Below are 144,179 nucleotides of genomic sequence, written 5' to 3' on the forward strand. Positions count from 1 at the left end.
GGTGTGGCTAAGATCACCACGACATGGCGACTGGGGAAAACACGTCTGTTTTGTCTTTTGATGGCCACAAAGTGGCGAGTCAACTTTGACCATTAACTTTGACCATTGACTTTTGACCAGATTTGAGTCTTGGTAAAATCCCTAGTGAAAGAAGAGCTAAGGATTTATCTGGTATGATTGAATAGGTAGTGTGTAGTAGTAGTATTCTGTCAGTGAGATTTGTATCGGTTGAGCATTTTCTGAGAGGTGAGTCTTCTCATTGTACTTATAGGTAGAAGGCACCAATGTTTGCCCACTAAGTTGTGTATAGGGATGAGAATTTGGCCCGGAAACCTGAACCGAACCGAAACCCAAACCAAACTGAACCGAATTAGGCCCGAATAAGAAATTCGATTTGGGTTTTGGGTATCCATCTTATGCTTATTCGGTTATCGGGTTATTCAGTTCGGGTTACCCAAATAAGAACTTATTCGGTTCTCAATACCCGACCTGAATAAGCATTCCTCGTCCACTTTCTCTTATCGACAGAAATCAAAATCACAATTCACACTTCTGTCCTTGTCATTCACAGCAACAAAAAGACCCTACACTCGTTCTCGTAGTTTCAAAATCAACCAATCTTCTCAACTATTTCCAAACTCGGAATCACTTATGTCGATCCTTCCTTTTGTTTCAGACTTTCAAAAATCGATCATTCCTATTGTCTCTAAGGATTCATGAATTCTTACTTTATCTAGTCATAAAAAATTAGGCGCCAACTCAATAAACTCAAATAAGAAATTAATTCTCACTATGTTAATCTACTATGTAAATGTTATTCTTTCAATGTGTTATTGTGTTATGTTAGTCTTTGAATGTTTAACGTTGATGTATAAAAGTACATTGTTATTCTATTATTCGGGTTAGAGAATCCTAATACGGTTTTTTTCGGTTATATTAGGTCCTTAATCATCTTATACATTTTATTCGGCTAATAACCGAACTGAACTGATTAATAACTGAACCGAACCCATATTGGTTAATCGGTTTAGTTTTCGGGTCATGCAATTACCCTTATTTGGTTATCAGGTTATTCAGGTCCGGGTCAGTTCGGTCCGGATAACATCCCTAGTTGTGTATGTGGGATGCTAGCTGTCTTTGTAACTCTTGCATGTTTGTATGATTGAGTTGAAATAAACCCCATGAATGGGCCCCAAGGTTGGGCCCATTATTGTATGATTGGGTTGAAAATAAACCCCAGGGTTGGTCTCATGAGTATGTAATGGGTTAAAAAAGACCCCACAATTGGGCCACACGGCTAGGCCCATGATTGTATTTGGGTTGGAATATACCCTAGGGATAGGCCTAGTTGTATGTTTGGTATGTGGTGCTTTTGGGAACTCATTAAGCTTTGTGCTTACAGTTTATGTTTATGGTTTTAGGTACTTCTGGTACGAAAAGGAAGACCCCGACATGATGGCACATCATGCCCCTCATGATTCCATATGTTTGGCTATTTGTACTTTGATATTTTAACATTATGTATGGTGATTGACTTTGAGACATTTGATGTATGGAACTAGTGGTTTTTAAACAAAAAAAAATTATCACTATTTTTGGGTCGTTACAAGTTGGTATCAGAGCCTTGGTTTAAAGGGCTCGATCACACTTTCGAGTGTGTGTCAACACACTAACTGGGGAATTGATTTTTACCAAGTAGAAAGGGGGTATGATGCGTGCAATCAGTCGAGCTCAAGTAAGTGGTTCCCAAAATACCCATACCCATGTGTTAGGATTATTATATCAAATATATGAATTGCATGTTAGAGTAGGGCTCTGCCCTACCATGAGCTAAAAAGCGCAACCTCGAGCCCTTATGGGCTCCGCCCTACCCTGAATCCCATTCATCATCCTCAGAGTAGATGATGCGGGAGCCTACGCCAGCTTAGCAGCAAGCAATGGGCATTGGGCCTTCATGTGGCCCAACTGATCACAATGCTAGCAAATCCAGATGTCTGATACTGTGGCTACTGTCGGCAGTCCCTCGCAATGTGGCACTGCTTCCCACATTTTGTGGCATCCCTAAGAAGGTCAACAAGCTCCATCATGAACCTTGTCGCACTTCCCGCAATTGCGGCCCCTATGACTCCCATATCTACCATCAACGACCTTGAACCGCTTCAACACAGGTTGTGACTGCGTCGGGGCATGTCTCTAATCCCTCGTTTGGAGCTCCATCTCGATCTCCCGCCACTTAGCGGCCTCTTTCAACAAAACCAATGAACCATAGCCTTATGTGGATACAAACTGTCAAATGTCCGTCTTGAGCATGCTCAAGTACTTGGTCATCTGAGCTTGCTCAGAAGCAGCAAACTCAGGGCAAAACATGGCTCTCTCTATAAACATCTTAGTGATCTTCGTCACCGACTCAGTCCCTTATCTCAAATCCAAGTACTCATGGGCCAACCTCTCTCATTCCACAAGAGGAGCATATCTAGAACGGAACATCTCATAGAATTGCTCCCAAGACACAACAATCCTTTGTTCAGTAGAATACGAGCTAGTAACAAGTCTCCACCAATCCTTCGCTCCGGACCGAAGAAGGTTCAGAGCGCTCTTGGTCAGCTGGCCAAGAGCAAGTGAAGAAACATCCCTAGACGTCAGACAGACACTACATGGCTATGATCGGATCCTGAACTCCATCAAATATCGAGGGCTTCATATTGTCGAAGTCTCGGTACTGGAAGGCTCTCCCAGCACCAATCCCAGCAACAGCAACAACTGTGGTGACTGCAGCAGCAACAGTCTTAGAAAGTTCAGTGTATCACTCATCAAAGTACTCCACCAAAGAGGTCTTAATAGACACAAACATCTCTGGTAACTGCGCCCGGAAGAGGGAAACAACCTCATCCTCAATGATCTCCCTAAACTGATCCTTAGTCAATGTTGGCCCATTCTAGCAACCTGCTCCTGATCCTAATCTGGATCCAGCCTCAAATCGTCTCGTAAGCTCCATACTAAAAATAAACCAATGAGATATCATATAAAATACATATACACCATGCGGACCAATTCCTAACAAAACTCTAGGGGTTATTACTTCCCTGCTACGTGTACGGGTCTTGTGGTTCCAATAGTATGAGCTCATATTACCTTCCACACCTACCCGTATTTGTCTCAGAGGATCATCACAAAAACCCTAACAATACTCACTAGAATACGCATACACTCTATCCTCACTTCCTAGAAGAAGGCTAAACATTTTTCAACTGGTCGGCTGACCCCATACAACTTATCCAAGAAATTTCCACTAACCCTGCAGCACTCGTGTATTCTAATCATGCATAACATTGGATCCTATATATAGTCGAATACTTGATTCTACCCTAAGCCCTTCATCAAACAAGAACACGAAATAAGGCTAAACCAAACATTCTCAGGCTACAGAATCTTAGTTATGTACAACTATGATGCATAGACTAAGCAACAATAGTTATGATGTCAATTCCATATAAGAAAGAAACCCTAGGCTACCAGGAATCATATAATCAGGAAATTCTATCATGCAATTCCTGAAGATCTGTAACCTATCACTAGCATGTTGTTCTAACGTATCACAACCTCAAATAACGGTGTGGTTATTTGGGGTCTACTTACTGGCTCCGACTGATCGTACACTCAAATCGACCCAATCTATTCAACTCAGTCAAAGAAATCACATGAACTGGCTTCATGACGTGAGCCCCAAGGATTCTAACAGAAGACGGGGATGATCCGAATCTTACATCGTGCGATCTTACATCTCACGCCGTGAGCGCTGTCTGAGGCTAAGGGTCACAATTTTAAGTCCTTATTTCATTAAGTCATTGAGTCTACTTCATCCAGAACTTAAAGGGAGTCCCTAAGGTCCATAAAAATGTTTCCTCTATGGTCATTCATGCACCAAACATGATCATCAAATTTCTAGGTCAAAAGTGAACAAATGAGCTTCAATCTTTCACGCATGCCTCAAATTCATACCAACTTTCAGATCTGAACAATATTATGATATAGGGACTCTTAGAATCCATAAAGTTGCCAACTTTATGGATTTACTCCACTCAAGATTGCAATAGCATAAATAAGATGGACAAAACTCAAGATCTATCCATGATAACCAATAAAGTTTGATCCTTTGATACTTATCAAGGTCCAAAAGTAGGAAAAGATGGTTATGATGATGATAATTTTCCCACACCACCACTAGAGTACTTATTTCTTCTTCTTCAAGCTAGAAATGCACCAAAATGAAAAAGGATCTTAAGGATGAATAAGATCAGGGTTTCTAGAGGTTTAGAGAGTGAGAGAGTCTGAGGGTGAGTAACCCTAGCCCTTTTATTCCCTTAAATACCAAAAACTTAGAGTTTTGATCATCAGCCGCCCGCACGTCGTGAGCATTAGACTGCTCATGTCGTGAGCCTTAAAATGATGCATGGGTCCAAATCATTCCTCACTACGTGAGCAAGCATTCCTCACATCGTGAGAAGGCCAATATTGAAACTTTTAACTTCACAATATATATATATATATATATATATATATATATATATATATATATATATATATATATATATATATATATATATATATATATATGTTGTGCTATGTGTGAACCAGATATGGTTCTATTTTATGTTAGGATAAATAGATAATACTATATAATAATATTAGAAGTAGCATTGTTGAGAAAACAAACGAATAATAATACCTAACACAATGTATGGAATATATATGCACTAAAGATATATATAAACATATAATCATGGTAATAAGCATATAATTCACGTACAACTTCCAAAAAATATTTAAGACTTCAACTAATACTTGTATTAAATCGTGTTCATGAAAAGGGTTATGCACTCACTTGATAAAATGGGTGATTGGAGATTTCGGCAGCGCTTCGCTTCGCACTTCCAAAGATACCTAGACGTATAAAGCACTAAGCCTTAGTCTAGTTTCATAATCATGGCGACTATTGTAGCCTAGATTCCTCAATAATCCCTATGTCTACATTTGTAACATCCCAAAAATTATGATGTAAAAATTTCATTTTTAATTCGATCAAAACACTAGTTATCTTTTAGCTAAACATCCATTATCTTTTTTTTCTAATTATTCAAAAGTATTTCATAAGAAAACTGTTATCAGAGTACAATCCCAAAATTATCATAAGATGGAAACATGGGAGGATGCGTTGCGATCAAGCCGAGCCCTTTCCTTTTGAACCGGAAGTACCTGAAAACATAACCATAAAACTGTAAGCACAAAACTTAGTGAGTCCCCCAAATACTACATACAAATTCCATGGGCTACTCCCATGGTCTTACATACAATTGCCAAGGGCCAGATCCTGGTCTTTCATGCAAGCATCACAGAGACAACTATCATTCCACATAACACGTAATGGGTTGGTATTGGTGCCTTCGAACCATGGATATAGTGAGAAAAACTCGCCTCGCCGACAAAATCCACAACTAACAGATCACACAGCCAACAAACGAGTGCCATACACCTCCTAACAAACTATGCAAGGTAAACCCTTAGTCCACATTCTAAAACTAGCAATTTAACCAAAAGTCAATTCCACTAAAAGTCAACACTCAAAGTCAACGGTTAAAGTCAACAGTCAACATTTCCATCGGTTGACCCTCACGTGGTGACCAGTCCTTGGTCACGTCATGAGAACGCACTCGGCCAAATTTCAGCTCAACTCGATTCAACTCAGTCAACTCGGTCTCGGATAACCCACTCTTCAGACGTTACCATGTGAACCTTCCTTAGTCATGTCGTGAGCTCAGTCCATCGAAACAATCATGTAAAAACCACTCTCACGTCATGACACTCCTTGTGTCATGTCATGAGCCATGTCTGATGCTAACTCCTAATGTCTTAAGTCCTTAATCCAATAATTCATCCATTCCAACTTTCCAAAGGGATTTCATACATCAAAATCAACATAAAAATCATTGATTTATGGACATGCATGTACAATGCATGTCTTGAACTTAATTAGGACAAAAAGGGTGAAAATGAGATCCAAATCTCATTCATGGGACCAAAAATCAACCAAACCATAGATCTAACACACCAAACCTCAAAGGACCTCATGGATCCATAAAGTTGCCAACTTTATGGAATCCAACCACTCAAACCACCTCCAACATGAAGAAAAAAAGCATAAAAGTCTATATCTTAGAAGAATAACACATAAACGTTGGAACTTGAGGACTTACCATGGTCCAAGGTAAGATCTTTAAGGTGGTGAGGGAACTTGATTACTAGATCTAAGCACCAAGAACATCTTCTTCTTCTTCAAAGCAACAAAATATTCATAAATGAATGGAAGAGGAGAGGGGAGGCTCAAAATGGTGAAACAGGGGCTAGGGTTTCTCTCAAGATGATCTAGATATGATGGAGGATCATAAAATGCCCCAAAAAAACAAAACCAAACTTTATATATGTTGAAAACCCTAAAAACTCATGGGCTTGGGTTGCACAGTTCTCATGTCATGAGCCCTTAATGCTCACATCGTGAGCACAGTTTAAATTAGCATTTCCATTTAATCGCTTCTCACGTCATGAGCTCCAACTGCTCATGTCGTGAGATCACTTTTTCCCCCAAATCCTTTCTAACTTCGAACAACCATAACTTCTTCGTTTCAACTCTGATTTCGACGATCTTTATATCCACGGAAAGGTGATAAGAAGCTCTACACTTATATCAACTCCCCCTTGCCATAAAACTTTACGAACTAAATCCAAAATTCATAAAAGGACTGAACTGCCAATTTACTAATCCACCCTTGGTCTCCAAAACACAAACCGAACTCCCAAATTATTTAAACTACATTACCCACACTCAAAAGGGAACTAAGTCTCTTTCCCAAAGGCCCTAAGCCTTATGATAACTGGTCCTTGGGTCACGATCCTGAATTATAAAACGATCTGGAACAGGGCGTTACAACATTAAGATCTATCAAGTAAGGAACAACCAGGTAGGATCATATCTGAGGAAGACTGTTGATGGGTTTTGGTCATAAGACATCCTATGTGCTCATACAAACCCTAATGCTTGTATCTAGGTTTCTCTATTGAACATGCAAGTTATCCAAGACTATAAACCCTAATTCTAGCATTCAAATAATCATATTAACATGAGAGTAGGTTTATAATGTTACCTTGATTGTTATGTAGTAATAACAATCCCAAATCTCCTTGAATTGACTTTGGAAGGCTTAGAGTCACAAGTGTCACTCCTCTAATGGTTCACAAACACCATAAGCAAGAGGATGAAGAGGAGAGAGGATGGAGGCTGCCAAAACCGTGTGAAAACCCTAGCAAGAAGCTTAGCCACGTTTTTGAGCCTTAAGGGTTCTATATATAGTGAGGCTATTAGGGTTATCTAACAAGGAAACCCTAATTTGGTTGCTTAAGCCCTAAGCAACCCATAGACTCCTTTAATCAAGCCCTTGGACGATTTCCTTATCGGCTTCCCATAAGAATTCGTCCACCTCTTGATTTAAGACAATCCATGGCCCAAATTGCAATTATCTTATAATTACAATTTCAGTCCCTTAAGTTTAATTAATCTCTTTTAGTCACAAAACTAATTACCAATTAATTATTGACTAATATTAATTAAACAATATGATTTCTCCTTTAATATATTATTCCCATAATACATTAATAAATCATATTTAATCCTTTCTCTCCATAATTCATCCTATCAAGTTGCTTTGGTGAAGGCAACCCAAAAGGACCATGCACCATTGGGTCAAGTACATACCAAAATAGTTATGGACTTAGACACTAATCCAACAGTCTCCCACTTGGATAAGTCTAACAACTATTCTGCGTATGACTTCGGATCCTGATCTGCAATCGTAGCTTTCCAAAGTCACTGTCAACTCTGATCATATCAGATACGCGTGTCCTTAGATAAGGGATCATATATTCCTCCATTCTAGATATCATATTGGATATGATTTCAAATCATTCTCTTTGTACTATATCTCGATTTCTGATTTATGATGACTGACTAATTGAACAAATCAAATTAGCCCGAGCCCGGCCGAGCATTTACGTTTGTCATCACTAAACCATCGAGGGGCCCAAAGATATCGCTTTTATTCTACTTTGAATAAAAGGAACGGATAAACTTTGATACAATGCTTGCTTGCACTCACCCACCAAATTACACACAACAATATGTTTTATAACACAAAGTTACTGGTGCGTTTACATATTATCAATGTGCAACCGATTTGCAAGATACAACTCACACATCTCGATTTCAAGAATATAAGATGTTATCATCTCACCAATCACTCGTAATACAATTCATGGAGTGATCCAAGTGAGCGTGAGTTTAATCCAATGCTCAAATCATATTCATAAGCACTCATGAACGGTGCAGCAAACATTTGCTTATGCCTAATACTCTTCTAGACAATCCACACTCCAATTCACGACAGTCTTCATTCATATCTACTTCCAACATATGAACGACTGTGGCCCGTTCGAATAATTCTATTAATCTTAATAAACTCAATTATTCTGGAAGTCAAAACATGCAAATGTGAAACACAAGAATAATACTAATCCCATATGGCCTCAAACCTTTGAGTATAAATAAAACGCCTTTTATTTATCACCATATTGATTACTCATTATTTGTCGTTTCAGGTAATCAACTTCTTACTTGAATTATTACACTTGTCCCATGCACCTAGCATGCACACAATGTTTATCTATGGTTCTTGCTTTTGTGAAATAGACAAATTGAACACATTTCCAATCATTCTCATTTTACAACTCCAAATCCTTTTTCATAAGTGTAAGAATATCAAATTCTTGCTACTTATAGAATATGCTAGATTCTAACACTTTACGCAACGAACCTTTCGTAATGTCACTGCACCAAAATCACAAAGACTATTGCCAATGATATTACAAGGTACTCTATCGGAGATTGTTACAAGACAATTCCTTAGATATGATGTCTCTCTCTCAAAGTACATTCCTTTGAACATCCTTTTGCATAAAAGTTTCTAATCTAGTCATAGATTTTTTTAATATTCAATTCCCAATATGGACACGCTTCCATATTTTCCATATGACAACTCATTCTTAATAGAATCTTATCTATTCGTAATGATGTCGATATGGTCCATACAATATGAGAGCATTTCCATATCTTCCAATACTATACTTCCAACTACTCACAAGCGACCAATCCTCGTCGAACTTTGGATTGTCCTTTGATAGTTGTTTAATTATTTTAGTCAAAACCAATTCTAGTCCCTTTTTGCCTCTAAATGCGCTAGACATTTGGAAAATTTTAGAATGGTCAAACATTAAAACATTTGCAATCGATCCTATACCCGAAGCGTATGGGACACGACGCATAATGTTTTATTTGCTATGTTCTCAAAATTCGAATTGTGAAGAGGAATGCCGTAATCATAATCGAAATTTTAAGAACACACTATATACCTTTGACTAAATTTATTAACATTCCACAACCTAATCCTTTAGATTTGAAATGAAGCATAATATTCTCTCCCTTAATTATAGCAAAACAACTATTCCATCCTTACGACTTTGCAAAGAATGACTCTTGTTTTCTAGAATTAATATTGCCAACTTGCAATACTTTCCATAATAATCATACAATCATAACTTTTATGCTCCCACTATCATTATAATTACTATAAAACATAACACTTATGCTCCCACTAGCTTCGACTTGTATTCAAAACATCTTAACTTCTAGAAAAAAAAATACTTATTGAATTTCTTAAGTTCATGTTTCTAATACTTAGTGCTTTGATAATCTTTTATCAATGCTTTTTGAACTTATACACCTTTGCCTTAGATAGTTCATATGTGTGTCTAAACGATTAAGACTAATTGCCAAACCTCACAATTCAAATTATGGAAAGGGATACCGTAACCATAATTGAATTCGAGAATGCAATTTTACAATCACTATCTTCTTAAAATCTTTCTTAGTGAAAGCATTTCCTCACAATCATTTTCATGAAGGAGGAAATCTTATGACACTTAGATTTGAGCGGTGTATTTGTTCCTATCCATGTGAATTTGTTAAAACCAAAGTTTACGACAAATTCAAACTCATATGGACCGAACTTTCTTAATCTTGATTTCTTGCCTTATGGTAGCACAGCTGCCCATCACGTCTTCCAAGTAGTTAAGCAGCTCACCTTCCCTTATCAATGTACCTTTCATTGATCAAGGTGCCTTGCCTTTTATGCATTCAAAATGAGAACTCATAGGACTCACATGCATAATTAACTCAATTGGAACAGCACATAATCAAAATCTTGTCAACACGATAGGTTGTAAACCTCAACTCGTGTGCTAGCGATGATTGATAAGGTTTATTTGATTTGTTCTTGAAACCTTTCAAGACCATTAAGACTCCCACTGACTCCTTGACATATAAGATTCTTTTGTCAATAACCATTTCTTGACAAACAATTATTCAAGAGTTAGTGTAGCTTTTATCAAAACACTTCATAAATTGGTCCAAGTTGGTCTTTGTCTTATTCAAGACATCACAACTTTCCACATTTTATGAATGTTATAAACCTTTAATACTTTTCACTCATTGCCACAATCTTAACTTTAAGACTTGTTATTGGAACGAAGTATGATTGACTTATTGATTTAACCATTTCTTCAATTCTTGATTCCTCTTCTTAGACATACAATTGTACTAAGACTCACTTAGAGTATCAATTGAGATATGGTTCTTAATCATTAAGACCTATGATAAAGCATAAAAGGTTCTCTCCCTTCTTCTTAGAATGGAGAAACTTTTATCTTTCTGCCTACTTGATTCTTCTTATTCGTTCTGCTATTGATTTAAACTTTTTTTAATCAATTCCGAATTACACTTAATCTTATAAGTATAATCATATTTACGAATATCTTTGTTACTCTTATGGTGGACTTGATCAACACGCAACTTTGTGTATTCGATCTCCAAGTCCTTCACTTGACACTTTGTCAATGAATTAGTCTAATTTCCAAATATGAAATTTCTCATTCATCGTGCAACCAAGATGCATGATTCCAAGTTTCTGTCCAATTGAAACTTGGGCGATGAGAAACTCTCCCTATTTGGTAAATTCTCGACTTTCCATAAATAACATAATAAGAACCAAATTCATTATTGCTAATAATAGAAACATTTTAACATCAATTTTTTCATACACGCCATTGTAAGGATAAATAAATAAAATTTAAAATCAAAATTTATTTTATTGCGGAAAAATTTGTCCTTACAATGCAACTCATTGAAAAACTTATGCTAATACATCTTTCTTAGCAATCTAATTCTAACTCTAAGTAGTAGCTCAAGAATCTAATCTTCGAGAAATGCGATCGAAATCCATTCCCTCACGGTTAGATTCTGCTCACTTCTTCCCTTAAGCTTCCTTTCGTTTCTTTGATCCTACAAAACATCAATTGTAATCTTATCACATTATGTATTAAGAATCTAGAATATAAGCTTAAAAGAGTTAGTTAATGGATTTTACCTATCTTAGAGCCATACGTTTCGACTCTCCCATCTCTTAGATCTCTTAGTTAAATGGGGCAGCTTTATCTCCAATGCCCTTTCTCTTGGCAATAAAAGCAAATTAACTCTTTTGGAACAGGACATGGAACTACTTCAGACATCAATTTTCTCTTATGATCAAACTCTTCGATCATAGCATGTCTTTCATTGCCATTGTCTATATCCATAGAGGTCTCGAAGGCAGATTCACCAATCAACTTTGCTTTTCTATTGCGCCAAATCATTGCTGTTTCAGCAGCAATAAGCATATAGGTGAGATCTATAAGGGTCACGTCGTAGTTCATCATATAGTACTCTCTTACGAACTCACTATATGAGTTGGGAAGTGACTGAAGAACCCAATCAACAGCCATTTCCTCACAGAAAACGGATCCCAACATTCTTAACCTATCAATGTGTGACTTCATCCCTAGGATGTGTGCACACACAAACTTTCCTTCTTTATGTTTACTTGCCAAAAGGGCTTGAGTGATCTTGAACTTTTCAAACCTTTGATCTTGTGGGTTAGGGAGAATAATTGGAGGAGGTGGAGGAAGTGAAGCATGATTTCTTGTTCCTCGATCGAATCGTGGAATATCATCTTCATGTGGAATGCTTGTTCCACAGGATTTGAGAATACCATAGTTGTCGAACTTTGACATCTACAAAACGGGAGAAAAATGAATTCAAGTTAGTTGATAGATTGAGTCCTTAGTAAATCACCCAAATGAAATACTAAGGCTAGGACCCAACACAATATTCTACAATTCGGGAGAGGGATGTCGTAACCCTAATTGCAGAATATTTGAAGGTAAGTGAATGACGATTCACTAATTTCCACCACGAAAAACGAAAAAGAAATTTAAGTCTTAAATCTATGAAAATTCTTAGATCCTTTGAGATTCATTGAAATTTCAATGGCATGTTTAAATCTCAGTATGCCCCTCTAGTTTGTGACTGGGATGCCGAGGATCACAAAGCGGGTGTGAATAACCATGCAAACTTACATGGTGCCCTCACATGTTACAGTCACCTATTCGATGTGCCGGTAAACCACACACGCTCCACCGAACTATGACAAACATTGAGTCACCCTTTGCTACCTTTGCTTAGAACCATTTAGTGTGCCGGTAAACCACACACGCTCCACTAACGTCTTCGCAAGGGCACAAAGTGTAATTTCATGGAATTGCATCAATTCACTTTTGCCTAATTAACTAAGATTGGGAATTTTATGAAAACATTTAGTTACTTTTATACTTCATTATACTTATAATGGAAGGTTTTGTCCTATCCTACCCGTTCGGCTAACGACCCTCCACTAGTCAAGAGTGCGGTGGGTAAGAGTGGATACCCATTCAATCGCCATTTTATAGACAATTTCCTTAAACACCCCTTATAGACTAGCTTCGTGAATGAGGCCTACTAACGGTAAGACTGACTTTTACTCATACATATATATAATGTTAGACTTTTAATGTTATATATAGTATAGGGTGTATTTTATACTTTCAAAATACTAGGTGGTCTAATTTAACAATTATACCTTTAATTCAATTAAATTGTAAACCTAAACTTTTATGGATTTATTAAACTTCTTTTAATTATACACCTTAATTAATTAATAAAACCATAAGGGTGTGATTTGAACTTTTTCAAAACATTACTAGGGTTTTAGAATTTAACATTCCTAATTAAACTTTTAATCAACTTTTAAATTCCAAAACTTGAGGGCAAGTTTTGAAACTTTTTTTTCAAAACATTAGGGTTTCAACTATTTAAATTTCAAAACTACAAAACTATTGGGTTCAAATTTAAACTATAAAACCTAAAGGGCAAAATATGAAACTTTTCATAACAACAAGGATCAAATAACAAATAATCTAAACTAACATTTAATTACATAATTATCCATATTTGATTTGTTTAATGATTTCTTGCTAAACAATTTATCAATTTACTCAAAATAATTAATCAATTATCTTATAAGGAAACAGTTATCTTATTAATTGATAAATATCTTCAATTAGATCAAAAATATAGTCAAATATATCATATAATCGGATTAATATTGATCTAACATGATAAGGTAACTATCCATAAGCAAAAACAGCAAGAAAACCCGAGAAACCCTCCATCTGACGAGTTGACTCGTCGAGTCAGGCTTGGACTCGGCGAGTTCAGCTATGGACTCGGCGAGTCCAGCCTCCAAAACACCAAAAATCAAATTTTTTAGATATACAATGCATCAATACAATTGAAACCAAGCTAGGCTCTGATACCACTGATGTGTTTTGGTCATAAGACATCCTATGTGCTCATACAAACCCTAATGCTTGTATCTAGGTTTCTCTATTGAACATGCAAGTTATCCAAGACTATAAACCCTAATTCTAGCATTCAAATAATCATATTAACATGAGAGTAGGTTTATAATGTTACCTTGATTGTTATGTAGTAATAACAATGCCAAATCTCCTTGAATTGACTTTGGAAGGCTTAGAGTCACAAGTGTCACTCCTCTAATGGTTCACAAACACCATAAGCAAGAGGATGAAGAGGAGAGAGGATGGAGGCTGCCAAAACCGTGTGAAAACCCTAGCAAGAAGCTTAGCCACGTTTTTGAGCCTTAAGGGTTCTATATATAGTGAGGCTATTAGGGTTATCTAACAAGGAAACCCTAATTTGGTTGCTTAAGCCCTAAGCAACCCATAGACTCCTTTAATCAAGCCCTTGGACGATTTCCTTATGGGCTTCCATAAGAATTCATCCACCTCTTGATTTAAGACAATCCATGGCCCAAATTGCAATTATCTTATAATTACAATTTCAGTCCCTTAAGTTTAATTAATCTCTTTTAGTCACAAAACTAATTACCAATTAATTATTTACTAATATTAATTAAACAATATGATTTCTCCTTTAATATATTATTCCCATAATATATTAATAAATCATATTTAATCCTTTCTCTCCATAATTCATCCTATAAGTTGCTTTGGTGAAGGCAACCCAAAAGGACCATGCACCATCGGGTCAAGTACATACCAAAATAGTTATGGACTTAGACACTAATCCAACAACTGTTTGGTATATAGAGTATACCATTTGGAAATCTCACTTTAAACACCTCAATAAATCTAACCTAGACATCATTATCGTAATAAGTAGATCAATCAATATTATGACATAGAATCACTGACAAATCTTAATTATAGGTTCATAATAACGACTTGTGACTATAATTAAAAGTTACACTTTAATAGAATAAGTGTAGCTTATATTACAAAGTAATCTAGCGAAAACTAGGAATTACGCAGGAAAAAATCTGACTCGAAAGTTTCTAGTCATCGGTTATTTGACACCGCATGTCTTTGTCGAAGGGGTCGAAAACTCGGGATTAAAAGGGACTAAGGGGTGAAAAGAGCTCTAGAGGATTTGGGTGGAGTGGGGATGAGAAATGAGCTGATTTTTATAAGGTTTATATAGGCTAAATTGGAGTGTGTGCCATGTATAGATAAGGTACGCACCGCGCATTTGGTTGGAAGAGGGTGATGTGTCGCTTTCTGTATGGTGCTACATGTCACATTCTGGGTGGTGTGGCAGTGCGCCCGGCGCACTCTGTCATTGTGCGCGAGCGTGCACGAAGAATTTATGATTCTAATAAATTCATATATTCTTAATACGAGCTCTGTTTTTGATGCGTTTTATATCCACACGTAGCTGTTGACAAGATACAACTTTCATTTAGACTCTGTCGACTTATTTTGACTTTATTTTTAAAGTTTTATTTTTAGCAGGCTTAGACTGATAATGCCCGTTAAAAATTGATAATCCTCTCGTCCGACGTCTGTTCTCGACTGTGTTTATATTTTCGGGTTTCTATTAACGAGATTTTCGATTCTCATTTAGATTGTTTTGGCTAACACTTGACCGATCTAGAAGTCGATATTAGTGTTACGCACTGTTACGTTTGAACTTAGAAAAATCATAACTTCCTCTTACAAAGTTAGATTTGGATGTTCTCTGTATGCACGCTCTCGGTTTAATGATTGTTATGATTTTCGTTTAGGTTACTTAGGCCAATAAGTAACCTATCTCCAATTCACTATTACGATACATTGATTGATCGAGAAAACTTCGGAAGTCCATGAATTCTGCACACGAAGTCAGATTTGAGTGTTTTTTATATGTATGGGATTTATATGACAACTCAAACATTTTCTGTCAAGATTATTTGTCCTAGATAATCTTCTATCGAGATTGTCATTTCATAGTTTATCGATAAATTACTAAATGACTTTATAATACATAGTCTGCAAACGTGCATACCGAATGAAATTCGTAATTGATTATTTAAATTAGGATTTATTGTTTATTTTGCCTAGCCCGAAGATGCAGGCATTACATTATCGGATTGCGAAAGCGGGACTATACACACACACGTCAACGATTTAATGATTCGAGATTCTGCATGGTTTTCCTTACAACTCTAATTTTGAATTATGGTTTTTGAACTAATGGTTTGATTTAATGTAATTTCATAAAAAATGGTGTTTATTCTATTTAAAAAATAGAAAAAATTATTCTAGAATTAGGGACGTACATTGAGCTAGGATTCAACAAGCTAGTTGTAATGCCCGCATCTCCGGGCTAGACAAAATAAATAATAATAATAATTTAAATCCTCAATTAGGAATCTCATTAGTCGTGCACATTGCAGACTACGTATTATAAAGTTATATTATTAATTATCAATAAACTATAAAATGGAAATCTCGATAGAATATTATTTAGGATAAATAATTTTGACGGAAAATGTTAGAGTTGTTATTTGAATCTCGTACATATAAAACACACTCAAATTCGACCTTGTATGCAGAAGTTATAGACTTCCAAATTTTCACGATCAGATAATATATTGTAAATAGTAATTGGATATAGGTTGCTTATTAGCCTAAATAACCTAATCGAAAGTCATAATAGTCATTAAATTGAGAGCGTGTATATAGAGAACATCCAAATTTGACTTCATAAGACAAAGTTATGATATTTCTAAGTTCCAATATAACAATGTGCAACACTGGTATCGAATTTTATATCGGTTGATTGTTAGCCAAAAAATTCTAAACGAGAATCGGAGATATCGTTAAGAGAAACCCGCCAATATAAATATAGTCGAGAATAGATGTCGAACGAGAAGTTATGAATTTTTAACGGACTTTTACAATCTAATCATGTTAAAATATAACTTTAAAATAAATTAAAAATTAGTCGACGGAGTCTAAATAAAAGTTGTAGATATCGTCGATAGCTATGTGTGGATATAAAACTTGTCGAAAAAAGAAGATCGTATGAAGAAGATATGAATCTTCTTAGAATAAGTAATTCTTCTTGCGCGCTCGCGCGCAATGACAGAGTGCACCGTACACACTGCCACACAACCCAGAATGCGACATGTGACACCATGCAGAAAGCGACATGTCACCCTCTTTCGACCAGATGCGCGACACACACCTTATCTATGTGTGACACACACTCTAATTTATCCTATATAAACCTTCGAAAATCAACTCTTTCCTAACACCATTCTCCCATATTCTCTTTGGAACACTTTCCACCCTCAATACCCTTTACTCTCGAGTTCCCAACACCGTCGACGGAGCCCTGAGGTGTCAGATAGCCAGTTAAAAGAAGCTCTCGGGTCAGAGTTCTGCCCGCACAATTCCCGGGTTTTGCTAAATTACTTTGTAAGTTAAGCTACAATTATTATATTTAAATGTAACTTTTAATTATAGTCATAAGTCGTTATTATGAACCTATATGTAACACCCCAAAAATCAAGGATAAAAATTGCATTTTTATTATGGTCCAAACACAAATGTTACTTAATCCAAACATATAAAAACATTGCTAGGTAAAACATTTATCAGAGTTCACTCTCAAAGATCACATATTGTGGAAAAAACGGGCGTATGCGTTGCGATCATGTCGGGCCCTTCCCTTCGAACCAGAAATACCTGGAACCATAAATCACAAACTGTAAGCACGAAGATTAGTGAGTTCCCCAAATACCACATAACATACATAATCATGAACTGTACATATCATACATATACCACACTCAATAAGAGAGTAATGTGCCAACCATAGTCATGCCATTACGCCACGAGTCGCCTCGTGGACTTCCTTGCCAGGCCAACGGCCACAACCCTGGGTCTTACAGACAAGTGCCAGGAGCCACCTCATGGTCTTTTATGCGAGTATCACAAAGAAAACTAGCATATAATCTACAACTACTTAATGAACAATTGCTAGAGTTTAGACTCTGGTCTAGTATACAAATTGCTAGGAGCTGCTTCCTGGTCTTTCATACATATGCCAAGGGTCACCCTCGGGTCTTCCTACAATACATAAACCAAATGGGCCAGCATTGGTGCCCTTCGACCCATATAATAGTGATGAGACTCACCTCGAATGTTGGAGTTCACTTAAAGAAATCCTTAGTTGCTGCCCTAACGACCTACCGAGCTAACAATACCAAAATATCACCCAATTAGCAATTGGGTTTCGAACTATAATCCATAATCCATACTTGGGGTAAAATGACCATTTTATCCCTGGTCCAACTTGAACCAAAACTGAGGCCCAAACCAATAACCAAAAAGGCCCAAAACTACCAAATTTACAAAAGCCCACTAATGGCCTAATTTTCCAAATTGGGCCCAACCCCCATATGGGCTTTATCCTAAACCCACTAATTCCCTTTCATCCAACAGTTGATCTCAGATGGCCCAAAAAGGCCTAAAGAACAAGCCCAAAAAACGCCACGAGGCTCTAGCCCATTGGGCTCACTAAGGCCCAAAACCACAATCCTAAATCCAACAACGCAAGCCTAATAACAAGACCAATTCTCAAAAGTCCTTAGACAAAAATGAGCCCAGAAATATACATAAGCCCAACCCATGAACAAAACCCCTTAAGCCCAAAGGCGGAAAGAAGCCCAAATCGAATAGATCAACGAATACGGGGCGTATGTCAGCTTACGTTGGGCGTACTCGAGGGAATCTGGGTTGCGACCAAAAGGAGGTATGCTAGGCGTACCTTTAGGTACGCGGGGCATAACCGCAGTTTCTCCAAAACTCAGTTTATGACTTAACCACTTAAGCACTTTACACTGAAACTTCATAGAACTTCAAAATAAAGGTCTTAATGCATAAAGTCAGCACCTTTATGCATTTGCATGACTCAGAAATGCTAACAGTGGCAACTCAAAGCCCCTAGAGTGGTGTCCAACCACTAGATCTCACCCATGAGGTTAAAATGGGACCAAAAACTCATATAATCTTAGATCTCAACTTCTAATTAGCAAGGTTAGAACTTATTACCGTTTATGAGCTAAAAATGGAGCAAAAGTCGAGATCCACAAGCCTTCCCCTTGATTTACCACTTTGCACAAAGCTTCCACTCTTGAAGATACACCAAAATCCACTAAAGATGCACCTAAAAAGGCTCACACCACTATTGGATGAGGCTACAGCTCGAGATAAGGGTTTATTACAATGGATGATGAAAGAGAGGCTCACACGTGGGACTAAAGGTGTTTAAATAGTGAGCCAACCCTAAAATTTAGGGTTTTGGGATCCTGCACACTACGCTGGGCGTAGTATTTGGACGTTAGGCGTACCACTCAAACACCCGCATCTATTTTCCAAATGTACGTTGGGTGTACCCCCAGCTTACGCTGGACGTACTCAGCTAAACACATGTATGCCCTCCTTGCATGCATAGGACCATTTTGCCAACCATTTCCATCAGGGGCCAATTCCACCAATATCTTCAAAATACCATAACTCCCTCACCTAGGTCTGTTTCCAACGAACCTTATATCCACGAAAAGGTGGCGAGAAGCCCTATGCTCCTAACATACAACCAAGCCTTAAAATCATAAGAACAAAACCCGAAATCCATAAAAGATCGAGATGTCCAAATACAATTATACCCTTGGCCTCCAAAGACTCAATCGAACACTTGGATCACTTATACTATGACACCCACATCCGAAATGGGCCAAATCCTTCTTTTCCCAAGGACCTAAGCCTTATGACAACTTATGATTGGGCCATAACCCCGAGCAATGAAGCAAATCCAAAACCGAGTGTTACACTATAATTAAGATTTTTTAAAGACTCCAAGTCATTATATTGATTGATCTACTTACGAGAGTGATGTCTAGGCTGGATTTAGTGAGGTGTTTAAATTGGGATTTCCAAACATTAAACAAGGTATACCAAACATACCCTACCTCCGATATGATCCTACCTATTTATTCCTTACTTGATAGATCTTGATATAGACATGGTTACTATTGAGGAATCTTAACTATAATTATTATAGTGGCTAGGATTATGAAACTAGACTAAAAATTAGTGCTTTATACGTCTAGGTCTCTTTGAGAACAAGACGAGTATGATAAGCGTACATAAGGTACACTAAGCGTACTAGGCGCGTCCTAGTATGCTGGGCGTATACTTGTGTACGCTAGGCGTACTCATGACAGATGGAAACCCTAATATTTAGGGTTTGGGTGCCATATAAACGTCCCTATGAGCTCAAAACCCTCCATCATCTCAGCCTCTATAGTTTTGAGCTATTTCCCCCAAACCCTAACCCCTTTCTTGAGTGTGTGAGTTAAAAGTATGTGTTTTGAGTAGTTAGAGAAGAAGGTATTGCATCAATAAGTTGGAGAAGGAAGACAAGCTTGTAGATCTGAGGTTTCTTTGTGCTCTAGAAGCTCCAGGAGGTAAACAGCTCCAACCTTTATGCTTCTATGATGTAGATCTTGTCATGCTAGCTTTATGAAACCATTTCTTGTCCCAAAAGTACCAAGTTGGTGCATGTTATGTTTTGAACAAAATAAGTTGTCCTTTCGGACCCTAAATAGGGTCGTAAGTGATAAAAATGATGTCCCAATGGCTGAAAGTGTCCCATGCATGTAGTAGAAAGGTCTTAATGGGTTAAGACCATGTATTAAGAGCTTTCTGGACATCCAAAGTCTTAAAGTTCAAGACTTTATGGCTCTAAGGCACATTTGGTCGATGGATTTGAAGTTTGGGCTTAAGTGCTTAAGCCATTAAGCACTTATTAGGGTTTTGGTGAAACTTTGCGTACGCCCCGCGTAATTTCTATACGCCCAGCATATTGAGTCAACCAACCCGATGGTGGTCCACGCAAAGCAGAGTACGCCTAACGTACCAGAGGAGTATGCCCCGCATACGCCCTTTGTTGGGCTTTTGATGATTTAGGCTTCGGGTTTGGGCTCCTTTTGGGTCTGTTTGACATAGGCCTTGCTGGGATTTTTGAATAAATGTGTTTGGGGCTAGTAGTGGTTATAGATCTTAAAATGAGTCCCGATTTGGGAGTTGGAGCCCATTTGGGAAAATTAGGCCAATAATAGGCCTTATGTATATTGACTTTTGGATAGTGAATTTGATATTGGGCCTTGGCCCAAATTAGAGAAAAGGCAAAATGGACTATGTGGACCCTTAGTCAAGATTGATATCCCATGTGTTGACTTACTATTCATTATTTTGGATAGTTCGAGATTTTCAGTGAGACGGCAGTCAGAGACTTTCAGTCCAGTTTAGCACTGCTTGCGAGGTGAGTTCTCCTCACTATACTCAAGGGTCAAAGGCACCAAGGCCGACCCTTTGGATTGTTATCCTGCCTTATTGTTAATGTGACCTGTTAGATCCGTATCCTAGTAGATAAGATATTTGTATGTGGTTATGATTAATTAGATCGGTATCCTGGTAGATAGGATGTACCCTTGCATAGTGATCTGTAGATCAGTTTGTTTGTTTGTAGACAGTTATGTGATTACTTGATATATGTGTACATGATTGATTGGTGGTTGAGGCGTATTTGCTTTGTGCGAGAGCCAAAAGACCGGTGCATTCCAACCCGATGGTTGTGGTCCGAGAGTATTCCTTCCTGAGGATGATTGGACTCATAGTATGTGGGCATTACAACCTGATGATTGTGGGTTGAGGGTATACTATCCCGAGGATGATTAGACCCTTAGTATGTTGGCATTCCAACCCGATAGTTGAGGGCATGGGGCATTCCAACCCAATGGTTGATAGGACCCATAGTATGTTGTTATTATATGTGTGTTATTTGTTGTGTGGGTATTTTGGGAAAACTCACTAAGCTTCGGGCTTACAGTTTTGGATTTTGTTTCAGGTACTTCAGATGATCACGGGAAGGCGAAGGCATGATCGTGTACCTCCTCATATTTTCTGATTTTGATTTCTGAGATACTATGACATGAAATTATTTTGAAAACACTTTTTAATAATTAATGAATTTTGAATGCTTGAAAAGTTTTAAATTGGCTTGAGTTTTATGGATGTTACACATAGTCCATTTTATGAACATGATTTAATACAAGTATTAATTGAAGTACTAAATATTTGTTAGGAGTCGTATGTGAATGATATGCTTATTACCTGGATTATATGTTAAGAGTATATATATATATATATATATATATATATATATATATATATATATATATATATATATCATGCTATGTGCGAACCAGATATGGTTCCATTTTATGTTAGGATAAATAATACTACATAATAATATTAAACGAATAACAATACCTAATACTCTATAAGGAATATGTATACATTAAAGATAGGTCAGTGTCACCCAAGAATAAAGTTGGTATTAGAAGTTGGTACATGTGTTATAATCTGGTTTAGGGATAAACTTAAATTTATGGAAGATACCTAGTTCAATTGAGTTTGATATTATGCAGTCTCATTAAGAGAATGCGTCTAATCTAGGAACGGAGAGTAAATTTCTATTGAGTGACACTCTCAGGTATCGATGTATGGTAGCTTTGTACGGGAGTACATTATAGTATTCCCCTTAGATGACCACAAATGGTGGGTCCAAATCCGACAACTGTAACAATATGTCTGGTCACCTCCAAGAGTAGGTGACAACACTTGATCATTCTAGATAGTCTTGTGAATTACATTGGTGGCATGAGCTTGTTACTCACAAACGTATATGGAATGGGATACCATATTCATCAAATACCCTGATGACCCATATGTCTTTATGACTGCACCAACCAAAGAAGCCCCTAGCTGAGTTGTCATGCTTTTTAACTATTCATCAGGTGAGATAATTTCTCCCTGGTAATTTATGAGAATCGGTAGGAATATATATATGTAGGAATGTAAACCTATATATTGTATGGTAACGGTTGATTTTGCAAGTATGGTAATTAAGGAATATTGTCATAACAATATTATGGGATTGAAATCCCTATGTATCTTACCAGGTTTCCCAACCTGACCCACTCAGTTTATATGCATCACATGTATCAAGACTTAAGCTAGTGGAAGTTGATTAGGATGCTGAGTGATTAAGAGCCATACCGCAATAGCGTACAGGAGCAATAGGTCTTTACGCTATAACTTATGTTCCTATATCGATTATGAGATCGTTACGGTTTTATTAAATTGAGACAATCACACTAGTCCTCATCCTTTGTGTTTTTAATCTCTTGGACCTTTGTAAGTGTCTAAGACTCGATTTTTATCATCCTAGGTTGATAGATCTTATGTTTTATCCCTAAATCTTCATGTTCATGCGAGTTAGAGTGTTAGGATCTTGTAAAGTTTGCAACTTTATGAATCTATGGGACTTTTGACATAATTGTTGGGATGGATCTGGATTCTTGTGGGATTTAAATCCATGCATCATATTTCCATGGAAAACCCCTCATTTTGGGATCGTTATGGTTTCAAGACCTTCACGTCTATAAAGCACCAACTTTTATGTTGGATTTGGTATTAGAATCTGTTATGGAGTAAATGAGCTATACACTTTTTGGATTACGTGCTTAATGGAGAAAGTCATGTCTTATTAAGCTCATTTGAATCTAGGGTTTGAGATTTTGAACTTTCGGGTGGTCTTAACGGGTAAAGTTGGAAACTTTATCATTCTAGACTTTGTTTTAGACCAAATTTGGATTTTGGAACCCTTAGGATCGAAGAAAGCAGCTTTAAACATTCAATTGCTGAAAACCCAGTACCCACAACATGGCTTAGGTTGCCATGGTGTGGCGACTGGTGAAAACACATATGTTTTGCCGTTTGAGGGCAATGACGTGTTCAAGGATGGCCACAATGTGGCGAGTCAACTTTGATTGTTGACTTTTGACCTTATTTGACTTTTGGTCAAACCCTTAGTGAAAGAAGAGTTAAGGATTTATCTGGTATGATTCAATAGGTCGTGTGTAGTAGCAATATTTTGTTAGTGAGAATTGTAGCAGTTGAGCATTTTCTTGAAGATGAGTCTTCTTACTGTACTTGTGGTCAAAGGTACCAATGTCGTCCCAATAAGTTGTATGTAGGATGCTAGTTGTCTTTGTGACTCTTACATGTTTGTATGATTAGGTTTAAATAAACCCCAAGACTGGGCTCCGTGGCTGGACCCATTATCATATGATTGGGTTGAAATAAACCCCAGGGATAGGTCCATGAGTATGTGATGGGTTGAAACTTGAAATAGACCCCAAGGTTAGGCCTTTGATTGTATTTTGGGTTGGAATATACCCCAGGGATAGGCCTAATTGTATGTTTGGTATGTGGTACTTTGGGTAACTCACTAAGCTTTATGCTTATAGCTTATGTTTATGGTTTCAGGTACGAAAGGGAAGAGTCTGGCATGATCACACAACATCCCCCTCATGATACCACACTTTTGGCTATTTGTACTCTGATGTTTTGACATTGTGTATGGTGATTGACTTTGATACATTTGATATATGGAACTAATAGTTTTTAAACAAAATAGTTATCATTGTTTTGGTTCGTTACATCGTTCTTAAGGTAATTCATTTTTCTTAAGTTCAATTGCTTCAATAGAATCCTTGACTTTGATTAAGTAGGAGTATTGTAGGCTTCCCCAACCTCCATACTACCTTTAAGGAATTTTGGCATAACATGCTTCATAATTTCTAGAACCAATTTAGATTGGATGATAAGCTTACATATTGAATTCTAATGATAAACAAACAAGTATTCATGGTGGTGAATTGCCTTAGTTGACCAAATCTCTCTACTATTTAAGCATATCACCATCCTGCTTAACTGTAAACATTTTAAAATTTTCAAGTCTTTTATTTTTTAAACAAACCACAACACCCCCTCTTTTAGTTTAATTTTAGTTGTTCAGTTTTATTTCACTTTTTCAATTAGATTGTATTGGTAATTGGATACAACCATTTCCCTGTGGATTTGATCCCCTTTTTTACCATTATATTACATTTTATTTGCAAGCAAAACGTTGAAATTTTCTTGGTGGCTTGACATCCCACCACATGGTGCTGTGAGTTTGGCTTTCGCGTGACATGTTTTCTCAATTTTCTAGATGTGTGTCTGATGGTCTGAAGGGGCATTGCACGCCTATTGACTAGTGTGTTGACTTTTTGACCATGTTTGACCTTCGGTCAAACTTTAGGGTTTTAAGTCTTGGACTGAGATTTCACCATTATGGATTTAGGTGGTGCACGTAGTTGATTCGTGTGACTTGTTGTGCTGTCACATCAGCTCTTTGATCAGGTGAGTCTTCTCACTATAATGTGTAAGACACTAAGTGTTATGGTATGCTAGAATGACTTTGTGACTTTTGAAAGAAAGACTATGGTGGGACCATAATATGAAAAACTATATGAGTACTGCAGTAACAGAAGTGATTGTAAAAATATTAGGGGAACATAACGTTCACATGGGTTAAAATATACTCATAGGGCGGGGCCCATTGCTGCATGATGTATATGATGTTTTGGGGAACTCACTAAGCTTTGTGCTTACGATTTTAAGTATATATGCTTCAAGTTGTTCTAGTAGCAAGGGGAAGAGCATGAACTAATTGCATCACATCCACTAGAGATTCCGTATTTTGGTTTGACCGTGGTTGAACAAGTTTGACTTTTGAGGGCATTTTGGGTATTTCGGGGTTTTGATGGAATTGGTCACATGGTGGTTGTAGGCATTTGAGTCAGGAGCCGAGATTTAGAGTTTGATCTTGTGAGTTCAACACTACTTGTGAGGTGAGTTTTCCTCACTGTAGTTACGAGTCGAAGCCACCAAGGCCGACCCTTTGTATTTTTATCTTGGTTATCGTATGATCGAGTACTATAGTGATTGGTTAGATCTGAATCCTGGTAGATATGATGATACTATGCTTAATGATATGTATGATATGTGCTTGTTTAATGATTGGTTATGTTTTTATGAGTTATGTATATGTCAACATGTGTATGATGGGTTGAGGCGGTCATGCTTTATGTTGAAGGCCAACAGACCCAGGGCAGCTCGGATAGACTGAAGTCCTGCAAGGTGGACCAGTCAGGCCGAAGGCCCAGAGAACAATCCAAACAGGTTGTAGGCCCGGTGTGGCGGTCGATACATTCTGAAGGTTCTGTATGCGTGTTGTTGTGTGATAGTTATGATTATGTATTGTGGTGGTATTTTAGGGAAGACTCACTAAGCATTAGGCTTACAGTTTTTTTCTTATGTTTTAGGTACCTCAAATGATCGCGGGAAGGCGAAGGCTTGATCGTGCACCTCCTCGTGTTTTGTGTTATGATTTCTAGAAAAAATCTGATGTGAAACTTATTTTGAAAACAATTTGTAATAAATGACGGTTTGTGGTTATTTCAAAAGTTTAAAATTTTCAAGAAATTTTTGAATGTTACAAGTTGGTATCAAAGCCTTGGATTGAGTGAATTGGAGGAACACTCGTGTGAATCCAGTCTCAAACTAAGGAAAAGATTTTCAAAATGATTTCCAAATGGTTTTCAAAATACTCAAGGAGGATGCGATATGTACGATCAGATGGAGCCAGTAAGTAGACCCCAAAATACCATACTGTTATTTGATATTGTGATATGTTAGAACAGAAAGCTAGTGATAGTCTAGGGTTCTTCAGGAATTGCATGATAGAATTTTCTGATTATATGATGCCTGATAGCCTGGGGTCTTCTTTTATGGAATTGACATCATTACTGTAGTTGCCTGGTGTATGCATCATGGTTATATATAACTTAGATCTTATAGCCTGGAAGTTTTTGGTTTGGCCTTATTTACTGTTCTTGTTTGATAAAGGGCTTAGCGTAGGACCATATATTCGAATGTTTATACGGTCTAGTGTTATGTATGGCTAGTATACACGAGTGCTGCAGGGTTGGTGGAAGTTTCATGGATGAGTCGTGAGGGGTCAGTCGGACAGTCGTGATATGTTTAGCATTTCCTATAGGGAGTGAGGATTGAGTGTTCGTATTTGCTTATGAGTATTGTTAGGGCGCTGTAATGATCCTTAAGACAAATACGGGTAGGTGTGGAAGGTAGTATGGGCTCGTACTACTGAAAGCACATGACCCGTACGCGCATCAAGTAAGTCACAACCCTTAGGAATTCGTTGGGAGTTGATTCCCCGTTATGATGTGTGAATTATATAATATCTTCCTGGTGTATTTTCAGTATGGTGACTACGAGACGGGTTGAGATCGGATCCGGGTCGGGATCAGGAGTTGGCAGTCAGGGTGGGCCAGCATTCCCAAAGGACCGCATTAGGGAGATCATCCGCGAGGAGGTGGTTGCTATTGTCCGGGTTCAGATCCCGGAGATGTTCGGGTCTATCAAAACCGCAATAATGGAGTTCTTTGGTGATCGCTATGCATCCATTGCTATAACGACTGCTGCTACAGCCTCCGTAGCCGTGGCGGCGGTATGTGTTGGGAAAGGGAGGATCTTTTAGTATCGGGACTTCAATGATACGAAGCCCCTACCTTTCGATGGATTTCAGGACCCAATCTCATTCATAAGGTGGCTATCTGATGTGTACGGATGTTTTTTCACTTGTTCATGCCCAACTTATCAGAAGGTCAAGTGCGCTCTGAACCTTCTGAGGTCCGAAGCGAAGGATTGGTGGAGACTGGTTACGGGATCGTATTATGGTGAGCACTAGGTTGCGGTATCATGGTATCATTTCATGGAGATGTTTCATACTCGCTACGTTCCTCGGGTCGAGCGAGAGAGGTTGGATCAGGAGTTTTTAGACTTGAGGCAAGGATCGGAGTCGGTGACGGAGATCACCCGTATGTTTAATAAGAGGGCTATGTTTTCCCTCGAGTTTGCTTCAGAGCAGGCTCAAATGAACCGTTATCTGAGCATGCTCAAGACGGACATCAGGAAGTTTGTTTCTACTTAGTGGTGTGATACTTTGCAGGAGTTGCAGGAGGTCGTTCGGCGGCGTGAGCTTGAGATAAAGTTTTAGTTGAGATAGCAGAGGCAAGCCCCGACACAGTCGTAGCCGACACCGAAGGGGTTCAAAGCCGATGATTCTAGGTCTGGAGGTCAGCGAGCTCGCGCTTGTAGGAAGTGCGAAAAGGTTCATGTCGGAGCATGTCGATCTAGTAGTGTGTGCCACAAATATGGCAAGGAGGGGAAGTATGTGAGGGACTGCCACCAGTCAGACCCGGTTTAGAGTACGAGGATTTACTATCATTGGGATCAGGTTGTCCATATCAAGGTCAATTGTCTATTGCTCGCCGCCAAGCCAGGGCAGGCTCCAACACCGGCTACTTTGAGGCTCACTGACGGGAGTCAGGGCAGGTCAGAGCCTCCAAGGGCTCGAGGTCTCGCTTTCCAACTCCCCATCGAGGAGGCCAGGACAACACCAAATGTTGTAACTGGTATGTTTCCATCCCTAATCTTATTGATTATGTTTTTTTTATGCTCATATGTTTATACCTCTGTTAGGTACGTTCTTAGTGAACTCCTTGCATGCTCTTGTATTGTTTGACTCGGGTGCGATTCGGTACTTTGTCTCTCGGTCTTTTAGTAGGGAGTTTGCTTTTCCCTTAGGGGAGTTGGAGTGTCCGTTGTGAGTTTCTATCGCCAACGAACACATGGTTTCTGCTACTTTCGTTTATCTGGGTTGCAATCTGGAGATCTTCGGAGTATCCTTCCTGATCGATTTGATTCCTATTCCTATGGGGGATGTCTACCAATATGACATAAACAAAGGGAGCAAGGAAAAACAAAGGCATATGTGAATCATGCGACAAGCTTTCCATATCAATCAATAAGACATAACAATTTCTATACTTGATATACATCAATAACGCTTCAGCCCAAATGGCACAGAAGACATACGATTTCTGATTAAACATTTTAGTAGATTTTAGGCTTTTAGCCCTATCTAACCTTGTGCTAATGCCATAGAATATAAGTTATTCTCTTACGAGACATACTCTACATAGCCAGAGGCTACATACAAGTACCACCGTGAATCTAAGTCCTTTCACTGATCACATGGTAAAAGGTACAACTTTGCTACCATAATAGCGGAAATAATAACACGAGATGATAACACGGAAAAGCACATAACACATATAACACATAACATAAAATTCTTCCTATATATTGAACTCACCGTGAAATGACTAGGGATTAATTTAGGCAGTACTTCGACTCTAAATATGACTTTCTGTGACGAAACCGGAGATTTTAGTTGAAAACCGGCCTTACGCGGGCAAAGTTTCGACTTGAAAGTATGATTTTCTTAGGAACTTCGGAGCGTCGGCACTTGCTTCGAGTGTCGGGGATGATACTAGGACTTCGGGGGTTAAAAGTAGCTTAAAAGAGAGTAGAGAGGGAATAGATTTTCTAAACAAAAACCCGAAGGCTTTGCTTTCTATTTATAGTGGTTGAAACTCACATTACGCTGGGCGTAAATTATGAGTACGTCGGGCGTATTGCTCTAATAGCCACTACCCTGAGCGTACAAGTTAGTACGTTGGGCGTACCATGATGAGTGGCATCAAACATGTCGAACCTGTGTGACACATGTCATATGCGAAGAAGGTGTTGACGTGGCCGACTCTGGATCACAAACATAAGTATGCTGGGCGTAACTCATGTATGCGGGGGTACACAGATTTTCCAAACTTCTAAAATCCATATCTTTTGCATACGAGCTACGTTTTTAACGTTCTTTATATCCACGCGTAGGTGAGATTATACTCTACAACTTTTGTTTAGACTTCATTGGCTAGTTTTGACTTCATTTTTAAAATTATATTTTTAATAGGCCGGGACATGAAAAGTCCGTTAAAAATTCATAATTTCTTCATCCAATGTCCGTTTTCGTATGTCTTTTTACCGTTGTACTACTATTGATGAGACCTTCGATTCTTGTTTAGGTTGCGTCGGCAAAAAATCACTCGATCTTTATTTCAAGTTTTTAGCTGTCTACTACTATTACGAAACTTAGAAAAATCATAACTTCCTCATACGAAGTCAGATTTAGACGTTCTTTTTATGGAAATTCTCAATTTAACTAATACTACGAATTTCATTTAGATCACTAAATCCAAAAAAGTAGTTTATCGAAAACTTACTTTTTACGTCATACGGCGTCGTGCCGGTTCTGTCGCGAAACTTCAATAAGTCATAACTTAGTCGTTGTAACTCGGATTTCGATGAGGTTTTCGCCTAAATGTTTCTAACGAGATTCTTTAAAACTTTCAATAATATAATTTTACTTATTTCCAACTTTATATTTTTGTTAATTTCGATATTTGACTGTTGATTGGAATCCCACAAGACTTCTAATACTTTTCGAATGATTCTAAACATAGTTCTACATCAATTATCGTAAAAACTATCTTGTTAGAACTCAATGCTCAATATCATATAATATTTCATAATATTATTCATTTTTTTTAAAAAAAATTACATAAGACGATAACTGAACGTGTATGTTACCGTTGGGTTCAGGATTTTGTTCGACAGTTAGGGCTCAGCAGTATATTCAACACGGGTGTGCAGGTTATTTAGCTTATATGGTGGATACATGGGTTGGGGATCAGGTGTCGGTTGTTAATGTTCCAGTTGTCAAGGAGTTCACTGATGTACTCCTAGAGGAGTTACTCGGTGTTCCTCCTAAGAGGCAGGACGGGTTCATGATCAACCTTGTGCCAGGTGTGGCCCCTATTGCCACGACGTCGTCCTGATTGGCACCGCCTGAGATGCAGGAGCTGTCATCTCAGCTGTAGGAGCTGCTAGCAAAGCAGTTCATCCATCCGAGCATTTCTCCGTGGGGAGCACCGATTTTATTTGTCAAGAACCGTTATCCCCTTCCACAGATTGATGATTTATTTGATCAGTTGTAGGGAGCATCATGGTTCTCAATGATAGATCTGGGGTTTAGGTACCATCAGGTCAGGGTGAGAGAGGAGGATGTGGAGAAGACCACGTTCCAAACTCGTTATGGGCATTACAAGTCCGTGGTGATGCCATTTGGGCTCACCAATGTGCCAACGGTATTTATGGATTTGATGAACTGGGTATGCAAGCCGATGCTCAATCACTCGGTCATCGTGTTTATTGATGATATCTTGGTGTATTCCAAGACCAGAGAGCAACATGAGGAGCATATTCGCGAGCTTCTGGGGGTTTTGAGGCGAGAACGGCTTTATGCCAAGTACTTGAAATGCGAGTTTTGGTTGCGATAGGTTCAGTTCCTTGGACAAATCATTAACCAAGATGAGACTTTGGTCGATTCGGCCAAAATCGAGGCACTGATGCAGTGAGAGGTTCCGAAATCTCCCTCAGATATCAGGAGTTTCTTGGGGTTGGCAGGGTACTACCGCAAATTTATTTAGGATCTTTCCAAGATTGCAGTACCCCTCACTTGTCTGACGAGGACGGCGGTAGATTTCCGGTGGGTCCCTGAGCAGCAGTCAGTATTCGAGACCCTTTGCGAGGCCCCAGTTTTGACCCTCCCTGATCGAGGATTTTGTGGTTTTCTGTGATGCGTCCATCACTGAGTTGGGAGCAGTCCTCATGCAGAGAGGACGAGTGATAGCTTATGCATCGTGGAAATTGAAAGCATGACACAAGATATCCCACGCATGATCTTGAGTTGGGGGCGGTGGTCTTCACCCTTATGATTTGGAGACATTACCTTTATGGGGTCCGCTGTACTATATACACGGATCACAAGAGTTTGAGGCATATTATGGATCAGCTAAACCTGAACATGAGGCATCCCATGTGGCTGGACGTGGTCAAGGATTATGACTGCGAGATGCCCTGAGCCGCAAGTCGGCTGGATCTTATGCTCCGGTGACATGTATGAGGATATATGTGGATCCTTCACTTGTGATTTTGATTAGGGAGGCTCAGACAGAGGGTGTGCGAGAGGAGAATTGGAAGATTGAGAGGATCCGGGGTGATATTACCAGATTTGTTCCGGACGATTATGGTTGTTGACCCAGTGCGGTCGGGTATGGGTTCCTGTGTCTGGCAGGGTCAGACAGATTGTGTTGGAGGAGGCTCATAAGTCTCGTTTTTCTATCCACCTGGGGGCCACCAAGATGTATCGGGATCTGAGATTGAGTTATTGGTGGTCGTGCATGAAGAGAGAGATATCGGTTGGTATGTTGAGAGGTGCTTGACCTGGACGATGGTCAAGGATGAGCATCAGAGGCCGCATGGCAAGCTGCAGCCTCTGGAGGTTCCCATGTGGAAAAGGGAGCAGATTGCGATGGACTTCATCACCAAGTAGCCAAAGAAGGCAAAGGTTTTTGATGCTATTTGGGTCATCGTGGATCGATTGACCAAGAGTGCCCACTTTTTGCCAATTCAGGAGAGCTCGTCGGTCGAGAAATTAGCCGATGTATATATTCGCAAGATCGTTGCTTGACATGGGGTTCTGGTCTCTATTATTTCATACCATGATGTTTGGTTCACCTCCCAATTTTGGCAGAAGTTCCATGAGGAACTACGCACGAGGCTACACTTCAGCACAACTTATCATCCACAAACCGACGGCCAGAGTGAGCGGACCATTCAGACTCTCGAGGATATGTTGCGAGCATGCGTTATTGATTTTGGTGGGAGCTGGGACTCCTACCTACCTCTTGTAGAGTTCTCCTACAACAACAGTTACCATTCCAACATTAGTGCTTCGCCTTTTGAGCTTTTCTAAGGGTGGAGATGTCGTACACCAGTCTGTTGGGGGTGACATGGGTCACAGGGTCATGGGTCGGACCGAGGTGGTTCTGTAGACTACATAGATGATTCAACAGATCAGGCAGAGATTGCAAACTTCTTGGAGTCGACAGAAAAGCTATGCTGACCGTCGCCAATCTGAGTTGGAGTTTCAGGTCGGTGACATGGTACTGTTGAAGTTCTCACCTTGGAAATGTGTGATTCGCTTCAGCATGAGGGGGAAATTAGGCCCCGATATATTAGCCCATTCCGGATTGTTGCTAGGGTTGACAAGGTTGCCTATAGATTGGATCTTCCGGAGGAGATCAGTCAGATTCATAACACTTTCCACGTTTCACAGCTGCAGAATTGTGTGTTGGATGAGGAGGCACTTGTGTCATTGGATGACATTCAGGTTTATAAGCGCCTGAACTATGTTGAGAGGCATGTAGCTATTTTGGAGAGGAAGGTGAAGATTTTGCGTAGCAAGGAAATACCTTACGATGGCAACATCGGAGTAGCTCGGAGTGGACTTGGGAGCCGGAGGCAGAGATGCGGGAGCATTATCTGGAGTTGTTCACCACAACAGACATCGAGGATGAAGCCTAGTCTAAGTGGGGGAGGGGGGAGTTTTAACATCCTAATCCTCAGGTATGGAAATTTAAATATTTAATCATGTTTTTTCTTGGCAACTCGATGAGTTGGAAGGCCTCAACTCGTCGTGTAATATTGGTCGTGGATATTAATGGACCAACTCGGCGTGTCGAGGTGACTCAACTTGACGAGTTGGTAGCTGATTATGAAACCCTAATTATTAGGGTGTTTCACCCTATTTAACGGCCTTAAGCCCCTTGGCTGACATCCTTACCAACCTCCTCTGTCCAGAAACCAAAATTTTTGTGCATCATCTTCCAAAGTTGAGTGTGTGAGCCTGAAGAGTTGATTTTCGTGTTCTCTTAAAGGAGCTTGAAGTTTGAGGTGTCTAGATTGAAGGGAAGGCTATAAATCCAGAACCTCTTCACGTGTTGCAGTCCTTTTGAGGTATAAAGTCGACACCTTGCTACCTTATTTCTTAGATATCTTCATTGAAAGTTTTATTGTGGTATTTGTCTCGTTTTTGGATTGTTTATGGGGTTGAGCATTTCTTGGATTGTCACTTTAGATCTGACCATTATGTGGTCTTATTTGGCTTAAAGTTGCAAGCTTTATTAGGTTATAGGCCTCATTCATGCATTAAGTTCTTTATTAAGCCTTTCTTGAGTGCTAGAGCCTCTTTGTGGCATGCATGAACTTTACGTGGGTTTCCAGCTCTTGGGTACCAGATCTACATCTTAAATCATTAGACTCGATAAAAAAGACTGAATGTGTTAACCTGGGAAAGCTCGACGAGTTTTCCAGCCAACTCGGCGAGTTGGCTAGGGTTTTCCTGACTTTTTGTATACTATAGAAACTCGACGAGTTGGTAGGTGCACTCGATGAGTTGGGTCAACATGGACTGTTGACTTTGACTTTGACCGTGGTTGACCAAGTTTGACTTTTGAGGGCATTTTGGGTATTTTTGGGTTTTGATGGAATTGATCACATGGTGGTTGTAGGCATTTAAGTTAGGAACCGAGATTCAGAGTTTGATCTTGTTAGTTCAGTACTACTTGTGAGGTGAGTTTTCCTCACTGTACTTACAGGTCGAAGCCACCAAGGCCGGCCCTTTGGATTGTTATCCTGGTTATTGTATGATTGAGTATTGTAGTGATTGGTTAGATATGAATCCTGGTAGATAGGATGATATTATGCTTATTGAACTGTATGATATGTGCTTGTCTGTTGATTGCTTATGTGTTTTTGAGTTATGTATATGTCGACATGTGTGTGGTTGGGTTGAGGCGGTCATGCTTTGTGTTGAAGACCAACAGACCCAGGGCGGCCCGGATAGACTGAAGGTCTGCGAGACGGACCAGTTAGGCAGAAGGCCCAGAGAACGGTTCAGACAAGCTGTAGACCCGGTGTGGCGGTCTAGACATGCTGAAGGTTTTGTATGCATGCTGTTGCGTGATAGTTATGATTATGTATTATGGTGGTATTTTGGGGAAGATTCACTAAGCTTTGAACTTACAGTTTTTGATTATGTTTCAGGTACCTCAGATGATCGCGGGAAGGTGAATGTTTGATTGTGCACCTTCTCGTGTTTTGTTTTATGATTTCTGGGCAATCTCTGATGTGAAACTTATTTTGAAAACAATTTGTAATAAATGATGGTTTGTGGTTATTTCAAAAGTTTAAAATTTTCAAGAAATTTCCGAATGTTACAGCGTGTGCACGTACACACACATAAAAACTTTAAATATTTATGTATTAAAAAAATATAATAATAAGTTTTTATTAAATAAATTTTGGGGCAAACCTAATATAATATCACTTAAAATAGACTATAAATAGGGTCTTGGCAAAAAAAACTTTAAATATTTATGTATTAAAAAAGTATAATAATAAGTTTTTATTAAATAAATTTTGGAGCAAACCTAATATATTATCACTTAAAAAACTTCTAAGTATTCACAACTTCACGTAATACTCTTGTTCAGATTAATTTGTTTATTTTGTTTTGTACCCGTTTAAACTTCAAACTATTTTAATTTAAAAAAAACGGTTGTAATTTCCCGATTCAACTTATTTAACTTGTAATTGGGTCTATTATATATAATAACTAATCATATAACTCACTCATTATTATTATTATAAAGAATTTGGATCAAGTGTTCGAATAATTTATTCAGATTGGAAGTCTATTTCGAAGATAATTATCACACTATTTACAAATCTAAAGTTAAAATCTTTCAATAATCAATCACTCTAATCATATTCCACAAGAAAGCAAATGGAAAGAGAGTGGTGTGTTGTGAAGTGTGTTTGGTTTAGAAGAAAGTCTTTGTGGGCATAAATAATTGAGCATTTGCTTTCATTAAAGATGACTTACAACTTCATGGTCAAATCCTTCAACCACAAACAAAACCTTTTCCTCATAATTTATCAATCTTATTAAACTAAAGTTTGAAATTTGTTTTTCTTTAACTTTTATGTCACGAGATAAAACAAAATTGTACTACATTTATTTAGTTGGTTTTTTGTCTGTCATATATTTTTAATTTGTTGTTATGTAAGAGAGTGTCTTTTAAATAATTATTGCAATACTTCAAAAATTAAACAATTACAAATTGTTTGAGAACTGGCTATATCTTGGAAAATATAAGTTTTGTTAAAATACTTGCCAATATCCGCACCATCAACTTATAAATATTTGGTTATCTCTAATGATATGTTTGTTGATAAACAAAAATAAAATGACTCGATATGATATAAATAGTCAACATTAGCAACAACTAGGGACTAGAAAACATAATTCTGGGTAATATATATAAATTCATATATTAATATTGTGAATGTGAAAAATATTTTTCGGATTCACCGTATGATTCCGGATTCACGTTGTGAATTTTCAAAAATTCACATTGTGAATTTGACGTAAAAAAAATCGAATTTGATATTATTGGAAAAAAGATAAAAAGTTATGAATTTATGTATTTTTAGTTTTTTTTTCGAAAAAAAATAAGTTCTAAGAGTTGAAAAAAATATTGGTTCTTTGGTTCCTTGGTTAATTATGGTTATCTATTGAACTTCACCTTATATATATATATATATATATATATATATATATATATATATATATATATATATATATATATATATATAATAGAAATATTTTTCTAAGCATCACATTGATTTGAAACTCCTTTGTCTTTTCATATTCTCAAATGATTTTTCAAATGTCTTCTAAGTAATTGATTTAGCATTAAACACCAAACACGTTATATAAACTCTTACATGTAAGAAGGACGTCACAAGAAAATGAATAGAAAATATTTCAACAGGCACAATTCTTTTAGAACGTATTAGCGGTGATGAAGTCCCTAAAAGAGCTCTAAAAGTCAAGGTTGTGGATGAATGTATCATTTTTTACTCATTGTTTGATTGTGTTATATATATATTTTTTCAGTAGTGATGTGCAATTCGAGTTATGGTTTGCAATTTTCGAAGTTACATGTGAGAACATCATCATTAGCATATTATTTTTGATCTCTTTGTTTTTGTTATGAATTTTTCAATATGCTGTGTTTTTTCGTAGATTTTTGTTTCCTTTTATATTTACATTTGTACATGTATAAAAAGTTGTTTGAACCACAAGTAGGGTTACGCATGTAAACTCTAATGTGCATGGTTTTTCATATTTCATGATCCATGAGTTTATAACCTCCATGGACTATCCATGGAGCACCTTATGGGTTTAGCCCAATTTATATAAACCATGGATCATTAGCCCACTATACAAGAATAGATGATTTACACAATCAACCCCATATATTTAATTAGTCTCTTTTTGATCACTTAATTAATTCCAAATTAATTCTTTGATCAATACTAATTAAATAATATTATTAATATATAAGAACTTATAATATATTAATAAACCTTAAGTGTCATTTCTCTCGTTTAGTCTATCCAAGTGTTGCAAGGCAATGCAACCCAAATGGACCATGCTAACTAGGTCAAGTACATTCTAGAAATAGTTATGAACTTAGACACCTAATCCAACAGTCTCCCACTTGGATATGTCTAATAACTATAACTGCAAGAATGACTTCAGGAACCGATCAGCAATCGTAGCTCTTTCAAGGTCTCGCGGAACTGAGATGATGATGATACGCCATTTAAGATAAGTGGTCATATAATCCTCTGTTCTGGATATCAGCCGGACAAATACATGGAACATTGTCTTACTTATTGTCCAGCAGTTTGTTTCTCGATTTCCGATTTGTTTGACACAGAACTTAATCGAACACATCAATTTAGTTATGATCGGGCCCGGTACATAGGACAACACAAAATCATCGAGGGGACCATATATCGCTTCTAATCCAAGAAGGAACAGATAAACTTCGACTCATATGCTTCTTCTACTACTTGTTGAATCATACACAAAGACACGGTTTATAACATCGAGTTACCAATGCGTTTTCGTACAATCAATGTATAACCAGCTCATAGTCAACAACTCATATCTTTAGGTTTGAAGACTTATCTGATATTATCGTCTCACGATCACTCGAGATAAATTCGATGAAGTGATACAAGTGAGCGTGGGTTGAATCCAATACTCATAACTTATGAGCACTCATGAGTGTTGTAACATCTCTTGCTATGTCCAACATCTTAGACATCTACAAGCCAACTCACTACAGTCTTGATTCATATCTACTTCCAACATACAACCGACTATGGAGAATTTGAATAATATGATATACCATAACATGATTATTCTGGAAGTCAAAACATGCAAAATGAAATGATAGTAAACGATTGACAGAAGATAGCAACACTTATACTTATAAATAAACAACAACTTTTATTTATCATCCAATGTCAATTACACTTTACACATTTCAAAGCTATCTAATTATTAAAACTAATATCATCCTTCAACCCTATGCACCTCGCATGCTGGAGATGCTTAACCCTACACAGTCCTTCGTGAGGGGATCAGCTGGGTTCTCATCCGATGATACCCTCTTTGCCACGAGGAGTCCTTCTTCTATTCGATGTCTGATGAAGTGGTATTTTCTGTCGATGTGCTTGGATCTCCCGTGATCCCTTGGTTCCTTGGCTAAGGCAACTGCACTTTCATTATCACAGAAAATCTCTATAGGCTCCTTTATAGTTGGTACAACTCCAAGGTCTCCAATGAAGTTCTTTAGCCATATAGCCTCATTTTCTGCTTCGCTTGCTGCTATATACTCTGATTCGCAAGTTGAATCGACCACTGTCTCACGCATGGAACTTTTTCAAGTAATTGCTCATCTGTTTAAGGTAAAGACCCAGCCGACTGAGAGCGGAAATTATCCTTATCAGTCTGGAAGCTAGCATCAATATACCCTACTACTCTCAAGTCATCACTCCCACCGAGGGTAAGGACCCAGTCCTTAGTCCTCTGCAGGTACTTGAGAATGTTCTTTACCGCAGTCCAGTGAGCCTTGTTGGGGTTCCCCTGATATTTGCTGACCATGCTCAATGCAAAGGCCACAACAGGACGAGTACAAGTCATAGCATACATCATCGAGCCTACAATAGAAGCATACGGTACTCGACTCATCTCTGATATCTCAGCCTCTGTACTCGGGCTCTAAGTATTACTCAATCTGGCGTTACTTTGGATCGGTAACTCTCCTTTATTGAGAAGGTCTCATCATATTCAACTCCTGGAGTTTGAGAAAAGCCTTTTGCTACCAGTCGCGCCTTATAAGTGTGTACATTACCATCCATGTCGGTCTTCTTCTTGAAGATCCATTTGCACCCGACTGTCTTACGACCTGGTACATTGTCAACCAAGTTCCAAACTTGATTGTCATACATGGACTGTATCTCGTTGTCTATAACCTATTTCTATTTAGCAGCCTCAGGGCCTGCCATGGCTTCCGTGTAGCTGTTAGGTTATCCAGACTTACCAGTGTGCTATCACTGATAAGTGTATCACCTTCCGCAGTAATATGGAAACCATAGTAATGCTCAGGTGTATTCCTAACTCTCATGGAACACCTCAGAGGTACAGACTCATCTGTTGGATCAACAGGAGTTTCCTCCTCAGTTTGATTGCTAGGGTTTGAGGTTCCTTCTCCACTTGACTCTTGAATTTCTTCAAGGTCAATTTTCCTCCCACTGTTTCCTTGTCTTATGAACTCTCTCTCGCGAAAGACTCCATTCCTCACTACAAAGACCACATTATCACTGGGTCTCTAGAAGAGGTAATCGAAGGATTTATGTGGGTAGCCGATGAAAATACACCTCTCACTTCGAGGTTCGAGCTTATCATGAGTCTCGCGTCTAACAAAAGCCTCGCAACCCCAAATCTTGATGTGGTCTAGATTGGGAACTTTTCTAGTCCACGTCTCATGAGGTGTTCTGGCAACCTTTTTGGTAGGGACTAGATTAAGAATATGGGCGACAGTCTCTAAGGCATACCCCCAAAATGAGATTGGTAGCGAAGTTTGACTCATGATGGAACGAACCATGTCCAACAAGGTTCGATTTCGCCTCTCAGCCACACCATTAAGCTGGGGTGTCTTGGGATGTGTCAATTGTGAGACAATCCCACATTCCTTAAGATAGTCAAGGAACTCGGTACTAAGATACTCACCACCTCGATCGTATTGAAGCATCTTAATGTTCCTGCCCAACTAATTCTCCACTTCCTGTTTAAACTCTTTGAACTTTTCAAAGGTTTCTGACTTATACTTGATTAAGTAGACATATCCATGTCTACTAAAATAATCAGTAAAAGTCACATAGAAACGGTTAGCATCCCTTATGGCGGTTCTGAAGGGTCCATACACATCAGTATGTATGAGATCCAACAAACCCTCACCCCTAGCACAAGAACCAGTGAAAGTTGACTTTGTCATTTTTCCAAGTAAACAAGATTCACAAATATCATCTGACTTTAGGTCAAATGACTCCAAGACTCCATCCTTTTGGAGTTGGCCTATATGTTTCTTGCTTACATGTCCAAGACGACAATGCCATAATGATGCTTTATCCAAGCTAGTGGAAGAATTGATACACAACACATTATTTCCTAGGTTATCTACAACCGACACAGTTTCATACACACCATCACAAGGTAATGCTTTAAAATAAAGAACATTATTAAAGAAAGCATTAATACCACCACATTCATTATCAAATGAAAAGGTAAACCCTTGTTTGTACCACCCATGAAAGGAAATAATATTTCTCGCCATTTCAGACGAGTAACAACATTTATTCAAATCTAATGTAAACCCACTACTTAGCAACAAAGAGTAAACTCCAATCTTGGTGACAGGTGAAGCTTTCCTATTCCCCATGATTAAGTTTATCTTCCCATGCTCCACATTCTCACTTCTTCTTAGTCCCTTCACATCATAACATATGTGAATATCACAACCTGTATCAAGGACCTAAGAATTAGAATAAGGTGAGTTATTAGATAATATAGTGTAAATACCTGCATGGTTGGGTTTTACTTTCCCATCCTTAACATCTTGCAGGTACTTCGGGCGATTTCGCTTCCAGTGTGACTTTTCATGGAAATGAAAGCATTCAGTCTCTTTAGGGTTGGCAGAAGGAGTGACAAAACCTTTCTTGGTTCCACTTAAATATGAGCCATCAAGGGACTTTCCCTTGGTACCCTTCGAAGGGCTCTTCCTCTTCTTCCATTTACCTTGCCCGATTACCAAAACAGGGGCCGCGGTAGGAGTAGGAGTGGTAACAACCGATTTACTCTTAAGACCACTTTTAGCGGTCTTCAAGAGTCCTTGAAGTTTGTTGAGTGTAACTTCCTCCTTGTTCATGTGGTATGTCATTCGAAATTGATCATAACATGAAGGTAAGGAGTGCAAAATGATATCAATTTCCAACTCTTTGGGAAAGTTCACATTCAGTTTCAGCAAACGGTCCACATACCTTTGCATTTTCTGCATGTGGCCCATGATGGGTTCACCATCCTTCATCCGGGTTGTTATCATGGAGGTGATTTCATACCGCTCTTGACGAGCACTCTGATGGTAGCGGTCCATCAAGTCTTGGTGCATCTCAAAAGGGTAATAGTCCTCATATGACTTTTGGAGCTCGACTGTCATTGTGGCCAACATGATACATGCCACTTTGGTGGCATCTCTCTCATGAGTCCAGTATTCAGCGATCTCATCAGGAGTAGCAGACGACTCATCAAGTTCCTTAAGCTTCTTGTCGAGGACATATTCCTTGTCCTTATACCGAGTGACCATCCTGATGTTCCTGATCTAATCCATAAAGTTGGATCCATCGAAGATGACTCTCCCACAAAGGTTCATGAGAGAGAAGGAGCCGGTAGGGTTTGAGCCAGAAGCAGTATTATTGGAAGACATCTGAAAAAGAAGAAATACATGTTTAGATTAGATATAAATATAGTCCTTGATAAGACACCCAAATGTGATATTAAGGCTAGGACCCAACACAATATTTTATAACTTAGAAGAGGGATGTCGTAATCCAAGCTATAAAATATTTGAAGGTAGGTGAATGACGATTCACCAATTTCCACCATGAAAAAATGAAATAAATTATTAGGTTTTTAATTGGTTTTGAAACTCCTAGATTTTTTGAGATTCATTGAACTTTTCAATGGCATGTTTCAATCTTGAGTGTGCCCTTCATGTTTTGTGACTGGGATGCCGAGGATCACAAAACAAGGTGTGAAGTAACCATGCAAATGATGGGTTTTAGCCATAAGAACTTTCCTATGTGCGCATGCAAAACCCTAATGCTTGGATCTAGGTTTTCTAATTAAACATGCTTTGAATCCAAGACTTCTAATAGCTAATTAGGTTAAATAACAACATTGAAACAGATCTAGAACCATACCTTTGAATTCCTTGATGATCTTGTTGTCTTAGAGCTTCTAGAGTCACAAATGTCACTCCTCTAATGGCTTACAAACACCAATAGCAAGGAAGATGATTTAGGAGAGAGGAGAGGGGAGGAAATCGGCCAGAGTTCTCTTACTTTAGGTGAGATACCGATTTCCCTTACCCATGGGGTCTATTTATACTTGTAGACTCCTTAAGGGTTACAGTCTAAACCCTAATTGGATAATCTTCTCTTAAGGCTATCCAAATCCTTTCCTTAGATAAGTCATGGACGATTTTGAAGCTATCCTAGCTTCTAGAATCCGTCCCTTGTATATCTATAAGGATTTATAGTCTAAAGCTTAACTTTCAAACAATTGACAGTTTATACCCCTTTATTTAATTAATCTCTTTAAGTCACCAAATTAATTCCAATTAATTCTATGACTTATATTAATCAAATAACTATATATTATTCTTTATAATATTTACTCTCTCTTAATAAATCATCCCATCAAGTTGCTATGGTGAAGGCAACCCAAAAGGACCATGCACAACCGGGTCAAATACTTGCCTAATATAGTTGCAGCCTTAGACACTATTCCAACAGTCTCCCACTTGGATAAGTCTAGTAACTATATGCACAAGTACAATTCGGTTTGCAATCGTAGCTCTCAAAGACGCTGTCAAACTCTGATCTAATCAATCTTGTCCTTTAGATAAGGGATCGTACAGTCCTCTGTAAGATATCATGCTGACAATCCTATGGAATGGTTAGTCAAACATTTAGGTTTCTCGATCTCTGATTTATTTGACATAGAACTTAATCGAACACATCATTTCAGTTCTGACCGGGCCCGACACATAAGTCAAATCAAATCATCGAGCGGCCGAGATATCGCTTTTACCTTCTTTGATAAAAGTTACAGATAAACTTCGACTTATATGCATTTACTTATTCATTAACCAACTATACACAACAATGCGTTTTATAACACCGAGTTACTGATGCGTTTTCGTATTATCAATGTACAATCAATTAATAGATAACAAACCATATATCTAGGTTTTAAGACTATATGATATTATCGTCTTGCGATCACCTTTTATATCGTATTCCATAAAGTGATTCCAGTAAGCGCGGGTTTGTTCCAATGCTCAAAACTAGTTCATAAGCACTCATGAACGTTGCAACAACCCTTTGCTATGTCTAACACCATTTAGACAATCTACACACCAATTCATGACAATCTTCATTCATATCTACTTCCAACATATGAACGATTGTGGACAATTTGAACAATTCGATTATTCCTAATAAACTCAATTATTCTGGAAGTCAAAACATGCAAAGTGAAACAATAGTTAAACAATTAACACAAGATAGTAACATTACTCATAAATAAAACTCCTTTATTTAACCATCAAATGTTAATTGCATTTATCTATTACACGTTTCTAATACTATCTAATCTATGCTAATATCATCCTTCAGCCCAATACTCCTAGCATGCTGCAAGTGCTTAACCCTACTCAGTCCCTTCGTAAGCGGATCTGCTGAGTTATCTTCTGATGATATCCTCTTAACTATGAGTTGCCCTTCTTCTACACGATGTCTAATGAAATGCTATTTTCTATCGATATGTCTTGATCTACCATGATCCCTCGGTTCCTTGGTCAAGGCAACCGCACCTTCGTTATCACAGAAAATCTCCATGGGCTCCTTTATGGCAGGTACAACTCCAAGATCACCGATGAAGTTCTTTAGCCATATTGCCTCCTTCGATGCTTCGCTCGCTGCAATGTACTCTGATTCGCACGTTGAATCAGCTACAGTCTCCTGCTTGGAACTCTTCCATGTCACTGCTCCTCCATTTAGGGTAAAGACCCAGCCCGACTGTGAACGGTAGTTGTCCCTGTCGGTCTGAAAACTAGCGTCACTATACCCTCGCACTTTCAAGTCATCACTCCCTCCGAGGACTAAGAACCATTCCTTCGTCCTCCTAAGGTACTTAAGGATGTTCTTCACCGCAATCCAATTTGCTTTGCCAGGGTTCCCTTGATATCTGCTAACCATGCTCAAAGCGAAGGCTACATCAGGGCGAGTACAAGTCATAGCGTACATGATTGAGCCAACTGTGGAAGCGTATGGTACTCGGCTCATTTCTGCTATTTCAGCTTCGATACTCGGACTTTGAGTCTTACTCAACTTGGCATTACTTTGTATCGGTAGTTCTCCCTTCTTTGAGTTTTCCATACTAAATCGTTTTAGTACCTTCTCTAAGTAAGTATTCTGACTAAGTCCAATTAGTTTCTTACTTCTTTCTCTTACTATCCTTATTCCCAAAATGTAAGAAGCCTCTCCGAGGTCCTTCATAGCGAAGCACTTCCCGAGCCAGGACTTAACCTCCTGCAGAGTCGGGATGTCGTTTCCTATGAGTAATATGTCATCGACATATAGAACGAGAAAGCTTACTATACTCCCACTGGCTTTGACATATACACAAGATTCGTCTTCGCTTCGTACAAATCCAAACTCTTTGACTTTCTCATCGAAGCAAAGATTCCATCTGCGAGACGCTTGCTTAAGTCCATAAATGGACTTCTCAAGCTTACACACTCTATTTGGATGCTTCGGATCCACAAACCCCTCTAGCTGAGCCATGTAAACATCCTCAGCCAACTTTCCGTTAAGGAAAGCGGTCTTGACATCCATTTGCCAAATCTCATAATCATAAAATGCGGCAATAGCTAGCATCACTCTAATAGATTTAATCTTCGCAACTGGTGAGAAGGTCTCATCATAGTCAACTCCGGGGGTTTGAGTAAATCCCTTCGCAACCAATCGCGCTTTATATGTGTGTACTTTACCATCCACGTCGGTCTTCTTCTTGAAGATCCATTTGCACCCAACGGTCTTACGTCCGGGCACATAATCAACCAAATTCCAAACTTGGTTATCATACATGGATTGTATCTCGCTATCCATTGCCTCTTTCCATTTCGCAGACTCCGGGCCTGCCATGGCTTCCTTATAGCTATTAGGTTCATCAAGATTTACTAGTGTACCATCACTAATATACGTGTCCCCTTCGGTAGTAATATGAAAACCATAAAACTGGGGATGAACTCTAACTCTCTCGGATCGTCTAAGAGGTAAGGACTCGTCAATCGGTTCAACCGGAGTTTCCTCCTCGGGTTGAGTGCCAGCGGTAGAGGTTCCTTCATCTATCGATTCTTGAATCTCTTCAAGTTCGATTTGCCTCCCACTGTCTCCTTGGCTTATGAGTTCTCGCTCTCGGAAAACTCCTCTCCTCGCAATGAAGACAACGTTGTCCTTCGGTTTATAGAAGAGATATCCAAAGGATGTCTGCGGGTAGCCGATGAAAACACATCGCTCACTTCGAGGTTCAAGCTTGTCGTGAGTATCTCGTCTTACGAAAGCCTCACAACCCCAAACCTTGATATGTGCCAAAGAGGGAGCTTTCCTGTCCACATCTCGTGAGGTGTTTTGGCAACCTTCTTAGTAGGGACTCGGTTAAGGATATGGGCGACAGTCTCTAAGGCATACCCCCAAAAAGAGATAGGTAGTGAAACACGACTCATCATAGAGCGAACCATATCCAATAAGGTTCGATTATGCCTTTCTGCTACACCATTCAACTGCGGTGTCCTAGGAGGCGTCAATTGCGAAACTATTCCACACTCCTTGAGATAATCGTGGAATTCAAGACTTAGGTACTCTCCTCCTCGATCGGATCGAAGCATCTTGATTTTCATGCCCAATTGATTCTCCACTTCATTCTTGAACTCTTTGAACTTTTCAAAGGTCTCTGACTTTTGCTTGATTAAATAGATATACCCATATCTACTATAATCATCGGTAAAAGTCACGTAGAAGCGGTTCCCATCCTTCGTGCTTGATCTAAATGGTCCACATACATCGGTATGTATTAGGTCCAATAGACCCTCACCCCTTTCACAAGTACTCGTTAAGGGTGACTTAGTCATCTTTCCAAGTAAACAAGACTTGCATGTGTCATCTTCCCTAAGGTCGAATGACTCCAACACTCCGTCCTTTTGGAGTTGGGCTATGCGTTTCTTGTTGACATGTCCAAGACGACAATGCCACAAGGATGCTTTATCCATACTAGTGGAAGAATCAATATTCAAAACATCATTTCCTAAGTTATCAACAATCATAACCGTTTCATATATTCCATTACATGGTATAGCTTCAAAGTAAAAGACACCATTTAGATAAGCCAAAATAGAACCATTCTCATTATTAAAAGAAAATCTAAATCCTTGTCTATATAAACCATGAAATGAAATGATGTTTCTAGCCATTTCTGGCGAATAGCAACAATTGTTCAAATCTAAAACTAAATTATTCCTAAGCACTAAAGAGTACACTCCAATCTTGGTCACAGGCGACGATCTTCTGTTCCCCATGATTAGATTGATCCTTCCTTGCTCCACATCCCTACTTCTTCTTAGTCCCTGCACATTAGAACAAATGTGATAACCACAACCGGTATCAAGAACCCAAGAAATAGCATGATTAGAATCGTTAGATTTGATTGTGTATATACCTGCGAAAGATGGCTTGATCTTTCCTTCTTTGATTGCTTGCAGGTAATCTGGGCAGCTTCTCTTCCAACATCCTATCTTGTGGCAGTGGTGGCACTCTGCCTCCTTCGGGTTAGGGCAGGGCTTAGCGGGATCAACTTTGGTCCCACTAGAAGAGGCACCATCTCGGGATTTAACCTTGCGATGGTTCTTGGACGAGGCCTTCCTCTTCTTTCCCTTTCCTTGACCAATAGCCAAGACAGGTGCAGCAGGCGGATTGGGAGTTGGTGCAACAGACTTGTCTTTGAAGTTGCTCTCAGCGACCCTCAAGAGACCTTGGAGTTTGCTTAGGGTGACCTCCTATTTGTTCATGTGGTAGGTCATCCTAAATTGGTTGTACATCGGAGGCAATGAGTGAAGCACCATGTCGATCGCCAAGTCTTCTCCAAAGTCAACATTTAACTTGCGAAGGCGGTCGACATACCTTTGCATCTTTTGCAGGTGCACGGTAAGAGATTCTCCATGACCCATCTTAGCGGAAATCATGTTAGTGAAAATCTCATAACGCTCTTGTCTCGCGTTTTGGTGGTATCTCTCCAATAAGTCTTAGTGCATCTCGTACGGGTACATGTCCTCGTAGGACTTTTGGAATTCGGAGTTCATTGTCGCGATCATGATGCAATGCACTTTCGTTGCATCACGCTCATGAGTTTCGAAAGCGGTGATTTCGGCCGGAGTAGCGATTTCGGGGTTGATTTTCCCGAGCTTCTCATCGAGGACATACTCCTTATCCTCATAGCGAGCAATGGTGTGAATGTATCTTATCCATTCGCTAAAGTTCGTTCCATCGAAGGTGACCTTTTGGCAAAGGCTCATCAACGTGAAAGAACTAGCAGCAGCGTTGTTAGCGTTCGACATCTAGAAATAGAAAGGACAAAAATAGATTAGAATAAGAATCCCTAATTATCACCCAATAAAAAAATTAGGGCTAGGATCCAACAATAACATTTACATACTAGAAAAGGGATGTCGTAATCTAACATGCAAATAAATTGAAGGTAAGTGAATGACGATTCACTAATTCTCCATCACAAAACTTAAACTATTAGTCCTAAGTGTATTGAGAATTCCTAGGTTCGGATGAGATTCATTGAAACTATTCAATGGCATGTTTAAATCTCGAAATGCCCCTCTTGTTTGTGACTGGGATACCGAGGATCACAAAGCGGGTGTGAATTACCATGCAAATTCACATGGTGCCTTCATTGTAACGATCACCTATTCGATGTGCCGGTAAACCACACACGCTCCATCGAACTATGATAAACAATGAATCACCCTTTGCCACCTATGCTTAGAACCAATTAGTGTGCCGGTAAACCACACACGCTCCACTAACTTCTTAGCAAGGGTGCAAAGTGTAATTTCATGGGATTGCATCAATTCACTTTTCCTAAAGTAACTAAGATTGGGAAATTTTAAAAAAAATGTGTAGTTACTTTGTATTACTTATTATACTTTTAATGAGAGGATGAGGTTGCCCTATCTTACCCGTTCGGCTAACGACCCTCCACCAATCAAGCAAGCGGTGGGTGTGAGTGTACACCCATTAAGCGCCATTTTATAGGCCGCAACCTTATACCCACCATATAGATCGACTTCGTGAATGAGGCCTACTAACGGTAAGACTAACATTTAGTTATACATACATATATATATATATATATATATATATATATATATATATATTATTCTAGTAATATCATATTAGTATAGGGTTGTATTTTAAACCTTTTAAAATCTATGGTTTGAAATTTAAGTTGTATAAATTAAAACTTTTAATCACAAATATAAATTTCAAAACTTGAGGACAAGTTTTAAACATTTAAAACATGGAGGATCAAATAATAAATAATTCCAATTAACAATTAATATCCTAATTATCTATATTTGATTTATTCAAGATTTCTTTTAAGATAATTACCAAAATAATCAAAATAATTAATTAATTATCATATAAGGAAATTAAATATTTTATTAGATGATAAATATCTTTAATTAGATCAAGATTATAGTCATATATATCAAAAAATCGGATTAGGGTTGATCTAATTAGTTTAAGGAAAGTTTCCATAAGATAATTATGAAAAAATCCCGAATCTGGCCATTCCTGACGCCTGGACTCGCCGAGTCAGGCCTACTCGCCGAGTCCATGACTCAGAAACCAAAAAATCGAATTTTGCAGGTTTGTTTCAATTAATCAAGCAACAATTTAAAGAAAACCAAGCTAGGCTCTGATACCACTGATGAGTTTTAGCCATAAGAACTTTCATATGTGCGCATGCAAAACCCTAATGCTTGGATCTAGGTTTTCTAATTAAACATGCTTTGAATCCAAGACTTCTAATAGCTAATTAGGTTAAATAACAACCTTGAAACAGATCTAGAACCATACATTTGAATTCCTTGATGATCTTGTTGTCTTGGAGCTTCTAGAGTCACAAATGTCACTCCTCTAATGGCTTACAAACACCAATAGCAAGGAAGATGATGTGACATTCCCAAAATCTCGGCCAGAAAAAACCGATTTCATTTATGCTTTTTAAAACATTTTCAGAGTAAATCCGTTTGATTTTAAAAGAGATGCGGAATTTGTTCCCAAAAACAAAACATGATAAAATAGATATTTATCAAAACATTTCATGATTTCATTTCATAATCAAAAGTCGGGATGTCATGTTCCGATACAGATCATAAAGCATAAACGATGATATTACAAGTCGTTCAACAAATATATACATATACAGACTTGTAAACAAAACAACTTGATGTTCGACCATCTTAAGCTCTTGCGCCACTTCCTGTAAAACAAATCAATTGAGTGGGTCAGACTTGGGAGCCTGGTAAGCATATAGGGTTTTCAAACCCACAATAATTATATTTAATTTCAACATTTAACAATAAACCCGATTACCCATTCCCGTTATCCTCACCTTACGTTCCTAAAAATAACGTTTATTATAAGGAACTTATTTCAGGATTTTTCATCGGGACGGACATTACCGCAGATGGGCTTCCTCAACAGTAAGTATCCTAAAGGCAACCATGTGGGGGATAGAGTACACCGGTGAACACGTCGTTCACAACATCTACAGGTAATGAGCCTGCTAGTGTTCCACAGGACAGTCTAGAATAGTCTGTGGTCGTCATCCATACTCTGCTGAATGACTAGAATAACACCAATAATACCGAGGCCTCTCATCTGTTTATTACACACCAATTATCTACCCATGTTCTACCCAACATATTAGTAGATAAAATATACATTTTTATACATTGTTTAAAAAAAACCTGTATAGCATGCTTTAATCAATACATATTCCACATAACAGATGAGGCATACACACATAACACGTATTTCATAGAGAATATATCAGATCTATGAGATAGAAGAGAGTGAATATACATTCACACATATAACCACAAAATATTTACACGTATCACGTATTTTATATTAAATACTTCATAATATTGCGTTGGAAAGAAAATAACTACACACTCACTTGATCAGAAGATGATCCGACAACACTACGGCTTACAGAAGTGATGTCTCTCCGTAGATCTGGAAGATCTTCCCAAAAACCAGGCTCCTCGCGGGCAGGGCTTCGGCTCGGAAATAACGCTCTTCGGGATCCTTGGGGCTTCGGATCTTGCTTCGGGGCTCGGGAATATTACCAGGGCTTCGGGGTACAAACGGCACACAAAACGAGGCAAAGGACTAGAAAGGATGATGAAATTTGCAAAGGAAACTCGGCTGCTTCGGATCTCCTTTTATAGGTGCTGAACCCTCGCACGTACGCGGGGTGTACGCCTCAGTGGTCGTCAGCGCTTACGTCATCGGTCCATCTACGTCATTGCATACGACTCACTACTCCGTAGAACTCGAGTGCCCTACGCTGTACGCGGGGCGTACAGCAGTACGCGGTGCGTACTTCGGACGGACCAGCTGATCTCTCTTCAGATAATATCAGATGTTAAATTAAAAATAAATATTAAATATTTATTAAACTTCAAAAATTCATATCTCCTTCATACGAACTCCGTTTTCGACGTTCTTTATATCCACGCGAAGGTGAGACTACGCTCTACAACTTTCATGTAGACTCCGTCGGCTAATTTTGAATTTTATTTTTATTAAGTATTTTTAGGAGGTCAGGACAGAAAATTTCGTTATAAAATCATAACTTCTTCGTCCGACGTCCGTTCTCGCCTATCTTTTCATCGTTTCGCTACTAACAATGAGATCTTCGATTCTTGTTTAGATTGTTTCGGCTAAAAACTGCTCGATCTCAAATCGAGTATTCGGGCTGCATACTGCCACGTCGAAACTTCAGAAAATCATAACTTCCTCATACGAAGTCAGATTTGGGCGTTCCTTTTATGCACGCTCTCGGTTTAACGAAATCTACGACTTTCATTTAGATCGCTAAGGCTAAATATCGCTCTATCTTAAATATATATTTTACGTCACTCGACGTCGTGCCGGTTCTGTCTCGAAACTTCGACAGGTCATAACTTCTTCGTTATAACTCGGATTTTGGCATTCCTTATATCTCCGGAATCCTTGTTTCAACCACTACAACTTTATGCAAAGATGTTGGGCTTATCTCACACTTTAATTTTGACGCTTATTTTATTCTTAATTCTTTAAGAAAATACACACATAAATCACATAATTCAAATAATTCACAAATAATACATTTTATTATTTCGAATTGGGGTTACAAAGGTTAACCTAGACTATTACATTGCTAAAAATGGCAAGCCCAGAAACACGGGCGTTACAGATGATTTAGGAGAGAGGAGAGGGGAGGAAATCGGCCAGAGTTCTCTTACTTTAGGTGAGATGCCGATTTCCCTTACCCATGGGGTCTATTTATACTTGTAGACTCCTTAAGGATTATAGTCTAAACCCTAATTGGATAATATTCTCTTAAGGCTATCCAAATCCTTTCCTTAGATAAGTCATGGACGATTTTGAAGCTATCCTAGCTTCTAGAATCCGTCCCTTGTATATCTATAAGGATTTATAGTCTAAAGCTTAACTTTCAAACAATTTACAGTTTATACCCCTTTATTTAATTAATCTCTTTAAGTCACCAAATTAATTCCAATTAATTCTATGACTTATATTAATCAAATAACTATATATTATTCTTTATAATATTTACTCTCTCTTAATAAATCATCCAATCAAGTTGCTATGGTGAAGGCAACCCAAAAGGACCATGCACAACCGGGTCAAATACTTGCCTAATATAGTTGCAGCCTTAGACACTATTCCAACAACAAATTACTTGGTACTCTTAATGTTTATCACTCAACCGATGTGCCGCTTAACCACACGTGCTCCACCGGCATATGCTAAACCTTAATCCACCATTTGCCTACCTTGTTAAGTCCAGGTTAGTATGTCGGTTAACCACACATGCTCCACTAACGACTTAAGCAAAGTGCAAAGTGTAAGTTCATGGGTTAGCACCTTATTCACATTTTTCCTAAAGTAACTAAGATTGGGAATTTATAAAAAATATTTAGTTACTTTATAACCATCATACTTTTAATGAGGATTAAAGTCATTATCCTACATGTTCGGCTAACGACCCTCCACCTGTCAAGGAAGCGGTGGGTGAGAGTGGACACCCATTAACCTGCCATTTTATAGGTAAAAACCTTATACCCCCCTTATAGACCGGCTTCGTGAATGAGGCCTACTAACGGTAAAACGATTTTGTTCTTACACACACACACACACATATATATATATATATATATATATATATATATATATATATATATTATTAACTTATAATATTATAAAGTATAAGGGTTGAATTGTAACTTTTAAAATTCTAGGGGTTGGAACTAAAGTTTTTTAAAGTGACTTTACATGTTTCAAAACTTGAGGGCAAGTTATGTAACTTTCAAAACTTTTCATCTTTCATAACGTATGAGTTAATGGTTTATTAAAATGAGAGACTTTTCATTTTATGTAACTTATGTGTTTCTTTAATGGACTTTAAAAGAGTGACTTTTGGTAATCCATAACTTGAGGACAAATTATGGATTCCATTAAAACAAATAAAGATCAAGAATTAAACTACCAAACAAGTTGCAAATAATTCCCATGATCTTCTAAACTCATAAGTTCATGAACATTCATATCAACAATTTCAAGAATCATAAATAAACCATACAAAACTTGAAAATTTAATAATAGTCATTGAAAATGGATTAGCATAACCATTACACCATCTAAAACGAGTTTTGTAAGACCAAAACAGTTTAGGGTAATGTTTCTAGTCTATTTCCAACAACAAAACTCGAAAATCTGCATCCAGAGCCTCCTACTCGTCGAGTGCACAAGCCTACTCGACGAGTAGGATGAATTTACACATGAACTCGTTGAGTCACCCCCATAGACTCGACGAGTTCACTCAGCAGATTGTAGTTTTTTGAGTTTTTTTTTTCAACAAGTTTGCATCAAGTATCAAGAAAACAAGCCTAGGCTCTGATACCACTGAAGGGTTTTGAGCATTCTAACACTCATAAGGTGTACATGCAACCCTAGAAACCTTGGACCTATGTTTTACTATGATAATGCAAATTTGATTTCCAAGGTTCTTAATCTATCTAGCATGACATGGGGAACTTGAATCATAAAAGCTAGTAAGAAAACATACCTTTCTTGTTGCTTGGATTCCTTGAGAACCTTGTGAGCCTAGCACCTCAAGTGTGATGCCTCAAATGTCTCACACAACACCACAACACTTGGAATAACCTTAAGAGATGAAACTTATCACTCAAAATTGACTAGCCCTCTTGTTCTTCACTTAGTAGTACTGATATTTCTAATCATGGGGTCCTTATATAGTTGTGTCACAAGTAGGGTTAAACCCTAATGTGAATGGATTTTCATATTCCATGATCCATGAGTTTATAACCTCCATAGACTATCCATGGAGCACCTTATGGGTTTAGCCCAATTCATATAAACCATGGATCATTAGCCCACTATATAAGAAGGGATGATTTACACAATCAATCCCATATATTTAATTAGTCTCTTTTTGATCACTTAATTATTTCCAAATTAATTCTTTGATCAATACTAATTAAATAATATTATTAATATATTAGAACTTATAATATATTAATAAACCTTAAGTGTCATTTCTCTCATCTAGTCTATCCAAGTGTTGCAATGCCATGCAATCCAAATGGACTATGCTAACTGGGTCAAATACATTCCAAAAATAGTTATAAACTTAGACACCTAATCCAACAATTTGAACTACATATTGTAATTTATTAAAGCAATACATGTTAAGTATATTGATATGCTTCATAATTTCTATCATAAAAACTTAATTTCAAGTCCATCGTTATAGCAAGTTGTACAAATCTTATATGAAGTTACCTAAAATGAGAAGTTTACAAGCTTACTAAAGTTTCTTTCATAATTAGTTTAATGTTATTAATAATTTTTTTATTGTATGCCTTAAAAAACAACAAACATGCCATAATGAGTTTTTATATCAACTTCGTATAAATATAATTATTTCAAAATTAATAATAGTGATATGATTATTTTAATAGTATCTCTCTCTCTCTCTCTCTCTCTCTCTCTCTCTCTTTGCGCGCGCGTGTGTATATATATATATATATATATATATATATATATATATATATATATATATATATATATATTCTGCGCAATGCAAGAAATTTACTTAAATCAAATTCATTTGAAATTTTCACAACAACAAATTATTTTTCTAATTTGTATATACTTATGATTTCAAATATAAAGTTATTAATCACTACAACTCAAAAGTTTTTTGTAACTTACGGTTAGTAATTGGTTAGTAATTGGTAGTGACTTTTTATTTTTCTCACATTTATATACATTGTATCAGTATAGTAATATATAAATAAGTTTTCTCACAAATAATCATGTGTTTTAAGATATTTTTAATTAAAATATGAAGAGTTGAAAAAAAGAGTGTTTTACCGCATCATGGTTATTAGTATGTGGATTTTTCTTGGAAGAATAAAAATTATTTCATAATTAGTTTAATGTTATTAATACTTTTTTGTTGTATGCCTTAAAGTCATCAAACATGTTATAATGAGTTTTTATATCAACTTTGTAAAATATAATTATTTCAAAGTTAATAATAGAGATATGATTATTTTAATATATAGTATGTATGTATGTATGTGTGTGTGTGTGTATATATATATATATATATATATATATATAATGTGTCTTCTATATATTATTTGTATGATTTATCAGTGTTTAATAGGGTTTTTTTGTTACAAATGTTATAGTAGACATCGTAGTGTTTTTATGTTATTAAAAGTTGTAGTATTTATGTTTTTCATATATTTGTTATTCATCAAATACATAAATTAACATTAACAACATTAAACTATATAAATATATTCAAAATATTATGTCAAAGTTAATGTCAATAACATAATCATTTTAAACATATATTTTTTAATATTGTAACACTATATTTTTAACCTACGCAGCGCAACGCGCGGGAATTCGTCAAGTTATACATAAAGCAATCACATAAATGAATTGGTCTTGCGAAAAGTTAGTAATAGGTATTTTGGAGAAACGTTTTGATTTATTGCAAGTAAAATTCATATTTATTGCTCCTTAACATGTTGGAGCATTCTCAAATTACATTGGGGGTTGTCGACCATCCTACCTACCCTCTTATCCCATACGTTTCAGACTATGGTAAATTTTTAAACATAAATTTTCACCTATAAACTATTAGTACCGACCTGAGAACGAGATACGTATATGTTATTATATAGAAAAGTTAGTAATAGGTATTTTAGGGAACTGTTCTATTGCAAGTAAAATTCATATTTATTGCTCCTTAACATGTTGGAGCATTCTCAATTACATTGGGGGTTGTCGACCATCCTACCTACCCTCTTATCCCATAGGTTTCAGACTATGGTAATTTTTTCAAACATAAAATTTCACCTATAAACTATTGGTATTGACCTGAGAACGAGATATGTATATGTTATTATATAGAAATACAATTTAATCGACATCATCATGAACGACCAAAAATTCTAAAGATACAATCTCCAAACCTTTTGAAGACATAAATATATTGCCTCATCGCTTTTTAGAGATAATGGATACTTAGTGCATGGTGAACGGTGCATCAGGAATAAACAAAACATAACTACTCGCAAGAGAGTATATGGATCGTACATTCTTTAAACTTGAGGGAGTGAAGTGTGATAAGATCCTACGTGGCATGTCTTATCGTATTGAACATCACCCCTCCTATGCGGTTTGGGGTGTGTGGCCAAAAAAGGGAGTGCTCATCTCTATCTAGTTCTTCCTCCTTTATATCTCTATTTTCGTTCTCTTTCTTTTTTTAATGGTATACCATTTTTTTTGTGTGTAGTAAGGGAGTGTAGCAAAATGAGGGAGTGTTACACCACTCAGTCCGGCCTTAATGACCTTATTTGATGGGTCCATTGAATCCATCATAAATATTCATTGTGAATCAATAAATGTATCAATTAATGTTTATCGGTGATGATCTATGTTTGAAAAAGAGTTTCAATGACTTCACAAACTTATATTTTTTTATCCGGGTGATTATTTTGTTAAATTTAGAAAAGAAATGGTTTTATATCGACATACTATCTTCGGAGGGAATATTTGGACCAAACCGAACCGGACATGCTCTTGGACCACATTGGTTTGGCAGAAACTGGTGGATCTTAGACCAGACATGTTGAGGCTTACTGGTCCAGATTAGGGTTTTTCGGTCCTTATATCCGTTGGCTCGATACAACTTTAAGTGCATACAATACAACTCATTAAAGCCTTACCCAAGGTTACTTTATCTATTATGACTATAGGGGTGAGCATATAGACCAAACCGATTCTTGGATTAGACTGATTTAGCATAATTTGGTAGACCTTTGGATCAGATCTGTTGAGGCTTATCGGGTCCTGGTCCTCGTCCGGTACCCGGACCGGTCTAATCCATAGGTTCAAATGTTCACCTCTATACTACCTTATAGATACTCATTTGTGAAAATCTCTAATATCAATACATATTAAACCAATGAAACTAGTATTATAATAATATATGTTTATTTAAAGAATATACTCAAATCACAATACATTTTTATTAATGAATTTCTATTATGTATTCGTTTTTGTCTTCTTTGTTTTCATGTAATGATGCTATAGCGAATGAAACATAAAATGTTTAGCATCTGTCTGGCTTGTCATAACTAACTGATAAGTTAGGTTATTTTTCAAAAAAAAAATTAAGTTGTCATGTTTAACAAGCCAAAAAATGACATATAAACTAACTTATAAGCCAACTTTTTAAAAAGTTACTTAAATTAGTCATTATCATGCATTCTCGTTGATTCTTATTCATTTTTGTTCTCACACATCGGTTTTTACTCGTTTTCATTCTTACAGAATACAATTATCAAAAACACATTCTGACAGAATGATAATCATAAAAATCCATAATACCCTTATAAACGATTTAATTAGTGAAAATGTGTGATAATGATAATAGTTAAATGATGTTGAACATATTCACATTACCAAACAACAAATTCTCTAAATCATTCTCACAAAATAACACTGTTAAATACGTCCACACAAAATAACACACACACACTCTCTCTCTTTCACACACACACACACACTATATATATATATATATATATATATATATATATATATATATATATATATATATTGTTTGGTAATGTCAATAACATCTTTCACACACACACAGACTATATATATATATATATATATATATATATATATATATATATATATATATATATATATATATATATATATATACATCACAATTCTACAATATTCTTTCTTTTATGTTTATATAATATAATTTTACAGCTTAACTTTATATTTCATTTTAAATATTTTTTTATTCGTTTTAACAACTTCAAACTTTGTTTTTATATGTTTTTTACAACTTTTTTTATATGTTTTTTCATAATCAATTTTCATAATTTTAGTTATTTATTTTGTTTTTACATGTTTCTTTTATGATTTTTTTTACAATTTTATTTTGTACTTTGTTTTTATATATATTTTGTTCACAATCCTATTTTATAGTTTTACTTTTTATTTCGTTTTTAAATGATTCAATTTTACAGTCTTACTATTTTATTTTTTATTTGTGAAACTGAAGTTGTAAAAATAAACTGTGAAAAATCATTGAAATAAATTGAATATGTTTATAAAAAAATTATAAAATCATGTAAAAGCAAACTAAATATTCGAAGTTATAATAACATATTGTAAAAAAAACATACAAAAATGAAGTAAAAAATGAATTGTAAATAAAAATTAAAAAAAACATATTAAGATAAAAAATGAAGTTGCAAAAAACAATGAAAAAACCTATAAAAATAATAAAAAACAATGTTATAAAAACGAGTAAAAACATATATAAAAAATTATAAAAATAAATTTTGAAAAAACATGTAAAAAAAAAGTTATAAAATTAAATTAAAATATAAAAAAACATTTAATAATTAATAACAGCCTAACTAAATTATCTTAAATAATAGTGATTTTTTAAAAATATTTATAAGTAACTAAGAGGGGTGTTTTTTTAAGCTATGACTTTTTATAAATACATTTTAACTTATAATTTATAACTTATCTATTATAATAAATGAAGATAATTTTGACACATGTCAATGTTAATCCTCCCTAATAAATGAAAATAATTTTGCCACATGTTACTCTCTCATTAACTTAGACACATGTCATTTTTTGGTATTTTTGATTAAATGTTTTTTTCCATTTTGTCATTTTCTCATTGTTTATCTTTGTTTAATTAACACATCATATTTACATTTCAATTAATAATTGCCTTATTTGAAAATAATCATTAAATTACAATATTACAACTCATATACTATTGAATATGTTTCCTTTTAAATTCAAATTTTAAATTTCAAATTTCAAATTTAAATAAATATTTATTTAAACTTTCATATTTAATTTTTTTGTTTTATCAAACCCGTATAACATACGGGTCTCACAACTAGTCTCTAATTAACTTTGACACTTGTCATTTTGTGATATTTTTTAAATAAATAATACGCACATGTCAGTTTATGATTTTTTTTTTTAAATTTTTAAAATTAAAAAGTCACATAATACCTATACTTATATATGTAAAATATCAAATGTAATAAATATTATAATAAATTGCAATTAGTATGTTTATTTGTTCTTTATTCTTTATTTCAAAATTTTATTTTAAAAAATATTTATTATTTATATTTTAATATTTTATTTTTCTTTAATCAATCTGTATATTACATAAGTTTTACACCTAGTAATCTAATAAGTTAGAAGAGACTTACTTATAGATTTTGATTTATTTTCAGTATAACACTTTGATAACAAACATTTTTTTTAACTTATACCTGTATAAATCGTATAATAAGCTAAAAAAACGTTTAAATAAGATCAGCCAAACACCCTTTAAATAACAAAAATTTAAATAACAAAAAGAGACACAATTTAAAAAAAATATAATGACTAATTATGACCATGATCGTTTAATTTTTTTTCATTTCTGTAGAAATAATGATAAGTTTGGGGAAAGTGATAGATCTGTAACAAAATCTTATCAAAAACCCCAAATTGAAGCAAAAGAAAAACTCACCAAGGAAGTAAAGAGCACCACTACCACACACATATATATTACATTATACATATTTTCATAACTTTTCTTTCTAGCGTTTTCGATTTCCGTGTCCAGCAAGCATCCATTGATCGGAGGTTTCTTAACCTACGGGCAATTGATATCCGTCAGTTAACTGTGTCTCACTTCCTTCACCTACAATCTTGATTCTAATGGCTTGTTTTTAAGCTATTTTATCCTCTTTTCAATCGGAACAACAGACACCCAGAAGTTCGATTATTGTTATAGATCGAAAAAAATCAGATATGGGTCATGAACTGATCGGCGTAGCACCGCCGTCAGCGGCTGCGGCAACCCCAGCTCCACCACCGCCGACGTCTCTTGCACCTGGATTTCGGTTTCATCCCACAGATGAAGAGCTTGTGATGTACTATTTAAGGCGAAAGGCGTGTGGTAAGCCGTTCCGGTTTCAGGCGGTGTCGGAAATCGACGTCTACAAATCTGAGCCATGGGAACTTGCCGGTATAAATCTCTATGAGGTTTTGGTGGGGGGATTTCACTGATTTGTGGTTGGATATTATCTTTTGCTTTTGGTGTGATTGCTTTTTATCTATTTGTTTTTGGATTTTATTCATCAAAACTTTATGCAAAACTTACTTAGAATTTCAATCATTTCTGCAATTACTTTTGACATTACGTTTTCAATTTCTTGTCAACCAATACGAACAGAATGAAAAAGATGCAAACTTGCCCAGAAAACCCGGGGTACATTGATAAAGAAAAATGTTTTCTTTGAACTTCCCCCAAATTTTCAAGTAATTCGAGTTTTATTCTTCAAGATAATTGTGGACATCAGGGATTCATATCAAATATCTAAAAAAAAATGCATAAATCTGATTCACTTCACTGTAATTGCCTATGGGTATTTCAATTTCAATTACATATCACTAACTTTCTTCTACACTTTGTTTGACTTTCGACCTATATATATTGGTGTACAAAGCTTCTACATATTACAATATCTAGATTGTATATCGATCAAATCTGTTGTTGATATTGTGTAATTTTCATGGTTCTTTTAGACTTTTCACCATTGAAGACACGCGATCTAGAATGGTACTTCTTTAGCCCTGTAGATAGAAAGTATGGCAACGGGTCACGGTTGAACCGTGCAACCGGAAAAGGTTACTGGAAAGCAACCGGAAAAGATCGATCCGTCCGCCATAAATCAGAGACAATCGGGATGAAGAAAACACTCGTCTTCCATAGTGGGCGGGCCCCAGATGGCAAGAGAACCAATTGGGTCATGCATGAATATCGTCTTTTGGATCAAGAATTGTTGCGTGCAGGAGTAGCACAGGTTTCAAAAATTCATTTATCTATATCTATATCTATGTGTATTATGTAATGTGTTCCATTTCAAGATTTTTTATATGATTATTGTTTTTGGGGGAGAAGGATTCGTTTGTGTTATGTAGGATTTTTCAAAAGAGTGGGTTGGGCCCACCGAATGGGGACCGTTATGCACCGTTTCTTGAGGAGGAATGGACCGATGATGCCGCCCTCATGGTTCCCGGTGGTGAAGCTGATGATGATTTGGCCAATGGTGATGAGACACGTGTCCATGGAAATGACATCGTACATGTATTGTTTTGTTCGTTGACTTGTAAATTTGATATCAAGAGTCTAAGATTTTTGAATGTTGTTTGTTACTGTCCCACATCAGCTAGACACAGTCTCATCTGTCAGTCTGTATATATATTTAACGGAAGTGCCCAACGGTGGTTTTGTTTAATGCAGGAAGATTCTGCCAAAAAGATTGTTGATGAAATCGAGGAGCCTCAAACAATTCCATTTGTTTGCAAAAGGGAAAGATCTGAAGATTGTCCTTTGGATTGTGAACCTGAACTTGAAACATTCTCTTTGTTCCACAACAAGAGATCAAAGCCATGTGATCCAAACTCAAGCAATGCAAATGGTTCAGAAGATTCAACCACAACAAGTCAAGATCCAAGAAGAGCTCTCTTGGAGTTCCCTCTGCTCGAGTCGATTGAAGCAAAACAATGTCACCAGCCAACTACTCTGCCATCTTTTGACGCTTCTACCCTTGAGAAATCTGTGCCTCCAGGGTATTTAAAGTTCATAAACAACTTGGAGAATGAGATTCTTAATGTTTCAATGGAGAAAGAGACTTTGAAGATTGAAGTGATGCGAGCCCAAGCCATGATCAACATTCTTCAGTCACGAATTGAGGTTTTGAGCAAGGAGAATGATGGGTTCAGGACTAGTGGCTAGGTACCTTTTTTGTTTCTTGTAACATGTAGCATTTTCATGGTTTTGTAACTTGTTATGTTGAAGAACTGTTGGCATGGCTATTGATAATGGCGTGTGTCTGTGAGTCTAAGTCTAATAAAGTTCTGTGTTGAGACTGGTTTCATTGTGTTTGGCTTTTTCTTTCTTCTAGTTTGAAGGTTCAGTTTTCATTTGGAAATTTAGGGTTTGGGAGTTTTGATCCACATCCGAATTTCCTTGATTAAATTGATGTTGTAATGAAGTCTCTAGCTAGTTATACTCGTTAGATTGTCTTTGTCACTTCGTTTCTAGTCCACACTTACATTGCTTGGTGTCTGAGTTTGGATGTTGTTTTGGAGATTAAAAGCTCCAACAATGGGGAAATTAGAATTTTGGAACTTTTCATATGAAATTGATACTTGAATTAGCATTAGTTTGAGTTCCTAGACGCATTTTGATCTAATGAAACTAGCATTAGTTTGAGATTTTCAACTTGCTTAAGAGTTTTGATGGAGTTATAGGTTGTTCTATGACTTGCTGTAACATGTGGTCTGTTGGAACTTCATAAAAACACCATATATCTAGTTTGCAAGGCCTATTTGATTCATGTGGGATGATGATTTCTTAAGTTTGACTTGAGGATTTTATTTCATTTTGAAGTAACATCTATTGTCATAATCAATTTTTTTGAGGGTTCTAAACCGTTAAATCACCATATATGAATCATAGATCTTATTTAATAATTGTTTCTAAAGATTTGGGAGAAGTATTTAGATGTTAATATTCATTTAGGCCCTTTAGAAATGGACCAAAGTAAAAAAAATAGTTAAATATTTTGCATTTTGCCGTTGTAATTGGATTATTGTCTTTATCCAATTCTATCCAAAATTTTAATTTTTGGATTACTCACTAGACTCCTAATTTTACTATTTTAATATGTATTCTGGTTGAAAAATTAGTGAACATTATTGAAATATTAGTTTTTGGATATTTAAAAACCTTGTAAATTTAGAGTTAATTGCATGCAAATTTTATGTATTTTAACTATTGCTTTTGATTCATTTGTTTCACACGTAGGACCTAACCAATTTAAAGATGTTAATTATTCAACCATTTAAGACCTAATTTCTGTAGCAATTATTGTAAAAGTTTAAATATTATCAAAAATATAACCAAAACAATTCTAGTCAATTGAGAGGTGTTTCATTTGGTATCAAAGTTTTGGTTTAAGTGTACTAGGTATTTAGAATAGTGTTTATGAAGAAAAAGACAAATCAAGCTAATAATCCCATTACTCACTTTCTAAGATTTACACAAAAATTACCATAGCCATGATTTTCAAATTTGGCTCTCTGCACAATCTCAGTCATCTACGAAAAGAATAGGTCCCAAAGCTAGATTTGAAAAAAAAAATCAACTATTTTTATTTGCATATGTTATCTATTCAAATCTAGATTTTAATATGAGAACTTCCTAAGACAATAAGTAATTAGGTTCCACATAAATGACCTAAATTATAAGAAAATTTTTGTAATTCGATATATATTTACCTTTGAGTTTGATACAAAAGATATGTGCTTTAGTACATTACAAAATAAAATAAAATAAGTTGGATTCAAGAATGTTTGGATAAGATGAAATTAAGATGAAAAGAGTGATAAGCATCAAATAACCTCTTATATAATGTTGTGTAATAACTAAACGACTATTAGAACCTTATGTGTTCAATTAAAAATTTGATCTTATTATTTAATATTAACATATGGAAATCCTATATACATACAACTGAGTCATATTACAGATAATTATTATACTAAATAAATAAATAGTGTTGATATTAAGACAAGAACTTTAGTATGTTTTAGAATAGAAAAAAAAAGTTAAACTTATCATAATCTCATAATTGTATTCAATTATTATTCAATTATATGTAAGCTAGTCATAATTGTCTTCAATTATTATTCAATTGTATGTAAAGCTAAGTCATAAGAACCATGATACTTTTAGTAGATTTATCATATGGAAATGTTTAACAAGAGTTAACTATCCTAGTGTGAATGAAGAGGTCGAATAAACTTTTATTCTTCTAACTTCTTCAACCTCAAATGCATTTAAGAAGCAAGTTTTTGTAGCTTGTAGATTTAGTTCTTCGCATATACATTTAAACACAAATATAATATAGTGGATTGTTATTTATACTTCCTACCTAAACATTTAAACACAAATCTTAAAACTATGACATCCCAAAAACATTCTACCAGGGTTCTTGTTAGTTCAAATTGTAAATAATGGAGCTTCAAAATTACAATAAAACCTTTAGATTTCACCATTTCATGCCAACCTCCTCCTTCTATAGATTGATACATATGATATGAAGAGGTCACTAAAAAAAGATAAGAAATGTTCAATTATGTTATCTTGAACTTCTTAAATTAACCATTATTATCAGCTTCATTCTATCATTGTGGTCATCAAGAAAATAAAATTAAAAATTACATGATTAGGACTTTAAATTGTTGATTGTTCCTTCCATTTGCAAAAAATAAAAAAAATGAACACATGATTAGCCTTAATCCAAACTCCACGAGTCGACTCATATGACCGTGTGAGTCAAGCGAGAGACGTGTGAGTTGTGACTGCACAAAACCCATTTCTTCCCGCAAACACCAAACATATAAGAACACGGCGATCAGATTTTTGACAAAGTAAAAAATTTTGGTTTTTCCCAAATGGAGCTCCTTCAATGGCGAAACCCGCACTGAAACCAGTAATCAAGACTTCTCTTGTTATCTATATTTGGTTCAAAAGCTCGATTTTCTCTCTCTAAATTACAACCAAGAACCCTAGCATCATTCATATATGGCATTATCGATTGATTCCACACCAGTAGCTTCTTCACTCGCTCCTGGGTTTAGGTTTCATCCAACAGACGAGGAACTCGTACGGTACTATCTCAGGCGCAAGATTTGCGGTAAACCCTTCCGATTTGACGCGATTTCTGACGTTGATGTCTACAAAGTCGAGCCATGGGATCTTCCAGGTCAATCCGCTCTTCCCTCTTTTTACAGTTCATTCTAATTTAGGGTTATATAACAGATCAGTCAACTATGTTTTGTACTCTACGGATCGTGTTGCGAAATTGAGCTTTATGATTGTTGTAGGGTTTAAGCTTTTAAGAGTCTAACATATCCGCTTGTGTAATTTGGTCGATTTTGGGGTATAGATTTGTCCAAACTGAAAAGCAGAGACCTGGAATGGTACTTTTTCAGTGCCCTCGACAAGAAATATGGGAATGGATCGAGGACAAATCGAGCCACTGAAAAGGGCTACTGGAAGACTACTGGGAAAGACCGAGTGGTTCACCATAGGTCTCAACAGGTAGGGATGAAGAAAACTCTGGTGTATCACAGTGGTCGTGCTCCAAAAGGTGAGAGGACAAATTGGGTTATGCATGAATACAGACTCATCGATCAGGAGCTGGAAAAGGCTGGAATTATACAGGTGACTATAATTTTTTGATTCTTATGGCTTTAGTATAATATAATCTTCATATTCTTTAGTTTTTCTTCATATGATTCTGTCATGGTGTCTTTTGTGGTTTTGCAGGATGCATTTGTCCTCTGTAGGATCTTCAGGAAGAGTGGTTCTGGACCCAAGAATGGTGAAAAATATGGGGCACCATTTATTGAGGAGGAATGGGAAGATGAAGATGAGTCTGTAGTTGTTCCCAAACAGGAAGATTGTACTCAGGAATTGCCTGTTGATGAGGATTCGTATCTAGATGCTAATGATATTGAGCAGGTTTGTAATTTCTATGAAGAACATTTTAATTCAGTTTGCTTATATCACATGATCACATTATACATGACACTTCAATATTTCTATCCTTCTTCAAATATTTGTTTCATTTGCTTTCAGATTCTTAACACAGACATGCCAGTGGAAGATGTTCCTCTCCCATTAAACTTCAACCAGGATGATTACAGTAATATCATCAGCAATTCTGATGAATCTAATAAGTCATTTGATCCACCTGTGCAAACTGTGTTCCATGAACATGTTGAAGAACAAAGCAATCCCATGAATTTTGACATTGATTACTTGCTTGATCAACCATATTTTGATGCTACTTCTGATTTCCCACTTGATGAAACCTTATTCTTTGAAGCAAATGATCTCAAAGATGATGTCAACACCGATTCCGGCCTCGACATACTCGATGAATACATGTCATTCTATAATTCCGATCTCGACAACTTCCAACCAACTTTTGATTCATTACAAAATGACAACATTGCCCTCGACTCATCTTCAGTTCTCAAGGGAACCCATCAAGAACAGAACAATGATAAGGATATCGCCTCCTCTTCAAAGAAAGAGCATGCAGATCAAGAAACAGGTAAAAGGGTATTTATGTAATCTTTTTAACTGGTTTTTGTTCTTTAGTGTATCAAAATCAAATCTTTTTATTGTTGGTATACAGATATTGCATACCCGTTTCTCAAAAAGGCAAGTTACATGCTGGAGAATATTTCTGCTCCACCTGCATTTGCTTCTGAGTTTCCTGCAAAATACATGGCTTCTGGTTCTCATGGTCAAAGCTCGGTCAATGTCACTTCTGGTATGATCCACATCAGCAATGTTTCATTTGGTAGTGGTGCAATGGACTTTTCATTGGGGAAGAACACTCAACTCAATATTGTTGTCTCATTTGGAGACATGAACACTGGGAAGGTGAATTCGGGTGGGTCCCGCAGTTGGTTTTACTGTGGGCTTCTGTGGATTCTGGTGGCTTCTTTGAGCTTCAAGATTGGGAGTCTTGTATGTTCCAGGTCATTTATGAGTTAAGTCACCACTCTATTTATATATATACTTTTCTGACCTATATATATAAGATACTTTATTTTTCTAGTTTAAAAAAGAATAAGTATTGTGGAATTGTGACGCTCCAATTACTTTGTTGAGAACATTAGAATTATGTTGGGGGTTTAAGATGTTATACGAATATAGATGAATGAACTTTGTTTGTTTTTGTTTATTTTTGTTTATTTTTGTTGTTGTAATCCATGATGTTTTAGTACCTTTGGTGTATAAGAACAAACTTTGTTTGTTCTTGTACATAATGGATTACATGAGAATTATTTAGTATAAGGTCAGATACATCAATTAACAATGTTTCTTGTATACCTTAAAATTTAAGATAACTAATACACCGAAAGTAGGTAAACAATTTCCCTTTTGTTTAATAAAGTAACAATCTATTATGTAGGTTAATGATTTAGGATGGTTTTGTGATTTCATTTTGAAGTTAAAAAAGACTTTTATCTAAAAGGACTTATTGACTTATGAAGGTAGAACAAGAAGTTTTTAAAATATCTAAAAAGACTTATTAACTTATGAATATAGAATAAGAAGTTTTTAAAAAAGTGTTTGAATTAGTTTTTTAGTGGCAAAATCAAAAGTTAAAAAGTATTTGACTTAAAATTGTTCTGCCAACCATCGGATTAATATAGTTTAATACATATCGATGGAAGACAAACGGACAACAAGCTGCGCCGCTAGCCCTTTCTGGATGACAAACTAATTCTTTTGAAAACAACATATGCGTATCTAGAGATATGACATTAGAATGCATGACCTGTTGGATTCTGTTGAGGAGCTCCACCGTTTCTGGTGCGAGAAAACAAAATGTATCGAATGCAAAAGGTATAAAGAAATGTTGATTTTCTATATATGCATTCTCATGCTTGGCCATTTTGCACGCAGAGGCTTTCAAAACGGCATGCCTAACTGTGAAATTTCCGCTCCTCAAACCGACGAGAGGAGAGACCCCAGTAAGATTCACACATGCGTGCTTCCCTCCTACGTATCCAAAAACCAAAATGTCCGCCGGTCTAAGTGTGGATCTTCCATCCTGCGAGTCTAATTGTTTTATTTATTTATAAATCTTAATAAATTATAAGTCATTTCAAAAAGTCACAAATTATTACTTCTTAAAAACATTTTTTTCAAAGGGTAAACAAAAAGTTGTTTTAAAAGTCCTTATTAGGTATCCAAATATATTTTTTTTAGCTTATTGAATTTTCAAGAAGTCGATAACTTAAAAAGTTATTTTTAAATGAACACACAGACACCATCTAGAAGCTTGTTTGAAATAGATTAATTGAATAAAGGTTAATGTTTAAAAACTTGATTGAAATAGAATAATTGAATAAAGATTGATGATTTAGAAGCTTATTTGAACTAGAATAACTTAATAAAGGTTAATGATTTAGAATCTTGTTTACACTAGAATAATTTCACTCATATGTATTTGATAGAGGTCAAGTATTGGAGTAATTCACATTTAGAGATTACTTCATTGATTACATAATAAATAATTCTAAGATGATAATATCTTGAGTCACAGTGTTAATATTTTGGGGTTCTCCAACGTTGTTAATATTTGATAGTTATAATGGAATATCATATGTGTCATGATGAGTGGGCAAGGTCTATGTAGTTTATATTTATGTATTCTTTCTCACTTGTGGCTATGGTAGAAATGATATTGATGGGCCACATTTATGTATTCTTTATGACATATGGCTATGGTAGAAGTGGTATTCATGGGCCTCGATGATTTCGAGCGTGTTCGATAAAATTAGCTGTTATCGGGTAGCTTGTAGCGGGTAACTTGTAGTTTGTAGCGTTTTATTAAACGCTACATGAAGTAGCACTTGGATTTGAAGTGTTTTGTTTAAACTAAACGCTAGAAGCTTGTAGTGCCGAACAAAACTTTTTGTTCAAAACGGAGCGTTTTGTCAAACGCTAGAAGCTAGAAGCTCTTAAACGCTCCGTGCCGAACACGCCCTTCATGTATGACATACCCTATGGTGACTTTGGAGCAATGGTATATTGTCATACTAATAATTATAAATGATGTTATATAATTGTTGTGTCATGTGCAAGTGAGAGTCTTAGGAGATATGTCCGCTAACACAACATGTTGGTATCATTAATGATGATGCATGAACCTATTGAGTTGCATACGAAATACAACCTAAGTTCCAAACGAGCAAGGACAATCTTATCGGGGATTTATTTATTAATTAAGTGTTTATCCAACTAATTCAAGAATCTCGACCCTTAAATATTTAGGTTTCCAAATATTTGGTTATGTATTTGGATTTCGAGAAAACATTTTGAGATTAGAAAAGAATTTACTTTGACACACATAAACTATTCAAGTCCCACTATAAGGAAATTAGTCGTCGAAAAGAAAACACTATGCTAAACAAAAACTATTCACTATACCTCCATAATAGTCGTGCGCTGCATTACGCGGGTACCCCACTAATATGTGTGTGTGTTTATATATATATATATATATATATATATATATATATATATATATATATATATATATATATATATATATATATATATAATATCACGTTTTATCTAAATCTATATCTTGAAATTCAAATCTTTGTATATATTAAAAAAGAAACTTGATGACATCACCGTCAACAATTAGGGTCATTCATTTTGTTTCTTTGATTAATTTCATCCATTGGATCATTTTGATGATGTCATCATAAAATAAAAATATAAAATAAAACAAATATTAACTAAGTTAAGTTGACTACATTTGGAAAATTGAAAACTTATTAATGGTGACTGAAAATTTTAATTAGAATGTTTTAAAGTGGAATAAATGTCAGCATAATTGTCAAAACATAAATATGATTCATTCCTTTTCAAAATCAAGTAATCTGTATGTACCTTTCATAATTATAGAATTTGAAAAAAAATCAAAATAGTATGATATGAATCATAGTATTAATTTCTTCATATCCTTTCCAAAATCGTTGTTCAAAATTATTTATAAGTATAATCTCATTCAGTTATCATAATTTCGTGAAATCTGGACTTTGCAGCATCACGTTCGAATACCAGCTTCATAAGGTTAACAATTTTTTTTGATTTACTGACTAATTTCTTACATCTGAATATAGTTTATGTGTTTAGTATATGTATCAATGGCTTATTAGTGGGTTTTTGATAAACAAATATTCTATTCTCTCTCTCTCTCTCTCTCTCTCTCTCTGTGTGTGTGTGTTTGTATGTGTAGTGTGTTTGGATTGGATTCTATATTTGGACTGGATGAAGTAAAATTCAGTTTAATTAGTTATGTGTTAATTGGATTGGATTATGTGTTTGGATTGGATGAAAAAATAAATAAAGAAAAGTAAAAATAAAGTACTTTCCCAAAGGGTTTAATGTCTACATATGTTATTTCTTCAAAATGACTTATTTAGGCTTGCTGTAAAAACTACTTATAATTTGAATGATTCGTATATTCTTTAATATATGTGTGTGTCTGTGTTTCTCAATCAGCATATGCATTTTTGTCCAAAGGTGAAAAAAAGGAAAATGTAATTTTGATATTGTCGTATTATACACTTATTGTAAAAATGACATAGTTACCCTTGATGTGTGTGTATGTTTGTGTTTCAGTGTGTGTGTGTGTGTGTGTTTGGATTGGATTATGTGTTTGTATTTGATGATGTAAAATTCACTTTAATGAGTTATGTGTTTGGATTTGATTATGTGCTTGGATCGGATGAAAATAGAAATAAAGAAAAATAAAAGTGAAGCACCTTCCCGAAAGGTTTAGTGTCTACATATATTATTTCTTCAAAATTACCTATTTACCCTTGCAGTAAAAACTAATTTTTTGGGAATGATTCATATATTTCTTTAATATATGTTTGTGTATGTGTATCTCAATCAACATATGCTTTTTTGTCTAAAGGTAAAAAAAGGCAATGTACTTTTGATATTGCCTTATTATACATACTTGTTGTAAAATGATTTGTTTACATCAAAATGATAATGCATGTGTTATCATCCTCCTATGTATGACAAAAATCAAAACTTGGGATGGTAAAAATATTTTTTTTATTATAAATGTCAATGTCATGACATTAATATTTTATTTATAAGATAAATTAATTTATAACCTTAATTGTTATTGCCAGGTCAGCCTTACGTAAGTATCTGTTTGTTTGGTCGAGATTGCATATTAATGATGACATGTCTTACATTCTAGAATTCAAAAATACGTATGTCTTTTATCGTTAATTAATAGCTTAATGTTTGTTTTTCCTTATTCTTAATCATTAATTATTTATATTGTTTAACTTCTTCATTTTTTCTTCTTATATGTATTATTGCTGATATGGATTTGAATGTTGAGTCTTCCATTAGTACTACACAACTTAACATCGATACTATTGTAGCCAAGACATATGATTCCTACCTCCGTTTTCCCATCAAGAACAGTGATGGTATTCCACATTACAATGAAGTGTACTTAACAATATTAATATTTTTCCATTAATTTTATAAATTTATGACGCATAACACAATGAATATATATATATATATATATATATATATATATATATATATATATATATATATATATATGATTTTTTTTATATATTATATAAAAATTTTATGAAATAGGAAATTGGTTTGTCCATCATTGCTACTGTCATCGGTTTTGATTTAGACGAAGGATGGTATTCTTTTTATTGTCGTGACTTTTCAAAAAAAGTAAGTAAGAATGTGTTGATACTAAGAGCATCTACAATGGTAAGTCCCATAAGAGAGTTGAATGAGGTGACAAGTCCATGTGTTATTCAATGGATGAAACTCTACCATTGTGAGATGCCACATTGGCATTAAATGGATTTTGAGTTCAAAGGTCATTGAACTCGTCAATGGGATAAAGGAAAGTTTTAATTCTTAAATATTTACTATAAATTACATTTTGTAACATTCTATTGAACTTTGTAGAGTTCAATGCATTGTATAGAAAAAAATAATAGAGTTGTATGAATTGTAGAAAGATGATGTGGCAATCTATTGAACTCTATGAAGTTGAATGCATTGTGGATGCCCTAATGCTGAACCATTTACTTATGATGCTTGTGGTGGAGTTTCTTATGTTTACAGCAAGTAAGTTCATTATTTTACATTTTTAAAGTTCTTGTGCCATTAATCTATATTCAAATGTTTCCAATTTTCTTTCATTGTGCATTAAAGTGTCACTTTATAATTTTTAGGGTCAGGGTCATAATTCGTGTTCAATATGAAACTAGGTCTGCTTCTTTTGTATTATTTGACCGTCATGTTAAAGATGTTATTCTCCGTGTTAATCAGTGGCTAATGGAAAAGATATCAAATGTAGCGTTAATTTTTTTAATTGTCAACTTATCTCTTATTTTGTTTTATGATATTCATTTTGTTTAATATATGTATTGAAGAATTGAATAAATTCATTTAAACCCATTAATGCATCCAGTTCTTTTTAACATAAAAAGTTGTCTACAAATATGTCCTTCAACGATTTGTATTTTTTATGCGTTCCCTCCCGTTTAACTCGGGTTATAATCTAGTTAGCTAGATAAAGATCAAGATGTATTGTTTCTCCCTTTTGGATCGATCTCTCTTTTGGCCATTCCATTCTCTTTTTTTTTTCTCTCTCTCTCTCTCTCCCTTCTCTCTCATTATCATTTTATATGTTACTTACACTCCATCTGAAATCTCCCCTTTTTTAGATTTTTCTCTTAGTCAACAGAAAAAGTAAGAAACCTCACTTTTTTTTGTTCTTTGGATATTAGTAAGAACAATTTTTTATTTTGTGGTGGAATAGCATTTTCAAGGAATAAATAGTTGATACTTTGGGGGTGTGAAACAACAGAGGAATCATCATTTGGGTTCTAAAGTTCATCCCTTGTAGACCAATCTTTCTTTTGGTCGCTCCCCCTCTCTCTCCAACTGAATTCCACCATTCTTCTGGTTTTGTTCTTAGTCAACAAAAAAAAGTAAGAAACCTTGTTGTTTATGTTCTTTAGTGCCGGTAAGAATAGTTTTGTATTACGTGGCGGAATATAATTTTCAAGGAATAAGTACTTGATACTTTAGGGTATGAAACGACATAGGAACCCTCCTTTGGGTTCTAAAGTTCATCCTTTGTAAATGCACTCTTTTAGTTATTCTTATATTTGTTTTTTTGTTGCTTATAATTCAGTGAACATGGATCTAGGATGTTATGTGATGGTCAATGATTTAATTCTATCATTATGCATTTTGGATCATTACATTCCAACAAAATTAAGCTTAGGAATCCATTGAGCTCTATTAAAATCTTGAAATCAGTATTTCGCTCAATGAAAGTCACTAGTCACATGTTACAGATTCATTAGCTCAATATGAGTTTAGGAAACTTAAAACCAACCCATTAAATTCGTTTATAAGAGTTTTTCTTAGTTTTTGTGGTTTGAAACTTCCCACAACATAATTTGATTCCAATTCTAACTTGCAATGAAGGAAATAAAGCTAGAGTTGCATCATTAGAGTATAATCAAACCCTAAACTCTATATATTTAGACAAATCCATTGTAAAATTGGATTTTTAAACCTCTTAGAGTTTGATATTAGATTTGGAAAGAATGGAGGGGAAATGGCTACCTTCTTCTTAGGTAGATGTGGTTTCAAGCTTCTAAAATTCTAATTTAACTCCAGTCTTCTTAGTTGCTTCAAAACTTGCTTCTAAGCCCTCTTTTGACTGTACAACTCATTCAAATGAGGGGAAGTGGGAAGTATAGGGGCTAATGTTCAAAAGTGTGGGTACTTGACATATTTAGTCCCTTTAGTTCTTATTTTGCTCATTTGGCTACAAAATGGTCCCAACACTTCACATATAACTTCTACTTTACTAGATTAACCCCATATATTTAGTCAAATATTTAACATGACCAAACCTAACTAAATCAAAGCCACACTTAAGTTCTTGGATTTATCAAATTTAATACCTCAAACTTAAAATTTTTATTTACCCCTACATACCTTCTAATAACTAAATTATATATATATATATATATATATATATATATATATATATATATATATATATATATATATATATATATATATATAACCACATGATTGTTTGGCAAATATGTTGGCAAGTGCATCCCAAATACTTTTGCAGGTTTCATAACAAGATATACATGGAACAAGGGTGGGTTTTATGGTTCCAAAAAGTGATTGAAAGAGAAGTTTGTATTACTAGATCCAAGACGTGTGAGAAAGGTTCGTGGTGGTGTCTATTCAAATGAGACAATTCGAGATGGTGCTGGAAATAACCATCCAGAGAGTAAGGAGGCTATACCCAATGGAGTAGCTTCGATTTGGAGTTTCCAAGACAAATAGTTAGTGGTTGTGAGTTTGAGGATGTTGTATATCAAACTAAAAGACACGCAAGGAAACCGACAAATAATATTATGAATTATATGTCAAGAAGACTGTCCTGTTATTGGACGAACTAAACACAAGACAGAAAAGTAAAACCGATCTGTCTGCACAGATCAGATTCAGCTTTCAGATTATTTATAGGTATTGTAACCCTAGAAGGCATCAAACGGGCCCCCATAGGCCGGCCCCAACCAAGCAAGCCGTTTCCTGACCCTTCTAGAATACCCTGACTTGGCCTCAATCGCGCCATTTCGCGCACTCGCAGCGTCGGCTAGTGCTAGGCTAGGCGCGCGCGTGGGCTTGGCCTAATCCTTTGATCCACTAAAGCCTTTGAAGGCTTACCAAGGGAATAGGCTTATAAACCTTCAAAAGTTTCTTCTCTCCACCAATGTGGGATACAAAGGAAATTGCCAACTTGCAATTCCTTTATATATAAAATTCCAACATTGGTAAGGTTGATAACCACTGTGGAGTTGCGGGATCATCAACATTTGGAATTGTAGTTGAAGCCATTGAAGACATCCTTGAGAGAATAGGAAAGTAAATTGGATTAGAGCTAGACATAAACTTGCTCGAATACCATATGGATAAGAGGGGAAATTATAAAAGAAAAATTGATTATCCTTTATCAAGATGGATATATAATACAAATGTATGATATCAATAAAAAACATAAATGTAAAATCCTAATTTACAGATGAATTGGGTCGTTTGAATGAGTAGTTAATAAGATGAGATAAAATCTCATATTTATTCTTAACGAGACTATTTTTCGGGCGGTTTGGAAACTTAGAAACGGTATTTTGTTTATGTAATTGAAGGCCTTAAAAGAATATTTGGAGGATGACATACACACGATGCTTTTCTTGTGGGAAAATTCTTTTGAAAGCTTGTAACATGTAAACTTGTCGTCTCTTGCTAGTTTATTTTATTTTTTATTATTTTTTATTATTTTTTTTATAAATATAATACCATTTGCCTTGTTAAAAAAGCATTAAATTAATGATTATTGCAATTATTATATTACCATTCGCCTTGTTAAAAAAAATCTCAAATAAATGAATATTGTAATTGTTATATTATAAACCTATGGGTGTAAAATATCTTAAGGGATAATAACTTAGGAGGGTAATTAAGTTTCTAGTTTATCCGTATTAGGTCACTAAAGTTTTTTTTGTGCGTATTAAATCAATGTGATTGTTATTACCGTTTAAAAATAGTCATTTTTACCGGTTTCTTCATGTTTAACCGGTAAACATGACTATTTTTAAACGGTAATAACAATCATATTGGTCTAATACGCACGAAAAAAAAACTTTAGTGACCTAATACGGACAAATTGGAAACCTAATTACCCTCCTAAGTCATTAACCCAAATTTTAAAGACATTGAAAATATATGACCATCAACAATAAACTAGTTCGTTTAGAACTCGCGTCGTCCCATATCGACCAGAAGAAGGACATGCTACTCCTCTGTATGGAGAAGCTCTTCATCTATAGTCGTCCCTTCGGGGACATCCGATAAAATTGGAACGATACAAAGAAGATTAGCATGGTCCCTGCGCAAGGATGACACGCACAAATCGAGAAATGGTCCAATTTTTTTTAAACCCTTCGTCATTTTCTCTGAAACCGTAATTCCCTTTTCAAATGCTAATAGAGTTCAATTGCAATTCTTACGTTTCAGTAGATGAACTACTGAAGTCATGAGACAACATGTGGATTCCATGCTCAGATTGATCTTCTTGTTTATGTCTTCAACCATTTGTGGCAAGTAAGGGTGATCTTTCTTTCTATAAAGTATCATTTAAGTTTTTTACTTTTCCTATCATTAAGTTTCATGCTTTATAAACTTCCATTTATGTGTTGTATGTAGTTTGTATGTGTTTGTTTATGTGCTGATTTTTTATTCATTTTGCAACTTCAGTTTCTTAGTTCATGTTATGGTTTTGCTGTTTATAAAATAATTGACAATAGGCATCCTTCGCAAGTCCCTGTTGGTTTTACATTTCCATTCGTTATTAAATGTAGACATTGACGGGAGGTATCAAAGTGAGATTGTTTTTGTACATATGGATGTGTTCATGTAAACATTTAAATGACAAAAAATAAGTTATTGATAAAATGTTGCATATTTATGTAATGAAGATCATTAATCATATGAGTTTTTGGACTTGGAAATTCTGGAAGGGTTGTGTGATAAGTTTAAATGGAAGCAACTATTTTCAGTCAAATAAGTCAGTCACATTGATTAGTTAGCATGTTTTCTAAATAATTAGGGTTAATGACTTAGGAGGGTAATTAGGTTTCCAATTCGTCCATATTAGGTCACTAAGTTTTTTTTTTTTTTTTTTTTTTTTTTTTTTTTTTTTTTTTTTTTTGCGTATTAGACCAATATGGTTGTTATTACCGTTTAGAAATAGTCCTTTTACCAGTTTCTTCCTGTTTAACCGGTAAAAAAGACTATTTTTAAACGGTAATAACAACCATATTGGTCTAATACGCACAAAAAACCTTCGTGACCTAATACAGACAAACTGAAACCTAATTACCCTCCTAAGTCATTATCCCAATATCTTAATTTGGTTGTATCATAGGAGTTGATTTTTATGTGTATGATTAATGAACTTCTTGAGTGAACGAATTATCTCCATAAAACTAAATATGGACGTCAATGCCTATTCCCATCGGAGCAAACTGGGAATATGGAAGCTTGTACTTGAGAATGTTCAATGGATTAAGGGGTGTTTGAGAATGTTCTTTAAAATGACTTAAGTGCTGTTTGTTTTTTCTAAAAAAACCACTTCTGACCACTTATTGTTGTGCCGCGCAGCATTTGGTCCTTCGCAGCTGTTTGTTTTTTTAGAATATTTCTGACTTAAAAACTGTTGCGTGTGTGCTGCGTGACGCAACACTTTGACCATATGTTTCAAACATCTTGACACCTTACTTTAACTTATTGCAACAATTTGCAGATGTTAAAAAAACAAATAGACAATTTATTATATGCTATAGCCGTTTGGCCCCCCTCTTCTGTTACAAAGGATTGCAGAGGTGGTTCGCAGACTTCAAAAATTTTCGTTTCGAAAAAACAAATGACACCTTATCAACACTTTTATAAAAGTCAATAAAATAAAAATGTGATGTGTCTGGTAAATATGACTTTTTAAGCAAAAAAAATGATTTTAGAAAAACTAGGAACAATCAATGTGTTAAAAACCGGTTTTTTAGTTGAACCGGTAGGGTGACCGGTTCCCGGTTCAACCGGTTTGACCGTCGGGTCAATCGGTTCTATAATTTTCATATTTTTTCTTATTTTCGTACACATACATACATATATAAATCATGAATTTGACGTTACTAGTTCAAATATTAAAAATATACATAAAAATAAGTTGTAGATTAATTCAAATACATTAAAACAACACATAACCATAAGTTTTAGTATTTTAAATCAATTCATATACGTCAAAAATAAAATAAAATATAATACTGAAACAAAATATAGTTTTAGGGGGTGTTTGGATAGGAAAAAAAAAGAGGTGCTTATTGCTTATTCTCACAATAAGCTAACTTTGAGTGTTTGGATAAAATCCAGCTTATTAAGCTAAATAAGCTAATTTTAATAAGCATCTCTCACCATGCTTATTGCTTATTGCTTATTCCCACCACAAATGAACTATAAGCAATAAGCTAATAAGCTAATCCAAGCACCCCCTTAGTATTGACCTTTAGACGTTTGCAAAATGCTATGTACGACCCATACATCCATCTTCCAAGAACAAGAAAAGGCCATATATACATCCTACATATTCGTTTCATTACTTTTTGAGGATTAGGTTTAATGGGTAATGGGGATGAACGTTGTTTTAACATGAGGAAGCTGAGTTAATAATGATAACTGCATTTAATATAAATCAATTGCATTTTAGTACTTTAAGAAGTTCAATTTTATGTAACCTTTCAAGTACCCCGAAATTTGAACGACTGGAGGCACCGGTTTCCAAAGAGGATCGACCATGTATTAATAAGCTCACACACCTTACATTTCCTTTCACTCATGATCGTCAAATGGCTTCACCTCAACACCTATCAATCATGGAGAAGCTTCCAAACGATATCTTATCAAACATATTTATCCGTTTATTGGCAAAACAGCTTGCTCAAATGAGGTGCGTCTCTAAAACTTGTAATGATCTCTTGTCTTCACCCTCCTTTGTAAAATCCCATCTCGATCATTCACGTCATAAAAACGATGAAATTCTCTTGGTCTTCTACCATATGTTTTCTTTCCACTCTAAACCATTCACAACACACCCCTTGCGATCTCCCTATCTCGAACTCACTGATTTCATAAAACTCCCGACAAATCTCCAATCTGAATGTTATCGTCATGGTTATGTTATTGGATCCGTTAATGGCCTAATATGCTTTCAGTATGGACCATATCTTGATGGAGACTATTACATTTGGAACCCTTCTCTCTCCGCTTTATTAATTCTCCCACCAAGTGATATGCCAGACTATGACTATGAGGATCTAAATGGCGTTTTTCCTCGGTTTGGGTATGATCCCACAACCGATGATTACAAACTTGTGAAACTTACATGCCTTGACTATGAACCCCCCAACATATTGTGGCTAGTTGAAGTCTATAGCATGAGAAAGGGTGTTTTTAAGTTAATTACTCAAAGTCCTCCATCGCATATTACAAGAATCAGATATAATCATGAAGTATGTGTAGATGGTCATAATGGTCATCTTCATTGGTTTGGTTATACGGAAATTGGTCAGAACCCAGTTGCGATATTGGCTTTTGATTTGAGTGCAGAGACATTCCATGAGATTTATATTCCTGATTTTTTACTTGATAACAAGTTGTACTATGAGATATCTTTATGTTGGAATAATTCAGAAATTAGTTTTGAAATGGTCTTATGTCATGTTTTTTTTGTGTTTTGAATAATTCAAAGCCATGTTGGCAGTAGAGTCCTAGTCTTATGCAAGTAGGGGTAGTTGGAGTCTTTTTAGCATAATTCTCAGTTTAAATAGTTCTGCAGTAGACACGTTGAATGTACTCCTTCCCTTTCATTTCAGTGAATAAAAAGCTTCCAGCTTTGAAGTATTGTGCTTTGTTTTTTCTTTGTTACTATTCCATTGTTAAATAGAGGTTGCAGGCTTGTGTAAAGCCAATAGTTGGTATCAAAGCACCCCTGGCACATGCCCAAGTATCAACCTAGAGAAGAAGAGATGGCAGGCAGTGGCAGCAATGGGAATGGTGACAAAGATGGGCAAATCACCCTGCACTACCCGATGTTGACAAGAAGCAATTACAGTGCGTGGGCAATCAAGATGAGGGTTTTTATGTTGGCCCAAGGTGTTTGGGATGCAGTAGAACCCAAAACTACTAACACCCTTGTTGAAGCAAAGAAGGACAATATGGCCTTGGCTGCCATTTATCAAGGGATACCTAAAGATTTGCTGATGACATTGGCGGAGAAGAAGACTGCCAAAGAAGCCTGGGAAGCTCTAAAAGTTATGTTTGTAGGGGCAGACATAGTGAAGGTTGCAAGGATTCAAACACTCAAAGCTGAACTTGAAGCCATGAGTATGAAGGAAACGGAAAGCGTTGATGATTTCACCGGAAAAATCATCAACACAGTCAGTACACTACGAACCTTGGGAGATAAGGTAGAAGAATCTCAAGTTGTGAAGAAATTATTGAGGGCAATTTCGTCCAAAATTCTTCAGATTGCCTCGACACTCGAGCAATTTGGAGACTTGGAATCAATGTCCATTGAAGAGGTGATCGGGAGACTTAAGGCGTATGAAGAACGGATGAAGATCTCATGTGAAAGCGATGATCGGAAACTCTTGTTGACTCACAAGGAGTGGTCCGATAGAAACAAAAAGAAATCGGAAGGTGACTCAAAACAAAGAGCAAGTCGAGGTGGTTTCAGTGGTTCACGTGGCGGTCGTGGCAGAGGAAGAGGAAGAAACGGAAGAGGCCGTGGTGGTCGCGGTGGAAGAAGCGGAGCCCATCACCAAAAAGGAAGTAATCCTACTGCATCAAGTAGCCACGACAAGAGTGACATTCAATGCTATAACTGCCAGGAGTATGGACATTATGCATCTGAATGCAAGAATCCTCGAAAGGAACGAAGCCATGAGAATAATCTGATCCAAGAACTTCATGATGACGAGCCTGCCCTGCTGCTGGCAACATATGAAGATGAGAGCTTTGTATTATTGAATGAAGAAAACCTTAGCCCTCAATTGAGAACCCATGGAAATCCAAAGAAGTTATCCTGCACATGGTACCTGGACACAGGTGCCAGTAATCATATGACTGGAGACAAATCCAAATTCAAAAACTTGAATGAATCAATTCATGGTTTCATGAAATTCGGGAATGAGTCTAAAGTAAGGATTGACGGCAAAGTCTTAGTTGTATTCAGATGCAAAGATGGTGGTCAACGAAGGATGAATGAAGTTTACTACATCCCTGATCCGTGTAGTAATATAATCAGATTGGGCCAACTAGCTGAGGGTGGAGATGAAATAAGGATCAAAGATCCATTTTTGTGGGTCAAAGGTTCAAAGGGAAAGTTGTTGATGAAGGTTAGAAGGTCATCAAATCCCCTTTATAAGATAGAACTGCAGGAAACCAAAGGCATATGTTTGACTGGTGAAATTGATGACCAGTCATGGTTATGGCACAAACGAATGGGGCATGTAAACTTTAATTCAATGACGCTGATGATATATAAGAAGATGATCGAAGGTGTGCCACAAATAAAGATTCCCTCACAACCGTGTGAAGGTTGTTTGGTGGGAAAACAAGCAAGAGATCCATTTCCAGCTCAAACGAAATTCAGGGCAAACAAGAAGCTGGAGTTGATCTATGGTGATTTATGTAGGCCAGTTACTCCTCCAACACCTTCCGGTAATAGATATTTCATATTGATGGTTGATGATTTTAGTAGAGTGATGTGGGTGTACTTGTTGAAGTCTAAAGATGAAGCTCTACAAGTGTTCAATAACTTTAGAAGCAAGGTAGAAACTGAAGCAGGGGAGAAAGTGAAAGTGTTCAGAACTGATCGTGGAGGAGAGTTCTTATCAAAGGAATTCACGAAGTACTATGAAGAAACTGGGCTGGAGAGACAACACACGTCCCCCTACTCTCCACAACAAAATGGAGTGGTAGAGAGACGTAATCAGACTGTATTGGAGATGGTGAGGTGCAACTTAAAGACAATGTCTGTGCCCAATGCATTGTGGGGAGAAGCTATATCATACTCTGTTTATGTCTTGAACAGAGCTCACATGAAAGCCTTGAAGAATATGACACCTTATGAAGCATGGTCTGGGAGAAAGCCACATATAGTGCATCCCAGGGTGTTCAGTTGTGTAGCCCACATGAAAATTGTCAAAGGGCATTTGAATAAACTAAAAGATAGAAGTATGCCCCTGGTTCATATTGGAATTGAAAAAGGCTCGAAAGCATACAGGCTTCTGGACCCAGATTCAGGGAAAGTCTACGTGAGTCGAGATGTTGTATTCGAAGAAGAATGAAATTGGGTATGGGAGAAAAGTCAAAGGATCAAAGCGACACCTGGAGTATCTTTTACAGTCGAAGGATTTGATTTAGATGGTGATGGTCTTTACGATGAGGAAGAATGGGCGCCGGACACACCAGGTCAAGCAACTGGATCGGATCAAGGAAGTGGGTCATTTTCTAATTGGCCCAATAGTGAGCAGTCACATATGTCGGGTTACCCACAATCAGGCCCACCGGGTAGTCCGATATCGCCAAATACCCCATATACCCCACTCGCACAAGGTGATCCCATTACGATTGACTCATCGCCTCAGGCAGCGACTCCGAGCACCGCTTCTAGCTCTACGGGTGGTGGAGCTCCAAAAAGGTTCAGGCTTCTTACCGATTTGTATGAAAGCACGCACGAAAAATTTGTACCCTCTGAAGACCTTATGCTGATACGAATCGATGAAGAACCTACATCATACCTTGAGGCTAGTAAGAAAAAGGAGTGGCAAGAGGCGATGGATGCTGAATTAGCCTCAATCAAAGAAAATAATACCTGGAAATTGGTCGATCTTCCAAAGAATCGTAAGGCTATTGGATTGAAGTGGGTCTTCAAGTTGAAAAAGGATCCAAGTGGAAGAATTGTCAAGCACAAAGCCAGAATTGTAGCGAAGGGGTACGTCCAGAGGAACGGGGTCGATTACGATGAGGTATTTGCTCCTGTAGCTAGAATTGACACAATACGCCTCATTCTAGCCCTAGCAGGTTCAAATGGGTGGAAGGTTCACCATCTGGATGTCAAATCAGAATTCCTAAATGGAAATCTAGAAGAGGAAGTTTACGTGAATCAACCTGATGGCTATCAGAAGAAGGGCGAAACTCACAAGGTGTACAAACTCTCCAAAGCCCTTTACGGGCTCAAACAAGCTCCCAGGGATTGGAATGCTTGCCTGGATCGACATCTGAAGAATATTGGATTCACATGGTGTGCCCATGAATACTCTGTCTACACCAAGAGGTATGATGAACATGTCTTGATTGTAGGAGTGTATGTAGATGACTTAATTGTCACAGGAAGCTGCCCTAAAAGTGTTCAGTTGTTCAAGAAAGAGATGAACTCCAAGTTTGAAATGAGTGATTTAGGATTCCTAACCCACTACTTGGGAATTGGAGTAAGTCAAAAGGAAGATGGGATCTCACTGAAACAGGAATCCTATGCCAAGAATCTACTTGCCAAAACATGTATGCAAAATTGTAATCCCACAAAGACTCCCATGGAACACAAGCTGAAGCTTAAGAAAGAAGATGAATCTGAATTGGTGAATCCCACAGAATATAGAAGTATAGTTGGTGGGTTGCGGTACTTAACTCATACCAGGCCAGATATAACCTTTGCTGTGGGAATTGTAAGTCGGTTCATGGAGAAGCCAACCATGAATCACTTACAAGCAGTGAAGGGCATTTTTAGGTACATAAAGGGCACTCTGAATTTTGGTTTGAAGTACTCAAAAGGAAAGGAAAGTGTCACACTAAAAGGATACACCGACAGTGATCTAGCTAATGATGTCAATGATCAAAGAAGCACAGGAGGGATGTTATTCTACATGAAGGAGAACTTGGTTACATGGGACTCACAAAAGCAAAGGTGTGTGGCACTCTCCACCTGTGAAGCAGAATTTATGGCTGCCACCATGGCAGCCTGTCAAGGAATTTGGCTCAGGAGATTACTCAGTGAGATAACCGGACAGAAGTAGCCACCTGTTGTATTGAAGGTTGGCAACAAATCCGCACTAGATTTAATGAAAAACCATGTCTTCCACGGGAGGAGCAAGCACATAGATATCTGGTTCCACTTTATCCGAGAATGTGTTGAGAATGGGGACATTTTGGTCTCTCATGTTTGCAGCAAGGAGCAGAAAGCAGATGTCCTGACCAAGTCACTGGGAAAACTAAAGTTTGAGGAGATGCGAAGTCTCCTTGGAGTAATGAAGGTATGATTTCTGAATTAGGGAGGAAAATGTTGGAATAATTCAGAAATTAGTTTTGAAATGGTCTTATGTCATGTTTTTTTTTTGTGTGTTTTGAATAATTCAAAGCCATGTTGGCAGTAGAGTCCTAGTCTTATGCAAGTAGGGGTAGTTGGAGTCTTATTAGCATAATTCTCAGTTTAAATAGTTCTGCAGTAGACACGTTGAATGTACTCCTTCCCTTTCATTTCAGTGAATAAAAAACTTCTAGCTTTGAAGTATTGTGCTCTGTTTTTTCTTTGTTACTATTCCATTGTCAAATAGAGGTTGCAGGCTTGTGTAAAGCCAACACTTTAGGAGTTTTGGTTGGAAAGCTTTGTGTGATGGCAATGTTTAGACATGGTGAATGTAAGGTGTGGGTGATGAATGAGTATGGGGTGGCTGATTCGTGGGTAAAACATCATGTCTTTTCAAAGTATCGTGGAGGTGTATCTCCGATTGGGTTCACGTTACACAATGAGTTTATCTTTGGACTTTGTGACAGACTAACTTTGTACGATCCAATTGCAGAAAAGGTTAAACACTTTAAGATCAAATATACAAAATGTGGTCATACTAAAGTTGTTGAGTATGTGGATAGTCTTGTTTGGGTTGCACCAACCAAGCATAAGATTAGTTGCCGCAAATTTTCTCGATTGAAGTTTTGAAGAGGCATTAGTGAGATAGTGTATTTGCTAAAGAGCTACAGAAGCCAACACGTACAACATGTCTACTTCTACTATCTTTTGTTATGACTTACGACTACTCTGCATGATGTTTTGTTTCTTATATTTTAGGTTTATGTCAAGTAATTCCTTTTTAGTCCATTGTATGATTGAATCTATCATGTTTTTTCTTGCCAGTATGATGTGTTTGACATTGTGGTTCAGTTTTGTTTTCTTTTGTGTTATGTTTGATGTTTCTAATACTCCTCTTAAGCATTCATTAAATGCTTGTCTCTTTTTCCCTTACTACTTTTGGATTTTCAAAAGCTAATCAGAACAGTATCTACTCAGTTCAACAGAATTAACACAAAACTTTACATTTCATCAAAAGTTTTAATTAACAAATTCAACAACTACGAAACTCAAAACACGGACGAAGCAAGAATATACTATATTTATTGTTCGATTGGATGTAATGAACATTCCGAATATGAGTCAATGAAGGCAGCGATCAAGTAACCCTTTTCTTGTTTCTAAACTAGTCTAATTACAAAATATAACCTATTAATATCGTTTGCTTGATGCTTGCTATAGTCCAAAAGTTGCACTTTAATCTTACATCTTTGACTTAACTGCTAACAAGTCCCTTTTTCTTTCTATCAACTTGACATCTTCGGTCCAAGTTCTACTAACTATTTCCAATGTCAAGCTTTTTTTCTACTTTGAACAACTTATCAACTTTGGTCCTTCTGTCTTTGCATCGGCTTTCCCTTTATTTCATATTATAACGCCTAAAAAAATAAAGTCAACATAGTCATGTTTTCATTTTTATATGATTTTAGTAGGAATTTGGTAATTTGCCTCTGAAAGTTACTAATTTGTTTTACTCTATCTACTTGTGGCATTGCTTGAGAAGTAATTAGAAGTTCATGGTTTTAATGTGTCATTGTCGCAAAGTTGAAGGCTAAATGTCTGTCTTTGCAAGTTTTTGTAAAATCCTAAAAATAAAGGCAAAATTTTCACTTTTCAAACCAATCCAAAATTCATAATATCATAAAACATAGTTTCCAATAGTTATAAAACATGAATCAAAGTGTCCCAAAAATCATAATCACAGATGATGTGCACGATCAAGCCTTTGTCTTTCCCCTGTCATTTGAAGTATCTGAAATCATAAATTCAAATCATAAGTCAAAGCTTAGTGAGTTCCCCCAAAGTATCACACAAAACAAACATACAAGCATGCATATCGGGTCCTCGGTCATTAGATTGGATTACCCTGGCCCAATCAATCATCAGACTGGAATGCCTAGGCCTAATCGGTCATCAGACTGGAATACCCCGGCTCAATTAGTCATCGGACTAAAATGTCTCGGTCTAATCAGTCATCAGACTGGAATTTATCGGTTTGTAGGCTACCAGACCAATCAGTGCAAGGATCCCGAATGGTCTGATGTATCAGGGATTTAGTTTACCTCTCTTTCCAAATCGTATCATCCCTTTCCAAGGGGAGACTTTTAATAGCACTCGATCACCCACCTGGAATTCCAGAGGCTTTCGCCTTTTATCTGCATAACTCTTTTGTCGGTCACGCGATGCTTGGAGTCGTGCTCGGATTTGGACTATCTTTTTCGTGGTTTCTCGAATAATCTCGAGTCCAGTGAGTGTGCTGTTGGGCGTTTGCCCTTTTGCCTGCTGGGTGTCTCCCACCTCAGCCCAACAGAGGGGCGATCTGCACTTCCAGCCATACAAGGCCTCAAAGGGAGCGACTCCTATACTCGTTTGGTAGCTATTGTTGTATGAGAATTCAATTAGGGGCAGGTGAGTATTCCAAGCTTTTCCAAAGTCTATTACACATGACCAAAGCATGTCTTCTAGAGTTTGAATGGTTCGCTTGCTTTAGCCATTAGTCTGAGGGTGGTAGGCAGTGCTCATATCTAGTTGGGTTCCCAAAGCTTTCTGGAGCGACTGCCAAAAACGAGAGGTGAATCTGCTATCTCTATCAGAGATAATAGTTATGGGCACCCCATGGAGTCTTACTACTTCTTTCATGTATATTCGTGTTAGCCTTTCCATCCTGTACTTCTCTTTTATTGGCAGAAAATGGGCGGATTTGGTTAATCGGTCAACGATCACCAAGATAGCATCCATACCGTCTGCCGTCTTGGGTAATTTGGTTATAGGATCCATTGTTATCCTCTCCTATTTCCACTCGGGTATTTCGGGTTGCTGAAGTAGACCAGAGGGCTTTTGATATTCCACCTTAACTTTGGCACAAGTGAGACACTTACCCACGTAAGTGGCAATCTTCGCTTTCATATTCGGCCACCAGTAATGTTTTCTAATATCCAGGTACATCTATCGGAACCCGGATGGATAGAGTACCTTGTTTTGTGAGCCTCATTAATTATCACGTCTCGGAACCCACCGAATATCGGTGTACAGATCCGGTCCGTAAGATAGTAGGCTCCATTTTCTTTATCATCATATTCTTTTCTATTCCGCGCAACACTTCATTGGCAACGTTCTCCGGTTTCAAGGCTTCCTGCTGAGCCTCCTTGATTTGTGAGGATAGATGGGAATGGATGGTCATAGTCAGCGTCTTTACTCGGCGGCTCGAGTATTCCTTTCGGCTTAAGGCATCAGCTACCACGTTAGCTTTAACTGGATGGTACTTGATCTCGCATTCATAGTCGTTTAGTAGCTCGAACCATCTCCGCTGTCTCATGTTCAATTCTTTTTGATTCAGAATGTGCTGAAGGCTCTTGTGGTCTGTAAAAATGGTGCACTTTGTACCATATAAGTAGTGCCACCAAATTTTCAGGGTGAAGACCACAACTCCTAGCTCGAGATCGTGGGTGGTATAGTTTACTTCATGGGTTTTTAGTTGCCTAGATGCGTAAGCTATCACATTTACGCGCTGCATAAGTACACATCCTAACCCTTGATTAGAAGCATCGCAATATACTACAAAGTCTTTCGTTCCTTCTGGAAAGGATAACACTGGAGCACTACAGAGGTCCTGTTTCAGGGTTTGGAAGGCAACTTCTTGTTTGTCATTCCAATGGAAGGGCACACCCTTCTGGGTGAGAGTGGTGAGAGGCTTGGCGATTTTGGAAAAATTCTGGATGAACCTTCGGTAATAACCAGCAAGGCCTAAAAATTGTCGAATTTCGGTTGGTGTTCTTGGAGTTGCCCAACCCTTAATAGCTTTGATCTTGGTAGGGTCTACATGTATTTCCTCTTCCTTGACTACATAACCCAAGAATTCCACTCTGTGAATCCAGAACTCGCATTTGGAAAAATTGGCGTATAGCTTCTCCATCCTTAGAGTTCTCAAAATCTGTCGTAAGTGCTGGCTGTGCTCTTCCTCACTCTTAGAGTAAACGAGGATATCATCGATGAAAACAATCATGAAGTTGTCGAGAAACGGCCGACAAACTCGATTCATCAGGTCCATAAAGGCTGTGGGTGCATTTGTGAGACCAAAAGACATGACCACAAATTCGAAATGTCCATAATAGGTTCGGAAAGCAGTGTTTGGGATATCCTCCTCTCAGACTCTTAGTTGGTGGTATCCGGACCTCAAATCTATCTTGGAGAAGTAGCTGGCTCCTTGGAGCTGATCGAATAGATCATCGATTTGAGGGAGTGGGTATCGATTCTTGGCAGTAAGCTTGTTTAACTCCCGGTAGTTGATGCACATCCTGAAAGATCCGTCTTTCTTTTTGACAAACAGGATCGGAGCTCCCTAAGGTGAAAAGCTCAGCCTGATGAATCATTTGTTGAGATGTTCGCTTAGTTGGCTAGATAACTCTTGCCTTTCGGTAAGACCTAATATGTAAGGTGATTTGGTTATTGGAGTGGCTCAAGGTACAAGATCGATTCGAAACTCGACCTGACGCTCGGGGGGTATTCCTGGCAAATCCTCAGGGAATACCTCGGGAAAATCACGTACCTTCGGAATATCGTTAATGTTTTTCTCCTCCTTTGTTTTATTCACAACATGAGCAAGAAAAGCGTGATTCTTTTTATGCAAGCACTTTTGTGCTTGGATGTAACGCCCGGGTTTCAGGGCTAAGCATTTTAGACGATGTAATAGTCTAGGTCAACTATTGTAACTCTTTTTGAAGTAATAAAGATGAATTATTTGTGTATTATGTGAATTATGTGCATTTATGTGCCTATTACTTATTTATAAATGTATAATAAATAAAGGATAAAAATAAGCATCAAAATTAAAGTGTTAGACAAACCCGATATCTTTACATAAAGTTGTAGTGGTCGAAACATGTATTCCGGATATATAAAGAATGTTAAAATCCAAGTTATAACGAAGAAGTTATGACCCGTCGAAGTTTCACGGCAAAACCGGCACAACACCGGGGAGCGTACGATAGAGCGATTTTTAGCCTTAGCAATCTAAACGAAATTTGTAGAATATGTTAAACCGAGAGCGTCCATAAAAAGAACACCCAAATCTGACTTCGTATGAGGAAGTTATTATTTTTCTAAGATTTAGCATAACAGTGCACGACCTGGAAATTTGAATTTTAGATCGGTCGATTTTCAACCAAAATAATCTAAATGAGAAATGAAGATATCGTTAATAGGAGTTAAAAACTAAAAAGACAGTAAAAAACGGAGCTCGTATGCGAAAGATATGGACGAAGCTTAGTCCTTACTCTTCGAGTGCGGCGAATTCGATACAGTTTTAGAAATCCCAGATAGAAAGAGAATTAGCCAACGGGATCTAAATGAAAGTTGTACTACTCGTAAATACCAACGCGTGGATATAAATAACATCGAAAATGGAGCTCGTATGCGAAAGATATGGACGAAGCTTAGTCGCTACTCTTCGTGTGCGATAAATACGATACAGTTTTTGTAAATCTGAGATAGAAGGAGAATTAGCTGACGGAATCTAAATGAAAGTTGTAGTTCTCGTAAATACCAACACGTGGATATAAAGAACGTAGAAAATGGAAATCGTACGCGGAAGATACCGACGAAACTTAGGGACTACTTTACTAAAAAACTCCTATAAATCAGAGATGAACTCTTCATAATTTTTTCACACCATAAGCCTTTCTTTCTCTCTCTAACTTCTCTCTAGCCTCCCTAAACCCCTCCCAAGTCTAGGGAACCTCCCTAGCATGAGAAAGAAGCCCCGGAGCGCCCGACGGCTCCGAGAAGAAAAACTTTCGGCTCGGAAACGCTGCTCCAGCGAAGCCCGATTTTTAATAAAATTCCGCTGTAAGTGAGCTACGCCTACGCTATTTTTAATATAGCTTCTAATTAATTATAGTAACATTATTAGGACCTTAAAATAATTATTTGAGATATTATTATGAGTTATATAAGAGTTGTTTAACGCTTATATAATAATAATAATAATAATAATAATAATAATAATAATAATAATAATAATAATAATAATAATAGCTAGACTATTAATTAGTCACGGTTAACGTTAGACTAAACCCTAGTGGTATTGATACTAGGTTTTGTCGAAGGAAATTGTTTTAAGAGTAACGAAGCGCTGTCTGAGTTCGGAATCACCACCTTACCAAGTTAATGCATAGTTACTTTCAGTTTACACATAAATATGAAGTATTTTATATAAATTACGTGCTATGTGTGCATATTATCTGAATACTTGTTGTCTATGTTGGATGAACGTTTTTATACATGTTTTAAATGATTTAAACTGTATATGTATTTTATATCTACGAAAATGTTGGGGTAAAACATGGGTAGATGTAATAGACGATGTGTGACAAAATGATGAGAAGCCTCGATGTTGTTGTTGTTGATTCTGTCATCTAGCGGAGTATAGATGATGACCACGGACTCTTCTAGACAGTCCAATGGAACGCTAGCAGGCTCGCAACCTGTAGGTGTTTGTGAACGATGTGTTCACCGGTGTACTCCATCCCCCTCATGGTTGCCTTTAGGACATTTATTGTTAAGGAACCCCCTTAGCAGTAGTGTCCATCCTGATGATGATCCTTAGGCTAGGTCCCTTATGATAGGTGTTTAGGGACGTAAAGTGAGGATAACGGGAACGGGTAATCGGGTTATTGTTGATTGATGAAATTAATAAACTTATTTATTGTGGGTTGAAGACCCTATGTGCTAACCAGGATCCCAAGCCTGACCCACTCAGTTTTATGTATTTCATGTAGTGGTGCTCGAGCATAGATGTGATGTTTTGGATGAGGGATTACGGTTATAGGCCTGTAGATATGAAATAATGTAGTAAGGCTTATATTGTATTGTTTATGCTTTTGATCTGTATCAAACATGACATCCCAAGTCTGTTAATGAAATACATTTCTATGGAAATGCTTTTGATAAATTTTTATCATATTTTGTTTTGGGACAAATTCCACAACACTTTTATTTAAAATGTTACTCTGATTTTCAAACAAAGCATAAACAAACTCGGTCTTTTCTAGATGTGAAAATAGGGATGTCACAGTTGGTATCAGAGCATAAGTTTAAGCGAACTAGGAATTTGTAGGATTTCTAGACTTAAACTTAGAATGCTAAGCGATGATTGTGAGGCGTGAGCACTAGCTTATTTTAGGAATTGTGCCTAAAATGCTTTTATGTGCTAAATTCTTTGTGCCTGATATGCTATTATTTGTTCGGATCTATGGTCTAATGCCGACCGGATCTGGAAACCTTATATGTTTAGGATTCTAAACGTACGAGTACGATATTAAAACTAGCATATAAACGTTTCGGAGTGATAAGGATGATTTGAACGTCAATCCTAAATAAAGATCTAAATTCACCTTATTCGGTGTATAGATCAAAACGACAAGAACCCGCAGTGGAGCTGGGAATGCGAATGGGAATATGAATCAACCCCCAGTGATTTAACAAATACGTGTTGTTGAAGAAGTTGCACCCGAGCCAATCACCATGGATGGAGTACAAGCCATGCTTCGGGCTATGCTAGCTGAACAAAGGGAAGAAATGAGATAGATGTTCCACGAAAATAGGGACGAACCTACCATACATGTTGAGCCGACCGAGCCAATTCCCAAGCAATCTGAGGAAAGGAACTATAGCCGCCAAGTGAGTCAAGTAGGGACTCAAGGTGAACGAAGGGATGGCCCGGAAAGGAGAAACGACAAGGATGGGCGAATGTACAAGAATTTCTTGGGTGTGAAACCACCAAGTCTCTCAGGAAGCCCAAAGCCTATTGAGATTATGGATTGGATCTCCGAGATGGAGATGGTGTTTGAGAGCTGCGACTGCAGCGAGAAGCAGAAGATCGTCTTCGCTGTGAGATAATTGAAAACTGGAGTCTTGAGCTGGTGGAAGCTATTGGCGGATACAATGCCACGAGGACAAGCTCTGAAAATGTCATGCGATGAGTTCTTAGAACAACTGAAGGCGCAATACTGTTCAGAGATAGATCTGATTGATCTAAACAATGAGTTCCAAAACTTGAAGAAAGGAAGAATGAGCATCGACGACTATGCTGCTGCATTCACAGAAAAGATGAAGTTGTTTCCATACTTAGTGTCAACCGAACTTTCCAAAATTGAGAAGTTCGCAAATGGACTGCCAGCCGACTATGGCCCAACAGTCAAGATGGAAACCACTATGAAATCAGCTGTTCGAGCAGCTAAGAATGTGGAGAACCAGCAGAAAGAAAGGAGTCTGGAGAGGGCCGAGGTTGGTGAGAAAAGGTAATTTGACGGATCCTCGAGGTTCGGAAAGAAGAGTAAATTCTCAAAATTTGGTTCGATAAGAGTAGGATCAAAAGCGAAGTGGTGTGACAAGTGCAAGAAGAAGCACTTTGGTAAGTGTGACGGAGGGGTCACTTGTTTCAGTTGCGGAAAGCCTGGGCACTATGCCAATGAATGCACCCTCACCCAGAAGGCCTGTTATGGGTGTAATGAAGAAGGGAACGTTTTGAGGGACGACCCGAAGAAGGAGATAGGAAGACCCAACATTCCACCGAAACTGAAGGCAAGAGCCTTCCAGATGACGCTTGAGGCTGCGAAGGAGGCAGCAGACATCGCTTTAGGTACTTTTCTTGTAAATGGTTTGCCTACCAATATACTATTTGATTCCAAAGCCAACTACTCCTTTGTGTCGCATAAATTTGGTGGGAAATTAGCATTGCCTGTAGAAAAACTTGATAATGCCCTGATTGTAGAAGTTGCCAGTGGCAAATTCGTACATGTTAGTGATTGTATTAGGAACATCGTCATCGACCTAAACAGAAACGCATTCCACGAGGAGCTATTACCCATAGAGTTAAACGGTTTCGACATCGTTTTGGGTATGGATTGGCTTAGCGCCAACGATGCTAAGATTCAATGCCGAAAGAAGATAGTAAGGGTAAACCCACCCAGAAAGGAATCATTTATGGTGTACGGGGACAAACGCAAAGTGAATTCTGGAATCATCTCCCTGATGAAAGCCAGAAAATGTTTGTCCAAAGGATGTGCATCATACTTGGCATTCGTAATCGATGCTAAGAAGGAAAAGAAAGAGGTGCAGAATATACCGGTTGTGTGTGATTATCCGGAAGTCTTTCCCGAAGATCTTCCTGGATTACCACCTGATAAACAAGTGGAGCTTCGAATAGAATTGTTACCAGGTACAACACCAATAGCAAAAGCACCTTACCAATTAGCACCGACGGAGATGAAGGAGCTTATGACGCAACTTCAGGAGCTGTTGGACAACGGTTTCATTCAACCTAGTTCATCACTCTGGGGAGCTCCGGTGTTATTTGTGAAGAAGAAAGACGGAGGCATGAGAATGTGTATAGACTACCGAGAGCTGAACAAGGCAAAGGTGAAGAACAAGTATCCATTGCCGAGGATTGATGACCTATTCGACCAACTGCAAGGTTCGAGCTATTTCTCAAAGATCGATCTTAGGTCAGGATATCATCAGCTGAAGGTGAGAGAGCAGGATATTGAGAAAACTGCATTCAGAACTAGATATGGACACTACAAGTTCTTGGTTATGTCATTTGGACTAACCAATGCTCCAGCAGCATTCATGGATTTAATGAACAGGGTTTGTAAACCATTCCTTGATAAATCTGTGATAGTTTTCATCGATGACATTCTGATCTACTCAAAAGGCCAAGAGGAGCATGGCAAGCATCTACGGGAAGTGTTGGAAGTGTTAAAGAAGGAGAAGCTTTACGCTAAGTTCTCTAAATGCGACTTTTGGATACGAGAAGTCTAGTTCTTGGGTCACGTGGTTAACCAAGAAGGGATAATGGTTGACCCCGTAAAGATCGAGGCTGTGATGAAGTGGGAACGTCCGAAAAGTCCCATGGAGATTCGAAGCTTTCTAGGATTAGATGGATATTACCGACGATTTATCCAAGGCTTTTCTCCGATAGCCTCTCCATTGACAGCTTGAACCCACAAAGGAGTGACATATACGTGGAGTGAGAAACACGATGGGGCATTTGGGAAGCTAAAGAAGAAGTTATGTGAAGCACCGATACTTTCTCTACCCGATGGAGTTGAAGACTTCGTGGTATACAGTGACACATCTGGAGTCGGGTTGGGTTGTGTTCTGACCCAAAGAGAAAAGATGATAACATATGCCACTCGACAATTGAAAGAGCACGAAAAGAACTACCCCACTCATAATCTAGAGTTGGCGGCGGTAGTATTTGCCTTAAAGATATGGAGACATTACCTCTATGACACGAAGTGCAAGCTTTTCACTGATCAAAAGAGTCTCCAGTATCTCTTTAATCAGAAAGAATTGAACATGAGGCAACGACGCTGGCTAGAATTACTCAAGGACTATGACTATGAGATCCTTTACAACCCCGGTAAAGCAAATGTTGTTGCTGATGCTCTCAGTTGGAAAGTCAACCTTGAAAGGAAAAGGCCAAGAGCGTTGAGAACGTTTAGGCCAAAACCTTGTAAGGGGAGGAACTCGACGTGCCAAGCGGGACTAAAGAGTTAGTGGAAACGTGTAGACTCGCCGAGTCGCCCAATTGCACTCGACGAGTCGGGTTAAAGTTTGACCATTGACTTTTGTTGACTTTTAGGGTTGGGTCAACAATGTGGCCTTTGAGCTAAAAGAGGGGCAAAATGGTCTTTTGCCTACTGAGGGTGCCTAGAGAGGGTTGAGTCTAGTCCCGAGAGTTACATTTATGAGAATATTTACTTTATGTGATTAGGCGGAGGCTAGATCATATTTCTACCGAGTCAGAGATTTACCGAGACATCTGAGGTGAGTCTTCTCACTATACTTTACCTAGTGTGGTAAAAGAATTCTGTGACAGAGTATCCTAGAGTTATATGCCAGGGTATTTGCATGTTATTATGTGTTGTGATTTATTGTGATATGTGATATGCATGATTCAGAGTTTATAGAGTTAGGACCAGTGGGTCCACAGAGTTATGGGACCAAGAGGGTCCCACAGAGATATTCAACCGGAGGGTCAATAGAGTTACAACCTTGAGTGGCTGATATGTGTTTATGTGGTCTTTTGGGGAACTCACTAAGCGAATATGCTTACAGTGTTATGTGTGGTGTTTCAGGTACCAGCGATGATCGCGGGAAGGCGCCGGCATGACTCGTACACATGCTCACTGGAGTTTATATATTTTGATCTTGGGATTTTGTATTAAGATAATGATGATACAATGTTTTAAAATGTGGATGTGAATGAAATTATATGATTTTAAAATGTGAAAAATTGTTTAAATTTTTACGGTGTTACAAGTTGGTATCCGAGCCTTGGTTTGAGGGATTCGGATGCATCTTCGGACGTATCTGAACTCAAACTGAGGATTTGAGGAAAATTTTGATAATAAAGTACAATTTTTAAAAAGAGTAAAAAGATTTTTGAGACAAACAGAGCAGAGCCGTGTGTACGATCAGCTAGCGCCCAAACGGTGATTTCCCAAAATACCCTTACAATAAGTGTTATCAGATATGTTATGTTATGCTATATGACGAATTATGGTATGCATGCTAGAGTAGACTAGGTATTCTTATTAGGACTAGAGTGGCCTTTTATATGATGCCTTAGTCTAGGGGCTTTTGCTGCTAGAAATGTTTGAGAGTGTTTAGATAGCAACGAGGTGCTTATGAGATATCTGCTTGTGAGTAGCACATGATTTAAGAGAGTAGAGTGCTTGGAAATTTGGGACTCTGGGAGGAGGACTTGGAATGAGTGCCGAGTCGGTGTGGTCGGTAGTATTGGGCCCGTACTACCGAAGGCACCGGGTCGGTGCCCAACCCAAGTAAGAATCCTTAGGGTACCAGAGACCAAGTAGGATTGGGGGTATCGAGTGTGTGCACGCTCGAGCGAGTCCTTGATATCTTGTGTTGTATTTCAGAAAGGTATCATGGTGGGAACGCGCCACAGACCAGAGACTAGTGGAGTGGGTGTGAGCGACGATGAGCTACGCCAGATGATTCATGATGAGGTGGCTGCTGCCATCCGTGCTGAGATTCCAGAGATGTTCGGGTCTATCAAGACCACCCTGATAGAGACATTTGATGAGAGATACGCTACTCTTTCTGATGTTGCTGTTGCTGCGGCCACTACAGCTGTAGCTACGGCTAGACCGCAGTGTGGTGATGTGTTGCTGTTCCGGGCGTTCAGCAACACAAAACCACCGGAGTTTGAAGGGACCTAGGACCCGATAGCAGCGATGAGGTGGATTTCAGACATTAAGGGGTGTTTCTTTACTTGCTCATCTCCTGAGCATTTGAGAGTTCGGTTCGCGCTGAACCAGCTTCGCTTGGGAGCGAAGGACTGGTGGAATTTTGTGACGGTGCACTATACACCTGCTGAGCTTGCTGCAGTGACCTGGGAGAGGTTCACTGCTATGTTTTGAGACGAGTACGTTCCCCAGGTGGAGAGGGAGCGTTTGGCCCAGGAGTTTTTGACCCTCAAGCAGGGTACTGAGTCTGTCACAGTGATTACGAGGATGTTCCATGAGCGGGCGATGTTCTGACCAGAGCACGTGTCCTCCGAGCAGGCACATATGAGCCGATATCTGAGCATTTTGAGGAGGGATATACAGGAGTTCGTGGCGAACTCAACCTACCGGACATTTACTGAGCTTCAGGCAAATACCCGGAAGAAGGAGATAGAGTTGGAGACTTAGGCTAGGGAGGAGGCTGAGTCTCAGGGGAGGGATCGGGGACCGGCACAGTCTCAGCCGGAAGCCAAGCGGGCTAAGCCCGCTGATTCGAGATCTGGGAATCAGAAGGGCCGCACTTGTGGCAAGTGCGGTAAGAGCCACGATGGGGTGTGTAGAGCGGGGTCTTGCTACAAATGTGGCAAGGAGGGGCATATGGCCAAGGATTGTCCCAAGGGGTTTGCAGTATGCTTTCACTGCAACCAGACCGAACACCGCAAGGCAGAGTGTCCACAGTTGCGAGGGACAGCCTAGGGAGCACCTCAGGGATCTGCCCCTGCTGCTATCAAAGCTACTGAGAGCCGACCAATGAAGGCCGAGGTACCAAAGGCACGAGGGAGAGCCTTTCAGTTGACTACGGAGGAGGTCCGCGCTGCGCCCGACGTCGTGGTTGGTATGTATCCTTTCTTGTATTTATTTTGATGTTGGGATATTGTGTTTATTTTATGTTATGCGTAGGTACTTTTCTTGTGAATTTTATACCTGCCTTGGTGTTATTTGACTCGGGTGCGAGTCAGTCTTTTGTATCTTTGGCTTTTAGTCAGCACATCAGTATTAGTCGAGAGGTGTTGAGTCGACCTCTGAGAGTTTCCATAGCTGACGAGAGGACGGTGTATGCCGTCAAAGTGATCCGAGGATGTGTACTCGAGATTTTCGGCGTCGAGTTTCCGATTGATTTGGTTCCTATTGTGATGGGAGATGTCTGTGTCATCGTGGGCATGGACTGGTTGAGCAAAGTGGGAGCGGTCATCGACTACGAGAGGAAGCTGGTAACCATACGAGACCCTAGTGAGGGAGTTCTTACGGTGTATGGCGAGGGTACACGTTCTAGGTCAGCATTTTGTTCGGCCTCCAGAGCGAGACAGAGTCTACAGCAGGGTTGTAGGGGATTTGTAGAATATCTGATGGATGCGAGGGTTGATTCAGAGAGACCGAGGTCAGTTGATGAGGTCCCGATAGTGCATGAGTTTCCGGATGTATTTCTAGAAGAGTTTCCGGGTGTTCCTCCGGAGAGGCAGGTAGAGTTCGGTATCGATTTGGTTCCGGGGGCTGCGCCTATCGCCAAGGCGCTTTATCGCCTTGCGCCTCTAGAGATGCAGGAGTTATCCTCACAGCTCTAGGAGCTACTGGGGAAGGGGTTTATTCGGCCGAGCAGTTCGTCATGGGAGCACCTATCCTTTTTGTCAAGAAGAAGGATGGTTCACACCGGATATGCATTGATTACCGGGAGTTGAACAAGCTAACGGTCAAGAACCGTTACCCATTGCCGAGGATCGACAATTTGTTCGATCAGTTGCAGGGGGCATCTTGGTTCTCCAAGATCGATTTGAGGTCTGGATATCATCAGGTGAGGGTGCGAGATGAGGAAATTCAGGAGACAACATTAAGGACTCGTTATGGGCATTACGAGTTCGTGGTGATGCCTTTCGGACTCACCAACACACCGGCGGTGTTCATGGATCTCATGAACAGAGTGTGCAGACCGATGTTGGATCGCTCGGTGATCGTGTTCATCGACGACATATTGGTGTATTCGAGATCCACAGAGCAGCATGAGGAGCATTTGAGGGAAATCCTCGGAGTTCTGAGATCGGAGAGGCTTTATGCCAAATTCTCCAAGTGTGATTTTTTGTTGCGAGAGGTGCAGTTCTTAGGGCACCTCGTGAACCGGAAATGGATATTGTTCGACCCGGCCAAGATTGAGGCAGTGATGAGTTGGGAGGTGCCGAGGTCACCTACCGTGATCAGGAGTTTCCTAGGGTTGGCTGGTTATTATCGGAGATTTATCAGGGATTTCTCCAAGATCATCGTGCCACTCACCAAGTTGACCCGGAAGGGTGTTGCTTTTTCATGGGGTCCAGAGCAGCAGGCCTCCTTCGAGACACTTCGCCAGAGACTATGCGAAGCTCCGGTGCTAGCCCTTCCGGAGGGGATGGAGGACTTCGTAGTGTATTGTGACGCGTCGATATCTAGTCTAGGAGCGGTGCTTATACAGAAGGCTCATGTGATAGCATACGCATCGAGGCAGCTGAAGCCTCATGAGATGAGGTATCCCACCCACGATCTGGAGTTGGGGGCGGTGGTGTTCACCCTCAAGATCTGGCGTAACTATCTGTATGGGGTTCGGTGTACCATATACACGGACCACAAGAGCCTGAAGTATCTAATGGATCAGCCCAACCTGAATATGCGTCAGAGGAGATGGTTGGATATGGTGAAGGATTACAATTGTGAGATCCTGTACCACCCGGGAAAGGCTAATGTTGTAGCCGATGCACTGAGCCGAGGGGCGGAGGGCGCCCCTATGCGAGATGTTTGTTTGAGATTAACAGTGATGACTCCGGTGTTGGATACTATTCGTGGGGCCCAAGTTGAGGCCATGAGGCCAGAAAGCCAGAAGAAAGAGCGAGTTGTCAGGCTGGTATCGGAGTTCGTTATCGATGCCCGGGGGCTTATGACATTTCAGGGTCGGATATGGGTACCGTTTGTGGGCGGGACGTGTACCATTTTGATGGAAGAGGCTCATAGATCAAAGTTCTCGATCCATCCCGGGGCCACTAAGATGTATTTGGACCTGAAGAGAGATATTGGTGGCCCTGTATGAAGAGGGATGTCGCATGGTTTGTAGAAAGATGCTTGACCTGTCGCAGGGTTAAGGCCGAGCACCAGCATCCACATGGTAAGCTGCAGCCGTTAGAGATTCCTGAGTGGAAATGGGAACAAATTACCATGGATTTCATCACCAAATTGCCAAGGACTACGAGAGGTGTCGATGCAATTTGGGTGATTGTGGACAGGTGTAACACCCAAGATTTTGAAAGCCAAGAAAGTAAAGGAAACCCTAAATTTAGGAGGGACTCGGCGAGTCGGAACGGGATCCGGGTTGAGGAGTAAGTGACCAACTCGGCGAGTCGGCCAAGTGGACTCGGCGAGTATGGTCTGTGCAAGGAAAACCCTAAATCCGGGGCTTGGAGCCTATTTAAACGCCTCAATCCTCTTCCTAGGGCTCCTTTACTGTCTCTCACACCCAAAACGCCGCACCCTAAGCCCCCATTGTGATGATTCATGCTTTTGGGCATTTTTGAGTGATTTAGAAGAAGAAGGAGAAGTGGGAATCTTTGAAGCATCAAGGAGTGGCTTTGGATCTGAAGTTTGGGGAACATTTCAGAGCATTGGAAGGTATCAATTCGTTTCCCTCTTTTAGATCTTCTTTGGTTATGAGTTTTGGGGCTTTTAAGCCATGCCTAAGATCAATTTCAAGCTTGAGGTCCGGATCTGAGGTTGCTACCTCAGATCCATGCTTGTGTTGGTTTAGAATCCCGTAAAGTATCAGCCATTGGGTGGATTTTGGAGCCTCTTGGTCTTAAACGCTAGTTATTAGTGCATTTTGCCTAGATCTCCCTCTCTACACGTAAAGTTTGCAACTTTACATGGGGAATAGGCTTGGGAAGGGTAGATCTACAGTTTGGAGTTCATGCATGACTCGGAAGTCCTCTGCATGTAAGTGGATCTTAATGGACTCGGCGAGTCCTTCGGGTGGACTCGGCGAGTAGCTTGAAGATGAGGAGGAACTCGACGAGTGGGATGAACAGCTCGTCGAGTCGGATGAAGATGAGCATGAACTTGGCGAGTTGGATGAAGATTGCCGTGTGCTCGACGAGTCTGTTTTTAGACTCGGCGAGTCAGGTCGCGTGGTTCCAAACCCTTCGAGTTAAGTCTCGAGTCAGCGAGTCAAGCCAGGACTCAGTGAGTTGGACAGGACAGGAATCGGGAATCAGTAGACTCGACGAGTCAGGGGCTGACTCGGCGAGTAGAGTCGCGAGTGGAAGGACTCTGGACTTATGAACTCGGCGAGTCTGTAGGGTGACTCGACGAGTAGGGTTGACCTGGAAGATTGACTTTGACCAGGACGTTGACTTTGACCAGAGTTGGCTTGGTTGACCTTTGAAGGTCAGTTAGACTAAGTGTTATGTTGATATTGGTAGCTCGGGGAGCTAGCGGAGCAGCAGTTCGGAGTCAGTGGTCAAGTAGCGGTCAAATGGGTTATCCGCAGCAGTTCAGCAGTATCAGGTGAGTTTCCTTTCCAGTAGGAACGGGTCTAAGGCACCAAGGCCGACCCGTGTAGACGAGATGCTAGTGCTAGAGTGTGGGCCGAGCCCGTATCTCTGGGTTTAGTCAAGTATGATATATGTGTTAATATGATAGAGTTGCTTATACTTGTTGTCTGCGTGATACTTGTATGTTATGGGTTAGCGGTTGAGTGTGGGTAGGGCCCGTATCTCTCCGAGGTTGGAGTGTGGGCTAGGCCCGTATCTCCCAGATAGCGAAGTGTGGGCAGGGCCCGTATCTTCACGAGTGTGGGCAAGGCCCGTATCTCCCAGATAGCGAAGTGTGGGCAGGGCCCGTATCTTCACGAGTGTGGGCAAGGCCCGTATCTCCCAGATAGCGAAGTGTGGGCAGGGCCCGTATCTTCACGAGTGTGGGCAAGGCCCGTATCTCCCAGATAGCGAAGTGTGGGCAGGGCCCGTATCTTCACGAGTGTGGGCAAGGCCCGTATCTCCCAGATAGCGAAGTGTGGGCAGGGCCCGTATCTTCACGAGTGTGGGCAAGGCCCGTATCTCCCAGATAGCAAAGTGTGGGCAGGGCCCGTATCTTCCCGAGTGTGGGCAAGGCCCGTAACTCCTAGCTGAACATTGGTTGTTATATGTTTGCATGGTATGTGGTAAGGTGGGGAACTCACTAAGCTTCGTGCTTACGGTTTCAGTTTTGTTTTCAGGTACTTCCGGTAGCGGGTGATGGAGCTCGGGATGATCGCATGGCACACACCATAGATTAGTTAGCCTGGGAATGTTTTACTCTGATAAGGAACATGTGTTTTGAAAACTAATACTCTGTTTATGTTTTGAAATGATGATTTTACTTTAAGTGGTACTTTATTAAAGGAAATTTTTAGTCTTGAATTTTGGGACGTTACAAGTTGGTATCAGAGCCTTGGTTTGAGGGATTCGGGCATACTCTCGGGTGTGCCTGAACTCAAACTGAGGGGTCGGATAAAAAGTTTTCAAAAGTGAAAAGACAGTTTTGTAAAAAGAATTTTGAGAACGAAAAACAGTTTTAGGAAAGCAAAAAGAATTCAGAAAGAAAAGAACTTTGAAAAGAGAAAAGAGGTGTGGTGCATGCAATCAACCGAGCTCAAGTAAGTACCCCAAAATACCCATACAAGTTTATGTTATGATTATCAGTTGATAGAACAGCATGCTAGAATAGGACTAAGGATCTAGGGATGATGCCTTATGTGCATGTTATTTGTGCTTTTGAGCTGCATGATAGTGCTGATTAGACAGTAGTAGGATGGCCTGTTTAGGTCATGCCTGAGTTTATGAGTTGTGATGCATGCTAGTTCAGATTCTTGCTACGTGGATATGATTGCTTGAGTAAGTTGTGGTTAGATTTTCCCCTTGTCCGATTGCTGCTTGCTTTGTGCATTGTGGGATTTTGAGTGATGGGAGTTAGCCATTAGATGGATACGTTACGTCACATGTGATCAGGGTTGAATAATCTCAGAGTACTGGAATTGGCCCTATTGCGCAGCTCTCGTTTGAGTCCAACCGTTGTAGGGACGAGTCTTTTACTTGAAGGATTATCTGAGCCTCGTCGCATGTGATGGTATCCAGGTGATGGCTAATTGGCATCACAAGGAGACCTTCAGCAGCTGAGGACTGGTTTGAGTTGAGTCAGAGGTTTCCCTAGGGTAAGCCTAGGATGAGATAGTGTTGGGAGCAGTATTAGTGGATAAGGGACCTGGTGGAGTCAAGGCAATTCCTGAGGAAAGTACGGATAGATGTGGAAGGTAGTATGGGCCCGTACTACTGAAAGCAGAGGATCCGTACTCGATTCGGGAAGGACAGAGACAAGACTGGGAACCTGTTAGGGCATGTCTGGTCTCGCATCAGTGATGAGTATTCTGATAGTGGTTGTGGTATATTATCAGCATGGTGACATTGCGAGAGAGACCAACGGGCGGATCAGGCGCCGGAAAGGGATCAGGCTCGGGTTCAGGGACCGAGCAGCTCGAGGAGCGGATGAGAGAGTTGATATCAGATGAGGTTACGTGCAGTATTCTAGCTCAGACTCCTGTGATCTTTGGCACGGTCAAGGAGGGTATACTGGAGATTTTGGATGAGAGGCTGAGAGCCTTCCGTACTGAGATGATGGCATTGATGGGCGCGCGTACCTTGACATTTCGAGAGTTCAGAGCCTGCGGGGCACCAGATTATCATGGGGCTAGGGACCCCGTTGCTAGCAGCAGATGGTTGGCTGATGTTGCCAACGCTTTTCATGCGAGCAAGTGTCCCGAGGGGGACAAGGTTAGACTCGCCTCCTGTCTTCTGAAGGACAGAGCGAGGGATTGGTGGGAGGAGATTGGTCATGCTTTGGGGGATGATGCCGCGTTGGACACGATGACTTGGAGCGATTTCTCGGCCAGGTTCAGGGCGGAGTTTTCGCCGATTATTGAGGTGCAGCAGCTGGCACGAGAGTTTCAGGATTTGACGCAGACTACTGAGACTGTGGCGGGCATCACTGCCAAGTTCAGGGAGAGGGCTCTTCTTGTACCGCAGTATGTAGTGGATGAGGAGATGAAGAAGGCTCGGTACCATGAGATGTTGAGGGATGACATCAGGGAGTTCGTGAGCAGGTCCAGCGGTAAGATGCTGGAAGATATGATTTCTTGGGCTAGAGAAAGGGAAATTGATTTGGAACAGATCCGGAAGAGGAGGCTGGATGAGGTTCAGGTAGCTACGGGTTCGGGCAAAAGGCCCAAGGGATCGGATTCGAGATCGAGGGATCATCAGGACCGCAGTCGGTGCGGAAAGTGTGGCAGGGCGCACGGGGGCGCGTGCAGGAGTGGTAGCGGTGGTGAGTCTGGCTGCTTCAAGTGTGGTCAGACTGGTCATTTCAGCAGGGATTGTACTGCTACCGCCGCGCAGGGACCAGACTTGATATGTTTTCATTGCAACCAGCGGGGCCACAAGAAGGCCCAGTGCCCCAGTTTGTCTTCGGCGGGACGGGTGATGGCACCCGCCCCTGCAACTTTGAGGATCGCAGATGGCCGTCAGGGCCGGGTAGAGACACCTGCAGCAGGGAGCAGGGCTTTTCAGATGACGACCTTGGAGGCGCGAGCAACGCCGGACGTTGCAGTTAGGGGATGTGCTCTATTGAAGAAGGTTTCGAAGGATGCAGTAACTGTAGCATGCTTGGGAAGGATTTGGTACGTCCCGCTAGTTCGGAGTGGCATAGTGTTAGAGACGGATTGGTTAGATCCCTAGATATGGCAGGATTGGGTTCCTTAGCGGAATGATCATGGGATGGCATCAAAGATCGGGATCTCTTTTGAGTATCGAGCAACAAGGGGTAAGCAGGATCGAAGTGGGGGAGAATCCTCCGAGTGTGCCCAGGTAAGAGCACGCATACCCAGAGCGAGTATGTGGCCTCCGAGAAGGAAAAGGAGTAGTTCAGTGTTTGATGGACTAAGGATTCAGGGTTGGGAGTTTGAGAAACTCCCCACCAGTTAGCGCGTGCGAACAAGATGGTCGAAAGCTGGTTGAGAATCCAGGATTGAAGGATCACCTGTAGGGGCTCAAGTGAATCGGAATGAGGATCCTGAGAGCGGTTAGCAAGAGATGTTTTCGTATTAGTAGCCAGTGTCAGAGTCAGCATGCAGGGTTGTGTAAATTCAGGAGTTGGGAGTTTGGAATCTTCCCAACAATAGCTTCTTATATCCGGATTGGTAGACGGCTGGTTTGGGAACCAAGCCGAAGAGTTCCTCGACGAAGCGCTAAGTATATTAAGGATATAAGATGTCGTGGATGATGCAGTATTCAAAGACTGAGGGCTGATTTTGAGAAATCAGGAGGAGGAATCACTAGCGAGACTAGGGATAGTCAGGATGCCCTCGGGGTAGTAGTGGTGTTGTAAGTCTGCGGGGGGTAGCCGTAGCATCCATTAGCAGCCAGATGGTATTAGAGAGTTGTAAGTCCGCGGGTGCATCAGTGAGGATATGGGAATCCACGGGTTAGGTTTCGGATTTCCCAAATGGTCCGGTTATGGCTAAGTCAGCAATTTGGCTATAGGTCGTCACATCAGTTATGAGATCAGAGTAGCAGTGGACCGTTGGGGTTCGGGTATGTTAAGGGCTACCGTCAGTCTGGGAGCCATCATGTTGTTAGTCGTGGAATTGATGATGTCAGGATGTGACGTTTGGACCCGATCGGTTGGATCGGAAGGTTGTTAGAGCCACAGTGACAGGATAACTAGTGGAAACTAGTTTCAGAGAAAGATTTCGTTCAGAAGTCGTGGGAGCGACTAAGTGAGGAGTCCTTTGGCTCCACAGTTGAGTTGGAGCTCAGTGTTTCAGTCAGTTCAGTGTTTCAGGCAGCTTAGTGTTTCAGTTAGTTCAGAGTTTCAGGCATGTTCAGTATTGCAGGCAGTTCAGTGTTTGGATAGTTTTAGAGTTTTAGACAGTATTAGTATTTGTGTTGGAATGTAAGTGCTGGCAGGATAGTTGGTCGAGGGGTGCTAGGCACCAAGTTCTGTCGGAGAGCAGTGTCAGTGGTGATAGACGGTGATGACCCGCTCTGGGAATAGCGGGGGTGATGGAGTTAGTGAAGGATAAGGCCTTCACAGTGCCAGAGGAAAAGTCGGTTATGAGGCTTTGCCTTGGGGAAGGCGAGGAAATTGCGCAAGGAAAGTAGTGGAGATCCTCTGCGGGTTCAGTGCAGTACTCGGTGAGTACCAGAAGGATTATCGGTTGAGTAAGTTCTGTTTCTAAGTTGTTCAGGGTCAGGTTCGACCCGAGGTTTACCCGCGAGGTTGATGTTAGTCAGAATGACCAGGTGGAAGACACGCGCAGGTAGGCGGCTGGTGTTGGGTATTGGAGGCAGATCGCAGGCAGTGGGCCATGGTAAACTTCGAGGACGAAGTTGAGTTTAAGTGGGGGAGAGTTGTAACACCCAAGATTTTGAAAGCCAAGAAAGTAAAGGAAACCCTAAATTTAGGAGGGACTCGGCGAGTCGGAACGGGATCCGGGTTGAGGAGTAAGTGACCAACTCGGCGAGTCGGCCAAGTGGACTCGGCGAGTATGGTCTGTGCAAGGAAAACCCTAAATCCGGGGCTTGGAGCCTATTTAAACGCCTCAATCCTCTTCCTAGGGCTCCTTTACTGTCTCTCACACCCAAAACGCCGCACCCTAAGCCCCCATTGTGATGATTCATGCTTTTGGGCATTTTTGAGTGATTTAGAAGAAGAAGGAGAAGTGGGAATCTTTGAAGCATCAAGGAGTGGCTTTGGATCTGAAGTTTGGGGAACATTTCAGAGCATTGGAAGGTATCAATTCGTTTCCCTCTTTTAGATCTTCTTTGGTTATGAGTTTTGGGGCTTTTAAGCCATGCCTAAGATCAATTTCAAGCTTGAGGTCCGGATCTGAGGTTGCTACCTCAGATCCATGCTTGTGTTGGTTTAGAATCCCGTAAAGTATCAGCCATTGGGTGGATTTTGGAGCCTCTTGGTCTTAAACGCTAGTTATTAGTGCATTTTGCCTAGATCTCCCTCTCTACACGTAAAGTTTGCAACTTTACGTGGGGAATAGGCTTGGGAAGGGTAGATCTACAGTTTGGAGTTCATGCATGACTCGGAAGTCCTCTGCATGTAAGTGGATCTTAATGGACTCGGCGAGTCCTTCGGGTGGACTCGGCGAGTAGCTTGAAGATGAGGAGGAACTCGACGAGTGGGATGAACAGCTCGTCGAGTCGGATGAAGATGAGCATGAACTTGGCGAGTTGGATGAAGATTGCCGTGTGCTCGACGAGTCTGTTTTTAGACTCGGCGAGTCAGGTCGCGTGGTTCCAAACCCTTCGAGTTAAGTCTCGAGTCAGCGAGTCAAGCCAGGACTCAGTGAGTTGGACAGGACAGGAATCGGGAATCAGTAGACTCGACGAGTCAGGGGCTGACTCGGCGAGTAGAGTCGCGAGTGGAAGGACTCTGGACTTATGAACTCGGCGAGTCTGTAGGGTGACTCGACGAGTAGGGTTGACCTGGAAGATTGACTTTGACCAGGACGTTGACTTTGACCAGAGTTGGCTTGGTTGACCTTTGAAGGTCAGTTAGACTAAGTGTTATGTTGATATTGGTAGCTCGGGGAGCTAGCGGAGCAGCAGTTCGGAGTCAGTGGTCAAGTAGCGGTCAAATGGGTTATCCGCAGCAGTTCAGCAGTATCAGGTGAGTTTCCTTTCCAGTAGGAACGGGTCTAAGGCACCAAGGCCGACCCGTGTAGACGAGATGCTAGTGCTAGAGTGTGGGCCGAGCCCGTATCTCTGGGTTTAGTCAAGTATGATATATGTGTTAATATGATAGAGTTGCTTATACTTGTTGTCTGCGTGATACTTGTATGTTATGGGTTAGCGGTTGAGTGTGGGCAGGGCCCGTATCTCTCCGAGGTTGGAGTGTGGGCTAGGCCCGTATCTCCCAGATAGCGAAGTGTGGGCAGGGCCCGTATCTTCACGAGTGTGGGCAAGGCCCGTATCTCCCAGATAGCGAAGTGTGGGCAGGGCCCGTATCTTCACGAGTGTGGGCAAGGCCCGTATCTCCCAGATAGCGAAGTGTGGGCAGGGCCCGTATCTTCACGAGTGTGGGCAAGGCCCGTATCTCCCAGATAGCGAAGTGTGGGCAGGGCCCGTATCTTCACGAGTGTGGGCAAGGCCCGTATCTCCCAGATAGCGAAGTGTGGGCAGGGCCCGTATCTTCACGAGTGTGGGCAAGGCCCGTATCTCCCAGATAGCGAAGTGTGGGCAGGGCCCGTATCTTCACGAGTGTGGGCAAGGCCCGTATCTCCCAGATAGCAAAGTGTGGGCAGGGCCCGTATCTTCCCGAGTGTGGGCAAGGCCCGTAACTCCTAGCTGAACATTGGTTGTTATATGTTTGCATGGTATGTGGTAAGGTGGGGAACTCACTAAGCTTCGTGCTTACGGTTTCAGTTTTGTTTTCAGGTACTTCCGGTAGCGGGTGATGGAGCTCGGGATGATCGCATGGCACACACCATAGATTAGTTAGCCTGGGAATGTTTTACTCTGATAAGGAACATGTGTTTTGAAAACTAATACTCTGTTTATGTTTTGAAATGATGATTTTACTTTAAGTGGTACTTTATTAAAGGAAATTTTTAGTCTTGAATTTTGGGACGTTACAACAGGTTGACGAAGAGCGCTCATTTCCTTGCTATCAGTGAGAGCTCTTCCATGGAGAGGTTGGCAGAGATGTACGTGAGAGAGGTGGTATCGTGGCATGGTGTGCCGATCTCGATTGTCTCAGATCGAGATGTACGTTTCACTTCCAGATTCTGGAAGAAGTTTCATGAGGAATTGGGTACGAGACTGCATTTTAGTACCGCATACCACCCACAGACTGACGGGCAAAGTGAGCGGACGATTCAGACGCTCGAGGACATGCTCCGAGCATGTGTATTGTATTTCGGAGGGAGTTGGGACACGTACTTGCCCTTGGCAGAGTTTTCCTACAACAACAGCCATCATTCGAGCATTGTTATGCCACCCTTTGAGCTGTTGTATGGGAGGAGGTGTCCGAACCCCATTTGTTGGGGAGAAGTAGGGCAGCGTGTGATGGGTAGTACTAAAATCGTGCTTCAGACGACAGACTAGATTCAGCAGGTCAGACAGAGTCTGTTGACCGCTCAGAGTCGTCAGAAGAGTTATGCGGACAGGCGCCGGTCCGAGCTCGAGTTTCAGGTCGGCGACTTCGTGCTCCTGAAGGTCTCTCCTTCAAAAGGAGTGATTCGATTCAGGAAGAGGGGCAAGTTGGGGCCCCGATGTATTGGTCCTTTCAGGGTGATCACATGGGTATGCAGGGTAGCCTACCGTTTGGAGTTACCTGCAGAGTTGGGTCAGATCCATGACACTTTCAACGTCGCAGCTGAGAAAGTGTATAGCCGACGAATCGGCAGTGGTGCCATTAGAAGATACTTAGGTGGATGCGAGCCTGAACTATATTGAGAGGCCAGTGGCGATTAGGGATCGGAAAATCAAGGTTCTGAGGAGCAAGGAGGTACCTCTGGTGCAGGTCCAGTGGCAGCATCGGAAAGGGTCAGAGTTGACCTGGGAGCCGGAGCGTGAGATGCGGGAGCAGCATCCAGAGTTGTTTGCAGAGTGAGACTTCGAGGGCGAAGTCTAATTCTAGTGGGGGAGAATTGTAACACCTGGATTCCTAGGTATATTATTTATTCCTTTATTTTTTTTGGAGGTTGGTAGGGGACTCGACGAGTTGGTGTTCAGATTCGCCGAGTATGGTCGCGGATTCGTATCCGGGTTCACAGCTGGACTCAACGAGTTCATGAGTGGACTTGGCGAGTCCACGCTGTTTAATGAAACCCTAATTTCCCAGGTTTGGGACCTATTTAAAGGCCCTTAGGACCGTCATTTGCGGCTACCAAATCCCAGAGAGAAACCCTAAGAGATCTAGAGCGTTTGTGAGGAAGGAGAGGCCATTCTTGATCATTTTGTTGGTGTAATTGCAAGAAGGAGGTGACCAAGGCAAGAGGAGGTTGAAGGAGGTGCGATTCTGGTGATTTAAGAGTTCATAGACTTCATCTTGAGGTATTTATTCGAACCTTCTTCGGATTGGTGTTGATTCTTAGAGTTAGGGTTTTCTAACCCCCTTTAGAGGATGGATATGTGGAGCAATTGGTCCCCTCTCGAGTTTATGCTTTGGATCTGGACTCAAAGAGGTCCAGAGACCTTAACCCTTGGATTTTTATGGGTTATTTTGGGGGCCATGAACTTAGGATGTTATTTTTGGGGCTAAATCACCAAGTGAGACCATCTAGATGTTATATGTGTGTCAAGGTCTGAACTTTACGTGATTAGCATGCCTGGGAAGGTTAGATATATGGATTAAAGGAGCAGATCTGACCTCAGGAGGTCTATGGAGTTTGTGTATGGCATGAACTCGCCGAGCCCAAAGATCAGACTCGGCGAGTAGGGTTAGGGTTTACCGTAAATCACTCAGTGAGTAGACTTGCCGAGTTGGGGAAATAACTCAGTGAGTCAGAGGGGGATTAGGGGACTGGAGTTCAAGGCGGAACTCGCCGAGTTGTTCTTGAGACTCAGCGAGTTGAGTCGGGGGGCCCCACGATTCATGCCAGGTGTGACTCGTCGAGTAAGGGGAGGAACTCGACGTGCCAAGCAGGACTAAAGAGTTAGTGGAAACGTGTAGACTTGCCGAGTCGCCCAATTGCACTCGACGAGTCGGGTTAAAGTTTGACCATTGACTTTTGTTGACTTTTAAGGTTGGGTCAACAATGTGGCCTTTGAGCTAAAAGAGGGGCAAAATGGTCTTTTGCCTACTGAGGGTGCCTAGAGAGGGTTGAGTCTAGTCCCGAGAGTTATATTTATGAGAATATTTACTTTATGTGATTAGGCGGAGGCTAGAACATATTTCTACTGAGTCAGAGATTTACCGAGACATCTGAGGTGAGTCTTCTCACTATACTTTACCTAGTGTGGTAACAGAATTCTGTGACAGTATCCTAGAGTTTTATGCCAGGGTATTTGCATGTTATTATGTGTTGTGATTTATTGTGATATGTGATATGCATGATTCAGAGTTTACAGAGTTAGGACCAATGGGTCCACAGAGTTATGGGACGAAGAGGGTCCCACAGAGATATTCGACCGGAGGGTCAATAGAGTTATAGCCTTGAGTGGCTGATATGTGTTTATGTGGTCTTTTGGGGAACTCACTAAGCGAATATGCTTACAGTGTTATGTGTGGTGTTTCAGGTACCAGCGATGATCGCGAGAAAGCGCCGGCATGACTCGTACACACGCACACTGGAGCTTATATATTTTGATCTTGGGATTTTGTATTAAGATAATGATGATACAATGTTTTAAAATGTGGATGTGAATGAAATTGTATGATTTTAAAATGCGATTTTTTTTTTAAAATTTTTACGGTGTAACAGATTCATACATTGGAAGATATGCTGAGAGCATGTACCCTCGAGTTCCAAGGGAATTGGGACGAGCACTTACCTCTGGTAGAATTCTCCTACAACAACAGTTTCCACTCGAGTATCAAGATGGCACCTTATCAAGCCTTGTATGGACATAAATGCCGTACGCCGTCTTGTTGGCTTGAAGCCGGAGAGAAGCAGTTTATGGGCCTCGAGATTGTCCATGAGACTACTGAGAAGTTGAAAGTGATTAGGGAAAGGATGTTAGCAGCTCATCATCGTTAGAAGAGCTATGCTGACAAGAAAAGACGACCAATGACCTTCGAAGTTGGGGATTTAGTTTTGCTTAAAGTCTCATCGTGTAAGGGACTTATAAGGTTCGGGAAACGAGGAAAGTTGAGTCCATGGTTTATTGGACCGTTCAAAGTTCTTCAGAAGATTGGGAACCTAGCTTACAAGCTCGAATTACCCGAAGAACTAGATGGTATTCATAACACTTTCCATGTGTGTTATTTGAGAAAGTTCACGGGAGAAGTTCCCGACATAATCCCGATCTCAGAGTTAAAAATGGATGAGAATAAAAGGCTGATCGAAGAGCCTGAGGCAATTGTTGACCGTAAGACTAAGAAGTTATGACGCAAGATGGTCAACTTAGTGCTAGTCCAGTGGAAATATTCGAATGGGCCGAATCTCACTAGGGAAACAGAGGAAGACAGGATGAGTCGCTATCCACATCTGTTTGCTGATGCACGATTCCGGGATGGAATCATCCTAGGGGGAGAGAATTTTAATGCCCGGGTTTCGGGGCTAAGCATTTTAGATGATGTAATAGTCTGGGTCAACTATTGTAACTCTTTTTGAAGTAATAAAGATGTTATTTGTGTATTATGTGAATTATTTGCATTTATGTGTTTATTACTTATTTATAAATGTATAATAAATAAAGGATAAAAATAAGCATCAAAATTAAAGTGTCAGATATACTCGATATCTTTAGATAAAGTTGTAGTGGTCGAAACAAGTATTTCGGATATATAAAGAATGTCGAAATCCAAGTTATAACAAAGAAGTTATGACCCGTCGAAGTTTCACGGCAAAACCGACACGACACTGGGGAGCGTAAAAAGTGAATTTACGATAGAGCGATTTTTAGCCTTAGCAATCTAAACGAAATTTGTAGAATATGTTAAACCTAGAGCGTCCATAAAAAGAACACTCAAATCTGACTTCGTATGAGGAAGTTATTATTTTTCTAAGATTTAGCATAACAGTGTACAGCCCGGAAATTCAAATTTTAGATCGGTCGATTTTCAGCCAAAATAATCTAAATGAGAAATGAAGATATCGTTAATAGGAGTTAAAAAATAAAAAGACAGTAAAAAACGGAGCTCGTATGCGAAAAATATGGACAAAGCTTAGTCCCTACTCTTCGAGCGCGGCGAATTCGATACAGTTTTATAAATCCCAGATAGAAAGAGAATTAGCCAACGGGATCTAAATGAAAGTTGTACTACTCGTAAATACCAACGCGTGGATATAAATAACATCGAAAATGGAGCTCGTATGCGAAAGATATGGACGAAGCTTAGTCCCTACTCTTCGTGCGCGATAAATACGATACAGTTTTTGTAAATCTGAGATAGAAGGAGATTTAGCTGACGGGATCTAAATGAAGGTTGTAGTACTCGTAAATACCAACGCGTGGATATAAAGAACGTAGAAAATGGAACTTGTACGCGGAAGATACGGACGAAACTTAGGGACTACTTTACTAAAAAAACTCTTATAAATCAGAGATGAACTCTTCATAATTTCTTCACACCATAAGCCTTTCTTTCTCTCTCTAACTTCTCTCTAGCCTCCCTAAACCGCTCCCAAGTCTAGGGAACCTCCCTAGCATGAGAAAGAAGCCCCGGAGCGCCCGACGACTCCGAGAAGAAAAGCTTTCGGCTCGGAAACGCTGCTCTAGCAAAGCCCGGTTTTTAATAAAATCTTCTGTAAGTGAGCTACGCCTACGCTATTTTTAATATAGCTTCTAATTAATTATAGTAACATTATTAGGACCTTAAAATAATTATTTGGGATATTATTATGAGTTATATAAGAGTTGTTTAACGCTTATATAATAATAATAATAATAATAATAATAATAATAATAATAATAATAATAATAATAATAATAATAATAATAGCTAGACTATTAATTAGTCACGGTTAACGTTAGACTAAACCCTAGTGGTATTGATACTAGGTTTTGTCGAAGGAAATTGTTTTAAGAGTAACGAAGCGTTGTCTGACTTCGGAATCACCACCTTACCAAGTTAAATGCATAGCTACTTTCAGTTTACACATAAATATGAAGTATTTTATATAAATTACGTGCTATGTGTGCATATTATCTGAATACTTGCTGTCTATGTTGGATGAATGTTTTTATACATGTTTTAAATGATTTAAACTGTATATGTATTTTATATCTACGAAAATGTTGGGGTAAAACATGGGTAGATGTAATAGACGATGTGTGACAAAATGATGAGAGGCCTCGATGTTGTTGTTGTTGATTCTGTCATCTAGCGGAGTATGGATGATGACCACGGACTCTTCTAGACAGTCCAATGGAACGCTAGCAGGCTCGCAACCTGTAGGTGTTTGTGAACGATGTGTTCACCGGTGTACTCCATCCCCCTCATGGTTGCCTTTAGGACATTTATTGCTAAGGAACCCCCTTAGCAGTAGTGTCCATCCCGATGATGATCCTTAGGTTAGGTCCCTTATGATAGGTGGTTAGGGACGTAAAGTGAGGATAACGGGAACGGGTAATCGGGTTACTGTTGATTGATGAAATTAATAAACTTATTTATTGTGGGTTGAAAATCCTATGTGCTCACCAGGCTCCTAAGCCTGACCCACTCAGTTTTATGTATTACAGGTAGTGGCGTTCGAGCATAGATGTGATGTTTTGGATGAGGGATTACGGATATAGGCCTGTAGATATGAAATAATGTAGTAAGGCTTATATTGTACTGTTTATGCTTTTGATCTGTATCAAACATGACATCCCATGTCTGTTAATGAAATACATTTCTATGGAAATGCTTTTGATAAATTTTTATCATATTTTGTTTTGGGACAAATTTCGCAAAACTTTTATTTAAAATGTTACTCTGATTTTTAAACAAAGCATAAACAAAACCGGTCTTTTCTGGCAGTGAAAATGGGGATGTCACATTGGATGCAAGAAATGAGTCGGAGGTTTGTGCCAGGTTTATCACCATAAACTATTAGGGTTTTGTTGTTGGGAAGGTGAAGGCGAACAGCCTTCTCGTGACACATAATTTCAGCATGGTGGGGGCTTAACCAATCCATGCCAACAATCACATCAAAGCTCCTAATATTAACATACATCACATCGATTGGGAAGGAGTGAATATTTAATGCTAATGTGCACGCTACGTAGATATCGTTGGTTGATTCTGTTTTACCATTGGCCATTTCGACAATGAAAGTTTCGTTTAATTTGTGGGGAGTTTGATTGAGTAGGTTTTTGAATTTGTGACTTACGAAGCTCCGCTCACCACCACTATCAAATGAAATGCACGCATAAGAGTTGTTGAGGGAAACATACCAGTCACCACGGTTGGAACTTGCACTACCTCTCCCTGTCCCATGGCTAGGACTCTTCCTGCATTCTCATTGGTGTTTTTGGGGCAGTTGCGTTTAAAATGGCCGGTTTCTTTGCATTCATAACATGCACGGCTGGCTCCGGTGTTGTTGTCAGTAGGCTGCTTGTTTTGTTGTGGGGGCATTCTGCAATATCGGACAATATGCCCTTTTCGATTGCAGTTGGTGCAGTGGAAGTCCTTGCATGCCCCGAAGCGGTGGTAATTACACTTGTCACATTTGGGATTGGAACCCGCGTATGACTTGACTGGCGCTGTTGTGGTTGAGGCTGGGGCGGGTGTAGCTGGTGCGGCTGGAGTGCTATATGTGGTTTCTGGGACGACCCTAATTTCTGTCCCCTTTTTCGCTTGTTCTCCAATTTCTTCTTGTTACCTCCTTCTTGCTTGTTTTCCCCCACAGTCGCTTTGGTACTTTTCTTATCGCTGTGATCATAAAGCTTCTTGGCTAGGCGCTTTGCACTGTCATAGGTCTCGGGTTTCAAGGCAATCACATTACCTTGGATGGGAGGCGTCAATCCCCAAACGAATCGTTCGATTTTCTTTCCCTCGGACGTAATCATACCGGGACACAAGAGTGCTAGTTCGCTGAATCTAGAGATGTACGCGTCAATGTCCGAGTTTTGCACGGTAAGGTTCCATAGTTCTTGCTTGAGTTTCTGTACTTCCCCACGGGGGCAGTACTCGGCCATTAGCATCTCTTTGTGTTCTTCCCAGGACATAGCATTTACAACGGGGAGTGTCATGGCCTCAATGTGACCATTCCACCATGACAATTTCTGGTCGATGAACGTGCAGGCCGCAAATTTCACCTTACTCCCTTCCGGACATTCGCATATTTCAAATACCGATTCAACCTTTTCGATCCATTGTTTCAAGGTGATGAATCCTCCAGTCCTGTTGAAAGTGCGGGGTCTTGCATTGGAAAAGTCCTTGTAAGTACAGACCTTTGCAGGCCCTTGATTCATCCCTTGGTGGGAGCTTCCCGTCCCTTGGCCATTCTCACCACCGTTGTTTCTAGTTTGAATGTGGGCTAGAGCTGTTGTCACTACAGCGGAAACTGCTGCTTGGAAGGCTGCAGAATTCATATCCGGTGGAGGCGGTGGTGGTGGTGTTGTGTTGTTATTCTTACGGATTGGTCTCACCGGCATTTTTCTGTCATGGAACAGAAGGATAATGAGTATATAGTGATTTCAGATATTAGTGAGCGTTTAGAGATTGTGGTGGTTTGCTTACGCGACATTTAACCAATAATAGAGAACATAGCAGATACATCTTAGATAAAACACAGAACTGTTTCATTAACGATAATTTCTTAGTACACACATGAAAATTTTCCTTTGAAAGGCATTCGATACATAGAGGAAACGAAATCTGCTAGTACATAGATTCGACGAGGAGTGCGGTTACTTAGTCTTTAGAGTTGATCCTACATTCATAAGCAAAAGAGAGTTATGTGGTTAATAGCAGCAAGTAAAAAGGGTTCTACTTGTGGTGAGGAGCATCTGATGGTGTGGTTGATGAAGAGGACGCACCCTGAAGTTCAGCTACTCGGCGCTCAGCGATACGCACCCTCTCCTCAAGAGTAGCGTGTTGCACCTGATATTCTCTCACCTCTGCTCGTGCAACGTTAAGGTCTTCAATCAGACGCTCCATTAGGACATAGCTCCGTTCAAGGTCTTGGATGCGAGCATTCGCTTGTTCCAAGGCAACTCTCATCTGTACCATTTGGTCAGTGGTCACTTAGGCCTGATTGCCAATATCTCCGATTCGTTGGACCATAACCGGAAAAGGGCAGTCAGTGGGTCCTCTGTGACGGAGATCGTAAAATCTTTGCTCCATCCCATAAGGAGGTGGTTGCTGTTGATGCCTTCTCCATCTCTTGTGACATCCCCAAAATCTCGGCCAGAAAAGACCGATTTTCATTTATGCTTTTAAAATATTTTCAGAGTAAATCCTTTTGATTTGAAAGAGTTGCGGAATTTGTTCCCAAAAACAAAACATGATAAAACAATGTTTACCAAAGAATTTCATAAAAGAAATGTATTTTCATTATAATCAAAACTCGGGGTGTCATGTTCCGATACAGACCAATAAGCATAAACGATAACATTACAAGTCTTTCAACAAATATAAACATATACAGACTTGTAAACAAAGCAACCGATGGTTCATCCATCTCATGCCCTTGCGCCACTTCCTGTAATACAAATAAACTGAGTAGGTCAGGCTGGGGAGCCTGGTGAGCATATAGGGTTTTCAACCCACAATAAATAATCATATTTAATTTTCACCAACCAACAATAACCCAATTACTCATTCCCGTTATTCTCACTTTAATGTCCCTAAGACAACTAACATAAGGGACCTAGTCTAAGAATATTTCATCGGGGCGACAACACATGCTTCGGGGGTACCTCAGCAATATAAGTCAAATAAGGCAACCATGAGGGGGATGGAGTACAACGAATGAACACCCAAGTTCATTAACACCTATAGGTGGCGAACCTGCTAATGTTTCCACAAGACTATCTAGAAAAGTATGTGGTCGTCATCTAAACTCCGCTAGATGACTAAATCAAACAACAACGAGGCCTCTCATATGTTTATTACACACCAACTATCTACCCATGTTCTACCCAACATAATAGTAGATAAAAATATACATTTGTATACATAGTTTAAAAACCTGTATAACATGCTTTAATCAACACATATTTCACATAACAGATGAGGCACACACACACATAACACTTATCTCATAGAGAATAAATCATATCTATGAGTTAGAAGAAAGTGAATACACATTCACACACATAACCACAAAATTATACACATAATACGTATTCCGTGTAAAATACTTCATAATTATGCGTTAGAAAAAAGTAACTACACACTCACACATATAAACAACAATATACTTAATACTCTCAAACCATACTTGTATTATTATCGTGTTTATGAAAGGTAGTATACACTCACTTGATCAGAAGATGATCGGACAGCACTACGACTTGCAGAAGTAGTAATCCACAGCAGATCTGGAAGATCTCTACAAAAATCGAACTTCTCGCGGGCAGAGCTTCGGCTCGGGAACCGCACTTCTCGGGATCTTCGGGATCTCGGGACTTGCTTCGAGGCTAGGGAATATTACCGGGGCTTCGGGATGGCTTCGGGGGTTTACGCGCAGAGCTTCGGCACAAAAACGAGGAGAAATGAGCAATTATGCCCGGAACCCTCGCATCCTATTTATAGGAGGCTGGAGCCTTGGAGTACGCGGGGCGTACAGGCGTACGCGTCCGAATTCGTCACTGCATGCGTCATCCGAAGCCACTTGCTGTGAATGTCGACACCTTCGGAGTACACGGGGCGTACTCGAGTACGCGGGGCGTACTTCGGATGAGTCCGATGACTCGTCCTCGGATAATACCGGATTTTTCAATTAAATTTAAATACAAAATATTTAATAAACTTCGGAAATTCATATCTTCTTCATACGAACTCCGTTTTCGACGTTCTTTATATCCACGCGAAGGTGAGACTACGCTCTATAACTTTCGTTTAGACTTCGTCGGCTAATTTTGACTTTATTTTTATTATTTATTTTTAATAGGCCGGGACAGAAACTTTCGTTATACATTCATAACTTCTTCGTTTGACGCCTGTTCTCGCCTAACTTTTTATCGCTTCGATACCAACAACGAGACCTTCGATCCTCGTTTAGATTGCTTCGGCTAAAAACCGCTCGATCTCAAATCGAGTATTTCAAGCTGCATACCGCTAAGCCGAAACTCCGATAAATCATAACTTCCTCATACGAAGTCAGATTTGGGCATTCTATACATATTCGGAAACCTCGTTTCAACTACTACAACATTATTCAAAGATATCAAGTTTATTTTACACTTCAATTTTGATGCTTATCTTTATTCTTAATTAATCAAACCACATAATTAAGCAATTAAGCACAAAACACACAATACTTAAATAATACAATCTTATTATTTCAAAACGGGTTACAAAGGTTAACCTAGACCATTACATTGCTAAAAATGGCAAGCCCGGAAACACAGGCGTTACAATTCTCTCCACCTTAGAATAATTCCGTCCCCGGAATCACACATCAACAAACAAATGCGGATAGCGACTCAACATGTCACTCTCCGTCTCCCAGGTGAGATTCGACTCATTCGTGTGTTTCCATCGGACAAGCACTAACCCAACCATTTTGCGTCGCAACTTCTTAGTCTTTCGGTCAACAATTGCCTCTAGTTCTTCAATCAACCTTTTGTTCTCATCAATTCTCAATTCAGAAATTGGAATTATATCGGGAACTTCTCCCGTGAACTTTCTCAAATAACACACATGAAAAGTGTTGTGAATTCCATTCAGTTCTTCGGGTAATTCGAGCTTGTAAGCTTGGTTCCCAATCCTCTGAAGAACTTTAAATGGTCCAATAAACCTTGGACTCAACTTTCCCTTTTTACCAAATCTTATAAGTCCCTTCCACGGCGAGACTTTAAGCAAAACGAATCTCCAACCTCAAAAATCATCGGTCTTCGCTAATTATTTTCAACTTTTCAGCAGTTTGATGAACCATCTCCGGTCCCATAAACTGCTTTCCCCAGCCTCAAGCCAACAAGACGGCGTACGACACTTCTGTCCATACAAAGCTTGGTAAGGTGCCATCTTAATGCTCGAGTGAAAACTATTATTATAGGAAAATTCTACCAATGGTAAATGTTCATCCCAATTACCTAGGAATTCCAAGGTATATGCTCTCAGCATATCTTCAAGTGTTTGTATTGTTCTTTCACTCTGACCATCAGTCTGCGGATGGTAAGCTGTGCTTAAACATAACTTGGTACCCATTTCCTCTTGTAGACATTTCCAAAACCTTGAGGTGAAACGGCTATCACGATCCGATACAATCGTTAACGGAACACCGTGAAGCCTCAAAATTTCCTTCACATAAGAATTCGCAAGCTTTTCCATAGACCATTTCTCCTTGGCTGCTATGAAATGCGCACTCTTAGTGAATCGATCAACGACCACCCAAATCATGTCGTGACCATTCTTTGTTCTGGGCAGTTTAGTGACAAAATCCATAGCAATGTCTTCCCACTTACCCATAGGCACACGCAATGGTTCTAAACTCCCGTAAGGTTTCTGATGTTGTGCCTTGACTCTCGCACAAGTCACACACTCGGCCACATACTTTGCAACATCAAGCTTCATCGTCGGCCACTAGTAGTAGGGTTTCAGGTCCCTATACATTTTAGTGCTACCAGGATGAATTGAGTACATGGTCTTGTGAGCTTCTTCCATAAGAAGATCCCTAATTCCTCCTGACTTAGGTACCCAAATACGATCTTGGAATACCTTCAGTCCATGACCGTTTGTACCAAACACCAACGTTTTACCCAAACGTTCCTCCTTTCGGTCATTTTTCTCAGAAGCTTCCTCTTAAGCTTCCTCTTGAGCTTTTTTTATACTCTCCACAATTGTCGAGACAACTTCAATTCTCAACGCTCGTGGCCTTTTCCTTTCAAGATTGATTTTCCGACTGAGAGCATCAGCAACAACATTAGCTTTACCGGGGTGGTAAAGTATCTCGCAGTCGTAGTCTTTAAGTAATTCTAGCCAGCGTCGTTGCCTCATATTCAATTCCTTCTGATTAAAGAGATATTGGAGACTCTTATGATCAGTAAAAAGTTTGCACTTCGTGCCATAGAGGTAATGCCTCTATATTTTCAGAGCGAAAACTACCACTGCCAACTCTAAATCATGAGTCGGGTAATTCTTTTCATGCTTCTTCAGCTGTCGAGACGCATATGCTATCACCTTTTCTCTTTAGGTCAAAACACAACCCAATCCAACCCCAGACGCATCGCTATAGACAGCGAAGTCTTCAACTCCATCGGGTAGAGAAAGTATCGGTGCCTCGCATAGCTTCTTCTTTAGCTTCTCGAATGCTTCTTTATGCTTATCACTCCAAGCATAAGTAGCTCTTTTGTGGATCAAAGCTGTCAATGGAGTAGCAATCGAAGAAAAGCCTTGGATAAACCTTCAGTAATATCTGGCTAATCCTAAAAAGCTTCGAATCTCCGTGGGACTTTTCGGTTGTTCCCACTTCATTACAGCTTCAATCTTAGCTGGATCAACCATTATCTCTTCTTGGTTGACCACGTGACCCAAGAATTGGACTTCACGAATCCAAAAATCACATTTGGAGAACTTCGCATACAGCTTCTCCTTCTTCAAAACTTCTAACACTTCTCGCAAGTGTCTGCCATGCTCCTTCTGGCTTTTTGAGTAAATCAGAATGTCGTCTATGAACACTATCACGGATTTATCGAGGAACGGATTACAAACCCTATTCATTAAATCAATGAATGTTGCGGGAGCATTCGTTAGTCCAAACGACATAACCAAGAACTCGTAGTGTCCATATCTAGTTCTGAATGTAGTCTTCTCGATATCTTGCTCTCTTACTTTGATCTGATGATATTCTGACCTTAGATCGATCTTCGAGAAATAGCTCGAACCTTGCAATTGATCAAATAGGTCATCAATCCTCGGCAACGGATATCTATTCTTTATTGTTGCCTTGTTCAGCTCTCTGTAATCGATGCACATTCTCATACTTCCATCTTTCTTCTTCACAAATAACACCGGAGCTCCCCAGGGCGATGAACTAGGTCTAATGAAACCTTTGTCCAACAACTCCTGAAGTTGCATCATCAGCTCCTTCATCTCCATCGGTGCTAATCGATAAGGTGCTTTTGTTATTGGCGTGGTTCCTGGTAACAAGTGAATTCTGAACTCCACTTGTCTATCAGGTGGTAATCCAGGAAAATCTTCGGGAAATACTTCCGGATAATCACACACCACTGGAATACTCTGCATCACCTTCTTTTCCTTCTTAGCATCAATCACGAATGCTAAATATGATGTACATCCCTTGGTCAAACACTTTCTGGCTTTCATTAGGGAAATGATTCCAGAATTCACTCGCGTTTGTCCCCATACACCATAAACGAATCTTTTCCAAGCGGGTTTACTTTAACTATCTTCTTCTTGCATAATATTTCGGCATCATTGGCGCTAAGCCAATCCATTCCCAACACGATGTCGAAACCATTAAGTTCGATAGGCAATAATTCCTCGTGAAACTTATTCCCATTAAGGTCGATTAAGATGTTTTTCATACGATGGCTAACAGGTACAAACTTTCCACTAGCTACTTCGACTAATAAAGCATTATCTAGTCTATCAACAGGCAAAGCTAGCTTTCTACCAAACTCATGCGAAATAAAGGAGTAGTTGGCTCCAGAATCAAACAAAATTTGAGCATGTAATTCGTTAATGAGAAAGGTACCTGAAGCGACATCAGCTTCATCTTTCGCAGCCTCAAGTGTCATCTGGAAGGCTCTCGCCTTCGGCTTTGGTGGAATGTTGGGCCTAGCTGCCTCCTTCTTCTTCGGACAGTCTTTCAAAATGTGCCCCTCTTCATTACAACCAAAGCACATCCTTTTGTTGTTCGTACATTCATTGGCAAAATGTCCAACCTTTCCACACTTTTAGCAGGTTACATCCTCGCTACATTTCCCAAAGTGCTTTTTCTTACACTTATCACACCACTTCGCTTCGCCTCCTTTTCCTCCAAACTTTTTCGAATCAGATTTCGAAAATTTGCCTTTCTTACCGGAACCAGATGTTCCCTCAAACTTTCTTTTCTCACCAACCTCAACCTTGTCGGTGGTTCTTCCCTTAATCATGTTCTCAACAGACTTGGCAGCCCAGATAGCTGCCTCTAGAGTATGTGCCTGACGTACTGGCACCTCGTACTCCCATGGGAGTCCCTTCGCATACCAGTCCACCTTTTTCAGCTCATCTGGAACGATGCGCAAAGCAAACTCCATCTTATCGGTGAAGTTATTGGTGTATTCATCAACTGACATGCTGCCTTTCATCAATGTCAGAAACTTGTTCTCCAACTCCAACAGATTTTGAGCCGAGCAGAACTTGCGCTTGAACTGCACCAAGAACTCTACCCATGACAATTGCAGTGGCTCATTAGGGCTTAAAGTCTTCCCTAGAGTGTTCCACCAACGAACGGCTCCACCTCGAAACTGACGCACTACATAGATAGTTTGCAACTTACCTCTGCAGCCACAAGTCATGAAGGCTAACTCCATTTCAGAGATCCAATCCATAACCCCAATCGGATCCTCCTTTCCATTGAAGGTCGATGGTTTGCAAGTTAAAAAGTCCTTGTACTTGCATCCCATTCCATCATTCCTTCCATCACGGTTGTCTTGCCTAACTATCGGTGGGTTGGCTTGACCAACAGACCCACTGAAGTTTCCACCTTCCGGGTGCCCTTCATTTAATTCAGGCTCTTCCACACGAATTGACAGTTCTTCACGATTCTGTTGAAGCAACCGCCTAGTTTCATCCATTTGACGATCCAACATCGTCTAAATCATCATTTGCACACCAGCCATGGTTATTGGCTCAGGTGCTGCTGCTACGACAGGTATTTGCTCAATCACTGGTGGTTGATTCCTGTTTTCATCAGCATTTCCAACTCCACTTCTTGTTCTCACCATTTTGATCTACACACCGAATAAGGTGAAATTAGATCCTCAATCACGATAGATATTCAAATCATCTTTATCACTCCGAAACGTTTACATGCTAGTTCTAATATCGTAGACGTACGCTTAGAATCCTACACACATAAGGTTTCTAGATCCGGTCGGCAACAGACCATAGATCCGAACAAATAATATCATATATGGCAACATATAACATTTAGCACATAAATCATTTTAGGCAACTTTCCTAAAATAAACTAGTGCTCGTGTCAAAAACATAACAAACACACATCTCAAAATTCCACTTAGCATTCTAAGTTTAAGTCTAGAAATCCTACAAATTCCTAGTTCGCTTAAACTAATGCTCTGATACCAACTGTGACATCCCCAAAATCTCGGCCAGAAAAGACCGATTTTCATTTATGCTTTTAAAATATTTTCAGAGTAAATCCTTTTGATTTGAAAGAGTTACGGAATTTGTTCCCAAAAACAAAACATGATAAAACAATGTTTACCAAAGCATTTCATAAAAGAAATGTAATTTCATTATAATCAAAACTCGGGGTGTCATGTTCCGATACAGACCAATAAGCATAAACGATAACATTACTAGTCTTTCAACAAATATAAACATATACAGACTTGTAAACAAAACAACTGATGGTTCATCCATCTCATGCCCTTGCGCCACTTCCTGTAATACAAATAAACTGAGTAGGTCAGGCTGGGGAGCCTGGTGAGCATATAGGGTTTTCAACCCACAATAAATAATCATATTTAATTTTCACCAACCAACAATAACCCAATTACTCATTCCCGTTATTCTCACTTTAATGTCCCTAAGACAACTAACATAAGGGACCTAGTCTAAGAATATTTCATCGGGGCGACAACACATGCTTCGGGGGTACCTCAGCAATATAAGTCAAATAAGGCAACCATGAGGGGGATGGAGTATAGCGAATGAACACCCAAGTTCATTAACACCTACAGGTGGCGAACCTGCTAATGTTTCCACAAGACTATCTAGAAAAGTATGTGGTCGTCATCTAAACTCCGCTAGATGACTAAATCAAACAACAACGAGGCCTCTCATCTGTTTATTACACACCAACTATCTACCCATGTTCTACCCAACATAATAGTAGATAAAAATATACATTTGTATACATAGTTTAAAAACCTTTATAGCATGCTTTAATCAACACATATTTCACATAACAGATGAGGCACACACACACACACATAACACTTATCTCATAGAGAATAAATCATATCTATGAGTTAGAAGAAAGTGAATACACATTCATACACATAACCACAAAATTATACACATAATACGTATTCCGTATAAAATACTTCATAATTATGCGTTAGAAGAAAGTAACTACACACTCACACATATAAACAACAATATACTTAATACACTCAAACCATACTTGTATTATTATCGTGTTTATGAAAGGTAGTATACACTCACTTGATCAGAAGATGATCGGACAGCACTACGACTTGCAGAAGTAGTAATCCACAACAGATCTGGAAGATCTCTACAAAAATTGAACTTCTCGCAGGCAGAGCTTCGGCTCGGGAATCGCACTTCTTGGGATCTTCGGGATCTCGGGACTTGCTTCGGGGCTCGGGAATATTACCGGGGCTTCGGGATGGCTTCGGGGGTTTACGCGCAGAGCTTCGGCACAAAAACGAGGAGCAATGAGCAATTATGCCCGGAACCCTCGCATCCTATTTATAGGAGGCTGGAGCCTCGGAGTACGCGGGGCGTACAGGCGTACGCGTCCGAATTCGTCACTGCACGTGTCATCCGAAGCCACTTGCTGCGAATGTCGACACCTTCGGAGTACGCGGGGCGTACTTCGGATGAGTCCGATGACTCGTCCTCAGATAATACCGGATTTTTCAATTAAATTTAAATATAAAATATTTAATAAACTTCGGAAATTCATATCTTCTTCATACTAACTCCGTTTTCGACGTTCTTTATATCCACGCGAAGGTGAGACTACGCTCTACAACTTTTGTTTAGACTTCGTCGGCTAATTTTGATTTTATTTTTATTATTTATTTTTAATAGGCCGGGACAGAAACTTTCGTTATAAATTCATAACTTCTTTGTTTGACGTCCGTTCACGCCTAACTTTTTATCGCTTCGATACCAACAACGAGACCTTCGATCCTCATTTAGATTGCTTCGGCTAAAAACCGCTCGATCTCAAATCGAGTATTTCAAGCTGCATACCGCTAAGCCGAAACTCCGATAAATCATAACTTCCTCATACGAAGTCAGATTTGGGCATTCTATATATATTTGGAAACCTCGTTTCAACTACTACAACATTATTCAAAGATATCAAGTTTATTTTACACTTAAATTTTGACGCTTATCTTTATTCTTAATTAATCAAAGAACATAATTAAGCAATTAAGCACAAAACACACAATACTTAAATAATACAATCTTATTATTTCAAAACGGGTTACAAAGGTTAACCTAGACCATTACATTGCTAAAAATGGCAAGCCCGGAAACACAGGCGTTACATCTCTCGATGTCATAAGCCCATGGGGGCATAGGACCATTGGGGCTCAGACGATGAGGAGGTACCCTATGGACGTAAGGTGGGTTGATGACTTCGAACTCGGCGTCCGACACGTCAACCTCTTCTTCTTCTTCTTCTTCCCCCTCACTGATATCTTCATCCTCAAGTTCTTCCATAGGTTCTTCCTATGAGTCTTCTTCGATCCACCCTCCATTTCCCTAATTAGGGAAATAGGGATCACCTGGCAAATGAAATCCTGCCATGTCGTCTATACGAGAGTAGGGGCGTAAGAAGAGTGTTGAAAATTTTCGAAGCGACAAAATACTCCTATAGTATTTTTAATAGTTTATGTTTGGTTCTTAAAATTTTTGGGATAACGAGTCGAGAGGTTTTAGGCTTGTTGCAACACCACTACCACTCCTAAACACATGTTGGTCATATCTCAAATAAATATAGTTGATCAGGCTATATTTATCCCATATATGATTACATAACTGTCCAGGTTTGACTGTAGTGTTCAACCTCTGAGTTCTTTTGTTTTGTTCTTGTTATGATACGGTTCTAGCAAGTATGTATACTTTTAGTCAGAGTGTTTTAGTCTCGTTGTATTTATAGTTGTATATCTTGTATGGCTAGATATGCTAGTTCACTATAAACAATGCTCTGATACCAATCTGTCACACCCCCGGACCACACGGCGAAAACGTCCAGAGGCGGACGACTTCATTGCGCAGTATCATAACAATTGAATATAAATGAAACATAGCAAATCCAAACGTCATACATCAATATATCAAACTTACATTGTTTTACATCATGTTTATGTTCTTGAGTTACACAAAAGAAACAATGGTGAGTAAATTCCAAACAACATCAAAATAATTTAGCATCTGCGGTCCACAAACCTGCTTACTGATTTCATGAGAATACAAGTTGCTTGAAAAGCATCAAGATAAAATATGTTGGTGAGTTCATAAGCATTTTGTATAAAAATCTATGATAGTTGGAAAACCAGAACATCCAATATTTTCTTGTCAAAATAGTTGTAAGTCTCGTTTGCAATCAAGTATAGTTGCTTGTGTGTGTTGGTTTATCCTTTTCGAAATCATATACAAACGTTTCCTCCAGAAAATCCTATATTTTCTAATGTACAAAATAGTAGTCTTAAAACCCTAAGAATTGTGTGGTAAAAGCTTCGTTTAAAGTATCCAAACAATCGTTGTTATAATCGAAAGGTGTAACTTGTGTTTATTTCTAAACAATTCACGGTTATATTCTAAGTGGGTCGTTATAACCATACTAATATGACAGAGACCTGTCTTGGTGTTTCTCAGGTGCCCAGGTTCATTTAAAGACATTTGTCACCCTACACTGGCCGGTCTAGCAGTAGCTAACAATGAAGGTGCTGGGTGTCAACCCCGTATAGATCTATACACAAATTCCCGCTCTCCCTCCAGAAGACTCTCGTTATAACTCTTTACAGAACTTTAAACGTACACTAATATATATATATATATATATATATATATATATATATATATATATATATATATATATATATATATATATATATTGGAGATGCGTCTGACTAGAATACTAACAGGTTATTGTGCAAATCGATGAAATCCGTTATTTATTAAATAAATAACAATAGTTGTACTAGTTGAATAGATATATCGTTTTCGTTTCGTAACATTAGTTGTGCATCGTTGACTAGGTATATCGCTTTGTTTTGTTTATTGAAAAATAATCCACATTGAATCATATTTATAAAAAATGATATGATATTGTCGATATTGGCAAAAATGACCCTTCTTTTTATGAAGTATTAAAATAAGACTCATATTTGTCAAAAGCTGTCATAAGTGGCCCAAAACTTGGTGAATTGTTGAAAATGGCCAATTTCTTCTAAAATGCTCATTTTAGACTTATATTTGAGAAAATGTTCAAAAAGGCCCTTGTTTATCAAAAAATTTCATTTTTGGTCCATTAGAAGTTGAGATGTTAAATAATTTCCCAAATTTATCCCATGATCCAAACTAGTCCTTGTATATTTGTATGGCTGAAAGTGGTCCCCCAAAGATATCATTATTTCCATAATCTAACCACTTCCAAATATTTTGTCCAACAACTTGTTTTAAGTAAATTTTGAAGCAATCCTTATGGTTTTTGTCATAAAAATTTGTGACTCATATATTGTAACATACTAGTTCTTGATTCTAAACATCATTAGTAGATTATGGTTCAAACATTTGAAACTTGCACAAAATCTCGAATTCTAGGACTATTTCATATGGAGTTTTCATAGATTTAGCACATATATAACTTGGCATACATGTATAACAAGCAAATATATCAATATTTAAAGAAAACCTTGACTTGTATCCTCCACTAAAACCATGAAAACATCAAAAAGAGGGTTATGAAGCTCACTTTGGGTAGGAGAATGTGTGGATGAAGAGGTGTGGTGAGAAGTTTGAGCCTAGAACAGTTGAAGTGTTTGACAACTCTTGGAAACTTAGTATCTCCTAGGAACATCAATACACAATATCTTGTGCGATCATGATGAAATAACAAAGTAATGTAGAGAATTTACTAGTCATATAAGAGTTACTTACAAGGAATTATAAAGAAATGGTGAAGAGAATGATTTCTGGAGATTGACTGGAGTTCCTTGGGATAATTCACGAAAGTTTATAGAATGTGGAAATGAAGTGTGAAATAGGAAATGGGGTTTACGGCCCCTTTATTTGGGATAAGGAAGTTGATAGGATGTTTGCTTTGATTACTGTTGGGTAATGCATGAATTACTGAGATATACCTTGGAATTAGGCATTTACAACTCATAATCCGTAAACATTCTTGAAATGGGGAAGGGTTCACGGTCCAAATGGACCTTAAACAAGGGTTTACGCTCAAAAGGAATCCCCCTAAGGGGTTTACGGCCAAAAAGGGATCCACCCAAGGTGGTTTATGGCCTAGATTGGTGTCCACGGCCAAGGCTTGGTGACTTGAGGTGGTTTACGACCATATTGCTTCCTTAGAAGTTGTTCACGGCCAAACTCATCCCACAAGTGTAGTTCACAGTCAAGGTGCTTCCTAGGGAAGTGTTTATGGTCTGGATGTATAGGATCTTTAATATGCTTATTTATGTGATTATATTTGATGTAAGTTCAACATTACATTAATTTGCATGGCTCAAAGGAGTTTTAGGGTAGCATAATCCTCAAAAATTACATTACCAAAATGTTATAATAGTATAGATACAACTATTACATGTACGAGACTCTTTTGGCTTGGTTTTCTAGACTTGAAAATTTCCAACTGCGACAACATAATAGAGACCACCCTTGCTTTTACCGACTAGAAGGATTTTCTTCATGAGTTTGTCCTTAACAAAGAAAGCATTGGTGTGAAATTCAATAAAAACATTGTTATCATAAGCAAGCTTGTAAGCAGAAAGAAGATGTTTGTTTATATTTGGGATACGTTAAACATTTTTGAGAACCAGAGGTTTTCCTAAATCGGATATTTTAGAATGACCAATATGAGAAATGTTCAAACCTGTGTCATTTGCATCCTGTACTTGATCCTTGCCATTGTAACATTCTTGGACAGAAAGCCGATCTAGATCACTAGTGAGATGATCTGTAGCCCCCGTGTCAATGTACCAATTTGGATCTCCATTGTAAGGACTTGTAGTGACACTATTACCCCCACGATAATCATCAGCTTGATAAGCGTCCTTAAACCAGTTTCGACAGTTGAGTGCACTGTGACCAGGTATGAAATAGACTTGACATCTTGGGCCACCATTACTATTGCCTAAGCCACATCCTCGACCTCTGTTTGAACCTGGCCCACGGTAATTGGACTGCTGGTTATTGTTGGGGTTATTCAAGTTTCGTCGCGGTTGATTTGAACCTTGGTGAGTCACGCTATTTGCTGAAGAGGTGAACTCAGTCATGTTGTTAGTGGCAGTGGGTTACGCTTCAGAGTTATTAAAAGTTACCTTATGCTGATCATTGAGGACTGTGATGGCAGTGAAAAGATCACCGTGACTTGGTCCTAGGCCGGCTAGTATATAGCCAATAACCTCTTCATTAGTCATGGGATGGCCAATGTTCGCAATTGTGTCAGCAAGTGTTGTCATTTTTTAATAATATCCAGCTGCACTCAAATCTCCTTTCCTGGTTGTTGATAATTGAGTGCGTATTTGTATAGAGTTACCTCTATATTGTGCTGAAAACATGATGCCGAGAGTAGTCCATAGTTGACTTCAAGTATCTGTGCATCGGGTAAGTTGAGCCAGCATTTCTTCTATCATATAAGACAGAAGACCACCAATAATTGCTTGATCTTGCACCATCCATGAGTTATACTCAAGATTAACTGTTACCGTGCTTCAGCGCTAGCCCCCTATGGTTACTTTGGCAGGGGGAGATTCAATCGAACCATCGAGATAACCGAATAGTTGAACACCCTTAAGAATGGGCACCACTTGTGCTTTCCAAAGCAAAAAGTTCGATCAGTTTAGCTTACATGTGATAGTTGTGGCGATCTTAGAAAGAGTTGATGTTTGAAGCAGAAGTAGACATGGTGAGACTGGAAGGGGAAACCAGTACTCGGATATGAAAGAAGGATAGATAGGAATGAGAGCCCTAGGATAAGCTTTGATACCAAATTAAAAAACGTATTTCCCACACAAAGACCCGTAGGTTCTATATGATTATATATATATATATATATATATATATATATATATATATATATATATATATGTAACGCCTGTGTTTCGAGGCTAAGCATTGATGCGATGATGTAATAGTCTAGGTCAACCATTGTAACCCATTTTAAAGTAATATAGATGAATTACTTGAATATTACGTGAATTATGTGCTTCTGTGTGCTTATTACTTGTTTATAATAATATAACAAACAAAAGATAAAAATAAGCGTCAAGAATAAAATGTTAGATAAACCAGATATCTATGAAGAAAGTTGTAGTGATCGTGACAAGGATTCCAGACATATAAAGAGCGCCGAAATCCGAGTTATAACGAAGAAGTTATGGTTTGTCGAAGTTTCAGGATAGAACAGGCACGGCATTGCATGACGTAAAAAGTGAATATACGATAGAGCGACTTTTAGCTTTAGTTATCTAAATGAAAGTTGTAGAGTACGATCACGCCTACGCATGGATATAAAGAACGTCGAAAACGGAGCTCGTACATGAAAGATATGAATTTTTGAAGTCGGAGTGGGAAATCACGAAGGCTGTGCGAAGGGGTACACCCAGTGTACCTTCGGACGCTCAACGTTCGCACTACGCCCCACGTACGAAGGAGGTACGCCTCGCGTGTTGACTTTTTCCTCGGTCCACAACAAGCCACGTCGCCCCACCGAAGTCTCGCCACGTGTGTACGGATCAAGCATTACACCCAGCGTAGGTCTAAGGTACGCCCAATGTATCGAGGCCTCGCAGGCTATAAAAGGAGGCCGAGGGCTGCCATATTTCTTCACCAATTTACAACTCCTTACTCTCTCTACTTTCTTTCACTACCTCCCTAACCCCCTACTAAGCCTAGGTAAACCTCCTAGCACTAGAAGAAGGCCTCAGAGAGCCCAAAGGCTCTAAGAAAAAGAGTTTTTTGGTTTGAAACTCTGCCCGCGCAGAGCCCAGTTTTCAAGCAAACTTCCCGGTTTCGTCAAAGAAGATTATTTTTAGAAGCGAGGTGCTATCTGAATCACTCCTTATCAGGTGAGTTTATAGTCACTTTCATCTTACATATAGATATGAAGTATTTTATATAAATTATGTACTATATGTAAATATATGTTATCTGTAACGCCTGCAGATCCGGCTAGTCAATTCAGAGATAATAGGGGTCGAAAACGACTTTTCGACAAAAGATTATTTAGAATAAATAATCTTAACCAAGTTTTATAATATGTCTCAAGGGTTCCGTACATATAAAAAACGCCGAAATCCGAGTTATAACGAAGAGGTTATGGCCCGTCGAAGTTTTACGGCAAAACCGGCACGGCACCGGGAGACGTAAATAGTGAATTTTTGATAAAGGACTTTTTAGCCTTATCAATCCAGATAAAAGTTGTAGTATATGTTAAACCGAGAACATACAAAAAAAGAACGCCCAAATCTTACTTCGTATAAGGAAGTTATGAATTTTCTAAGATTTGGCATAACAGTGCACGACCCGAAACTCGAATTTTAGTTTGAGCGGTTTTTGGCCTATGCGACGTAAATGAGAATTGAATATATCATTAATAGGAACTCAACGGTAAAAAGAATGACGAAAACAGAGTCCGTATGTAGAAGTTATGAATTTTACGCGGACATTTAACAGTATAATCTCCTCATACTGTTAAATTTAAGATCGGTCGAGAATTAGCTAACGGAGTCAAAATGAAAGTTGTAGATCTTATTTTTACCTACGCTTTGATATAAAGAACGTCAAAAACGGAGGTCGTATGTGAAAGTTAAGGATTTTAGAAGTCGGAAGTGTGCTGTGCGAAAATGGGTGATGTGGCACAATCTTGGCCATTGCTTTCTCCCCAAGTCTTGCTACTAGATGGTGACATGTGGCACCAAGTTCAGCCATTTTCACCCTATAAGTAGAACCGCTCCCACCCTCATTTTCTTCACACATTTCCCATTTTTTCTTCTTTTTACTCTCTCTCTCTCTCTCTCTCTCTCTCTCTCTCTAGCCCCGAAACCCCCCTCCCCCCAAAAAAAAGCCTAGGGAACCTCCCTAGCACGAGGCGGAAGCCCCGGAGTGCTCGACGGCTCCGAGAGGAAGAGCTTTTCAGCTCAGGAACGCTGCTCCAAGCAAAGCCCGATTCTCTATAAAACCTGCTGTAAGTGAGCTACGCCTATACTATTTTTAATATATCGTTTATTTAATTATAGTAACGTTATTAGGAACTTATAATAAGTACTTGGGCTATTATTATGGGTTATATAAGTATTGTTTAACGCTTATATAATAGTAATAATAGCTAGACTATTAATTAGTCTCGACAAATAATAGACTAAACTCTAATGGTAATAATACTAGGTTTCGTCGAAGGAAATTATTTTTAAGAAGCGAAGCGCTGTCTGAGTTCGGAATCACCACCTTTTTAAGTGAGTGCATAGTCCCTTTCATGAACATGATTTTAATACAAGTATTAATTAAAGTATTAAATATATGTTAAAGAGTTAAATATTTGTTGAAGATGTGTGAGTGCATAGTCCCTTTCATGAACATGATTTTAATACAAGTATCGATTGAAGTATTAAATATATGTTTATGTGCGAATTATTTGATGTTTCCTAAGATACTTGTTAAAGAACATACCTGATTATATATTTTGATTTAGGATAAAGAGTAAACCTAAATTAATTATGAGGAATATTGGATAGTGTTTTCTTACGAGTACGAGTGAATTATACTCAGAGAATAAAACCTTAGTATATGTCATTGATCTGGGAGCATGGATTAGACATAGTCATTGTCCCTAGTCCGAGAGTATGGATTAGGCATAATCATTCATCATTAATCCGATAGTATGGATTAGTCATTCGTCCCTAGTCCGAGAGTATGGATTAGGTAAAGTCATTCATTTCTGATCCGGGAGTATGGATTAGGTAAAACGACTAATCTTAGGTCCGAGAGTATGGATAGTCTTGTTGTGAGGATCGACGGGGTGGGATAAGAGTTGTTTATATATATAGTGAAATTGTATATTTTGTGAATTTTAAACTATATATATTGTATAAAATTGTGGGATTGAAATCCCTATGTACTCACCAGGTTTCCCAACCTGAACCACTCCGTTTATTTATATCACAGGTGTTGATATGAAGTCACATTACACTGAGAGATTAAAGAGATATAAATCACTAGTGATAATGAATGTAAGTTTTGTTTATGCTTATGTTTCTGTATTGACGATGAAATCCCAAATGTTTCAAAATGAATAAAAATATTTTTCTTTGGAAGTGCTTTGATAACGTATTTATCATGTTTTACTAGGAACAAATTCCACAACATTTTTATTAAAAGAGGTACTCTGATTTTTATAAAGCATAAACAAAATCGGTCTTTTCTGACTGTGAAAATGGGGATGTCACATTATCTGTTTACCTGAAATGTTTGCTGGATGAAAGATCTATACTTCTTTCTTTCAGATATGAAACTTTTTCCTTCAGATCTACACTTCCTCATCTTAGATCTAAACTTTTTCTTCAGATCTAGACTGTATACTTTGAGATCTATGTTGGATGAAGGATCTAAACTTCTTTCCTTCAGATCTGAACTTTTTCTTCAGATCTAGACCGTATATGTATTTTATGCTTTGAAAGTTATGTTGGATAAAAGATGTAAGCTTTGTTTTACAGATCTGGACCATGTATGTATTTTATATCTACAAATATGTTGGGTAGAACATGGGTAGATAAAATAGTTGGTGTGTGGTGAAATAAAATGATGAGAGGCCTCAATGTTGACGTTGTTCCAATCATCTAGCGGAATATGGATGACGATCACGGACTTTTCTAGGAAGTCCAGTGGAACGCTAGCATGCTCACAACCTGTAGGTGTTTGTGAACGAAGTGTTCACCGGCGTACTCCATCCCCCATGGTTGCCTTACAAACACTTATGGCTGAGGAATCCCCTTAGCAGTAGTGTCCATCCCGATGAAATTCCTTAGGATAGGTCCCTTATGATAGATGCTTAGGGACGTAACGTGAGGATAACGGGAACATGTAATCGGGTTAATGATTGTTGAAATAATAAACTTATTTATTGTGGGTTAAAAACCATATATGCTCACCAGGCTCCCCAGCCTGACCCACTCAGTTTCTTGTATTACAGGTAGTGGCAAAAGCATAGTTGGATGACTTGACGACAAATTATGGATTTAAGGCCAGAATATGTTTTGTGGCCTAAGATGTTTATTTCTTTTAGTTTATGCTTATGGTCTGTATCGATGGTTGACATCCTGAGTTTTTGTAATGTAATGAAAATACATTTTTTTAAGAAATAATTTGATAAATTTATATCGTATTTTGTTTTGAGAACAAATTCCGCAACACTTTTTTAAGTTACTTTGATTTTTATTAAAAAGCATAAACGAAATCGGTATTTTCTGACCGTAAAAATGAGGATGTCACACAATCAAAATATATATATATATATATATATATATATATATATATATATATATATATATATATATATATATATATATATATATATATATATATATATATATATATATTACATACAAAGATAAGTCCCAATAGATAAATCTTATCTATACAATATTTTAATATTTGAATATTCGATTAATATGTTCCTATCTAAAATCCTTCTGTTTACAAATGATTGTAAAACATTTGGATTTGATGAAATAACAAATACAATTTAAAATCATATTATATAATAAAACAATGATTAGTTATTGTTTTATTGTTTTTTGATTTTAAATCATATTTGTTATTTCATCGAATCCAAGTGTCATAAAATCATCCGCAAAACTTGGTTTGCTTATGCATATGAGATAATGCAAAATTTGGAAAATATATAAATAAGAAAATATTTTACATATTTTTCTAAAAAAAATGGAAAAAACCTTAAAAAGAAATAAATTTTATAAACCATTATAAAAAAGTCATAAGAAAGTTCAAACAAAATAAATTTGTAAATTTACGACGAATTCATAATAAAATTTTAAAATAAGACCATTTTATAATATAAAATAAATTATAGACCAAAAATGTAAAATTTAAAAAAGGATTGACATATTTAACGAGAAATGACACATTATGAAAAGTTTGTTTCCAAAACTAAGTGATAATCCAAATAATAATCAATAACCATGAAAATATTTTAAAAAGGAAAACAAGACAAACTTTACCTTGGAGCTACATGGATAAAGATAGGTCAAATTTTGCTATACGATGACAATTTAGAGACTTCAAGTTTTAATCTAGTTCATTTTTATGTTCAATGACAAAAAGGTGACAAAGTCAAAACCAACACTTTCATAGCTAATTTTATCAATAATCCAAAAGTTATTCAAATCCATCGTTACTTTGCTTCTAAACAGAACCAATCACAATCGGTTCCAAACTTTTAGGAACCGAAATCATTCATATCCGGGTTCCTATTTGAAACTAGGGGTATTGATCAGGTAATTCGGGTTTTTCATGTTAGAAAAAATACTCATTACCCTACCCAAACTAAATTCGGGTAATTCGGATTTGGATAATTCGGATATCGGGTCGAATTTGGGTAATTCGGTATTACCCGAAATATATAATTTTTTTTTTTTGAATTTCACTTGAAAATAAATTTAATGAAATAAATATGTCGTGTTTTATTAGTCTTGTTTATATAAACAAACAAGACATAAATGAAGTTATTTAAGCTTTGAACATTGAGATTTTTTAATCAATAATACCTGAGATATTAAGTAATTTTTTAACAACTTAATCTAATCTAATAAGATATTAAAAAACAAATACTTAAAGATCTTAATTTAAAAGTTTAAAATGTTTAAGATAATTGTAGCCATAAGTTTTGCCATGTTCTGAAGTTTCGTCAAGATAATGAGTTTGTTAGTTGCAATAAAAACTATAATCTAAAAAAGAGTTAAGTTTTAAAGAAAATGATGATATATAAACAATTACTTTTAATATTGTTAGTGTCATATTGTTATAATAAATAAATAGATTCATGTTTTACAATAATGATAGTTAATTTAGACGTGATCAAATACCTGCTATATAGTACAAACTTAAAAAAAATGAATTTTTAAAATAATTCGGGTATACTCGAAACCCAAACAATGTACCCTTTACCCAACCCTAAAAAAAATCAGGTTACCCGATACCCGAAAAAATCGGACGGGTAATTCGGATATCGAGTATTTTCGACAGGGCTATTTGGAACTGGAGTAGTCCCGGTTCCAGGCCCGATCCTCATCCCTAATATTATATTTTGAATTGGTGGGGAAAAAAAGAGGTAAGAGATAGTCAATTCATCAAAGTTAAACAAACAAGAAATTCTGGATGATGCTTAGTAAATAACATCTGAACTTGTGTTTTCTAGATTAAATCACGACTTTGTAATTAATTTGGAGTCTCCAAAAACAGAAGAGCAAGTAGAATATATAGCATACATGTACAAAGACGACATGACATGAGAGGGAAAAGGAGTTAAAACATAATTATAAATAACCTCAAACTAATAACAACATGGCATCAATTGCCCCCTTATTGCCAAACCTATAATCGTTCAATAACATTTCATAAACATGATTCTAATTCTTTTTACCAGAGATCTCAGTATCACTGTATATGAAAAGATGATCAACTGTAGTACTCTTCTACATTTCTCCTGGAAGCATCGTATCCTCAGGTAGATCACATACCGCAATTCCCTGAAATTTTTACAAAAATACAACAAAATAATGTTATGATTTTACATTTTACAAATTAAAAATCTTAAGTATTTCCATAATTACCTCTCCTGTTAAGTGTGCTACACATTTCTTCTCAGCTAGCAGCTCATCCTCCGACTAATAAAAAAAAAAATCCAAATTTTAGCATTAAATATTTAAATGTTATAATAAAGTGTAAATACGAAAGATTTTGAGTACCTTTTTAATTCTCTTACGAAGGTAGTCATCAAATATGACATCTTTCACAAGCTCGTAATCGCCATCCCCCTACCATTAAAATAAAATTTTAATGGATTTGAAATTTATAAAAAAAAAACAAAAGGGATTCACATTTGTATGATTTAATATAAATAAATATTTAAATTAATTTATAATTTAAACATTTGTACATACCTTGGACCTACAGGGCATGCTAAAAACAATATCTTCTGCTATTCCATAAGGATTTCCATTTGTATAAACCTGCATTTTACAATTGTAAAAAATTAACATAGTAACTATTTTAATATTAAAAAAAAAAAAAAAAAAAAAAAAAAAAAAAAGTGGGTGAAACTTACTCCAGTTGAAAACCAATCACCTTCGGGTGTGGGTGTTACAAGAGACCTTATTGCATCCACAATAGAAACAGCAGTTGATGCAGCTGAAGATCTTCCCCATTTTTTAATTAAAACACCACCTCTCTAAAAAAAAACATTTTCCAATATTCACTACTAAAAAGTATAAAAAAATATATATAATATAAATAAAGAAAAGTTAATCTACTCTTACAGTTTGAACCATTTTGGTAAAGTCCTCTTCTAACCACTTCCTATCTGTAATAACCTCAGGGACAGGAATCCCGTGTATTTTAGCATTTAAAAAATCAGGAACCTAAAAAAAAAAACAAATTACATTCAGAAAATAAAACACAACACTAAAAATTAAAATAAAAAATTAAAATTCGTTTGGTTACTTGAGTAGTCGAGTGGTTTCCCCAAATGGTGACATTAGAGACTTTGTCATAAAAAACTCCAGCTTTGAGAGCCAACTGCATAAAAGAATAAAGAATTAGTAAAAAGTTGTGTATATATTTTAAAACTTGGTTAAAGTTACTTTTTTAATACCTGGCATTTTGCTCTATTCTCATCTAGTCTAGTTAAAGCATGAAAATTCTTTGCAGGTATATTTGGAGCGTTTTTCATACAAATCAAAGCACTGCAAGTGACATACAATAAGATTATTATTATTATTATTATTATTTCACATATTCATCGGAAAAAAAAAATGTAAAAGCCATATTTAAAATTCCATACTTGGTATTGCAAGGGTTTCCTACAACCATGACTTTGACATTACGTGAAGCAACAGCATTGAGAGCTTTTCCCTATCATAAATTCCATTTAGATTATATGATTTTCAAGAAATTAAATTTGAGTGAAGCGGAAAAGATTTGAAAGAACCTGTTCAGCATAGATTTGGCCATTAATGTCTAACAAATCGGCTCTTTCCATTCCAGGGCCTCTAGGTTTAGCTCCAATCAAAAGAGCCCATTCTGCATCTTCAAATACCTCATATGGATCTATGCCAATGCTTACTTCTCTCAATAATGGATACAAAGAGTCCTCAAGTTCCATTGCCACTCCTGTGTTATTAGTTATTAGTTATTACCATTTCATCATGAAGTTAATTTTGGACATAACTACAACACTAAATAAGACTAGTCATTACCTTCAAGAGCTCCAAATGATCGTTCAGATCCCAAAAGTTTGAGGGCAATAGGTTGATCTGGGCCAAAAACCTCACCTGATGCTAGCTGTGATTTTAATGCAACATATGTAAAGATCTATCTCAGAGGTTCTAGATTTTTATATACAAAAAAGGAGAACCAATTTGTTACCTTGAAGAGTAGATGATTGGATATCATCCCAGCAGCACCTGAGACTGCAACATTAATCATTTTCTTCCATGATTTTGTTTGATCTTCCTGAAAATGTGCATCCGCAAAGAACATAATACATCAGAACTTGTACAATAACAGATTTGGCCTTTGGGACAGAGGGAGTAGAGAATTTAATCAAAAAGTAAGGATATGCAATGTTTAATTGTCTGTTTATCCAGATGTGTATAACTGTATTTATTCATCAACGCAATTATGGAAGTTCAGATTTAGCAAGATGTAAAAATTCAGATATTAAGACTTTTTCGGAAATGAAATTATCATTGTAATCCTCATCTATTACTAGTTAATAACAAACAATCATCTAATACTTGCAAAGAGTAACCGAGGAAAATCAAATGTACGTCAGATTTTGAAATAAGCAGGAGATGAAATTGATTTAAGGACCGGGGGTTTATGAAAATAGCTACAATGAAATAAATAGCAAGGAACGGAAGTCGAAAAACTTACAGCCTTCAGATCACTTAGATCATAAGTGAGGCAGAATACACCGAAACAATCAGGCTTTTGTTTCGAATCAATACCAACCGGAGCTTGAATTTGGCTATAAAATTAACCACAAACACAATTATCAACAAAAACCACCTAAAAATCATACTAGATGTGACAGTAGAAAGAAGCTTACTCGGAGGTAACTGAACAACGGATAGCAGTAGTCGGAGTTCGAGGGAGATTCCGATAACTCAGGCGGCGGTGATAGGAGAGACGAGTGGACGATGAGACATAAGTGAGGAAGCGCGAATTACTGAAGTCAGTCGTTGTGTAAGCATGGCCTAGTTCTGCCACCGCCATGGAAGCAAAGTGAGGAGGAAACTTTTGGAGGGAGAAACAAAGGGAAGAGACGAAGGGGAGAGGTTTAACTTCAAACGGATTAACGTGGATTTTTTGGGAATATAGATATAAGGTCTATACACATGACACTTGTCACCTTTGTTCAATCCACTAAAATTATTGGGGTTTACATTTTTTTTAAATCAATAAGAAATTGGTATTATTTCGGTAAAATGATTCTGGAAATCTTTTTAGCTTGTTTTGTTTTTAAATATATTATATGAAAATTTACTTGTTTGTTGTATTGGAAATAAACTATAACTTTAAGTGACTTAAATTCAACCATTGAAACCCAATTTAAGGTGAATTATCTTTCATCTTGTTTGTGATTTTTCATTCTATAGCTTGTTAGTGTGACGCACAAAAGGATTTTTGCCATTTATTTTAGTATAAAGAGAAAAATAAAATAAAAATAAAAAATAAAAAGTCTATGTGGGCCTTTTTTTTTTTCTCGGGTTCCAACTATTTTTGGATCGACAGGCTTCTTAAAAGTACTTTTTCATTATATTTCTACTCAACAATCATAGTAATATTTTAAAACACCTATTTATTAATTTATGCTTTATTTCCAACGACTCAAACCGGAGAGCAATCCCTAAATGTACTTATAATGATACAAGTTCATAATTTGTTTTATTCAATTACTATTATTATTATTCTAATAATATAATTTATTTTATTTTATTTAAAATTTTATAACATTATAATATACATTGAAATTAGATCAAACATTATGACTTGTTACCCAAATTGCTGGATTGCCACCTCTATTATTTTATAAAACTGTTCCTAAGTCAAATATTATACTTTTTATTTACATAATAAGTAATTTTGTGGAAATATTTAAGAATTTAATATTATATAAAAAAAGTTGGTACATTTAAATAAATGGTATAGTATTTATTGAGGATAATTACCAAAAACTCAATGGTATTTGTGGTGACAAATAAGAGCTATAATGTAGTAACTTCATGCACCTTTCTGAGTTCCCCTCTCTAGTCATTTTCTATTCATTCGCGTTTCTTCTTGGACTTAACTTCTAAAGAATCATAAGAAACACAAATAATACAACGTGACATACATGCTAGTTACGGTGAAAATGATATTTTTGGAAAGTATTGAAATAATCAAGATAAAACTGCAAATTTGGTTTATATGGTTAGTCAAAAATGACCATTTTGGTCCAAAAAGTTTTATATTATCATCATTGGTCCACAAAATGTTTTTTTATCGTGGTTTGAACCTTCGAAATTTGAAACGACTTAAAATAACTATTTTGCCATTATTATTATTTGTATTCTATTTCTTTTAATTATGTTTAGTATGTTTTTTAACGGAAAAAAAAAAATAAAAATAAATTCAACCCCACCCCACCTACTCTTCTCTCTTTAACAAATTATTGAATTCTTCCCAATGTGACTCTATCATCGGTTGGATGTCGGAGTTGTCGATGTTGGAGTCGTCGCTGCCGCCTGAGCAAAGGTTTCCAAATAGCCCTCTCTCTCACACTTACAAATGAATAAAGATCACTAGAGAAGAAGAAGGAGAATGAAAGAGGAAGAAATTTAGAACCAATATTAGGAAGCAAATCGTCATGAATGTGATCTGTTGTACGTACAGAGGCGGCAGAGTATAGACTTAAAACTTTTTTTTCAAAATAAATCAAACTTCCCCTAATTCATATGTATCTTGAGTAGCGACTACCTAGAAGAATAACTGATTCTAAACTCTAGGTTCTTGTACACCATATTAGGTCCAATCAAAATAGTTTCTTCTTCAATCATTAGGAAAATAAACTTAGTATGAACTGTTGAAATGTAATTTTGCTATTGTACACCATATTGGGTCCAAGGTTGTTTTCACAAGATTTGGTTTGTTTTGAAAGGTCATCTCAAGACTATTTTCGTAAGGTTTGATGGTATATTTATTTTAATAGTGTAGTTGGACATTTTTTCATTTAAGTTGTTATCTTTTACCTTTAAGCCCTTTTTGTCTCAAGTATGTATTAACTTTTCACAAAGTGGCTGGATAAATTCATTTCCATGCTTTTCATTACTTATCTATGTTTTATAATGAGTACTAAGTTTATTCATGGTTATTATGAGGCCTAAGTGACCACCATAGGCACTGTAAACAATGAAAGATAAATAAGGGAAGTTGTTTCCTATGCTTGAATGGAAATGTGTAAGAGAATATATCTTGATTCATGTTTGACATTCCAATCAATATTAGATATCCCGTTATGGTTCATGTGAAGATAATGTCTGAGATCCTTTATCCATACAATGTCGAGGAGATGTGATTTAATATTGGATGTTACAAAGATAAAAAAAAAAAAAAAAAAAAAAAAAAAAAAAAAAAAAAAGTAACTAATGTCTAAAATCCTCCATACATATAACATCAATATAGTTAGTACCATTATAAAATGTTGATAAATAGTTGAGACAAAATAGTCTCAAAGGTAAAAAAAAAATAATAATAATAACAACTTACTTGCAAAACTATCACAGTACTATTAAAAATAAAAATACCATAGACCTAGTGAAAATAACCTTGGAACAGCCTTTAAAAATAAACTCAATCTTGTGCAAAAGTTTTGGGACAAAGGTAAAACATAGGAGCTTCATAATCATCATCATAATATCATAATTTCATTTTAATATTTCTTATTAAGTTTATATTTCTAATGTTTAAAATGGAAGTCATTTCAGGAGACTCAATGTGATTTACAACAAGATGAAGCAGAAGCATGACATAGAGTTTTAGACTCAATTATTATTTTAGTTATCGATGCTTAGGACAAATGTGAGTTATGGATATAGGGTTACCTATTCGTAACCAGTTTCATTAATGAAATATCAAGTAATATGTTTAAGTTTAGTTTATTTAGGAAAAAAAATCTAAAACGGAAAAGAAAAAATACAACATGTATGGTTTTTTGTGGAATAAAACGATTTTCTATGTTATAACAATGAATAGATAAAAATTAATTCTATTTTTAAAATGAAATAAGTCTAAAACAGAATAAAGTCAAGATATTGGATATTTTAAAGAGTAAACGAACTTTAGGCCAAATTTGAAATTTAGTTTTCTTGTGCTTATTATCAAAGAAAAAGTTTCAGCTTTCTGTTCTTGGGTAAGAGACAAAAAGCATGTAGACTTTAAGCAGGTAATGAGCTGACCCACACAAAGGGTAACAGGCCCAATCCACCTCATTTTTTGTACTATACAAGTATACATTGTATACAAGGCCCATAGTTGACTTCATATTTATGATTTATCAATTTATGGGTGAAAAGAAACAAAAAACAAAAAACTCCAAAATGAACAAAACCAAAACAGAAGAAACCAGAAATTGAAATCGAACTAAATTGTGAAGTCGGTTAGTTACTTAGTTATCACATTTGATTTATAGCGAAAACAGAATAAGATAATTTCTTATAATTTTGTAATAGTTTTTTTTTTCTTAAATAACCAATATGAAAGTACTCAATTTCAAAACTGACGGTTATGTTGGCTATTTATTTATAAGGTGGTCAAAATTAAATAACATTTGAAAAAAAATGGTAATTTGGTATTAGCCCTTTATTTTATTGTTTTATTTTGTCACTAGTTGTGACGCCCGTATGTTATACGGGTTTATTAAAACAAAAAAATTAAATATGAAGGATTAAACAAAAAAATTATTTAAATTTAAAATTTAAAATTTAAAATTTGAATTTAAAATGAAACATATTCAATAATATGAGTTGTAATATTGTAATTTAATTATTATTTTTAAATAAGGCAATTAATAATTAAGGTTTAAATATGATGTGTTAATTAAAAAAAGATAAACAATGAGAAAATGACACATGGAAAAAACATTTATTCAAAAATACCAAAAAATGACATGTGTCCAAGTTAATGAAAGAGTGACATGTGGCAAAATTATTTTCATTTATTAGGGAGGATTGGAAACCCTATTATTAGCATTTAGCAATAGGATGATAATTCGAAAAGAACAGATGTTACTTTTATATATTCTTTAGTGTTCGGAATTATTAGCAACTATTTATATTCCTTGTTATTCTCATTCTGCATAATATTGAAATCATTTCTCTCCCCTCAAATGTTTTTCCTAATAAAAAATTAAAGAGAAAATCACTAATCTAACTAAAATGCTAATGACTTTTCACTTAACAACCAAAAATTTGCCAATAGTCAAAAATAGCCAACCAAACCATAGCCTAGACTAATTTGCCTGCGGTTTCGTCACTTTACTACGGTTTGACCTCCAATTAAAAAAAAAATTAAAAAAATTAAAAATTTGACAAAACCGTAGGTGAAGATACTCACATATGATGTGCTATCAACCAAGTTATTGTTTGGTATTTGGATGAACTTTATGCTTGTTATGAACAAAACCGTAGCTAAAAGCTACAAACCTATTGTTTCCCTCTGTTAGCTACTTTTTTTTTGTTTGGTTGAAGTTGACGACAATTTCGTTGATCGAACTCCTGTTTCGTTGATGGCATCCAACTCCTATTTCGATTAAAGTACCGAATCAACCCAAAATATCATA

At 38.0% G+C, this 144,179-nt stretch overlaps 4 protein-coding genes, 1 non-coding gene and 1 pseudogene across 5 annotated transcripts in view; 5 read left to right on the top strand and 1 right to left on the bottom strand.

The window, feature by feature from the left end:
- The first annotated feature begins 59,518 nt into the window (after positions 1-59,518).
- LOC111911146 (NAC domain containing protein 52) lies at positions 59,519-61,958 on the top strand. The gene is made up of 4 exons (XM_023906937.3): positions 59,519-60,043; positions 60,604-60,881; positions 60,980-61,165; positions 61,322-61,958. The coding sequence occupies exons 1-4, from the start codon at positions 59,827-59,829 to the stop codon at positions 61,814-61,816; spliced, it is 1,176 nt and encodes a 391-aa protein (XP_023762705.1). The 5' UTR covers positions 59,519-59,826; the 3' UTR covers positions 61,817-61,958.
- Positions 61,959-64,457: 2,499 nt separating this feature from the next.
- On the top strand, positions 64,458-66,851 carry LOC111911145 (NAC domain-containing protein 53). The gene is made up of 5 exons (XM_023906935.3): positions 64,458-64,853; positions 65,037-65,314; positions 65,420-65,614; positions 65,732-66,212; positions 66,297-66,851. The coding sequence occupies exons 1-5, from the start codon at positions 64,673-64,675 to the stop codon at positions 66,659-66,661; spliced, it is 1,500 nt and encodes a 499-aa protein (XP_023762703.1). The 5' UTR covers positions 64,458-64,672; the 3' UTR covers positions 66,662-66,851.
- Positions 66,852-75,629: 8,778 nt separating this feature from the next.
- On the top strand, positions 75,630-75,732 carry LOC111911168 (U6 spliceosomal RNA). The gene has a single exon (XR_002856780.1). It is a non-coding gene; the product is annotated as a U6 spliceosomal RNA (small nuclear RNA).
- Positions 75,733-78,198: 2,466 nt separating this feature from the next.
- On the top strand, positions 78,199-79,089 carry LOC111911165 (F-box/kelch-repeat protein At3g06240-like). The gene has a single exon (XM_023906956.3). It carries the CDS (start codon positions 78,199-78,201, stop codon positions 79,087-79,089), a length of 891 nt encoding a protein of 296 aa, XP_023762724.3.
- Positions 79,090-91,955: 12,866 nt separating this feature from the next.
- LOC128127675 (uncharacterized) lies at positions 91,956-111,047 on the top strand (annotated as a pseudogene).
- Positions 111,048-136,533: 25,486 nt separating this feature from the next.
- Positions 136,534-144,179, bottom strand: part of LOC111911144 (malate dehydrogenase [NADP], chloroplastic) — an 11,667-nt gene continuing 4,021 nt past the window's right edge. The window contains exons 2-15 of the mRNA XM_023906934.3: positions 139,410-139,690; positions 139,235-139,328; positions 138,725-138,811; positions 138,556-138,640; positions 138,288-138,469; positions 138,141-138,211; positions 137,952-138,042; positions 137,801-137,875; positions 137,617-137,718; positions 137,406-137,528; positions 137,242-137,310; positions 137,047-137,115; positions 136,912-136,965; positions 136,534-136,827 (exon numbers count right to left, since the gene is read on the bottom strand). Of these exons, the coding sequence (XP_023762702.2) occupies positions 136,774-136,827; positions 136,912-136,965; positions 137,047-137,115; positions 137,242-137,310; positions 137,406-137,528; positions 137,617-137,718; positions 137,801-137,875; positions 137,952-138,042; positions 138,141-138,211; positions 138,288-138,469; positions 138,556-138,640; positions 138,725-138,811; positions 139,235-139,328; positions 139,410-139,690 (1,437 nt within the window). The 3' untranslated portion in view covers positions 136,534-136,773. The remainder of the gene's footprint in view (positions 136,828-136,911; positions 136,966-137,046; positions 137,116-137,241; positions 137,311-137,405; positions 137,529-137,616; positions 137,719-137,800; positions 137,876-137,951; positions 138,043-138,140; positions 138,212-138,287; positions 138,470-138,555; positions 138,641-138,724; positions 138,812-139,234; positions 139,329-139,409; positions 139,691-144,179) is intronic.

This window comes from Lactuca sativa, chromosome 8 (assembly GCF_002870075.4).
Source record: "Lactuca sativa cultivar Salinas chromosome 8, Lsat_Salinas_v11, whole genome shotgun sequence".
NCBI classification, from domain to species: domain Eukaryota; kingdom Viridiplantae; phylum Streptophyta; class Magnoliopsida; order Asterales; family Asteraceae; genus Lactuca; species Lactuca sativa.

Excerpts from the sequence above, each read along its gene's own strand:
- LOC111911146 (XM_023906937.3), top strand. The coding sequence starts at position 59,827 with ATGGGTCATGAACTGATCGGCGTAGCACCGCCGTCAGCGGCTGCGGCA. Across the intron at positions 60,882-60,979 it reads TGCGTGCAGGAGTAGCACAG|GATTCGTTTGTGTTATGTAG; the intron begins GTTTCAAAAATT and ends TTGGGGGAGAAG. Across the intron at positions 61,166-61,321 it reads ATGGAAATGACATCGTACAT|GAAGATTCTGCCAAAAAGAT; the intron begins GTATTGTTTTGT and ends TGTTTAATGCAG.
- LOC111911145 (XM_023906935.3), top strand. The coding sequence starts at position 64,673 with ATGGCATTATCGATTGATTCCACACCAGTAGCTTCTTCACTCGCTCCT. Across the intron at positions 65,615-65,731 it reads ATGCTAATGATATTGAGCAG|ATTCTTAACACAGACATGCC; the intron begins GTTTGTAATTTC and ends ATTTGCTTTCAG. Across the intron at positions 66,213-66,296 it reads GCATGCAGATCAAGAAACAG|ATATTGCATACCCGTTTCTC; the intron begins GTAAAAGGGTAT and ends GTTGGTATACAG.
- LOC111911165 (XM_023906956.3), top strand. The coding sequence starts at position 78,199 with ATGGCTTCACCTCAACACCTATCAATCATGGAGAAGCTTCCAAACGAT.